This window comes from Astyanax mexicanus, chromosome 21, assembly GCF_023375975.1.
Source record: "Astyanax mexicanus isolate ESR-SI-001 chromosome 21, AstMex3_surface, whole genome shotgun sequence".
NCBI lineage: Eukaryota > Metazoa > Chordata > Actinopteri > Characiformes > Acestrorhamphidae > Astyanax > Astyanax mexicanus.
In genome coordinates, this window is record NC_064428.1 from 42481868 (window position 1) to 42591646 (window position 109779).

A 109779-nucleotide genomic window follows, 5' to 3' on the forward strand; every position below is an offset into this window, starting at 1 on the left:
TATACATCTCTTATCTTCTGTTTAATCTTAATTTCTTATCAATTAAACCTCAAGTTTTATTTTTATCTATTTTTATCTTTTATTCACTGTTACTTCATTTGAAATGATTAATTGGTCTGTAAATCCCTATTTTTGTAAATGCGCTTCTGAGACAAAATAAAATAAAAGTGACTGTTTGACTGATTCAATCTCTTCATTAAAAATATTAACTCATTATTATTTAGTTTATCTTTCTTATACATTTATATATTTCTGATCCACAGATGAGAAATTATCACTTATCACATTATTATTTTTATTATTATTATTATTATTATTATTATTATTATTAGTAGTAGTAGTAGTAGTAGTTAATATATTTCTTCTATTATTATGAATTTAGGAAATGCAGAAACAGAATTGGCCAAGACTTTTTTTTTGTTAATATTCTTTTGCTGATTTTTCAACTGTGACAGTATGGATTTATTTATATTGTTTTACATTTATTTTGACTTTTATTTGGTTTTAGACAGTATAAACGGAAGGTGTTTAATTCATTATTATACATTCATTCCACATAATACAAAGTTATGAAGAGTTTCAGGTGTAATTTAATTCAGTTCAATTCTTTCTGCAAACAGTGAATAATACTACGCTCCCATTCTGAAAGGCTTTATTTCAGCCGGACAATTCTAAACCACATACTGCATAACGTTAACTCACCCAACGGATTGAAGGTCTGATATGTGTTTTAGGTTTTACTGTGAATAAAAAAATGGTTTATGATCATTTCGTATCATGATATTCAGTTTTTATCAGTATTTACTGTGCTGGAGATGCTGGAATAGCTGGGAGCGTCGGTCGGAGTGGACAGTGCTGTTGAACCAGAGCTAAAAGCCTGAGGGTGATTCTGTCGTTCTGTAGCTCCGCCCCCTTTACCTGCACACACTTTAACATCACCTGTACCTGCCTCAATGTCATACACCTTTACATCACTCAGGTAAGAACATCTCCTCTATACTTTACTGTAGAACTCACAGCTTTTATCATTTAGACTTTATGCAGTTTTAAAAAATAATAGAAAGGATGTTAAAGTTCTGGATGATAAAGAGTTAATATAAGTTTTATCCTTTTTAGAGACACATTTCTGTAAAATGTAAACTGAATTACAAATTTAACACAAGGGGAAATTAAAACTGATTATAGGGCACATTAAATACAAGTTTTCTTAATGTAATATTTAAAGTATTTTTCAGAGAAAAGTTATTTTAAACTGCAAAAAATAGACTATTAAAAATAATAATAATAAAAATAATTCTATTAAAATAGAATATTTAAAAAACTTTTTTTAAATGGTAGAGTTGATTTTCTTTATAAAGAAACACGCGCAGTACTTATTGTTCATTTTACACACAAAGCTTTACAACTTGTAGGTCGTGTAATTTGTGGATATAATTTTGTATTTCCTCATTTCTGCATAAGTTATAGTAGTAGAGTACTTATCAGCTTTTTACCAGAAGAAAAGATGGCACGTTTTTTTTATGCGAAAAGTGGCAAAAATACAACTATTTTTATTATACTATACTATTATGTGGAACATCAATTTTATGGCAACCTAACAAAACTAGAAAAACAATCTATGCTATAAAAGTTTCTGTGGTTTTGCACAAAATATAAATTGCTGATACTTTTCAAAATGTTCAAAATCTTCTGAAAAATATTGAAATATTTAGAGTCACAGTATGTGTTGTTATAAGATGATTATGAGCTATTATGGAAGCTTATGGTGGTCATTGTAATGCATTGTATATATAGTATTTATTGAAATTGTCATTTGAAAGGTTCTTTTTCATCTTTTTCATGGTTTTATTGTTTACTATGAAGTCGATTACAGTCTGTGGCATTGTTTAATTGCTACTCTTTGTAGCGCCTTTCTTTATTACACTATAGCGCATCTATAGCATGTGCTTTTTTGACATATTGGATACTAAGGTGAAACTCATGTGCTACATTTAAAAACACCTGAGGCCAAACGATTTGTAATCCCTTTATTTCCCTGTAATAGACGTTATTATAGAATTACACTCTAATCCTCTGCAGAGGAAATTACACTTGTGTTTAGCTTAAGGTTAAACTGTTGATTTTGCCCCATAATGTGAATCTGATGGCTGTTCTTCTAGTTGTATCAGAATTTTATTATGAATGGACCAAAGGGTTAAAAATGTACGATGTGTAGAGGAATATTTTCATCTTGAGTTTCACTGAATGTTTCGAAGAGTTTTTTTTTTTAACTATTTTTGTTCACTTACTGTTTTTAGATTATTAAACACATTTTTGTTCTACCTTGACTGCAAAAATACATTTACACAAAATCTCTGCTGTTAAGATGCTATTTTGCTGTGAAATTAAGTTCACAACCACAAAAAAGTCAATGTAAAATATAGTAATTATGGTATTATGTAGTGCCATTTTCACATTTAGGTAAAACATTTTTAATCCGTATTTTACATACATTTTTTACAGTGTATGCTATGTTTTGTCCTATCTAACCTGTTAAACTATATGTAGTAGTCATGACAATATATATATATATATATATATATTTTTTTTTTTTTTTTCTAATATTTTCTAATAAGCTTTTGAACTAAATATTCTATAAAAAGTGGTAGGTTAAATAATGCTAGTTAAAAAAAACACTTTTTATATATTTTTTTCTAAATTGTGCCTCTAATCTCCACTCTCTGATACTGTATCTCTTGCCTCATTAACATATCTTTGGGGGCTGATTCTGATCCGACCGGTCTGATAACTGGTTCACTTCCTTTAAGAGTAATGAGTTTCTGTTGTAAAGATTTAATCGATTTGAAGTATTTAAGTCTGGATTTTAAGTTTAGAACACTTCTAATATGACCTAAATATGTTGATACTTCCTGATTTAAGATCATCCTTTGATACAAGAAACAAAAAGACATTCGCTTTTATGGACAATATAACAAAATAAAAGAATCACATTAGAACAGTTAATGAAGAATGTATGGTGAAAGTGACCTAAAACATTGTGAACATTGATACTTTATCACTGATGTGTCTACAATACTTCAAAATTAGTAGTTTTATTGTCATCAATACTGAATATGTAGCTACAGGACATACAGAGGATCAAAATTACCTTACTTTCCCTCCCAAAATTACAACAAATACAACTAAATAAAATTATAACTATAAAGGAATTAACCCTTGTGTGGTGTTCATATTTTTGTTACTCGTTTACTTTGTTACTTGTATTTAATTAAGCAAAATTAAGCAATTTTACATTAAAATGCTTTACACATGCTCGCTTCACCTAAATTGCAAGCAATATAAACAGCTTACATTTCTTTTAAAAAGTGCTTCTCTATTTTTATTAGTTTTTTTAATAAAATGTAAAAGAAAATGAATTAAACTCAAGATATGAGTAGAAAATTAGTTTAGTTTCAAATGTACAAATGAAGCAATGTTTATTATCCCTTGGACAAACAGACTGTATGTAATATAAATGTGTGTGTGTGTGGGGGGGGGGGGGGGGGGGTGTACAGTGTGTGTTTATCGAAAATGTGTTTTGATATATGTTTTTCACAAAAAATGAGCCAATGCCAATGAGTTTGAGTTAGAAAAAATATATTTTTTAGTTTCATTTGATGAAAAATGAAACCCCGAACACCACACAAGGGTTAAAGACACTAAATGTACAATACAACAAGGACACAGATATAGACATACATGAGACAAAAATACAAATTAAAATTAAACTTCTAAGGTACAAAATACAATGTTTCTTAAACCAAATATCTGGACAGACAAAAGATTTAAGATCTAAGTTTTGGAAGTGGTTTAGGTTCTTTTGATGTTCTTGTGTTGAATCTCTTCCACTGTTTCCTTCAGAATTAGTGAACGATGGTGAACTAGTGAACGAACCCAAACCACAATGAGGAGAAACATCATGATCTTCAGAGCGCTGGTCCTCGCTCTTCTCTGCACAGGTGAGATTATCTCAACATTCATCACTTAAGATCAAACTGATCCAAATAAAGATCTGCAGATAAAGTGTTTTAAAACCAGAATCAAAATAAAATCAGATTAAATTCATTAGTTTAGATTTCTCTGATGTAAATAACTATCTAATGATGATGTCATCGTTCTGATCAGGATGCAGGGCAGCTCTGGTCAGCGCACAGGTAAGATCACCTGTCTGTGTTTCCCTTCAGAGTGAGAATTTAAAAAAGAGAGGTAAAATTGACCAGTAACTCGTTTTACTCCTGATTTTCTTTCAGTGCAATTCGACTCAACTCGACGGTAAGAGTGATCGATCTTTCTGATGATGTTCTTCTAACTTCAGACAAACAAAAATAGTTTAGTATTGTTTTATGTTTAATACTAATTAATAAAAAATATGAAATATGATCCCCCCTCCCCCACACAGGAGCAGCAATAGAACCATGTAGTCTGAAAAATAGGTAGGTTATTTTTTAATCCACAATTTTTAAACCAATATTATATATAAAATGTTTTCTGTGTACGGACTTATTAATAATAATACATAATCATTTTTTCACCACTAGTGACATCACCCCAACTACTGACCCCACAGTCATCACCAAAGCCCTGCCCAGTCTCAGCACCGTCACCGGCTGGAACCAGGGTCAGGCCAACGCCCTCATCCAAAGCATCACTAGTGCAGGATTCCAGGTAAGTGTGCACTGCACACAGATCACCTGGATACGATGTTCCTGATCCATCAAAGAGATACAACAGCAGCAACAACACAATACAATAAGAAACATATTCAGACAAATCAAAACACAGAAGAATAGAAAATATATAAGGCTATAAAACTATACAAGGTAAGGATCTATCTGTAAACGGAGCAGTGCAGTAGATGTTGCTAATGGTCATAAATAATTAAATAATTAACAGAGTAAAGTGCAATGACATCGATTACGAAAGTGACTGATGTGACATAGAAATATAATATAATATAAGTATGCATACGTTACAAGACAGTTCTAAAAAGAGAATGTGAAAATGTGAATACCCAATCATGAGTAAAGTGTACTTGAATGTAAGTGAGGTTGGGGAAGTGTTAGTGTAAATAATTAAGTGGTTGAGTAATAATGTCCATGTGGTGTGTGACTGGGTTAAACTCAGTCAGCAGCAGCATCCCGTCCCCGATGGGAGGAGTTAAAGAGTCTGATGGCTCTCGGAATGAAGAATGAAAAATCAGATGATCAGTGTAGAAGATCATGTGATTCACTGTAATCAGATGTCCTGATGTAACCAGTGTTGTTGTTCTGGATCATTTTTAATTCTATTAATTACATTTAGTTTTATTAAGTACTTACTTCTTTTTTTAAAGACTTAGCTATATTGAATACCTTTCTATTCTATTGAATATTCTTAATTTTATTAAAAACCTTTAGCTCTCATAAAAACTTTTAAAGACTAATTTATATTTAAAAAATTAGTTCTATAGACTATAGATGTTTGAGTTTGAAATGTAATAGAGTTTAAATTAAAATAAAGATATTTACATTTGAATTGTAATGAAGATTAAATTAAAATTATGAGTTATTTAAGTTTGAAATGTGTTGTAATTAAAGTTAAAATAAAGATATTTGAGTTTGAAATATAATTGAGTTAAAGGTAATATTAAAATATTTAAGTTTCTTTAAGTACTGATGTAACCAGTGTTGTTGTTCTGGATCATTTTTAATTCTAAACATTATAAATTACTGAATACTGAAGACCTTTAACAGCAGGTCAACATGCTTCCTACAAAAGAGTTTTACATAATTATTATATCTGCATTCTCATTGGATGATTTCCAGATCAACAGTTCCTCCTCTCTGGTGTCTTTGGGAACTCTTGTTGGAGGCGTTCCCTCTGCAACCATCAAGAACATCCCACCCAATGAGATTCTGACGGCATCCCAGAATCCAACATTCCTCACCAACATTCTGTCAGCGCCGGCGATTCTCCAGAGTTCAGTCGTCCTGAAGGTAAAATATTAATAAATGTTTAGTTAGTAAGTGAAGAATATCTGTATTATTTAGTATATTAATTATTACCAGACTCAGTCAGAAAGGGTTAACAGAGGATCATCTTTACCTGAGAACCAGATCCACACAAATATCTCAGATAAAACCAGATCAGATTCCACAAAAAAACACAGAAACATCAAAGCAGTATAAAGTTCTTCTCCTCCTCTTTGTTCTAGATCGTCTCTGTGAACAAGACTAATGTGGTGCAGAATGTTCCAGATGCTTTGGCAGCATATGTTCCCCCAGTGCTGCTGACAAACCTGAAATCTGTTGATGTTACACTGATCAATAAGAAGAGCTGGAGTCAACAGCAGGTAACAGATTACTCACCTGTCCGTTCACTCCGCCCACTAAACCTGTAAAAACCACAAGTCTGATTCTGAATATCCCTGATTTACCTGATCATGTAGCTCTCTGACTGTTTATATTATTTCTGTATGTGTTTTTCAGGCTGCCGTTCTGTTTGAAGCAGTTTCTAGAGTCGCAGCCGATCCGGAAGAGTGAGTTACACACTATTAGAATTTTAAGAAAAGTTGTATTTTTTATAGTTAAAAACAAAGTTGTGAAGAACTATTTATCATATTTTAAATGCAATGAATAAAACCCTGATAATCCCTGTCTCTGTCTATTATTAAATTCTAAACTTCTAGAACAAAAATGCTGTACTTTCTTACCTTGATTATTGCTGAGATTATTTCTGACTAGCATCATTTGACCCGACTACACCTGACTAATAGTGATCTGCACACCTGGATCTTACAGAATAAATGTCTGATTGTTGCTGGTTTGTCTCCCCCTGCAGGCTGTCAGAGTCATTACTGCAGGGATTCAGCTGCAGCTCAGTTAAGGATCTTTCACTACAGAAGATCAGACAGCTGGTGAAAGCCTGTAGACCACGTTCAGGCAGGAACAAGGTCGTCCTGAATGAACCTCAGGTAAACACAGTCCTTGATTTATATATAATATAATTATTTTATGTGATTAAAGAGAAAAGATGGTGTAACACTGGTGTGTGTTGTGTGTTGTAGCTGATCTGCATGTACAACTATGTGAAAAATGACTCCACATTGAGTTACACTGACCTTCCTCCTGAAGTGCTTCTCTACTACAGGTGTGTAGCTTAAAACGCACTTACACACACTTATACACAACGCACTTCTATAATGTTTTAAATTGTAGTATCTGTTTTCTATAACTAGATGACCTCATGTGGTTGTGTATTGTAGTTATGATAAGGTGCCGAAGGAGAACTGCAGGTCGTACTTCAGTGCTCTGGGTTCAGCAGATTTCTCAGTTCTTTCCAGCGTTCTCAACAAACAGTCCGTCTTGTTCAGCAACGCTCAGAACTGCCTGGTAAATCACACATTTACAGATTCACTCTCACTTATATGCTTTTTTAAATAACTCTAATTTTCTCTAATCTCTAACACTAATTATTATTCTCTCATATGTGTTCTTTCAGGGTATATCTGGTACTAGCCTGAACAGGGATCAGGTGGGGGTTCTGGGTAATATGATCTGCACTCTGAACCCATCCTACATCCAGAACTCTGATCCACTCATCCTGGAGAATCTGAAGAACTGTGGAGATCTTTCTGACTCTCAGGTCACCGCCATACAGACACTGCTATTCTCTGGAAACACTCAGTATGGGTAAGAAAGATAATTAAAGTAAAACTTAATATACCTTTCTCCATTCAATAGACAAAGTAAACAAAAATTGATGATATATTATTAACTCAGACAAAACAGGAATGAAAGTGAACAGAGCAAAAAAGTGAATTTGCAACAGGAAGATTTTAAAAGAGAAGAACAATCAATCAATTGCAGGCAATATTTATTACAAAAAGGCAGAAACAGTCAAAAGCTCTGTGTGTAAAGCTTTTTATATAAAATTTATATAAAGGTGATTGATTACATGCAGATGAGGGAACTATGTTGGCCATCTCTGAGGACAAAGAACTATATAGATAGGTTGATTAAAAAGCATTTCTTGCTTGATAAATTAATGGAGCATTAGTTAGTCCAAACAGCACATCACTATACTCCTACTAGCCAAAAGTAGTGGCTTCTGTTTGTTTTTTAAAAGTTTAATAAAAGAAAATAATATTAAATATAGTCGCCTGCAACCTAATCATTTTACTCATTTGTCAAATAAAATCATACTCTTCCTCATGTGTGCCATAATCTTCAACAACTTATTAAAAAATTGCAACCCATACAACAAATACAAAGAAAGATAATAAAGCAAACCAGTCAAAAAATCAGTCATTCTAAATCCAGAACATCACAAAATAGAAAGAAAACTTGAGTCTTTGATACTATCAATGATTGAAACCAAGATGGCGGCATGTGTACATGCAGCGGCTACTCTCCCGAGGAAGCAGCGTTTTTGTGTTTTTTGTCCTGTAAGTCGCAGTGTTTTTGTACGTCTTTGTCGTGCGTTCACGTCCTGAAGCGCACCTACAGCCTTGAGTTTCTGCTTGAAGTCGGCAGAAACTCACTTTTGGAGTTAAACCGCGGACTCCGAGAAGATCTGCGGCGTGCTCCTGACACCCGCACCCCCACCGACCCCCACCGCTGCAGCTCGCCCACAATGGAAGTGCCACAGGCGGCAGGCGAGAAGGCAGAAACGGGGTAAGCGCGGGGGTATCCGAGTGAGGCTAGCGGCTAGCCCACACAAGCCAGCTATCCCCACCATGCTTTTGGCCAATGTATGCTCTCTGGACAACAAGTGGAGTTATGTGTCATAACTAAGTTTTGGGAGTGATCCACGCCCTCACTCCTCCCACTTCCTTCCCTATTTAAACTGTCACTTCCTCTCTACCTGCTCATTGAACAAACCTCGCATGTGGTGTTCGCTCCTGCTCCTTACCTGGTCCACTATGGTTCTGCACCTGTCTGTCTCCTGCGACCGGCTGCTCCCGTCCACCCTGACTCCTCCACTGCCACTGCTCTAGGCTGCCTTCCCTGGTAGTTGTTTTATCTTGTCTCGACTGCTATGGCTGTCGTCTCCTCGACCTGGTCTGGCAACTCCCGTGCGGTCTCCTCCACCTGGTTTGGCAATTCCCGTGCGGTCTCCTCCACCTGGTCTGGCAACTCCCGCGCGGTCTCCTCGGGCCTTGAGCGGTCTCTCCGCGTTCTCTCTCTCTCTGCCACCTTCCCAGCACCTTCCAGGCACCGCTGCTGCTGCTGCTAACCCTCTCTTGCTTCCTTTGCGAGGCCTCCACGCGACCTTGTCATCCGCGGCGGTCTCTCACTCTCTCTCAGCGCTTCCCCTGCCGCTAAAACCCTTCTGCTACCCTTGCAGGTCCTCTTCGCGTCTTTGCCGGACACTTCTTCACCCCCTTCCAGCGCTGCACGCGCCCCTCCGGCGGCTCCCTGCACTCCTACTGCCTCTCTGGGCGATACTCGAGCTTCGAGCGTGGCCACGCCTCCCCTCTCTCTCCCGAGCGAGTGTCGGCATGCCTTCGTATCCATGGATCAGCGGTATTTCTGCGAATGTGTTTAGCGCCCTTCTCTCTCTCTCTCTCTCTTTCTCTTTCTCTCTCTGCCCCTACCGGCGGCCACGCCGGTGCCGCTACCGCGGCCCGCTCTTCCTGTTTCCCCTTCCGACCTGTGTTTCTTTTCTGCCCGACCCGCTGGCCGGGTATGGCTCCGCCTTCCTACAGCCTAATTGGGCCGTTCTCGAGCGTAGCCCCGCTTCCTCTCTCTCTCTCCTGAGTGAGTGTAGGTGTCCCTTCAAAATCCATAAATCCTGCATATGAGTTCAGTGCCCTTCTCTCTCTCTCTCTCTCTCTCTCTGTCTCTTTCTTTCTCTCAGCGTCTTCTTTCTCTCTCTGCCTCTACCGGCACCCACGCCATTACCACTGCTGCTGCCGGCGCCCGCGCCGCTCCCGCGGCCCGCTCTTTCCTGTTTCCCCTTCCAACCTGCATTTTTTCCACCCGACCCGCTGGCCGGGTGTGGCTCCGCCTCCCTGCAGCCCCACTGGGCGGTACTCGAGCATGGCCACTGTGACATTCCTGCTACTGATTTTGGCGCCGCCTGCTGGTCACATGCTGCTAGTTTCAGTGTTGAAGGCTGCATGTCGGGAGACCCCCAGCTGCCTGTGATATCCCTGGCATGAGCCGCCTTCCTGATGGCCCAGAACTGACGTTCCTGTGAATGCTGACCTTGTTTCGGAATTGTAGACAATTATCCAACGTGGTGTCTATCCTTTGAGCGGGAGTGCGTGGGTCGCATATGCTCCCTGTTTCCATCATAATCCTCCTCACCATGATCATAATCGTTTTTGCCATCATTATAATTATCTTGCCATAATATTCGTCTTTGCCATCAGCATCTTCACCTTTGTAGTCGTTGCCTCCATATCTCTGCCACCATCGCTGCTCTGTCTATTACATTGTGCCATTGTCGTCACGACGATCCTTGGCACCCTCATCATACTCACCTCCATCATCACCATCGCAGTCGTCATCACTATCACACCCTCATCACCTTCATCCCCTTTGTCGTCATGCCACAATCTCTGCCTTCATCACTATTACCATTGCCTTCATCATCCCTGCCATCACCAGCATGGCCATCTTCACCATCACCATCATCACCACCATAGTCTTCATCTTCGTGGCAGTCTTCATCATTTGCATCACCTTCACCATCACCTCCATAGTCGTCATCTTCGTGGCGGTCTTCATCGTCATCATCACCTCCATCTTTGCCCACATCTTCTCGCCGGCATCTTCATCACTTTCACCTGCTTCGCCTGCATCATTGCCTTTGTCATCGCCATTGTCTTGAGCGTAATCCTGCTCTCGTCATGGCCCTCTTTATCGCCATCGTCATCACCACCATCTCCGCCTGCATCACCTTCATCACCGCCGTAGTCTTCATCACCATTGCCATTGTCTCTGCCTACATCACCACCTTCATCTCCATCGCCGCCATCTTCTAGCCTGCATATTCGTTGCTTTCACCTTCTTCGCTCTCATCAACGCCATGCTGAGCATCATCTCGTCCTCATCGTGGCCATCTTCACATTAACCTCTTAACATGCCCAGAAAAATATGATATTTAATATCTGACTGTGTTTATGAATAGTCATAGGTTCAATATAGACAACCAATATACCATTTTAAAGCTGAGAGCTTTATCAGTATCTCCTTTCAGAAAATAAACATTTGGAGCAAAATATGCCTTGGTTATGAAAATATGAAATCATAATTTTCATATTTCCGTTTTTCGTACGTCCATATTTGATGAAATGTGGTCATGTTATACACCATTCTGCCTCTCTGGATTCCGAAACTGTGCTCCGTTTTACTGTAGGGTGTACGCTTCCCGAATTAGAGCTGAAAGCGCGCGTGGCCGCTCGTGTACAGAGATAAAAGCTGCTTGTGCTTTCCTGCCGGGTCACAGCAGATCACTCCCCCCACCCCCCCGACCTCCACCAGCGGCTCCCCCGCTCTCTTACCTTCAAAACGAGTCCAGGCAATAGAGAATCCATCAATCCAGTCTCCTATAATCCACAGTTTTATCCACTTCTTCCCACTCCGTCTACCCCCCCCCCCCCCCCCCCCCCCCGCTTCTGTTGGACCATCAGGAGCACCCCTTACACCTTACCCGGTCGCTCCTGCTACGCATGTGTGTCGGTGGCTGCTTTTGGGGCCTTTAAACTACATGTACAACATGTGCTTCATTCCACTAAGTCGCTCAACACTACCTTTCCACTTTTCTGCCTCAAGTACCTCACCCTCCATGCTGTCATTCCAGTACATTCCTATACTCGAATAGGCTGGCAGCACCTTCAAACACCTTACTTAATTATTCCCTACCTTTCTTTCGTTTAACTTTCACACTGCCCCCCCCATGCATCGGTTCATCCTCTGGCTTTCTCAAAGACTACAAGGTCGGACTACCAACACTCAGTTGCAGGAGTTCCCAAGCCCAAGTTCGCTCCCCCTCTTTTCTTCTTCTCTGCCCAGTCAAGGGCGTGGGTCAATACTAGCAAAACTGGACTACATCCACTTACTTCAGTCCACTCAGAAGACCATGAGAGACTGTTGTGTTTATGTTTTCATGGAAACCTGACTCAACAACAGCGTCCCGGACCACGCCGTTCAGCTGGAGCGGCTAACATGCTATCGGGCGGACCATGCACTAGCTGACAGAGGTAAGAGCCGTGGCGGCGGACTCTGTGTTTACATCAGTGATGCTTGGTGTCAGAACGTTGTTGTGGTATGTAAACACTGCTCATCTGTAGTGGAACTGATGATTATCAAGTGCCGTCCATTCTATCTACCGAGAGATTTCTCCGCCGTGCTGATCGCTGCTGTTTACATCCCTCCGACCTCCAACAACAGCGTGAGGAGTGAAGCACTGAATGACCTGTACCAGTACATCAGTGAACAGCAGACAGCGCACCCAGATGCTTTTCTCATTCTGGCTGGAGATTTCAACCATGCAGACCCAAAGAGTGTGTTTTCTGGACTTTTTAAACACATAGACTTTCCAACCAGGGGAAACAACATATTGGACCAGGTCTTCACCACACACAGAGGAGCCTACCGAGCCTCCCCCCTCCCCCACATTGGAGCCTCTGATCACCTCACCATTGTGCTAATGCCAGCTTACAGACCACTGGTTAAAGTCACCAAACCAGTTCTTAAGCAGGTACGAGGCCAGAGGGTTCCTCAGAGGCACTTCAGGACTGTTTCAGCACAACAGACTGGAATATGTTCAGAGAGGCTGCCACCCACAACCCACAGACATTCAGGAGTACACAGAAACTGTCTCTGCCTACATCACCAAGTGCATTGATGATGTAACTGACCTCAAGCAGCCTTCACAACAGGAGACCAGGCAGGCCTGAGGACAGCCAGGGCCAACCTGTCCCGCGGGATCAGGAAAGCTAAGAGGCTGTACTCAAAGAAGATTTCCCAACACTTCAGTGACAGCAGAGACACACAGAACCTGTGGCAGGGTATCCAGTCTATCACAGGCTATAAACCACAGCCACAGACCTGCGACAGCGACACATCTCTGCTGAACGACCTGAATGAGCCAATCAACCAAATTATTAACCAAAGTGCCCTTTTGAAACTTTTTGTTTAACTATTATTATTATTATTATTATTAAGATTTTACTGAAGCGGTGTTGAAATGATCTTTTGAAAACCTGTGCGATTAAAAACGAGTGAAAAAGAATGCCCTGAAATCAGCTCACAAAGAAGGCATCGGCATCCTGTTTCAATGACTATCGTCCAGTTGCACTCACCCCCATCCTCATGAAGTGCTTCGAATGACTAGTAATGCATCACATCAAGTCTTCGCTCCCCCCCTCCCTGGACCCCTACCAGTTCGCTTATCGGTCAAATCGCTCGACCGATGATGCCATCTCCACTGTTCTCCACTCAGCCCTCACACACCTGGACAAGAAGAACACCTACGTCAGAATGCTGTTTGTTCACTTCAGCTCAGCATTCAACACAATCGTCCCCCAACAGCTCATACACAAACTGGACAGTCTGGGGCTGAGCACTTCACTGTGCAACTGGCGGTTAGACTTCCTGACTGGCAGACCACAGGCAGTGCGGGTTGGCAGCAGCACATCCAGCATCACCACACTGAACACAGGGGCTCCCCAAGGATGTGTGCTGAGCCCCCTTCTGTTCACTCTGCTGACCCCTGATTGCACACCAGCACACACCTCCAACCTCTTCATCAAGTTTGCGGATGACACAATGGTGGTGGGTCTCATCAGCAACAACGATGAGTCAAACTACAGGAGCGAGGTGAGCCGCCTGGCCTCCTGGTGCAAACACAACAATCCAACAAAGAAGACCAAGGAGATTGTTGTGGACTTCAGGAGAACTCACACACTGCACACTCCTCTGTCCATCAACGGAACTGCTGTGGAGAGGGTGAGCAGCACCAAGTTCCTGGGTGTGCACGTCACAGAGGACCTCTCCTGGAGCACCAACTCAGCATCACTGGCCAGGAAGGAAAATCAGCGTCTCTATTTTCTCCGCAAGCTGAGAAGAGCTGGAGCCCCCACCCCCATCATGACCACTTTCTACAGAGGGGCCATCGAGAGCATCCTGACCAGCTGTTTCACCGTGTGGTACGGGGCCTGCACAGCATCCTGCCGCAGGACCCTCCAGCGCATCGTGAGAGCAGCTGAGAAGATTGTTGGCACCTCTCTCCCCTCCCTTCAGGACTTGTACAGCTCCCGCCTCACACAGAAAGCCCTCTGTCTGGCAGGAGATCCCTCTCACCCACTACACAGCTTCTTCAGCCTGCTGCCATCAGGGAGGAGACTGAGGAGTCTCGGGGCGAGGACCAGCAGACTGCGAGACAGCCCCATCCATCAGGCTGTGAGGATTCTGAACTCTCTTCCTGCTCTACCCCCATCCCACACACTCACTCAGCATCCTGACCCCCCACCAATACAGTACTGAAACTCTGATCTACAATACACAAAGTACTGGTCCCTTCCAAATGGACCTGCACTACTGATATACTTGCACTGTCAATACTCACTTTAATTCCCCAAAAACTGTGAACTTTTAAGAACTTTGGCACTCATTCACTTTACCAGCCTTAAGCTACATAATGAAGTTCAACTTATATAGCGCCTTTCTAGAAACCCAAGGATGCTTTACAACTTACATATTTTACACACAAGCACATTACATCCACACACCGGTGAGAAGCGGCAACCAATAGCGCACAGCGTACTCTCAACCGGAAACGACCGTCCACCTGGAGGACTGCATCGGGCACTACAGCATTTACCCAGGACAGAGTGCCAATCCATATCTGGGCACAGTCATACATACATTTACACCAACACTTACACACACACACACACACGAACTTACATACATAGCACACACACACTGGATCAATTTTAGAGTATCCAATTTTCTGGGCAATTTACAGTATTCAATTTACCTGATCTCCATGTTTTTGCACTGTGGGAGGAAAATGGAGTCCCCGGAGGAAACCCACGCAGACATGGGGAGAACATGGAAACTCCACCCAGATAGGGACTTGAACCCAAGATCCCAGTGCTTGGAGGTGAACGTGCTAACCACTAAGCCACCGTGCCGCCCACATTACATATTTGCACTACTGTTATATACTATTTATACTGTCATCCCATCTCAATCACCATCAATATTGCACTAATGTCTTCTGTCTTTACAGACATCTTTAAAGACATTAGCCTCCACCTTACAGCTGTGGCTAATTTGTATGTGTATTTGCATTTGTATTTGCATTACAATTGATTGATTTTCATCTTCATTTGGTTTGCAGATGTGCATTTTACTAGTTAATTAGTTCCAGTATATAGGGAATAATTGCAGAATGTGTGGAGTATGCTTTTGTCATTTGAATAATGTGAATATTCATACATGCTCTTCTTCAGGAATCCTACAGCGTGGAATCTAATGACCCTGCAACAGATGGAAATTTTACCCCTCCACCTCAAAAAAGACTTCTGGGAAAAATTCAGTTCTGTACGTTTCTGTCTAATTTATATATATATATATTTCTTATAAATTACTGTCTGGGGTGTGTACAGCAAACTGTATATATATTAATAGAATTGTTTTTGTTTGGTTTCAGTCTGTAAAGAGAAGATATCTTGGATCATTCTTACAATTCCTAAAGAAGAAAATCCCAATGTGGAGGCTGAGCAGATTGCATCAAGAATCCACAGTTGCTAGATTCAGACGTTCTGCAGGTAAAAGGAAGCACCTATGTAACTGTACTATATATCGGTATGTCTTTCTGGAGTATAGGTATAATGCTTGTGTGTTTGTTCCTCAGATTGTATTGTCGGAAACATTACAACCCTGACAATTATGGATGATGCATTTCCTATTGACTATGACTCCACCCAGTTTGATTTGTGTCTGGACGCTACTGTACTAAATGATAACCTGGCAGCGGTTACTGAGAAAGTGGTGGACGAAAGCTTAGAGATGATCATTCTGGACAAACTGAACCAGGTCAGTGTTGCAGGATCAGGTTCTGGTATTGGAGATGATCTATAGAATGTCTGGATTGTGGGTATTAATTGATTGTATATGTGGGTTTGTGTTTCAGCTTTACCCATCAGGTCTTCCAGAGAGTGTAGTACAGTTACTGGGCTCCACATCCCGTGTAGCCAATGTTAGTGACATCAGCAAGTGGAACATCACCACTATTGATACCCTGTCTTCACTGATGAACTCAGATAATGGAGACTGGACTTCAGAAGAGGTACAGTGTCCAATAATATCAGCTGATAATTACTGCTGAAGTCTATCTTTCTCAGAAACTGTGTTTCTCAGAAGTTTGTATCAGTGAATGATTGTGTGTTGTAGAGTAAAGCAGTGATTATGAAGTATCTCAGTGTGGAGGGGAACACTCTGGGAACTGTTGAACTAAATGCCATCGGCTCCAACCTCTGTTCTTTGGACGTCAGCGTCCTCAACACCATCACTGCTGATAGTCTGCAGTAAGTACAGAAACACATTATCACATAATCTCTTGTGTTTACTGTGTTTGATCTGTGCATTGATGTGAAGGTCAAGTTTAAATGCAGTGTTCTTGGTTTGTCTTTTTGCAGGAATGCAAATATTTTGGACATCTCTTCATGCTCTATTAATCAGAAATCAGCTCTGTACATTATCGCCAACTCCTCATTCAGCAGCCAACGAAGCGACCCCGCAGCGTTCTTCCTGCTCATCAGCCCTTACTTAGGTAATTCATACGCACATGTATATATATATATATATAAATAAACCTATAAACTTCAGTAAGTTCAGTAACCTAAATGATGACCTCTTCCTAGGTGACTAGTGTTCCCAGTCTCCAGTTTCTAATTGTTCTACTCTGTTCCCTTGACTCTATTCCGTTTCTGTGCTCTGTCTAATCATCACCTTGCTACAATTTATAATTGATGCCCAAATGTTTTGTTGCCCTGATATCAATTTCACCTGTGCCTCTTGCAAGTCCTATTATTGTTGTATCTGAGGTTTGACTATTGTTGGACTACAAAAGTTGAGAGACTGCTGGATCCCATTTGCTCATTCGTTTTCTAAGGCATTGATTTTTCCACTGTATTTCACTTTGCAGTCCATTTTGGCATGATGCTGCCTGACCTGTCAGGACCTCTCTAGATATAATTCTGTTGCCCCTGAAACCTCATTTATTGTATTCTCCTCCCTCTGCTTTCTCTCCTTTAGATTTAGATCTCCTAGTTCCTCTGCTCCTCAATCTCAGTCTATTTCTAATTGCCCTTCCCCATGCCTCAATCATCCCACCAGACTCCTACCATCTTGTTTTTACTTATTTTCTACAACACCGTGCCTTCTTTATTTCCTGTCACTGTCTCCTTCACATTTACCTCTCCTTATCTGACAAACTGTTTGTTTCTTATATCTCCTTGAAGTGGATAATGATGCCTTCTTCAATGTGCAGATGTAACTCTTTTCCCATTAACTGTCTTTTTTCATGGTCGCTCTGGTAGTCCCACATACAAACTTCTCAGTATAACAATTTACTCTTCTCTGTATAATGTGGCAGCCTATGCTCTGTCTTTACTTATTGCTGCTAGAAACTGATTGGAGTTCTGAATCTGCCCGTTCGTTGTGGCCTGGCTCCAGAGGGACCGTTCCCTGGATATGGATCTCTTCTACTGGGTTTTGAAGGGTTATACAACAGTGTTCTGTGCAAGGCTTGCAAATGTCACTTTTATCTTGTATTCTTTAATTCTTCCTCTTATATATTCCAGCTCCTTGCTCCCCCTGTTAATAAAAGAAAACTTAAATATTGAGCTACTGTTGTCCAGTCTGTCTCTGGCTGCCAAACTGAACATGCTTGATTTATCTTTTATTTTTTACGTGATAAACGGTCTTCTTTTTAGTTTCTCCCTGGGCCTTGCACCACCCAACCTGGAGGTCATCTCCTTACTCCTGGAAACAGTGGTTTTTGAGGGTTTCATGACAACCCTCTTCTTTTCTCTCTCTTTTCTACCATGACAGGATTGCCTTGCCTGTTTATTTTAGTCATTGTGTTATATGGCAATATCTGATCACAACATGTTACTGTAAGCTGGAACTTTTGCGGTATGCCTTTAAGGATCATAATCCAACACCACAGAGAAATCAAGAAATTAAGTCTATTCACATCACTGGTTTTATGTGTTTGTAGGTGGAGCTCCAGTGGAAGATATAAGAGCTCTTTCTACTCAGAACATCAGCATGGACATTAGCACCTTCCTCAGTCTGAACCCTGCTGTAATTATGGTAAGAAGCAGAAAAAGATCTGAATCTATTTTTGATACAATTCAATCTGAAAGTAAGAGGCAGAACAGAATCTACTGATATGTGAGATTTGAACTGAAAGGAAATGGGTGTGTGTTACAGGACCTGAGTGTAAGCACGGTGCAGGATCTGATGGGGGTGAACATTGCTGATCTGAAGACGTTTGAGGAATCTTCAGTAATTCAGGCCTGGGTGGCTCAGCAGAAACAGTCTGAATTAAACACCCTGAATATTGACCTGCAGGGGGGTATAGATGATATCAACACCTCTACATCTGCTCCAGTTACCATTACTTCCATAACTGACAGTGAAACCACCACCATCTCTACTGAAACCACCACCACTGCTGCTGAAACCACCACCACTGCTGCTGAAACCACCACCACTGCTGCTGAAACCACCACCACAGCTGCTGAAACCACCACCACAGCTGCTGAAACCACCACCACTGCTGCTGAAACCACCACCACTGCTGCTGAAACCACCACCACAGCTGCTGAAACCACCACCACTACTGCTGATACCATCACCACTGCTGCTGAAACCACCACCACTGCTGCTGAAACCACCACCACAGCTGCTGAAACCACCACCACTGCTGCTGAAACCACCACTACTACTGCTGATACCATCACCACTGCTGCTGAAACCACCACCACTGCTGCTGAAACCACCACCACAGCTGCTGAAACCACCACCACTGCTGCTGAAACCACCAATACTGGTGAAACCACCACTACTACTGCTGAAACCACCACTGCTGCTGCTGAAACCACCACCACTGCTGCTGCTGAAACCACCACCACTGCTGCAGAAACCACCACCACTGCTGCTGAAACCACCACCACAGCTGCTGAAACCACCACCACTGCTGCTGAAACCACCACCACTGCTGCTGAAACCACCACCACAGCTGCTGAAACCACCACCACAGCTGCTGAAACCACCACTACAGCTGCTAGTGAAACCACCACCATCTCTACTGAAACCACCACCACTGCTGCTGAAACCACCACCACAGCTGCTGAAACCACCACTACTACTGCTGAAACCACCACCACTGCTGCTGCTGAAACCACCACCACTGCTGCAGAAACCACCACCACTGCTGCTGAAACCACCACTACAGCTGCTGAAACCACCACTACAGCTGCTGAAACCACCACCACAGCTGCTGAAACCACCACCACTGCTGCTGGAACCACCACCACAGCTGCTGAAACCACCACCACTGCTGCTGAAACCACCACTACAGCTGCTGAAACCACCACCACAGCTGCTGAAACCACCACCACTGCTGCTGAAACCACCACCACTGCTGCTGAAACCACCACCACAGCTGCTGAAACCACCACCACTGCTGCTGAAACCACCACTACAGCTGCTAGTGAAACCACCACCACAGCTGCCATTGAAATCACCATCACAGCTGCTGAAACCACCACAGCTGCTATTGAAACCACCACCACAGCTGCTGAAACCACCACTACAGCTGCTGAAACCACCACCACAGCTGCTGAAACGACCACCACTGCTGCTGAAACCACCACCACAGCTGCTGAAACCACCACAACAGCTGCTGAAACCACCACCACTGCTGCTGAAACCACCACCACTGCTGCTGAAACCACCACTACAGCTGCTGATACCACCACCACTGCTGCTGAAACCACCACCACTGCTGCTGAAACCACCACCACTGCTGCTGCTGAAACCACTGCTACCACTGCTAGTGAAACCACCACCACAGCTGCCGTTGAAATCACCACCACAGCTGCTGAAACCACCACAGCTGCTATTGAAACCACCACCACAGCTGCTGAAACCACCACCACTGCTGCTGAAACCATCACCACAGCTGCTGAAACCACCACCACTGCTGCTGAAACCACCACCACTGCTGCTGAAACCACCACCACAGCTGCTGAAACCACCACCACTGCTGCTGAAACCACCACTACAGCTGCTAGTGAAACCACCACCATCTCTACTGAAACCACCACCACAGCTGCTGAAACCACCACTACTACTGCAGAAACCACCACCACTGCTGCTGAAACCACCACTACAGCTGCTGAAACCACCACCACTGCTGCTGAAACACCCACCACAGCTGCTGAAACCACCACCACTGCTGCTGAAACCACCACTACAGCTGCTGAAGCCACCACCACAGCTGCTGAAACCACCACCACTGCTGCTGAAACCACCACCACTGCTGCTGAAACCACCACCACAGCTGCTGAAACCACCACCACTGCTGCTGAAACCACCACTACAGCTGCTAGTGAAACCACCACCACAGCTGCCGTTGAAATCACCATCACAGCTGCTGAAACCACCACAGCTGCTATTGAAACCACCACCACAGCTGCTGAAACCACCACTACAGCTGCTGAAACCACCACCACAGCTGCTGAAACGACCACCACTGCTGCTGAAACCACCACCACAGCTGCTGAAACCACCACTACAGCTGCTGAAACCACCACCACTGCTGCTGAAACCACCACCACTGCTGCTGAAACCACCACCACTGCTGCTGCTGAAACCACTGCTACCACTGCTAGTGAAACCACCACCACAGCTGCCGTTGAAATCACCACCACAGCTGCTGAAACCACCACAGCTGCTATTGAAACCACCACCACAGCTGCTGAAACCACCACCACTGCTGCTGAAACCATCACCACAGCTGCTGAAACCACAACCACTGCTGCTGAAACCACCACCACTGCTGCTGAAACCACCACTACTACTGCTGAAACCATCACCACTGCTGCTGAAACCACCACCACTGCTGCTGAAACCACCACCACAGCTGCTGAAACCACCACCACTGCTGCTGAAACCACCAATACTGGTGAAACCACCACTACTACTGCTGAAACCACCACTACTGCTGCTGAAACCACCACCACAGCTGCCGTTGAAATCACCACCACAGCTGCTGAAACCACCACAGCTGCTATTGAAACCACCACCACAGCTGCTGAAACCACCACCACTGCTGCTGAAACCACCACCACTGCTGCAGAAACCACCACCACTGCTGCTGAAACCACCACTACAGCTGCTGAAACCACCACCACAGCTGCTGAAACCACCACCACTGCTGCTGAAACCACCACCACTGCTGCTGAAACCACCACCACAGCTGCTGAAACCACCACCACTGCTGCTGAAACCACCACTACAGCTGCTAGTGAAACCACCACCATCTCTACTGAAACCACCACCACAGCTGCTGAAACCACCACTACTACTGCTGAAACCACCACCACTGCTGCTGAAACCACGACTACAGCTGCTGAAACCACCACTACAGCTGCTGAAACCACCACCACAGCTGCTGAAACCACCACCACTGCTGCTGAAACCACCACCACTGCTGCTGAAACCACCACCACTGCTGCTGAAACCTCCACCACAGCTGCTGAAACCACCACCACTGCTGCTGAAACCACCACTACAGCTGCTAGTGAAACCACCACCACAGCTGCCGTTGAAATCACCACCACAGCTGCTGAAACCACCACAGCTGCTATTGAAACCACCACCACAGCTGCTGAAACCACCACTACAGCTGCTGAAACCACCACCACAGCTGCTGAAACGACCACCACTGCTGCTGAAACCACCACCACAGCTGCTGAAACCACCACAACAGCTGCTGAAACCACCACCACTGCTGCTGAAACCACCACCACTGCTGCTGAAACCACCACTACAGCTGCTGAAACCACCACCACTGCTGCTGAAACCACCACCACTGCTGCTGAAACCACCACCACTGCTGCTGCTGAAACCAATGCTAACACTGCTAGTGAAATCACCACCACAGCTGCTGAAACCACCACCACTGCTGCTGAAACCACCACCACTGCTGCTGAAACCACCACCACTGCTGCTGCTGAAACCAATGCTAACACTGCTAGTGAAATCACCACCACAGCTGCTGAAACCACCACCACTGCTGCTGAAACCACCACCACTGCTGCTGAAACCACGACCACTGCTGCTGAAACCACCACCACTGCTGCTGCTGAAACCAATGCTAACACTGCTAGTGAAATCACCACCACAGCTGCTGAAACCACCACCACTGCTGCTGAAACCACCACCACTGCTGCTGAAACCACCACCACTGCTGCTGCTGAAACCAATGCTAACACTGCTAGTGAAATCACCACCACAGCTGCTGAAACCACCACCACTGCTGCTGAAACCACCACCACTGCTGCTGAAACCACCACCACTGCTGCTGCTGAAACCACTGCTACCACTGCTAGTGAAACCACCACCACAGCTGCCGTTGAAATCACCACCACAGCTGCTGAAACCACCACAGCTGCTATTGAAACCACCACCACAGCTGCTGAAACCACCACCACTGCTGCTGAAACCACCACCACTGCTGCTGAAACCACCACCACTGCTGCTGAAACCACCAATACTGGTGAAACCACCACTACTACTGCTGAAACCACCACTACTGCTGCTGAAACCACCACCACAGCTGCCGTTGAAATCACCACCACAGCTGCTGAAACCACCACAGCTGCTATTGAAACCACCACCACAGCTGCTGAAACCACCACCACTGCTGCTGAAACCACCACCACTGCTGCAGAAACCACCACCACTGCTGCTGAAACCACCACCACAGCTGCTGAAACCACCACCACTGCTGCTGAAACCACCACCACTGCTCCTGAAACCACCACCACAGCTGCTGAAACCACCACCACTGCTGCTGAAACCACCACTACAGCTGCTAGTGAAACCACCACCATCTCTACTGAAACCACCACCACAGCTGCTGAAACCACCACTACTACTGCTGAAACCACCACCACTGCTGCTGAAACCACGACTACAGCTGCTGAAACCACCACTACAGCTGCTGAAACCACCACCACAGCTGCTGAAACCACCACCACTGCTGCTGAAACCACCACCACAGCTGCTGAAACCACCACCACTGCTGCTGAAACCACCACTACAGCTGCTGAAACCACCACCACAGCTGCTGAAACCACCACCACTGCTGCTGAAACCACCACCACTGCTGCTGAAACAACCACCACAGCTGCTGAAACCACCACCACTGCTGCTGAAACCACCACTACAGCTGCTAGTGAAACCACCACCACAGCTGCCGTTGAAATCACCACCAGAGCTGCTGAAACCACCACAGCTGCTATTGAAACCACCACCACAGCTGCTGAAACCACCACTACAGCTGCTGAAACCACCACCACAGCTGCTGAAACGACCACCACTGCTGCTGAAACCACCACCACAGCTGCTGAAACCACCACAACAGCTGCTGAAACCACCACCACTGCTGCTGAAACCACCACCACTGCTGCTGAAACCACCACTACAGCTGCTGAAACCACCACCACTGCTGCTGAAACCACCACCACTGCTGCTGAAACCACCACCACTGCTGCTGCTGAAACCAATGCTAACACTGCTAGTGAAATCACCACCACAGCTGCTGAAACCACCACCACTGCTGCTGAAACCACCACCACTGCTGCTGAAACCACCACCACTGCTGCTGCTGAAACCAATGCTAACACTGCTAGTGAAATCACCACCACAGCTGCTGAAACCACCACCACTGCTGCTGAAACCACCACCACTGCTGCTGAAACCACCACCACTGCTGCTGAAACCACCACCACTGCTGCTGCTGAAACCAATGCTAACACTGCTAGTGAAATCACCACCACAGCTGCTGAAATCACCACCACTGCTGCTGAAACCACCACCACTGCTGCTGAAACCACCACCACTGCTGCTGCTGAAACCAATGCTAACACTGCTAGTGAAATCACCACCACAGCTGCTGAAACCACCACCACTGCTGCTGAAACCACCACCACTGCTGCTGAAACCACCACCACTGCTGCTGCTGAAACCACTGCTACCACTGCTAGTGAAACCACCACCACAGCTGCCGTTGAAATCACCACCACAGCTGCTGAAACCACCACAGCTGCTATTGAAACCACCACCACAGCTGCTGAAACCACCACCACTGCTGCTGAAACCACCACCACTGCTGCTGAAACCACCACCACAGCTGCTGAAACCACCACCACTGCTGCTGAAACCACCACTACAGCTGCTAGTGAAACCACCACCATCTCTACTGAAACCACCACCACAGCTGCTGAAACCACCACTACTACTGCTGAAACCACCACCACTGCTGCTGAAACCACGACTACAGCTGCTGAAACCACCACTACAGCTGCTGAAACCACCACCACAGCTGCTGAAACCACCACCACTGCTGCTGAAACCACCACCACAGCTGCTGAAACCACCACCACAGCTGCTGAAACCACCACCACAGCTGCTGAAACCACCACCACTGCTGCTGAAACCACCACCACTGCTGCTGAAACCACCACCACAGCTGCTGAAACCACCACCACTGCTGCTGAAACCACCACTACAGCTGCTAGTGAAACCACCACCACAGCTGCCGTTGAAATCACCACCACAGCTGCTGAAACCACCACAGCTGCTATTGAAACCACCACCACAGCTGCTGAAACCACCACTACAGCTGCTGAAACCACCACCACAGCTGCTGAAACGACCACCACTGCTGCTGAAACCACCACCACAGCTGCTGAAACCACCACAACAGCTGCTGAAACCACCACCACTGCTGCTGAAACCACCACTGCTGCTGAAACCACCACTACAGCTGCTGAAACCACCACCACTGCTGCTGAAACCACCACCACTGCTGCTGAAACCACCACCACTGCTGCTGCTGAAACCACTGCTACCACTGCTAGTGAAACCACCACCACAGCTGCCGTTGAAATCACCACCACAGCTGCTGAAACCACCACAGCTGCTATTGAAACCACCACCACAGCTGCTGAAACCACCACCACTGCTGCTGAAACCACCACTACAGCTGCTGAAACCACCACCACCACTGCTGCTGAAACCACCACTGCTGCTGAAATCACCACCACTGCTGCTGAAACCACCACCACAGCTGCTGAAACCACCACTGCTGCTGAAATCACCACCACTGCTGCTGAAACCACCACCACAGCTGCTGAAACCACCACCACTGCTGCTGAAACCACCACTACAGCTGCTGAAACCACCACCACAGCTGCTTCTGAAACCACCACCACTGCTGCTGAAACCACCATTACTGCTGCTGAAACCACCACTACTGCTGCTTCTGAAACCACCACCACTGCTGCTGAAACCACCACTACTGCTGCTGAAACCACCACTACTGCTGCTGAAACCACCGCTACTGCTGCAGAAACCACCACTACAGCTGCTGAAACCACCACCACAGCTGCTTCTGAAACCACCACCACTGCTGCTGAAACCACCACTACAGCTGCTAGTGAAACCACCACCACAGCTGCCGTTGAAATCACCACCACAGCTGCTGAAACCACCACAGCTGCTATTGAAACCACCACCACAGCTGCTGAAACCACCACTACAGCTGCTGAAACCACCACCACAGCTGCTGAAACGACCACCACTGCTGCTGAAACCACCACCACAGCTGCTGAAACCACCACAACAGCTGCTGAAACCACCACCACTGCTGCTGAAACCACCACCACTGCTGCTGAAACCACCACTACAGCTTCTGAAACCACCACCACTGCTGCTGAAACCACCACCACTGCTGCTGAAACCACCACCACTGCTGCTGCTGAAACCACTGCTACCACTGCTAGTGAAACCACCACCACAGCTGCCGTTGAAATCACCACCACAGCTGCTGAAACCACCACAGCTGCTATTGAAACCACCACCACAGCTGCTGAAACCACCACCACTGCTGCTGAAACCATCACCACAGCTGCTGAAACCACCACCACTGCTGCTGAAACCACCACCACTGCTGCTGAAACCACCACCACAGCCGCTGAAACCACCACCACTGCTGCTGAAACCACCACTACAGCTGCTAGTGAAACCACCACCATCTCTACTGAAACCACCACCACAGCTGCTGAAACCACCACTACTACTGCTGAAACCACCACCACTGCTGCTGAAACCACGACTACAGCTGCTGAAACCACCACTACAGCTGCTGAAACCACCACCACAGCTGCTGAAACCACCACCACTGCTGCTGAAACCACCACCACAGCTGCTGAAACCACCACCACTGCTGCTGAAACCACCACCACAGCTGCTGAAACCACCACCACTGCTGCTGAAACCACCACTACAGCTGCTAGTGAAATCACCACCACAGCTGCCGTTGAAATCACCACCACAGCTGCTGAAACCACCACCACTGCTGCTATTGAAACCACCACCACAGCTGCTGAAACCACCACCACTGCTGCTGAAACCACCACTACTGCTGCTGAAACCACCACTACTGCTGCTTCTGAAACCACCACCACTGCTGCTGAAACCACCACCACAGCTGCTGAAACCACCACTACTGCTGCTGAAACCACCACTACTGCTGCTTCTGAAACCACCACCACTGCTGCTGAAACCACCACCACAGCTGCTGAAACCACCACCACTGCTGCTGAAACCACCACCACAGCTGCTGAAACCACCACCACAGCTGCTGAAACCACCACCACTGCTGCTGAAACCACCACCACAGCTGCTGAAACCACCACCACTGCTGCTGAAACCACCACCACAGCTATTGACAGCACCACCACTACATCAGATTTCTGCACGTTCCTCAAGAACTACAGCAGTATCGACCAGTACCTGGAGAAGGTACACCTGTGTTCATCCCCTCTTTCTCCCTCTACCTTTACTCTCAGTCTTCTTCATTCATTCAGTCCTGCTGTTTCTCCCTCAGTTTGACTCTTTCAGATGTATTTAATGCAGTAATCCATATTTAAAGCTCTCTGTTCTCTCCATTCCTCTCTCTATCTCTTATTTCCTCCCTCTGGATCTCTGTGCAGGAGCCGGTTGTATCTGCAGCTGTGGGCAGGCAGACGTTGGCATGTGTTTGGTCTCGTGCTCTCAGTGCTTCGTCTCAGGATGAGGTGGATCAGTGGTTTAATGTCAGACTGGGTCGGTACCTGCCCTTCCTCAGCTCTCAGCTCATCAACTCCACTCAACTCAGCGGCGCCTCCTGCCTGTCCTACAGGAAACTGTGAGTCTGTGTTTGGTGTGGTGTTAAATCATTCTATCATTGTTAAGAATTACATCTTTCTGTGATCTAAAAATAACATATTATTATTATTCTGATCAGGGTTTCAGTTCTGGGGAGCAACTATAATTTCTCAGGCACTGATTTCACCCCAGCTGATGTCTACAGCTCTATAAAGTCTTATCTGAAAAGCAGTGGTAAGCACAGCTACATTTATCTCTTTCTATCTCTCCCTCTGTATGTTCATCTGTACTCTGGAGTCTCTACACATTTATTAAGTTTATATATAAACGTGTTTCTGTGGTTTATGTATGTGAGCATATCTGTATCTTGTAGATGGATCTCCACGCTGTTATAACTCCTCTGATCCCATTCTGAACTCCACTGCCTGGTTTTCTAACAACATTGGATTCTTCATCACCTTCATCACCCTCACTGACCTCCAGTCCTTTGTATCAGACAGCAAGGTAACAAACACACACCCTCTTATCTACATTTGTGTTAGTAATTAAGGTAATTTGTACTCACTGAGGTTTTATTGTGTTCTGTAGATCGGTGTGTTCCTGGAAAATCCTCAGAATCTCCAGCTGTTTAACAACACAGCAATTTCAGCCGACGTCACCAAATACTACAGCTCCCAGTTATTCATCCAGAACCCTGCATTAAACCCCCTCAGGTAACACCTACACACTAAACACTGCAGCTCCCAGTTACCAGGGAGGGAGGAGTTTAGGTTTATCTACTTGGATGATATTAAAAAAAAATTAAACCCCTGAAGATCATGTATCCCACTTCTGGCAGGATCTCCAGCTATTCCTGGGGAATTGCTAAATAATAATGATGGAAAACCAGATTGCGTTCAGTTATTGGCTTAGTTTCCCCACCCATCAGCTATTAATTCCTGCTTATCAAAACCAGCGATATGTTATAATGTAGCCCACAGGAAAATAACATGAATTGCCTGAGTTTAATCTTATTACACTATTTATAATATGTTTTGTTTGCGGTGTGTTACTGTTTGTTTGAATATAGTTTTCAAGGTGTTCTCTCGTGTGGAGCTCCTGGCTCTGTGTTCATGTCTATTGGATCTGAAAATGCCAAGACCATGCTGGACAGCATTAATAAATTCTGCAGTGCGATTGATCCCCAGGTAATGTTATGACTATTTAACCTACTGATAGATATATTAGATAGTTATACTCAAAAATGTTGAATCAGGACTGTTAAACAGTTCTGAAATCCTTAGTGGCAAAGCCATCTAAATTTTAAAGTTTGCAGGTTTGATCCCAGATAATTCTCGGACTGAAAATTGTATCTACACTCAGAAATAGTCTTCTGTGGTTGGAGAATCTTATCTCTCTGTCTTTACTGTTTCTTTACTCTTTCTCTGTTTCTTTACTGTGATAATTCACCTTATTCCTTTCCCCTCAGGTCTCAGCAGCACTAGTCAGAAACTTCCCCACTATATCCACCTCCACCATCCAGACACTTGGAAACCAGAGTGTTGGTCTGACACAGGGTCAGATATCCACTCTGACCCCCACTGTGATTAACAGCACTCTGCCTACACTCAGCATCGTCCCCGGCTGGAACCAGGGTCAGGCCAACGCCCTCATCCAGAGCATCACTAGTGCAGGATTCACTGTGAGTGTACACTGCACACAGATCACCTGGATAAGATGTTCCTGCTCTGACCTGGAGAACATTTACTACCACTAGTAAAGACCTTTAACAGCAGGTTACCATGATTTCTGTTAGTAGTTTGTAGAAATTAAATTCTGCATTCTCATTGGATGATTTACAGATCAACAGTTCCTCCTCTCTGGTGTCTTTGGGAACTCTTGTTGGAGGCGTTCCCTCTGCAACCATCAAGAACATCCCACCCAATGAGGTTCTGACGGCATCCCAGAATCCAACATTCATCACCAACATTCTGTCAGCGCCGGCGATTCTCCAGAGTTCAGTCGTCCTGAAGGTAAAATATTAATAAATGTTTAGTTAGTAAGTGAAGAATATCTGTATTATTTAGTATATTAATTATTATCAGACTCAGTCAGAAAGGGTTAACAGAGGATCATCTTTACCTGAGAACCAGATCCACACAAATATCTCAGATAAAACCAGATCAGATTCCACAAAAAAACACAGAAACATCAAAGCAGTATATAAAGTTCTCCTCCTCTTTGTTCTAGATTGTCTCTGTGAACAAGACTAACGTGGTGCAGAATGTTCCAGATGCTTTGGCAGCATATGTTCCCCCAGTGCTGCTGACAAACCTGAAATCTGTTGATGTTACACTGATCAATAACAAGAGCTGGAGTCAACAGCAGGTAACAGATTACTCACCTGTCCGTTCACTCCGCCCACTAAACCTGTAAAAACCACAAGTCTGATTCTGAATATCCCTGATTTACCTGATCATGTAGCTCTCTGACTGTTTATATTCTGTTTGTTGTGTTTGTGTTTGTTTACCAGGCTACAGTGCTGTTTGGAGCCGTTTCTAAATCCACAGTTGATACAGAAGTGTAAGTTAAATACAATCAGATTCACATAAACTGTGCTTTAGATAGAGTACAAATGATTTCACTTTGTCTAATTCTGGACAACCTATAATAGCGATGAACCAAACTAAACACAAAATAGGATTTTCCCAACTCATTAGCAACTAGCATCATTTTGCGGTTACTATTGGATAGAGATTAGCATTACTAGCAGTTAGCATTGGATAGCGGTTAGCGTAGTCTTGCAGTTAGCATTGTCGAGAGATTAGCATTGCTTAGTGGTTAGCATCATCTAGCAATAAGCATCACCTAGCACTTAGCATTAACTCACCTTTCTACAAGTGTTTTTCAGAAATCTGATTGGTTATTTATTGCCCTCTTGTCTCTTCCAAAACATCTAAACTTAAACATAGCAGGGTGAGCTTCCCCCTATCAGAGATTAGCTAAGGTAGCAGAACACAGGAGCTTCTGCTCTGACTCACCGGAGCTCTCTTTAAACACTTCAAATACTTCAGGGTTTACAGCTGTGTTACTGATATAAGAGCAGCAGATTAGCCTTAGTATATGGCAATATTCAATCATTCTGGGATATTATTAAATATGTTTGTACTGGGAATCATTTAGCTTATCATTATAAAAAAGGAAGAAAAATAGAAAATAAAAAAAATAAAAAGAATAAAAAAAAATATTTTGCCACTACAGACACACTCAATGGCGCCCTCTTTTGGATGTTCCATGGTACTGAACCTCTAAATCACATTTGATTTGATATTTTTGTAACTGCAAATATGTCCATATTAATGTCTTCTTTTGCAAACCATTAACCTATGGGCCCTTGAGCTTGATTGCTTGTACAGTTGCTGAGAAACAGTTTTTTGCTTTAGCCCCACCCCCTGGGGCATATGCTATCTCAGAAGATAGGAATACAGACCTCAAGTGGCATTCAGAAAAATATAATCAGTCAAGAGATATGGCTGTTAGAATAAATTTAGCTTTACTTCAGGATGATTAATTTGCATATGGCAGCAGTGTTGTGTTGAAATTCAAGATTTTTCAAATAATTAATGTTTGACATTCTTTGACAAGTTCTTTGACATCAAATATGTTAGGATTGGTCAAAAATCCACAGAATAGTTTGCAATTTGGGCGGAGCGTCATAGTCCAATTACATAGTCCATAGTTCAATTGCAAAGTTGTGGGCCTTGACCCAAGGAATAAATCTAAAAAAAAAAATTCTGAATAGTCCCCATGGTTCAAGACCCACAAATTTAAAATGCTTTGCTATAGCACCAACATCATGCCACTGTAGGTAGTCTTTGGTGGCTGAGTTAGGTCATATCTACTGTACCTTCTCTCCAAGTTTGGTGTTTCTAGCTCTTACAGTTGTTGCTCCAGACTGCGTTTTATCCTAGAAAAAGAATAATAAGAAAAAAACTGACTATTTCAAGAAAGACCTTAATAAATCTGTTCTCCACAGCTGGAAGTTCATGAAGAAATGTCTGATCATTGCTGGTTTGTCTCCCCCTGTAGGCTATCAGAGTCAGTACTGCAGGGATTCACCTGTAGCTCAATAAAGACTCTATCACAGCAGAAGATCAGACAGCTGGTAACAGCCTGTAGACCACGTGCAGGCAGGAACAAGGTCGTCCTGAAAGAGTCTCAGGTATTTACAGTCCTGATATTCAGACATCCTGCTTTATTATTAAGTAATTAAAGAGGAAAGATGGTGTAACACTGGTGTAATGGTGGATGTTCTGTGTTGTAGCTGACCTGCATGTACAACGCTGTGAAAGATGACACAACTCTGAGCTTCACTGACGTACCTTCAGACATGCTGCTCTACTACAGGTGTGTACCTACAAAATCTACACACTTACAGTCTATTTAAGGATTCTCTTTAAAGTGTGAATCATGTTCTCTGTAAACTAATGGATTGTATATGTGTGTACTGTAGCTATAGTAGGGTTAAGTCGGTGAACTGCAGGTCGTACTTCAGTGCTCTGGGTGCAGCAGATTTCTCGGTTCTTTCCAGCGTTCCCAGCAAACAGACGTTGTTCAAGAACGCTCAGAGCTGCCTGGTAAATCACAAAACACACAAATCAACACTTTCTTTAAGAGTAATACTAACAGATATACACTCTAACATGGTCTTTGTTCCTGTAGGGTATATCTGGAGGTAGGCTGAGCAAGGATCAGGTGGGGGTTCTGGGTAATATGATCTGCACACTGAACCCATCCTACATCCAGAACTCTGATCCACTCATCCTGGAGAAACTGAAGAACTGTGGAGATCTTTCTGACTCTCAGGTCGCCGCCATACAGACACTGCTATTCTCTGGAAACACTCCTTATGGGTAAGGAGAATGTTATACATAAGTCAAGTCAAGAGGCTTTTATTGTCATTACATCTGAGTACAGGTACACAGTGTGATGAAATTACGTTCCTCCGGAACCATGGTGCAACATAGAACAACAAGCAATAGACGACATAAAGTGCAGGAGTGACGACAGTGCAACATAAAATTATAAAATTATAACACTAAATAACAATAAATACAATAAATACAAAAGACGAGACAATTTAAAGACAGGACAGTGCAGTACCGATACGGTATAATAAAGTGTATAGTGGGGATAAGGTGCAGAGATGTGTGACATACTGTAACATATAGAACATATATAATCACAGCAGTTACTGAGGTAGAGTTTATAGTTTTTAAGAGTGCAGCAAATAAAGTCATGTCAGCCTCTGTGTGCTGACTGGGTGTGTGTGTGGGTGAAGTTCAGTTCTTTGTGAGTGTAAAGGGGGGGGGGCGGGGTGTACAGTTTAGTTTTGTGCGAGTGTGTTGGGTGAGTGGTGGGTGGGGTGGGGGTTCAGTTCTGTCTCTGTGCGTTGAGAAGTCTGACTGCCTGGTGGATGAAGCTGTTGCAGAGTCTAGTAGTGGAGGCTCGGATGCTCCTGTATCTTCTGCCGGACGGCATCAGAGCGAAGAGTCCGTGTGAGGGATGGGTGGGGTCGTCCACAATGCTGGTGGCTTTGCGGATGCAGCGTGTGGTGTAGATCTCAGTGATGGAGGGAAGAGAGACTCCGATGATTTTCTCAGCTGTCCGCACTATCCGCTGTAGGGTCTTGCGGTCTGAGGTGTTGCAGTTCCCAAACCAGACGGTAATGCAGGTGCTCAGGATGCTTTCTACAGTCCCTCTGTAGAACATGGTGAGGATGGGGGGTGGGAGGTGTGCTTTCCTCAGTCTCCGCAGGAAGTAGAGGCGCTGCTGGGCTTTCTTTGTTATGGAGCTGGTGTTGAGGGACCAGGTGAGGTTCTCTGCAATGTGAACACCGAGGAACTTGGTGTTATCCACAATTTACACAGCAGAGCCGTTGATGTTCAGCGGGTGGTGGACACCTGGAGCTCTCCTGAAGTCAACAACCATCTCTTTGGTTTTATCCACGTTAAGAGATAGGTTGTTGGTTCTGCACCAGTCCGTCAGCCACTGCACCTCCTCTCTGTATGCTGACTCGTCGTTCTTGCTGATGAGGCCAACTACAGTTGTGTCATCAGCGAACTTGATGATGTGGTTTGAGCTGTACTTTGCAGTACAGTCATGAGTCAGCAGAGTGAACAGCAGTGGGCTGAGCACACAGCCCTGGGGGGCGCCGGTGCTCAGTGTGGTGGTGCTGGAGGTGTTGTTTCCAATCCTGACTGATTGTGGTCTCTCAGTCAGGAAGTCTAAAACCCAGTTGCAGAGGGAGGAGTTCAGGCCCAGCAAGCTCAGTTTTCCTATCAGATGCTGAGGGATGATGGTGTTGAATGCTGAACTGAAGTCGGTGAACAGCATTCGAACATAGCAGTCTTTGTTGTCCAGCACTTCATGGACTTCACTTTCACTTTGTTGTTCTCAAAGCACTTCATGATGATGGGAGTAAGTGCAATGGGACGGTAGTCATTAAGGCAGGACACTTGAGACTTCTTCGGCACAGGGACGATGGTGGTCGTCTTGAAGCACGTCGGCACGATTGCAGTACTCAGAGAGATGTTGAAAATGTCCGTGAGAACATCCGTGAGTTGTTCTGCACATCCTCTGAGCACTCTGCCAGGTATGCTGTCTGGTCCTGGGGCTTTCCGTGGGTTGACTCTGAGTAGAGTTTTCCGCACATCAGCTGAGGACAGGCACAGTACCTGGTCGTTTGGAGGAGGTGTAGTCTTCCTTGCTGTCGTGTAGTTCTGTGCTTCGAACCTTGCGTAGAAGGAGTTCAGTGCATCTGAAAGGGAGGCATCACTGTTACAAGCAGGGGAGGGTGACTTGTAGTTGGTGATGGTCCGGATGCCCTGCCACATGCACCGAGTGTCAGTAGTGTCCTGGAAGTGGGCGTGGATTTTCTCTAGCTGTTCGGAGGCCAGCCCTGTCCCCTTGTCTCGGGATCTCAGCAGCACACGCACCTCTGCAGTCATCCACGGCTTCTGGTTGGGGCGGGATGTGATGGTTTTGGAGACAGTAACATCCTCAATGCACTTGCTGATGTAGCCAGTCACTGAGTCTGTGTACTCCTCCAGGTTGATGGAGTCATCAGAAGTAGCAGCTTCTCTGAACATGTCCCAGTCAGTGTGCTCAAAACAGTCCTGAAGAGCAGAGATGGCTCCTGGAGGCCAGGTTGTAACTTGCTTCTTCTCTGATTTGGCACGTCTGATGAGCTGTCTGTATGCTGGGATGAGCATGACAGTGATATGATCAGAGTAGCCGTAGTGGGGGTGGGGCTCTGCTCCGTACGCACCGGGAATGTTAGTATACACACAATCGAGCAGGTTAGCTCCACGGGTTGGAAGATTCACATGTTGGTGAAAGCTGGGCAGCAGAGCCTTCAGATTACTGTGATTGAAATCACCAGCAACAATAAACAGTCCGTCGGGGTGTGAGTTCTGGAGTTTGGAGATAACAGTGTACAGTTCTTGCAGAGCGTTAGCATTAGCACCGTTAGCATTAGCACTGGGTGCTACATACACTGCTATTATGTACACGCTGCTAAGCTCTCTGGGCAGGTAGAATGGCCTGGCTCTGACTACAGCAAACTCCACCAGCGGCGAGCAGTAGCTGGAGATCAGCGCAGCGTTGTTACACCATGCTGTGTTGATGTAAACACACCCCCCACCTCCACGTACTTTGCCCAAGAGGCCAGCGTCGCGGTCCGCGCGGTAGCATAGCATGCCGCTCACCTCAATCGCGGAGTCCGTTCACCACGTCTCCGTGAAAACGAACACACAGCAGTCTCTGAACTCTCGCTGGGATGTCCGCTGGAGCCGGAGATAGTCGATCTTGTTCGGCAGGGAGCAAACGTTGGAGAGAAGGAGAGATGGAACCGCTGGCCGGCTGGAGTTAGCCATTAGCTTAGCGCGGACTCCGGCTCTCTTACCGCGCTTTCGGCTCCTCGCGCAACGCTTGCGGAGAGACCTCTTCCGGCTAGCAGGCTCAGGAAACGCCGCGGATCTTAGCAGGCCTAGCGCGCGTAGCTCCGCTCGTAGACCGTCTGTAAGTACAGATTTTTGTTGATTTTGCAGGTCTAGCAGGGTCTGTCGGTCGTAAGTTGTTCCCATAGCGAACTTTTGCATGATTGCGAGTTCAGATCGGATTATTTACACAGAAAAACAAACAAAAGCACCGTGTTTTGCTTCCGGAGTGGCCGCTGCGACTGCTCGCGCCGCCGACAGGAAGTGAATCTATTTCTAGTGAATTTCTATTTCAGATTTCTATTTGATCTGCAGGAATACAACACCGGGATGAACTCAAATACAGCTATTAGAAACTTGCAATAATCTGAGCTGAATGTGTTACGGTAGTGGTTTAGTCAGGAGGAGAGAGAAACGTCATGCAAAGTTAGAGGGGAATGTTCTCCTGGGGACCATAACCCTCCCAATCTACGCTCGGCTCATCTCAAATCCGCAGGGCCAGATCTGCCCCAAGTTTAGTCCCTCCAAAGGTCCAAATCCAGATGGCTGGTGGAGTGCCTTGAAGGCTGTGGTTATCAAAAACAAAGGGAAGTAGAGTACCTCTTGTTAAGGCCTCTGTAGTCGATATATGGCCACAGGCCCCCACGTTTCTTTCAGTTTTCTGAAAGAAAACAGGCAGACCTTACAGGTAGATTTGGACCTTGGGTAAAAAAGAATGATAACCGTTCTGTATGTTGACTCACTTTCATCATGAGGTCTTTGGTATGTTGGTTGATGGCCCTTGATTTCAGTGGGAAACCATCAATAGCTGACATTGGTAGAGGAGTGGTTAGAGAGTTTCCAATGGTAAACCTAGTTGGTGAGCTGTGGAAATGTCCATAAAGTTGCCTGCTGGACCAGAGTCAACAAAGACCACAACACGGACGACCCCTTATAATAACAGGTTGATGGACTCTGCCTTATTTGCTCTATGCTTGCAATGTGAGTAGCAATAAGTGACCTCATGAGGACAGTGCCAGAGTCCTATAGTTGTATTAAAAGTAGGTGAAGAACATTAAAAATAAAAACACATATTCAGGAGATGAGGGCTGCATATTCTTTATGATCTCATGAATTCATCGACACTCTTGAAATGACACTAAAGATCAAAGCATCAAATGTGGAAGGAGCAAATTAGCTTTAAAGAACAGATTGTGAGAAAATCCCAGCATTTCTTGAAGTAGTGCAGAGGATTGATAGGTTGATTAGTTCCAGTATGTTGAGAATAATTGTAGAAATTGTGCAATAAAATTGTGTAACGTAAACAGCAGTGTGTCGTTCAGTTTTCTCATTCACACATGTTCTTTCTCAGTAATCCCGCAGCGTGGAACCTGAAGACTCTACAGCAGCTGGAAATTCTACCTCTCTACCTCAAAAAAGACTTCTGGGGAAAATTTAGTTTTGTATGTTTCTTTCTGTATCTTTTATTTATTAGATGTTTGTGTTTGTTTACATTTGCTGGTAGTTTTACTGTTATGAAATAATCTTGTTCTTTGTGTTTTAGAATGTAAAAAAGGAATTTATGAAGTCATTCCTGCCATTCCTGAAGATGTTGAAAACCCCTCAAGGGAAGATGAGCAGAATGATCATAACATCTATAGTTGGCAGATCCAGACGTTCTGCAGGTATCAGGAAGTACCGATATTACTGGGAGGTGTATGAGTTTGTGTACCTGGACTACAGGTGTGTATAATGCTTGTGTGTTTGTTCTTCAGACTGTACTGTCGGCACCATCACATCTGTGACGATCGAGGATGAAACATTTCCTATTGACTATGACTCCACCCAGTTTGATTTGTGTCTGGATGTTACTGTACTAAATGAGAACCTGGCAGCGGTTACTGAGAAAGTGGTGGACACCAGCTTCCAGATGATCATTCTGGACAAACTGAACCTGGTCAGTGTTTCAGGATCATGTTCTGGTATTGGAGATGATCTATAGAATGTCTGGATTGTGGGTATTAATTGATTGTATATGTGGGTTTGTGTTTCAGCTTTACCCATCAGGTCTTCCAGAGAGTGTAGTACAGTTACTGGGCTACACATCCCGTGTAGCCAATGTTAGTGACATCAGCAAGTGGAACATCACCACAATTGATACCCTGTCCTCACTGATGAACCCAGATGATGGAGACTGGACTTCAGAACAGGTAGAGTGTCCAATAATATCAGCTGATAATTACTGCTGAAGTCTATCTTTCTCAGAAACTGTGTTTCTCAGAAGTTTGTATCATCAGTGAATGTTTCTGTGTTGTAGAGTAAAGCAGTGATTATGAAGTATCTCAGTGTGGAGGGGAACACTCTGGGAACTGTTGAACTAAATGCCATCGGCTCCAACCTCTGTTCTTTGGACGTCAGCGTCCTCAACACCATCACTGCTGATAGTCTGCAGTAAGTACAGAAACACATTATCACATAATCTCTTGTGTTTACTGTGTTTGATCTGTGCATTGATGTGAAGGTCAAGTTTAAATGCAGTGTTCTTGGTTTGTCTTTTTGCAGGAATGCAAATATTTTGGACATCTCTTCATGCTCTATTAATCAGAAATCAGCTCTGTACATTATCGCCAACTCCTCATTCAGCAGCCAACGAAGCGACCCCGCAGCGTTCTTCCTGCTCATCAGCCCTTACTTAGGTAATTCATACGCACATGTATATATATATATATATATAAACCTATAAACTTCAGTAAGTTCAGTAACCTAAATGATGACCTCTTCCTAGGTGACTAGTGTTCCCAGTCTCCAGTTTCTAATTGTTCTACTCTGTTCCCTTGACTCTATTCCGTTTCTGTGCTCTGTCTAATCATCACCTTGCTACAATTTATAATTGATGCCCAAATGTTTTGTTGCCCTGATATCAATTTCACCTGTGCCTCTTGCAAGTCCTATTATTGTTGTATCTGAGGTTTGACTATTGTTGGACTACAAAAGTTGAGAGACTGCTGGATCCCATTTGCTCATTCGTTTTCTAAGGCATTGATTTTTCCACTGTATTTCACTTTGCAGTCCATTTTGGCATGATGCTGCCTGACCTGTCAGGACCTCTCTAGATATAATTCTGTTGCCCCTGAAACCTCATTTATTGTATTCTCCTCCCTCTGCTTTCTCTCCTTTAGATTTAGATCTCCTAGTTCCTCTGCTCCTCAATCTCAGTCTATTTCTAATTGCCCTTCCCCATGCCTCAATCATCCCACCAGACTCCTACCATCTTGTTTTTACTTATTTTCTACAACACCGTGCCTTCTTTACTTCCTGTCACTGTCTCCTTCACATTTACCTCTCCTTATCTGACAAACTGTTTGTTTCTTATATCTCCTTGAAGTGGATAATGATGCCTTCTTCAATGTGCAGATGTAACTCTTTTCCCATTAACTGTCTTTTTTCATGGTCGCTCTGGTAGTCCCACATACAAACTTCTCAGTATAACAATTTACTCTTCTCTGTATAATGTGGCAGCCTATGCTCTGTCTTTACTTATTGCTGCTAGAAACTGATTGGAGTTCTGAATCTGCCCGTTCGTTGTGGCCTGGCTCCAGAGGGACCGTTCCCTGGATATGGATCTCTTCTACTGGGTTTTGAAGGGTTATACAACAGTGTTCTGTGCAAGGCTTGCAAATGTCACTTTTATCTTGTATTCTTTAATTCTTCCTCTTATATATTCCAGCTCCTTGCTCCCCCTGTTAATAAAAGAAAACTTAAATATTGAGCTACTGTTGTCCAGTCTGTCTCTGGCTGCCAAACTGAACATGCTTGATTTATCTTTTATTTTTTACGTGATAAACGGTCTTCTTTTTAGTTTCTCCCTGGGCCTTGCACCACCCAACCTGGAGGTCATCTCCTTACTCCTGGAAACAGTGGTTTTTGAGGGTTTCATGACAACCCTCTTCTTTTCTATCTCTTTTCTACCATGACAGGATTGCCTTGCCTGTTTATTTTAGTCATTGTGTTATATGGCAATATCTGATCACAACATGTTACTGTAAGCTGGAACTTTTGCGGTATGCCTTTAAGGATCATAATCCAACACCACAGAGAAATCAAGAAATTAAGTCTATTCACATCACTGGTTTTATGTGTTTGTAGGTGGAGCTCCAGTGGAAGATATAAGAGCTCTTTCTACTCAGAACATCAGCATGGACATTAGCACCTTCCTCAGTCTGAACCCTGCTGTAATTATGGTAAGAAGCAGAAAAAGATCTGAATCTATTTTTGATACAATTCAATCTGAAATTAAGAGGCAGAACAGAATCTACTGATATGTGAGTTTTGAACTGAAAGGAAATGGGTGTGTGTTACAGGACCTGAGTGTAAGCACGGTGCAGGATCTGATGGGGGTGAACATTGCTGATCTGAAGACGTTTGAGGAATCTTCAGTAATTCAGGCCTGGGTGGCTCAGCAGAAACAGTCTGAATTAAACACCCTGAATATTGACCTGCAGGGGGGTATAGATGATATCAACACCTCTACATCTGCTCCAGTTACCAGTACTTCCATAACTGACAGTGAAACCACCACCATCTCTACTGAAACCACCACCACTGCTGCTGAAACCACCACCACTGCTGCTGAAACCACCACCACAGCTGCTGAAACCACCACCACTGCTGCTGAAACCACCACCACAGCTGCTGAAACCACCACTACTACTGCTGAAACCACCACTGCTGCTGCTGAAACCACCACCACTGCTGCTGCTGAAACCACCACCACTGCTGCAGAAACCACCACCACTGCTGCTGAAACCACCACCACAGCTGCTGAAACCACCACCACTGCTGCTGAAACCACCACCACTGCTGCTGAAACCACCACCACAGCTGCTGAAACCACCACCACTGCTGCTGAAACCACCACTACAGCTGCTAGTGAAACCACCACCATCTCTACTGAAACCACCACCACAGCTGCTGAAACCACCACTACTACTGCTGAAACCACCACCACTGCTGCTGAAACCACGACTACAGCTGCTGAAACCACCACTACAGCTGCTGAAACCACCACCACAGCTGCTGAAACCACCACCACTGCTGCTGAAACCACCACCACAGCTGCTGAAACCACCACCACTGCTGCTGAAACCACCACTACCGCTGCTGAAACCACCACCACAGCTGCTGAAACCACCACCACTGCTGCTGAAACCACCACCACTGCTGCTGAAACCACCACCACAGCTGCTGAAACCACCACTACAGCTGCTAGTGAAACCACCACCACAGCTGCCGTTGAAATCACCACCACAGCTGCTGAAACCACCACAGCTGCTATTGAAACCACCACCACAGCTGCTGAAACCACCACTACAGCTGCTGAAACCACCACAGCTGCTGAAACGACCACCACTGCTGCTGAAACCACCACCACAGCTGCTGAAACCACCACAACAGCTGCTGAAACCACCACCACTGCTGCTGAAACCACCACCACTGCTGCTGAAACCACCACTACAGCTGCTGAAACCACCACCACTGCTGCTGAAACCACCACCACTGCTGCTGAAACCACCACCACTGCTGCTGCTGAAACCACTGCTACCACTGCTAGTGAAACCACCACCACAGCTGCCGTTGAAATCACCACCACAGCTGCTGAAACCACCACAGCTGCTATTGAAACCACCACCACAGCTGCTGAAACCACCACCACTGCTGCTGAAACCACCACCACTGCTGCTGAAACCACCACCACTGCTGCTGAAACCACCACCACAGCTGCTGAAACCACCACCACTGCTGCTGAAACCACCACTACAGCTGCTAGTGAAACCACCACCACAGCTGCCGTTGAAATCACCACCACAGCTGCTGAAACCACCACAGCTGCTATTGAAACCACCACCACAGCTGCTGAAACCACCACTACAGCTGCTGAAACCACCACCACAGCTGCTGAAACCACCACCACAGCTGCTGAAACGACCACCACTGCTGCTGAAACCACCACCACAGCTGCTGAAACCACCACAACAGCTGCTGAAACCACCACCACTGCTGCTGAAACCACCACCACTGCTGCTGAAACCACCACTACAGCTGCTGAAACCACCACCACTGCTGCTGAAACCACCACCACTGCTGCTGAAACCACCACCACTGCTGCTGCTGAAACCACTGCTACCACTGCTAGTGAAACCACCACCACAGCTGCCGTTGAAATCACCACCACAGCTGCTGAAACCACCACCACAGCTGCTGAAACCACCACCACTGCTGCTGAAACCACCACTACAGCTGCTAGTGAAACCACCACCACAGCTGCCGTTGAAATCACCACCACAGCTGCTGAAACCACCACAGCTGCTATTGAAACCACCACCACAGCTGCTGAAACCACCACTACAGCTGCTGAAACCACCACCACAGCTGCTGAAACGACCACCACTGCTGCTGAAACCACCACCACAGCTGCTGAAACCACCACAACAGCTGCTGAAACCACCACCACTGCTGCTGAAACCACCACCACTGCTGCTGAAACCACCACTACAGCTGCTGAAACCACCACCACTGCTGCTGAAACCACCACCACTGCTGCTGAAACCACCACCACTGCTGCTGAAACCACCACCACTGCTGCTGCTGAAACCACTGCTACCACTGCTAGTGAAACCACCACCACAGCTGCCGTTGAAATCACCACCACAGCTGCTGAAACCACCACAGCTGCTATTGAAACCACCACCACAGCTGCTGAAACCACCACCACTGCTGCTGAAACCATCACCACAGCTGCTGAAACCACCACCACTGCTGCTGAAACCACCACTACAGCTGCTGAAACCACCACCACCACTGCTGCTGAAACCACCACTGCTGCTGAAATCACCACCACTGCTGCTGAAACCACCACCACAGCTGCTGAAACCACCACTGCTGCTGAAATCACCACCACTGCTGCTGAAACCACCACCACAGCTGCTGAAACCACCACCACTGCTGCTGAAACCACCACTACAGCTGCTGAAACCACCACCACAGCTGCTTCTGAAACCACCACCACTGCTGCTGAAACCACCACTACTGCTGCTGAAACCACCACTACTGCTGCTTCTGAAACCACCACCACTGCTGCTGAAACCACCACTACTGCTGCTGAAACCACCACTACTGCTGCTGAAACCACCGCTACTGCTGCAGAAACCACCACTACAGCTGCTGAAACCACCACCACAGCTGCTTCTGAAACCACCACCACTGCTGCTGAAACCACCACTACAGCTGCTAGTGAAACCACCACCACAGCTGCCGTTGAAATCACCACCACAGCTGCTGAAACCACCACAACAGCTGCTATTGAAACCACCACCACAGCTGCTGAAACCACCACCACTGCTGCTGAAACCACCACTACAGCTGCTGAAACCACCACCACTGCTGCTGAAACCACCACCACTGCTGCTGAAACCACCACCACTGCTGCTGCTGAAACCACTGCTACCACTGCTAGTGAAACCACCACCACAGCTGCCGTTGAAATCACCACCACAGCTGCTGAAACCACCACAGCTGCTATTGAAACCACCACCACAGCTGCTGAAACCACCACCACTGCTGCTGAAACCATCACCACAGCTGCTGAAACCACCACCACTGGTGCTGAAACCACCACCACTGCTGCTGAAACCACCACCACAGCTGATGAAACCACCACCACTGCTGCTGAAACCACCACTACAGCTGCTAGTGAAACCACCACCATCTCTACTGAAACCACCACCACAGCTGCTGAAACCACCACTACTACTGCTGAAACCACCACCACTGCTGCTGAAACCACGACTACAGCTGCTGAAACCACCACTACAGCTGCTGAAACCACCACCAGAGCTGCTGAAACCACCACCACTGCTGCTGAAACCACCACCACAGCTGCTGAAACCACCACCACTGCTGCTGAAACCACCACTACAGCTGCTGAAACCACCACCACAGCTGCTGAAACCACCACCACTGCTGCTGAAACCACCACCACTGCTGCTGAAACCACCACCACAGCTGCTGAAACCACCACAGCTGCTATTGAAACCACCACTACAGCTGCTAGTGAAACCACCACCACAGCTGCCGTTGAAATCACCACCACAGCTGCTGAAACCACCACAGCTGCTATTGAAACCACCACCACAGCTGCTGAAACCACCACTACAGCTGCTGAAACCACCACCACAGCTGCTGAAACGACCACCACTGCTGCTGAAACCACCACCACAGCTGCTGAAACCACCACAACAGCTGCTGAAACCACCACCACTGCTGCTGAAACCACGACCACTGCTGCTGAAACCACCACTACAGCTGCTGAAACCACCACCACTGCTGCTGAAACCACCACCACTGCTGCTGAAACCACCACCACTGCTGCTGCTGAAACCACTGCTACCACTGCTAGTGAAACCACCACCACAGCTGCCGTTGAAATCACCACCACAGCTGCTGAAACCACCACAGCTGCTATTGAAACCACCACCACAGCTGCTGAAACCACCACCACTGCTGCTGAAACCATCACCACAGCTGCTGAAAGCACCACCACTGCTGCTGAAACCACCACTACAGCTGCTGAAACCACCACCACCACTGCTGCTGAAACCACCACTGCTGCTGAAATCACCACCACTGCTGCTGAAACCACCACCACAGCTGCTGAAACCACCACCACTGCTGCTGAAACCACCACTACAGCTGCTGAAACCACCACCACAGCTGCTTCTGAAACCACCACCACTGCTGCTGAAACCACCACTACTGCTGCTGAAACCACCACTACTGCTGCTTCTGAAACCACCACCACTGCTGCTGAAACCACCACTACTGCTGCTGAAACCACCACTACTGCTGCTGAAACCACTGCTACTGCTGCAGAAACCACCACTACAGCTCCTGAAACCACCACCACAGCTGCTTCTGAAACCACCACCACTGCTGCTGAAACCACCACTACTGCTGCTGAAACCACCACTACTGCTGCTTCTGAAACCACCACTACTGCTGCTGAAATCACCACTACTGCTGCTGAAACCACCGCTACTGCTGCAGAAACCACCACTACAGCTGCTGAAACCACCACCACTGCTGCTGAAACCACCACTGCTGCTGAAACCACCACCACTGCTGCTAAAACCACCACCACTGCTGCTGCTGAAACCACTGCTACCACTGCTAGTGAAACCACCACCACAGCTGCCGTTGAAATCACCACCACAGCTGCTGAAACCACCACAGCTGCTATTGAAACCACCACCACAGCTGCTGAAACCACCACCACTGCTGCTGAAACCACCACCACTGCTGCTGAAACCACCACCACTGCTGCTAAAACCACCACCATTGCTGCTGCTGAAACCACTGCTACCACTGCTAGTGAAACCACCACCACAGCTGCCGTTGAAATCACCACCACAGCTGCTGAAACCACCACAGCTGCTATTGAAACCACCACCACAGCTGCTGAAACCACCACCACTGCTGCTGAAACCATCACCACAGCTGCTGAAACCACCACCACTGCTGCTGAAACCACCACTACTGCTGCTGAAACCACCACTACTGCTGCTTCTGAAACCACCACCACTGCTGCTGAAACCACCACCACAGCTGCTGAAACCACCACCACTGCTGCTGAAACCACTGCTACCACTGCTAGTGAAACCACCACCACAGCTGCCGTTGAAATCACCACCACAGCTGCTGAAACCACCACAGCTGCTATTGAAACCACCACCACAGCTGCTGAAACCACCACCACTGCTGCTGAAACCACCACCACAGCTGCTGAAACCACCACCACTGCTGCTGAAACCACCACTACAGCTGCTGAAACCACCACCACAGCTGCTGAAACCACCACAGCTGCTATTGAAACCACCACCACAGCTGCTGAAACCACCACCACTGCTGCTGAAACCACCACCACAGCTGCTGAAACCACCACCACTGCTGCTGAAACCACCACCACAGCTGCTGAAACCACCACCACTGCTGCTGAAACCACCACTACAGCTGCTGAAACCACCACCACTGCTGCTGAAACCACCACTACTGCTGCTGAAACCACCACTACTGCTGCTTCTGAAACCACCACCACTGCTGCTGAAACCACCACCACAGCTGCTGAAACCACCACCACTGCTGCTGAAACCACTGCTACCACTGCTAGTGAAACCACCACCACAGCTGCCGTTGAAATCACCACCACAGCTGCTGAAACCACCACAGCTGCTATTGAAACCACCACCACAGCTGCTGAAACCACCACCACTGCTGCTGAAACCACCACCACAGCTGCTGAAACCACCACCACTGCTGCTGAAACCACCACTACAGCTGCTGAAACCACCACCACAGCTGCTGAAACCACCACCACTGCTGCTGAAACCACCACCACAGCTGCTGAAACCACCACCACTGCTGCTGAAACCACCACCACAGCTATTGACAGCACCACCACTACATCAGATTTCTGCACGTTCCTCAACAACTACAACAGTATCGACCAGTACCTGGAGAAGGTACACCTGTGTTCATCCCCTCTTTCTCCCTCTACCTTTACTCTCAGTCTTCTTCATTCATTCAGTCCTGCTGTTTCTCCCTCAGTTTGACTCTTTCAGATGTATTTAATGCAGTAATCCATATTTAAAGCTCTCTGTTCTCTCCATTCCTCTCTCTATCTCTTCTTTCCTCCCTCTGGATCTCTGTGCAGGAGCCGGTTGTATCTGCAGCTGTGGGCAGGCAGACGTTGGCATGTGTTTGGTCTCGTGCTCTCAGTGCGTCGTCTCAGGATGAGGTGGATCAGTGGTTTAATGTCAGACTGGGTCGGTACCTGCCCTTCCTCAGCTCTCAGCTCATCAACTCCACTCAACTCAGCGTCGCCTCCTGCCTGTCCTACAGGAAACTGTGAGTCTGTGTTTGGTGTGGTGTTAAATCATTCTATCATCGTTAAAAATCTTTCTGTGATCTAAAAATAACATATTATTATTATTCTGATCAGGGTTTCAGTTCTGGGGAACAACTATAATTTCTCAGGCACTGATTTCACCCCAGCTGATGTCTACAGCTCTATAAAGTCTTATCTGAAAAGCAGTGGTAAGCACAGCTACATTTATCTCTTTCTATCTCTCCCTCTGTATGTTCATCTGTACTCTGGAGTCTCTACACATTTATTAAGTTTATATATAAACGTGTGTCTGTGGTTTATGTATGTGAGCATATCTGTATCTTGTAGATGGATCTCCACGCTGTTATAACTCCTCTGATCCCCTTCTGAACTCCACTGCCTGGTTTTCTAACAACATTGGATTCTTCATCACCTTCATCACCCTCACTGACCTCCAGTCCTTTGTATCAGACAACAAGGTAACAAAGATCACCCCCCCTCCCCACACACACTTTCCTTGCACAATCAGACATACTTGTTTTACAGGTCACTGATATTTGATTGTGTTCTGTAGATCGGTGTGTTCTTGGAAAACCCTCAGAATCTCCAGCTGTTTAACAACACAGCAATTTCAGCCGACGTCACCAAATACTACAGCTCCCAGTTATACATCCAGAACCCTGCATTCAGCCCCCTCAGGTAACACCTACACACTGAATACTGCAGCATGAGTTATACATCCAGAATCCAGCCTTCAACCCCAAGGTAAGATGCTGTAGTTGATTAATTAATCTATTTATTTTTGGCTTTGTAGGTTGCTTGGTGTGCTATTGTGTGGAGCTCCAGGATCTGCATTTACATCTCTTGGACTTTTAGATGTCCAGACTATCATGGGAAGCCTCGACACATTCTGCACACAAATTCGTCCAGAGGTAATTGACTACTTTGTCTATTTTCCTAAGATGTAAGTGCTCAATGTGTTTTAAGCGTTTAACCAATAATCCTTCTCTTATCTCAGGTTACAGCAGCTCTGGCAGCAAACTTTCCCACTTTGTCAACAACTATCATCCAGACTCTTGGAAACCAGAGCGTTGGTCTGACACAGGGTCAGATAAGTTCTACAACCCCTACTGTGATTAACAGCACTCTGCCTACACTCAGCATCGTCCCCGGCTGGAACCAGGGTCAGGCCAATGCCCTCATCCAGAGCATCACTATTGCAGGATTCAACGTGAGTGTAAACTGCTACCTATTTTCGAAAGTTTTACCTGCATTTTGCGTATTAGTTACATTAGCTATGGTTCATTGCTTTACAAGACATAAATCTGATATGCTGATTTTGTGATTGACAGATCAACAGCGGATCTTCTCTGGTGTCTCTGGGCACCCTCATTGGAGGCGTTCCTTCAGCAACAATTAACAGCATCTCATCCACTCAGCTTCTGGCTATATCCCGTAATCCAACATTCATCAACAACATTCTCTCTGCACCAGTGATTGTTCAAGAGACATATGTCAAGCAGGTAACACTTACAGACATACTTACTTTTGACAAGATTTTGTTCATTTACACAACCTAGAAAGGTTGTAGTAACCTATAGAAGTTCACAAATTTCAACATAAGTCAGTTTTGTTTTCCTTTTTTCAGATTATCTCTATAGACGTGACCAAAGTGGTAGAGAATGTTCCAGATGCTTTGGCTTCATTTATCCCACCTGTGCTACTTTCATCTCTAACCATCACTAATGTTACACTAATTAACCTGAAGATCTGGAAACAAGAACAGGTAACTGAACATACACTTTCACAGTGGTTAAACCCTCAACAGACAAGAACTTTAATAAGATAAATAAGACTAAACCAATACTGGGTAAACCATAATATGGTAAACTGTGGTCATGATGGGATGCAGATGGTCATCAACAATGCTTAAACCAACTGTGGTCTCCAGAAAATGGATGATTGGTATTAATGATCATTAGCTTGCCATTAACTTCACTTGTTTGGACAGTTCACACAAGTTTGGGTTTACGATGTTAAGCTATCTGACCCTACTATCTGTGCTTATCAGATTCATCAGACTAGGCTGTCTTCTGTGGCCCAGGTCTTTTTTCAATTTCAATATGGATTTCTGCTGAGCAACCTCTCTTCAGATGATAGGGCCTAAATTTGCCTTAAACCTAATAATCCATGGATCCAACCTACAGTACCTTGTGTCAACATTCTAGGCTGGTACAGTTTGTGTAATGGTATATCATATGATTTTTTGCCACAGTTTGAAATCTCTACTAACAACCAAAAATGAAAATTTTGAACCAAAAATACCAATAATTTCTAAATTTCAGAGAATCATCAGCTTTAGAAATAATCTTACCAGAACATTTGACACCAAAAACCATTCCATGCTCAAAATTACTGAGATTGTCTTTAACCTCATTCTGATGGTTGATGTGAATAACACCTGAAGTTGCTAATTTTTTATTCACTGCACTGCTACCATACAATTGGTCGCATGATTGGTAATTTGATTAATGCATGAGCATATAGGCATGGTGAGTGTATAAAATCCAATTGAAATTGTAAAATTGATATGACATGATTAAAAGCCTGTTTGTGTTTTCTTTAGGCTGTGGTTTTGTTTGGTCCAGTAGCCAGTGCCAGTAACAATATGGAAGAGTAAGTTTAAATCAAGGACAACATGCTTTTAAAATGTGAGACATTTCATTGCCTGTATCACATCTGAAAACTGTGGCATTCAGATTTTCTGTGTCTATCTGTCTCCCTCTGCAGGCTGTCAGAATCAATACTGCAGGGATTCACCTGCACTTCAGCCCGAAGTCTACCACTGCAGAAGATCAAACAGCTGGTGAAAGCCTGTAGACCACGAACAGACAGGAACAAGGTTGCTCTGAAAGAGTCTCAGGTAGATACACTCTCATGCTCACCCAGTTCATATTCCTTCTGAACTAGTATGAATTCACTCAAACTCGACTGCCCTATTTCAAATTTTCATTACTGACACTATCACTGATTCTACACAAAAGCATAGGTTAGCTTTTCACCTGTGGTTTAAATCAAGTGTCAGGTAGGTTTGCAGTGTGTTGGATTGATGGCTGTGGTATTTTATGCAGTTGCTTTAGAAGCCCACTGTCCCAAGAGCATTTATGTGTTTACTTACTTCATCAAACATTTCTTTAGCACCACTATTGGGGCGAGGAAATGTTACTGTTCTGCCAGAGTGATATTTGGTAGGACTGCATGACTATAGCCACTATATCATCACTTTAAATTTGGTCTTCTGTAGAGATTGCTCTGGCATTAAAAATGGTCCTGATAAGTTATTGCTTTAGCAACAAATGTAGTGTTATTCCAAAATGTGTTAGTGTTATGTTATTGAAGCCTACAAAAGTTAAATCTGGTAGTACTGATGCAATTCACACTGTGATTTCTGTTACAGCTTATCTGCATGTACAACTATGTAAAAGATGACTTAACTCTGAGCTTCACTGATATGCCATCCGACATGCTTCTCTACTACAGGTGTGTATCAATCATGCACATAAACACTATTGAAAAGCCTAGCAGCAAACTGCAATTAAAAGTACTAAAACAGACACATGTAAGACTGTAGTTATGTATGTATTTCTGATTTATATGGTTCTGGTCCAGAAAGAGATGAGTTGTGGGCAGCTTTTATTCCTTATACAGGCTATTACGAATTTATGTGTATGCCATTTGGCTTAATGAATGCTTCAGTTTTCTTTCATGAAGAGGCGGTTTATCTTCTTTTAAAACAATAACTGGTTAATTTGTAGCCCACAACCAGCAAGTTCTGCAGTTGCTCATGGAGAATATTACTATAACACTTTAATAAGTAACACTTTTTTATTTTAACCCTAAATAAGCAATAGAACTAACAACAGACTGTAGACATTTAGGAAGATATTAAGATGAAGTGTTTCATCATGGTAAAGGGGCATGCTTCAGAGTTATAGAGGAATGAACCCTCCACTTCTGTCCAAATGTGCACCAGTAAGCCAGAGACATAGACCAATGCCTTCTTTTCATTTAGCAATATTGTCTCAGTTTGTCATACAGTTAATCAGTTAATCTTCATTTTCTGTCCTGTTTACTTATGTATATTGTGTTTTTCTGTGTTTTAGTTATTCTAAAGTGCCAAAAACAAAGTGCAGATCATATTTCATTGCTTTGGGTGCAGCAGATTTCTCCATTCCCTCCAGCTTACTCAAAATACCATCCAGCTTGTTCAAGAGTGCACAGGATTGTCTGGTAAGGCACAAATATACTTGTTTAATGAAAAACAGGCACAAAAACAAATTTTCATTTCACAGGGAGCAATAGGGAACACATTTTCCTGACTTGTACAGCTGGAATTGAAATAACAAATTTGTTCACACACAGATATATTGTATAATGTATAATATGATACATATTTAAAGTACCCTGTTTTACTTTTTGCAGGGCATAACTGGTACTAGCCTGAACAAGGATCAGGTGGGGGTTCTGGGTAATATGATCTGCACACTGAACCCATCCTACATCCAGAACTCTGATCCACTCATCCTGGAGAATCTGAAGAACTGTGGATATATTTCTGACGCTCAGGTCACCGCCATACAGACACTGCTATTCTCTGGAAACACTCCATACGGGTGAGGAAGACTTTAAGTTTTGTGCACATTGTACTTGTGGTCTGAAGTTAGCTTTGTCTTTCATTGTTAAAATGCCATTTTTCTTTTTAGAAATCGTTTAACATGGAATCAAAAAACACTAGATCAGCTGGGCATCCTTCCCCTGTACCTGAAACGAGACTTCTGGGCTGCTTTTAGCTCAGTATGTATTCTGTTCATTTAATTACTTTCTCTTTGTTTAATATTGTACAACTGATGTGTTAGATGTTGTGTGTAATTTACTTTTTTGTGTGTGTTGAAGACTACAAAGACAGCGTTTCTGAAGTCCTTTGTCCCATTCCTGAGGAGTCAGAAGGTTGACGTCGCGAAACTAAAGAGTTTCACTACAGAAATAAACTTTAATACAAAAATGATTCGACGCACAATAACAGGTATCAGGGCACTACAGTATCAACACAAACACACCGACACAATACTGCTTACTCAAGTCTGACAATGAAACACTATCTTACTAAACCACTGCCTTATGAAGACTAAGTCAAATGTCTGGACCCTGTCTCAGAAAAGCTTGATGTGTAAAATAAATTTTACACAAAACTGAATTGTCCAGAATTGTCTTATTCTGTATGTAAACTTCTGCCCTGTTTCTGTTTCTGATAGTGTGCTTAACAGGCAACATCACTGAAGCAACTATTGCAGATCCATCGTTTCCTTTTGGCTACAACGCTGCAGAGTTTGATGCATGTCTGGAGATTGCTGTCCTCAGGGACAACCTGGCTTCCATCACTGATAAAGTGGTGGACACCAGCTTCCAGACCATCATCCTGAACAAGTTAAACCAGGTCAGTTTTTACTGAGTACTGTTAGTAGTAACAGTGTAGACTAGATAAGAATTGTGTTTGTGGCATTTCTGGCTTTGTTCATGCATCTCTGGGTATCTCTATTTTTGTTGATTTTTAGTTTACTGCATAATTTGAACAGACAAACTCATTCTCATAATGTTCCAAAATTTCTTGATAAACAGACCAATAGAAATACCTAAAAAACCTGAAAAAAACTCTTTTTACATGGACTTCCATTGAAAGTTTAAAAATAGAAAGACTTCTAAATGTGTTTTGTAGTGTTTGTAGTTCATGCTGGTTGTTATTGATGTGCATTTGTTGTTTGTGTTTTAGTTGTTCCCAACAGGACTTCCAGATAGTGTGGTGCAGCTACTGGGCTCCACATCTTTCATGGCCACTGTTGATGACATCAGCAAATGGGACATCACCACTATTGATACACTGTCTTCTTTGATGAGCCCAAATAAGGGAAACTGGACCTCAGAACAGGTATCATCTTTATGATTATATGTTTGTGGTGGGGGGATTCAGGAACATGGAGACCTGTCTTAAAACAGCTGTAATTCGCATATCTTTTGTTGTGTTGTTTAAGTGCATGAAAACATTTTAAATATATGTTTGTATGTATTACAGAGTAAAGCAGTGATTATGAAGTATCTCAGTGTGGAGGGGAACACTCTGGGAACTGCTGAACTAAATGCAATCGGCTCCAACCTCTGTTCTTTGGACGTCAGCGTCCTCAAGACCATCACTGCTGATAATCTGGGGTAAGTACAGATAAATCTAAATAACAAAACTTAAACTGTGAGGCTGAATCTTCTCAAAGTAAATATTTTGCTTGGAAGATAGCAGCTAACAGTTAACATATTAGCCGCAAACACTGTAATGTGATTATAATATTTTGTCTAAATAGAGTTTGAGGCTTGTCTGTAAAACACACTCAATCTGTTTTTTTTTAACAGGAGAGCAAAGCCTATGAATATCTCTTCATGCTCTATAGAGCAGAAATCAGCTCTGTACAGCATCGCCAACTCCTCATTCAGCAGCCAACGCAACGACCCAACAACCTTCTACCAACTCATCAGCCTCTACTTAGGTAATACCCACTTCTTTACTTACAGTCAAGTATATGTTTCAATTGATGTGCAACAAATACTCTTTTCCTACAATAAGGTATTTATTTACTTATTGAATAAACATGCATTTCTGTGTTTAGGTGGATCACCTCAGGATGATATAAGAGCTCTTTCTACTCAGAACATCAGCATGGACATCAGCACCTTCAGGAGTCTGAATCCTGCTGCACTCACAGTAAGAATACACCTGATCAGTTATAGTTATATTGCACCTAATTCCTGGGGTTATTAAATGGCCCCAGCCCTGACACTACCAGCACTAACAAACTCATTTTATTTCAGAGAGGATCCTGGTAACAATTTTTACATTTCAACAGTAACAAAACAAAGTGTCTCTCATTTCAGAGACAAAACAAAACAAACTGTCTCTCCAAAAAGGATAACAAGCTTCTGCAGTGATGCACATTTCTCATTTCAGAGAACATCACTTTTACTTTCACTTTTTATCTGGAGAAAATTGGAAATGTTTGAAATGACATTTACTCGCCATCCGGGTCACGGCACCAATTTTTAACCAATGTTAGAAATTTGGCATCAGCATCAGGAAACAGGATATCAGAAATGTTATAAGAGACCCAGAAGTTGTTGGGAGACAAGGGTTTGGGTTCGCTATGAGGAGAAAGTGTGTGGTGAAATGATAATGTTATCAGAGAAAATGAGTTTAATTAGCACATAAAAGGAATTTGACAAAGGAAGAGCTAAGAACCACACACTGTAAATGTTGAAGAAGATCCATCAAGGAACTGCTAGAGGGATTATATCTCTGAACTAAAATGGGAATGCCTTGGTGTCGCCCAGCAGGACCCGTGGAACTTGCTGGGGACATGAATGCTTGGGCGAATGTGCTTGTCCTATTGCCACCATGTCCCTGAATTTTACGATTATGATGTCAATTAACTTAATTTATACCCCTGTGTTTCAGGCTCTGAGCGTGACGACGGTACGTGATCTCCTGGGGGTGAATCTGCCTGATCTGAAGCTGTTTGAGAATTCTACAGAGGTTCAGTCCTGGGTGGATCAGTGGTACAAGTATCAATTAGCGGTGCTGGGTATCGATCTGATCGGCGGAAAAGCAGACCCAGTTACCTCCGCGAGCACCATCGCAACTGGCCAGACAGTCGCTGCCACGACACACGGTAAGGCACTGTCCATCTGAAGAGTCCATCTGAGATGATTATTATCATTACTCTACCATTCTGCACAGTACTCTGTGTTAATTATCATCACTGTAACTTTTCTCTGTTTCAGGATCAGCTGTTGTTCATCGTGGTTCAGGACCGTGGTTCATCACTCTGTGTGTAGCACTGCTGACCATCACACTGCAGATACTACCATAATCATCACACATAATATATTAACTTATCAAATTATTAATGTGTCTCAGTATCTATTACATAATATATTAATATATCTACAGTTATAGGAAATACTATTTTTTCTTTATTAGATTATTTAATTAATTCAATTGGTGTATTAACGATGATAAAATGATGCATATATTATATCTGTATTTATCTGATCTGTGTTTATGATTTTTGGAATTATAGGTCTAACATTCTGAACTGATTATGAACATGAATACTGGACTGGGATGTAATTAACAAGTTCAATTAAGTGAGAAACAAAATTAATGTGATTATTATATATGCATGATGAAATGTTGAATAATGATTTCTTATTAATGTAATCTTTATTACGAAAATTATTTTTCAATCTCAATAAATGATATTATTATTAATTATTATCTCAGTGAGTTCTCTCAGTTTGTATCAGTTTTTAGAGTAACCGATTGTGTGATTACTCACAAGTCTTGCAGTACAAATGTAATATTTACTTACTTCCCAGCATTAGGGGATCTGTGTGCATTATCATCTGAGTCCAGGAGAGGGAGCCAAACACCCACTGCAGTAGAAATGACCCAAACAATGACTCAACCACAGACTCAGGGTTGGTTTCCCAGACAGGGATTAGGGCTAGTCTGTAGTCAGTGGGAAATGTCCAGTTGAAATTCTGTGTCTAAGAAATTTAAACCTGTAGTAATCCATTAATAATCTAACCCAGAATCCTATATTTTTAATTTTCTTTTCAAAACATCACTGCCATTCCTAGTTTGGTCTGATTGTATGACTCAAAGATATATAGTGATGGTGGGTACTAATGAGTGGGTTGGGTAATTGAGCGTGTAAATTGGGGAGAAAATTAAAAATAAATATTAAAAACCAGAAGAATAACACGCAACCAACCACCTGAGACACCACAGCAGCCACCAATCAACATCTATGCTACTATTAAGCAACTACCTGAAATGCCATCTAATCTGTATTAAGAAATTATAAATTCATCCATATATTTCCATTGTTCTAAAAAGAGATTAAGCCTGGTCTTTTAACAAAAGTAGATTTTTCAATGAAAGGAAAATGTTTTTAATTATTTAACATTTTAGGTAAATTCAATATAAGCCTTACTGAGAATCTACAGCATGCAGACGTTTGTGTACATACACAGCTCTAAAAAAAATGAAGGTCGCACTTCTGTTTCTGAATCAGTTTCTCTGATTTTGCTATTTATAGGTTTATGTTTGAGTAAAATGAACATTGTTGTTTTATTCTATAAACTACAGACAACATTTCTCCCAAATTACAAATAAAAATATTCTCATTTAGAGCATTTATTTACAGAAAATGAGAAATGACTGAAATAACAAAAGATGCAGAGCTTTCAGACCTCAAATAGTGCAAAGAAAACAAGTTCATATTCATAAAGTTTTTGAATCTTGGCATCATGTTCTCCTCCACCAGTCTTACACACTGCTTTTGGATAACTTTATGCTGCTTTACTCCTGGTGCAAAAATTCAAGTAGTTCAGTTTGGTGGTTTGATGGTTTGTGATCATCCATCTTCCTCTTGATTATATTCCAGAGGTTTTTAATTTAGTAAAATCAAAGAAACTCGTCATTTTAAAACAGTATAACTCTGCAGTGATTAGTACTTACTGTTTTGTACCACAATACTGTCAGTAGAGGGCAGCAGAGTTCCATTCTTATATTTTCTACTGATCTGAAATATCTGAATCAGAATATCTCACCCACAACTCTATAAGCTCTATATTCTCTATACTCTCTATAATGGCCACAGAAAAAGCACTGATCAATAGAACTGAACCTGTATCTGGAGATACTGAAGTAAAGTAAACTCTGTTATCTGAAACTACACAGTTCCTAACCAACTACTTAGAATAGCACAGCAACCACTTTGCAAGGACCACCAAACCACCGGATACCATAGCAACTGCCACGCAACAAACACCACAGCCTAGCAATGACCTAGCAAAGGCATTGCAAACTTAATAAACACCTATAAACCACTTACTCTTGCAGGTCCATAGCAACCACCTGGGATAATACAGCAACCACATAGCAACACAATGGAAGTGATCTAGAGTGCCATAATAGTGGTGGATAGTAGCAGTCTAGTAACAGATGCATCTGTTTACACATAAATTTGTTGCAAATTTTGCCACTTTAAATGCAAATACTCTAGAAACACCCAACAACCACACTGGATACCACAGCAATTACTGTGGATACCATAGCAGCTGTAAAGTGACTACCAACCAACATCCTTAAAGCTATGAAGGAATTCCAGAAAAACCATAGCAACCACCTAAACGCACTGTAGCACCCATCTAGTTTCTACTTAGCAACACTATAGAAACAAATGCCTGGAGGTAGAATAGACTGTTCTGCATTTCCTTCAGGAGCTGCATTTTATCAGCTAATATTTAGCCTCAAACGCTGATATTATGGTTTGGTTGGTATCAACAGAAAGAACACAGAACCAGGTCTTTATTGGACCAGTATGTGAGAGTCAGCAGTGAAAAATAAAACTTTTGTTACTTTTATTAATGATCTTTAGGAGGTGTAAGTTCCTTTCTGTCCACACCACTACAGCTCTTCTGTTTACCGGCAGCACTATATCTAAAATTGATCTTAGCCCTGAGTTAAAATATCAGCTGCACGGCGCTCCCCTGTGGTTTATTGAGGGCATTAATAAAATCAGTAGCTATTTCTGGTTTCCTTATCGTTCCAGTTTCTGCAGAGAGAGATGACATTAAAACATGAAATAACTCCAGCTTCAGCAAAATGTCTCTGTATACAGTAACACTAAAAATGCTGCTACAGCTTCCAGCTAACAGAGAACATTAGAAGAATGCTTAGCAGTGTGTAGAAAAGATTAAGATTAAAAAAATGATTAGAAAATAAAATGAAGATACACTCTAAAGAAGTGGGTGTGGCTGGAGCATATCATCTCTGAAAGTCCAGTGATGCTGGAGAAGATGAAACTAAAACTTCATGTGAAGCTCTGCTAGTGGGTTAAAGTGAGGCATTTATCCGTAACAACACAAACACTGTACCAACTGTTAAACATGGTGGTGGGAGCATTATACTCTTGGGTTGTTCTTTTGCTGGTGAAACTGTTTTTGTTTTTATGGATATAATTAATGAAAAGTGTTTTATGTATTGAAAATTCCATAATGAAGGTTCTGTACTCGTGTAAATGAGGCTAAATCAGAGAGTAATGATGAGTTCCTCAGGTGGAATTCACTATTGCTTCTATCGCTGTAAAAGAGATACTATATACCCTACATAACAGCCGACATTGATTGTGGGCATGGCAGTGGGTGGAGCCCATACATTGATTGGCACTCAGGCTGATGATGTTTGCTTTGTGCGTCGTGAATCACACCAATCGCAGATTAGCATTGATCCGCCCAATTACGGCCAATTAAAGCGTCCGATCCTGCAGCGGACAGTGGCGGAGATGCTTTATCGATTTCAGTAGAGTGTATCTCCTTCTGCTGGAACACACACACACACACACACACACACTGGAGAATTTACACCAGCAATCAGACATGGGTCTGCAGGTCAATAAGTGTGTTTACGAGGCTCTCTGGTGGCGGTCAGCGCCGTTAGATTGGCGATGACACCGAGTCATTTCTCTCCACACTGCAAACCAAACAATTACACCTCACCACCATCAAACAGGAACATCAAAGGAAATATATAACTATATGACATAAATTAAAGAGGAATTCAGTAACTATTGTTCATATGTAGTATCTTCCAGACACGAGTACATGCTTCATATTTCTGCAGATGTTTTATTATATCTTTATTTTATAGGAAACTCTGTAGAAATGAAACGGATATAGGTATAGTATAAGTTTAAAACACACTCTAATATCTAAAATGACAATATTTTTTTAATAAACGTTATTTTCCAGCATTGCCTGAACTCTTTAAGTTTACCACTGTAATTCTCTTCCACTCCTCCATGATGATATCATGGATCTGTTAAAGGTGGAGGTTTGAGACATTACCTCCTCCACCTTCTGCTTAAGGATGCCCCATAGATGCATAATAAGATTAAGGTCTGAAGACTCACCCGGTCAATCCCTCTGCAGGTCAGTTGGAGATGTACTGGAGGTGTGATTTGGGTTGTTATCGTGTTTCTGAAGGAAGGGGTTCATGCAGATCATGCTAAAACAAATTAAAAATTAAAATAAAGAAGATAAACTCATTTGAAAACACATTTGAAACAGTCACAGGCTGTCTGATGCTGCCTAGAAACTAAAAGTTTAAAATGGTTCAGTGATCCCAGCGAGCTGAGCTTTATCGTTTTCTGTAGTGAAACTGCTGGTCTTCAGTAAACTGTTTCAGGCTTTCTTGTGTATCAGCTTCAGAAGAGGCTCTCTTCTAGTCCAGTTCCAGGCAGACAGAGTTAATGCCTCTGTGTGTGCAGGACATATGATCTGAACGCTGCAGGCCGAGCTCACACTTCTTCAACCTCTGCAGCAATAGTGGCAGAACTCATACGTCTATTATTTAAAGATAATCTCCAGGAAGTAAACCACCCAAACGTAGCCTCGGAGATCCTGTTTATAGGGCAGCAGATCAATGCCCTGTTTTATAACAGTTCACTGCATTTATCATTTATATAACAGTTTAATAAACATCATAGAACATCATACATCTCTCACACACACTGTACACACACAGTCCAATTTTCTCGAACTTTCTTCTAAAAGAGCCCACCCTCGTAGTACAACACACACACACACACACACACACACACACACACACACATATATACACAGTCCACAGTGTGTCCTAATGAAGCCCTCAGGGTCCCCAGTAGAGCTTCTGTCTAAGAGATACATGCCTCAGTACACACACACACACTCACTTGTGACATAAACTATATCTTCCACATCCCTGCAGTAAACCAGCTACCATCCAAAATCTCTGTTTCCATTGGCCATTTACCATATATATATATATATTTAATAAACAGGTCAGGCTGTGTTTATATATAGATTTTTTTTATTTATTTCAAAGGTAATCAATACATTTACACATCAATAACCATAAATAAAACCAAATAAACTGAACAGCGATTGGTTTAAACACAGCCCGTCCTGTACACCTCCGACCTGCTGATATACAGTATATATAACCCAAAACAAACTACAGGACGTCTAAACATATCATAAATAATTAAATTAATAAAAATATCCTTATTTACAATTAATACAGTCAGAGAGAGAGCGAGATGCACTAATGACCTTATAATAATTTAAACAATGGTAATTATTTGTACTGGTAACATATGGCGTGTGTATAATGGTAATGTATATTGCGTATATAATGATAATGTACAGTTAATGTACTGTGTGTGTATAATGGTAAATGCACAGTATAATGTGTATAAGGGTAATGTATAATGATAATTTACAATATATGTATAGCAATAATATACACATTGTGTATAACTGTAATGTACAGTATCATGTGTTTAATGGTAATAAATTGGGTGGTAATGTACGGTGCAGGTTTTATGGTTGTTAATAGTGTGTAAATAATGATAAAATACAGCATGTGTATAACGGTAACATACAGTGTATGTGTGTGTGTGTATAATGGTAATGTACAGTATCACTACAAAGGTTATGTACAAAATGTGTATAATGATAATTTACAGTATGCGTATAACACTAATATAGAGTGTGTTTGCTTTTATAAAGGTTATATATAGTGTGTGTATAAAGATTAAAGTACTGTAGTGGGCGAAGGCTGGGTTTGCTGTGAATACGTATACAACAGTAACTGAAGGTATATAAGTGTATATTTGAGATACAGACTCTGGTCTCTGATGATGGGGTTTAGGAGTTGAGGAATCAGCTGCAGACGTTTGTGCTGGAATATTTGATTTATCGTCACTGCCAGAGAAAAACCTTGTATCTCCAAAATCTCTGTAAGTGTGTGAGCTGTGTTCTGATGTATATATTGGTGCTACAGTTCACAGCTAGAGCAGGAAGCAGAAAAGCCTGCCTTCTGTTCCCGAGCAAAAAGTATAGATTTTAACTGAAAGGATATTTTTTAAAAGGCAGAATTGATTTGTTTCCTCAGAGTTAAATAAATAGTGGAGAGCTAGAACCATAACTGAAATAAATAATAATTACATTTAACGCTCAACGTTTTCCAAAACCTGCCGCTACCCACAATTTTACACAGCTAGATACAGGAAGACAGATATAAATGGAGTGATGGGGTGTTAGCGATTAGCATCAGCCCGAGAAAGAAAAAGAAATGTGAACAGATCAGAGACAGAAAAAAAATAATTATAGTGAGAAACGTGTACTGTTGTTACAAAACTTAACTTTAACAGTAACATATTACCAGACTGAATTTACATTGTGAACTGTAACATGTAATTAAAGCTAACGCTTAAGAGGAGACTGCAATATGCTACAATGTAGTGATACAGTAAGAGATATCTTTGTTTCATGTAAATTTTACATTACAGTTATAAACTGTAACAGAGTACAGTGAAGTGTTACATAATGTGTAACAAACAAACTGTAAACGCTTTGTTAAGCTTTATGTCAGAAAGTATAACACTGCAGATTAATGTCAAATTGTAACATATCTCAACATAATGCAACATATTGTAATATAGCGCAGTAGTGTTACATAATAGATAGATAGATAGATAGATAGATAGATAGATAGATAGATAGATTGATAGATAGATAGATAGATAGATAGATAGATAGATAGATAGATAGATAGATAGATAGATAGATAGATAGATAGATAGATAGATTGATAGATAGATAGATAGATAGATAGATAGATAGATAGATAGATTGATAGATAGATAGATAGATAGATAGATAGATAGATAGATAGATAGATAGATAGATAGATAGATAGATAGATAGATAGATAGATAGATAGATAGATAGATTGATAGATAGATAGATAGATAGATAGATAGATAGATAGATAGATTGATAGATAGATAGATAGATAGATAGATAGATAGATAGATAGATAGATAGATAGATAGATAGATAGATAGATACTTTATTGATCCCCGAGGGGAAATTCTTGAATAATACTCAGCAGCTTTGATAAATGTAGCAAAAAGAGAGAAGGATTAACACATTTAAATTTGATTAATGTTATAAACTGTAACAGTGAAGTGTTACAGTACGCCCAAAGTCTAAATGCTTCAGTTTAGCTTTATGTCAGGAAGTGTAACATAATGCAATTTAGTGCAACATGGCTTTATAATGTGTACATTAATGTCATGAATTGTAATATTCATGATAAAGTGTTACATAACGTCAAAAGTGTAACAACTTTGTAAACTATAACAGAATGTAACAGTGTAGTAAAGTCTAACCTTTCTGAACTGCAGGTTTAATAAACTGTAACAAAGTGTAGCTTCATGTCTTTAACTGTAGAGAGACAGAGAGAGAGAGAGTGATGGAGAGAGAGAGCAGGGTGGAGGACAGCAGGGTGAGGGGACGGTGCAGGTGGGCGGGGCCTGTGCTGGAGAGGCGGCGCCGAATTCGAGGGCCGTTACACAGTGGGGTGTTACAGCAAGTGATGCAGACCGAGTTCAGCTTCCCCGTACAGAACTGCTGATATCCCGACGACGCGATAAGACACGCCCCCGACGATGCACACGACTTCCTGTAGTGGATTCCTGCAACACAAACACACACAGTATAGTACAGTATAGTATAGTATATAATAGTGATAGTGATAGTACAGTATTGTATGGTATATAAAAGTGATAGTGATTAGACAGTATAGTACAGTACATAAGAATGATAGTAATAGAACGGTATAGTATAGCTTCCTCCGGAAGCTGAGAAAGGCCCGTCTCCCTCCACCCATCCTCACACTCTTCTATAGAGGGACCATTGAGAGCATCCTGAGCAGCTGCATCACTGCCTGGTTTGGGACCTGCACCGTCTCTGACCGCAAGACCCTCCAGCGTATTGTGAGGACAGCTGAGAGGATCATCGGCCTCTCTCTCCCCTCCATCACGGACATTTACACCACCCGCAGCATCCGCAAAGCAACCAGCATTGTGAACGACCCCACCCATCCCTCACACGAACTGTTCTCCCTCCTGCCTTCGGGAAGAAGGTACTGCAGCATCCGGTCCAGCACGACCAGATTCTGCAACAGCTTCTACCCCCAAGCCATCAGACTCCTCAACTGCAGAGACTGAACTGATGGTTTTTCTGTACATGCACACACACTCTTACCCCACTTACCCCAGAAAATGGAAGCACTAAAAACCCTACTACCTCACTGGACTCTATTGCACACTGTGTAATAGAGGTAAATACTACCTCACTGGACTCTATTGCACACTGCATAATTTGCACACTGTCTTGTTATTTATTATTCTTTGTCTGTATTGTGTTGTATTGTCTGTCTGCACTTTTGTACTGTTGCACTATTGTTCTGTCTACACTGTGTTTATGTGCACCATGGTCCTTGGAGGAACGTTGTTTCGTTTCACTGTGTACTCTGTATATAGCTGAAATGACAATAAAAACCACTTTGACTTTGACTTTGATTACAGTATATAATAGTGAATAGTGATTGTGCAGTATAGTATAGTATATAATAGTGATTGTGCAGTATAGTATAGTAAATAATAGTGAATAGTGATTGTATAGTATAGTATATAATAGTGAATAGTGATTGTATAGTATAGTATATAATAGTGATTGTGCAGTATAGTATAGTATATAATAGTGAATAGCGATTGTATAGTATAGTATATAATAGTGAATAGTGATTGTATAGTATAGTATATAATAGTGATTGTGCAGTATAGTATAGTATATAATAGTGATTGTGCAGTATAGTATAGTATATAATAGTGAATAGGGATTGTATAGTATAGTATATAATAGTGATTGTGCAGTATAATATAGTATATAATAGTGAATAGTGATTGTATAGTATAGTATATAATAGTGATTGTGCAGTATAGTATAGTATATAATAGTGAATAGGGATTGTATAGTATAGTATATAATAGTGATTGTGCAGTATAGTATAGTATATAATAGTGATTGTGCAGTATAGTATAGTATATAATAGTGATTGTGCAGTATAGTATAGTATATAATAGTGAATAGCGATTGTATAGTATAGTATATAATAGTGATTGTGCAGTATAATATAGTATATAATAGTGAATAGGGATTGTATAGTATAGTATATAATAGTGATTGTGCAGTATAGTATAGTATATAATAGTGATTGTGCAGTATAGTATAGTATATAATAGTGATTGTGCAGTATAGTATAGTATATAATAGTGAATAGCGATTGTATAGTATAGTATATAATAGTGAATAGTGATTGTATAGTATAGTATATAATAGTGATTGTGCAGTATAGTATAGTATATAATAGTGAATAGTGATTGTATAGTATAGTATATAATAGTGAATAGTGATTGTATAGTATAGTATATAATAGTGATTGTGCAGTATAATATAGTATATAATAGTGAATAGTGATTGTATAGTATAGTATATAATAGTGATTGTGCAGTATAATATAGTATATAATAGTGAATAGTGATTGTATAGTATAGTATATAATAGTGAATAGTGATTGTAAAGTATAGTATATAATAGTGAATAGTGATTGTATAGTATAGTATATAATAGTGATTGTGCAGTATAATATAGTATATAATAGTGATTGTAAAGTATAGTATATAATAGTGAATAGTGATTGTATAGTATAGTATATAACAGTGAATAGTGATTGTGCAGTATAATATAGTATATAATAGTGAATAGTGATTGTATAGTATAGTATATAATAGTGAATAGTGATTGTAAAGTATAGTATATAATAGTGAATAGTGATTGTATAGTATAGTATATAATAGTGATTGTGCAGTATAATATAGTATATAATAGTGATTGTAAAGTATAGTATATAATAGTGAATAGTGATTGTATAGTATAGTATATAACAGTGAATAGTGATTGTGCAGTATAATATAGTATATAATAGTGAATAGTGATTGTATAGTATAGTATATAATAGTGAATAGTGATTGTAAAGTATAGTATATAATAGTGAATAGTGATTGTATAGTATAGTATATAATAGTGATTGTGCAGTATAATATAGTATATAATAGTGATTGTAAAGTATAGTATATAATAGTGAATAGTGATTGTATAGTATAGTATATAACAGTGAATAGTGATTGTGCAGTATAGTATAGTATATAATAGTGAATAGTGATTGTATAGTGTAGTATATAATAGTGAATAGTGATTGTGCAGTATAGTATAGTATATAATAGTGAATAGTGATTGTATAGTATAGTATATAATAGTGAATAGGGATTGTATAGTATAGTATATAATAGTGATTGTAAAGTATAGTATAGTATATAATAGTGATTGTAAAGTATAGTATATAATAGTGAATAGTGATTGTATAGTATAGTATATAACAGTGAATAGTGATTGTGCAGTATAATATAGTATATAATAGTGAATAGTGATTGTATAGTATAGTATATAATAGTGAATAGTGATTGTAAAGTATAGTATATAATAGTGAATAGTGATTGTATAGTATAGTATATAATAGTGATTGTGCAGTATAATATAGTATATAATAGTGATTGTAAAGTATAGTATATAATAGTGAATAGTGATTGTATAGTATAGTATATAACAGTGAATAGTGATTGTGCAGTATAATATAGTATATAATAGTGAATAGTGATTGTATAGTATAGTATATAATAGTGAATAGTGATTGTAAAGTATAGTATATAATAGTGAATAGTGATTGTATAGTATAGTATATAATAGTGATTGTGCAGTATAATATAGTATATAATAGTGATTGTAAAGTATAGTATATAATAGTGAATAGTGATTGTATAGTATAGTATATAACAGTGAATAGTGATTGTGCAGTATAGTATAGTATATAATAGTGAATAGTGATTGTATAGTGTAGTATATAATAGTGAATAGTGATTGTGCAGTATAGTATAGTATATAATAGTGAATAGTGATTGTATAGTATAGTATATAATAGTGAATAGGGATTGTATAGTATAGTATATAATAGTGATTGTAAAGTATAGTAAATAATAGTGAATAGTGATTGTAAAGTATAGTATATAATAGTGAATAGTGATTGTATAGTATAGTAAATAATAGTGATTGTAAAGTGTAGTATATAATAGTGAATAGTGATTGTGCAGTATAGTATAGTATATAATAGTGAATAGTAGGGGTGGGAATCGTTTACTATCTCACGATTCGATTCGATTCCGATTTTGGGGGCCACGATTCGATTCAAAATCGATTTTTGATTCAAAACGATTTGAATTATAAAAAATTCTGCTTCTGGCTTATGAATCTTATTGAAAAAAAACCCTCCATAATATACACTGGTCCTGGAGCAGGTAATGTGTTACAAAAACAATAAAATGTGCAGGAATGTGGGTCCTCAGTGACAGAGGAATCACTGGGATATCACAATGACGTTAATGAACAATAAATAAATAATAAATAACACTGCTTTATTACCAGGCTACTAGCGGTGGTGTGTAGGTGACGCTGCTGGGCTGATGTGATGATAGCAGTGGAGCGCTAAAGTTCAGGAGCAGCTGCTGATTAACTAGTTAATTTAAGGTCGTTGTATTTCTTCAGAAAGGGGGCAGGAGGTGGAGAAATTAATTCATATGGTCCATTCCTTAATTCCTCTGTGATGGGGAGCTGAAATTAGCTCTGATTAGCTTATTGTATTTTTCCGTTCCGCCTTAAATGCTGCAGCCCGCTGCCACCTGTAGCGTTATTTAAGGTGGAACTGGAAAGTTAGCTAGTTAGCTAGCTAACAGTTACTGAAACTAACTACTAGCGATCTTTTTTATGCTTGTTATGAAGCATTCTGCCATAAAACATTGAAACTACACGTTAATCTAATGTAATATAGTGCTTGTTCTGCCATCTTACCGGTGATTCTCAAACACCTACGCTCTGTGTGTGTCTGGAAGATCTCCGTTTGAAAGGACAAGCGCTATCCCCAGGGTTGCCAGGTCCAACAAAAATACCCAGCCCAAAATCAGTCTAAAACCCGCCCCTCAGAATCGATTTTGGGACATTTTAAATCGATTCTGAATCGTAGTAAATGAGAATCAAGATTCTTATGTGAATCGATTTTTTGGCACACCTCTAGTGAATAGTGATTGTAAAGTATAGTATATAATAGTGAATAGTGATTGTATAGTATAGTATATAATAGTGAATAGTGATTGTATAGTATAGTATATAATAGTGATTGTAAAGTATAGTATATAATAGTGAATAGTGATTGTATAGTATAGTATATAATAGTGAATAGTGATTGTACAGTATAGTATATAATAGTGAATAGTGATTGTATAGTATAGTATATAATAGTGATTGTAAAGTATAGTATATAATAGTGAATAGTGATTGTATAGTATAGTATATAATAGTGAATAGTGATTGTATAGTGTAGTATATAATAGTGATTGTAAAGTGTAGTATATAATAGTGAATAGTGATTGTATAGTGTAGTATATAATAGTGATTGTAAAGTGTAGTATATAATAGTGAATAGTGATTGTACAGGGGTGAATCTTACCGTCCTCCATGACGAGAACCTCTTTCTGACACATGTCCTGAACGTTTACGGTGCAGTTCACGATAAACTCGGGGGAGGAGCATTCATCCTGCTGCACCTCCTCACACTGATAACACTGAATCTGCAGCCCCGCCCCTAAACATACACACACAAATTAGACACACACACACACATTTTACACACACTCCTTACACATTATACACACACACACACATTATACACACACAATCCACATTATATACACACACTGATAACACTGAATCTGCAGCCCCGCCCCTAAACACATACACACACACACATTATATATATACACACATTAGACACACAGTGTGTGTGTATACAATGTGTGTGTAACATTGCAAGTAATTATTTGTGTCACTAGGTATAAAAGGTTAATAACAGAAATAGATGCAGTGGTTTATATGACATAATATTTATTGAACATGCAAATTTATCTCCATTGATTTTAAAGCTAAATAAAAAAACTACATTACTTAAAAAAAATACATTATTTCTTGAAACAAGAAAAATATTTTAATAAGTATATTTTAATAAAAAAAACTAATAAGCCCAAATGCAGTACTATTAATAATTACCTAATTTCATTTTATTCTTCAAAACAAGTGAAATTAATTACATTACCTGTAAAAAAAATAAATGTTTTAAGTTATGATACTGTTGTTGATGTGTTATTAGCAAGTTATTATACAATTATTGATGTGTTATTAGTAAGCTGTTATTATATGATGCAGTATGAAGGATAAAGAGAAGCTGGAGTAGAACTGAACTGTAGGTGTTTGTGGTTGGTGAACTCTCTAAGATCAGGGTTCTGCACGCTGTGGTTCTGCTGTGGTTCGGGGTTCGGTTCTGACTCGGTGGAGGCGGTATGATGTATAATGTTTAATGCAGGACGAGCGACAGCAGCCGATCCTGATCCGTCACGTCTCGGCGGTTCTTCTTTCTGCCGGACTGAAGCCTGAGCCGGACGGTAAACCCGCCCCGGCGGACCGGCCTGCAGACCGGAGGAGCTTTAGAACCAAACCGCCTGCAGCATTTCTAAAAACAAGCCAAATGACCAGATCCATAAACCATATTGATACGGGGAGAAACTGAGAACCAGAACCAGCTGAAGTCTAGACCAGAACCCTGCTGGTAGGACCAACCAGTCAAAGCGGAACCCTGTTTAAGTCCCTGTCACACCTGGAACTATCCTGTGATCTGATTAGTCATAAGTGTGATATAAAGTGTGAACAGGTGTGAACCGGATACAGGAAGCATCCCATTACTCAAATCACACCATCAGATTCAGAGACTCATACGACCCCATTATTATTACTGTCGCCAGAACATACTGTCCATAATGAACTCGATACCACACCGTCCACCGTCCACACGGGTTAGCTGAGTTACAGTAACAAGCTAGTGAATAAAAGTGATTCTTGTGCCTGGAGCACAAGCTAAACAAGCTGCTCATCTGAATTTGGGCTGAAAAGTTTCAAGCCAAGAACCTCACAGAGCCTCCAAAATCTGTAACCATTAGCAGCAAGAATGGAGGAAAAAATCCACAAACAAGAACTGAAAGGGTCCTATTGTACACACCTCATAAGGTGTCTTGCAATGCTTATTGTTATCTTACACCCCACATTCAGTCTATTTTCACTCCTGCCTTTGTTTAAACAGCAGCAGAGCTTCTGAATATATCTACACTGATGGGCGTGGTGTTCTGGAAATGAGGTGTGTTCAGGTACATTTCTGGAGTTTTATCTTGTTTATCTTGGTAACAAAAAACACAGGAGCTCCACTGACTGAATACAACCTAGACAGACGCAAACAGTCAGACGTTCATCGCTATCTCGGTAACACAGGCGCCGTGCCGAGCCGAGCGTACACCCCCACTTATTACACACACATGAACACACAGCAGCACAAACCCAACTTTTACATCAACAATAAACAGAATAGTAAATAAAATAACATTGCTGTTCCCGTAAATGAGCTGCTGGAGCTCCTTCACAGCGTCAACCAGCAGCTCAGTTTCCTCTGCTGAGAAGAGCAGAAGCACTACACCATTAAAATAGCAATCTGCCAAAGTCACCTGGTTCTACTCTTAAAGGAAATTATTGGTTTATAAAGACACTCTGATTGGTTTATTTCATGTTACACCCAAAATTACCACACCCCTGATTAATTAAGGGAATTAATACATGACGTTTGTATTGCATTTCCTGCCACAAAAGGTGTACTTTTCCCGTCATTGTGATAGCAAAGACACACTGACACACTCTAAATCAAGCTCCATGGTGCATAGTTGGATGAAGGCTTACCTATAGATCACTAAAATAGGACCCTAAAGACTGAGTAGCTGTAATAGCCCATCTAACATCTATAATTGTTTTGCCTGTGTAAAATGTTATGGTAAAAATGTGTACTTTTAATACTTTTACAAGACTCTCCTAACAACTCAGTGATGATAAACATTGCATTATTATATTTTATATTATATTACTGCATTGAATGTGTTTGACATGCCATGAAAGTAGTTTTTGCGGCTATCAAACACACACTTACACCAGAACATCAGCGAAACAATCATCTGAAGTGTTCATCAGCTGCCGTGCTCTACAGAAGCACTCTAAAAAGGCTACGACAACGAGATATCATCACCAGCACCATCATCACCATCATCATCATTATAATGGTTCTATTTCGCGTGGCACCGATGCGACCCTCGCACCGAAACACACACTCTCAGCGGGATCCGCCGCAGTGTGTAATGGAGCTGCTGGTGTAAAGCACGGATGAGGGTGATTTACGCACCTATATTAATAAACATAACCCAGTCGTAAAGCGACAGCACGGGATATTAATGCGTAAACGGGGTGATCGGCCTCGGGCCGCCCTGAGCGACGGGTAATAAACACGACCCGACTAATGAACAACGAGGCTTTATCAGAGAGAGAGCGGCCCGGCGTCAGATTTAACACTGTCCTAAAGCTCCGCACCGTCAGCGCTACCGACACACTGACCTTTCTCTACAGACTCACACTCTCGCACACACACACACTCACACACACTCTCGTGCACACGTACACTGACATATATTACAGCCCAGTCATTGGGCCGTTCTGGGTGGAGTTCCTATATGCGGTGCTGTACAAAAAGCTCTATAAATAAAATAAGAGAGCAGTTAAAAATGATGAGTTTCTTTGATTTTAACAAATTGAAAACCTCTGGAATATAATCAAGAGGAAGATGGATGATCACAAACCATCAAACCACCAAACTGAACTGCTTGAATTTTTACACCAGGAGTAAAGCAGCATAAAGTTATCCAAAAGCAGTGTGTAAGACTGGTGGAGGAGAACATGATGCTAAAAAACTGTGATAAAAAAACAGGGTTATTCCACCAAATATTGATTATTTCTGAACTCTTAAAACTTTATGAATATGAACTTGTTTTCTTTGTATTATTTGAGGTCTGAAAGTTCTGCATCTTTTTTGTTATTTCAGTCATTTCTCATTTTCTGTAAATAAATGCTCTAAATGAGAATATTTTTATTTGGAATTTGGGAGAAATGTTGTCTGTAGTTTATAGAATAAAACAACAATGTTCATTTTACTCAAACATAAACCTATAAATAGTAAAATCAGAGAACTGGTTGTGAAGTGATCTCTTCATTTTATACAGAGCTTTACAGATAATATATAATGTGTTCAGGACATGCCCTCCGACACCAAATCAGTCGAACAAGCCGAAACCGATTCCCCAGAACCACTTCCGGATCAGCGCTCCACTTCCCAACTACCCACCAGCATCATGTCCACATCCACTCACCCCATTAAGTCCTGTTTTCTCTCTAAATGGTGATAATTAAATGGAGAGTGGCGTCTCTGGGCACGTCCTGCAGGAGTGATTACCGCTCAGCTGGGCATCGCTCCTACTCTCATAATTAAACTCAACCATTCATTAGTGAAGGATTCGCCACCGAGTACACACTGCAATATAAACCCAGGACTACCACAGGACGAGGACGGGACTCATTTTATTTGGGTTAGTTTCTCTGATAGGGACTAATCCTAGTCCTGGACTACACGGCACTCTTAGAGATAATTCTTTATGAAAAAAAGTACACAGTGTAAGACTTCCCCTAATCACTGTCAATGTCAATGTCGAGTTTAGGATTAGAACTAGGTTTTGATTTGGGGGATATGATCAGATTTAGATTTAATAGGAGGTAATAGTTCCGGTTGAGATTAGAGTCTAAAGTTGGGGTTAGGAGATTAGGGTAGAGGTTCAGGTTGGGGTTAGAGGATTATGGTAAGAGGTTCAGATTGGAGTTAATGGATTAGGGTAAGAGGTTCAGGTCTGGTTTAATGAATTAGGGTAGAGGTTTAGGTTGGGGTTAGGAGATTAGGGTAGAGGTTCAGGTTAGGGGATTAGGGTAGAGGTTCAGGTTGGGGTTAATGGATTAGGGTAAGAGGTTCAGGTCTGGTTTAATGAATTAGGGTAGAGGTTTAGGTTGGGGTTAGGGGATTAGGGCAGAGGTTCAGGTTAGGGGATTAGGGTAAGAGGGTCAGGTTAGGGGATTAGGGTAAGAGATTTAGGTTGGGGTTAGGGGATTAGGGTAAGAGATTTAGGTTGGGGTTAGGGGATTAGGGTAAGAGGTTCAGGTTGGGGTTAGGGATTAGGGTAAGAGGTTTAGGTTGGGGTTAGGGGATTAGGGTAAGAGGTTTAGGTTGGGGTTAGGGGATTAGGGTAAGAGGTTTAGGTTGGGGTTAGGGGATTAGGGTAAGAGATTTAGGTTGGGGTTAGGGGATTAGGGAAAGAGGTTAAGGTTGGGGTTAGGGGATTAGGGTAAGAGGTTCAGGTTGGGGTTAGGGATTAGGGTAAGAGGTTCAGGTTGGGGTTAGGGATTAGGGTAAGAGGTTTAGGTTGGGGTTAGGGGATTAGGGAAAGAGGTTAAGGTTGGGGTTAGGGGATTAGGGTAAGAGGTTCAGGTTGGGGTTAGGGATTAGGGTAAGAGGTTTAGGTTGGGGTTAGGGGATTAGGGAAAGAGGTTTAGGTTGGGGTTAGGGGATTAGGGTAAGAGATTTAGGTTGGGGTTAGGGATTAGGGTAAGAGGTTCAGGTTGGGGTTAGGGATTAGGGTAAGAGGTTTAGGTTGGGGTTAGGGGATTAGGGAAAGAGGTTAAGGTTGGGGTTAGGGGATTAGGGTAAGAGGTTCAGGTTGGGGTTAGGGATTAGGGTAAGAGGTTTAGGTTGGGGTTAGGGGATTAGGGAAAGAGGTTTAGGTTGGGGTTAGGGATTAGGGTAAGAGGTTTAGGTTGGGGTTAGGGGATTAGGGTAAGAGATTTAGGTTGGGGTTAGGGGATTAGGGTAAGAGATTTAGGTTGGGGTTAGGGGATTAGGGAAAGAGGTTAAGGTTGGGGTTAGGGGATTAGGGTAAGAGGTTCAGGTTGGGGTTAGGGATTAGGGTAAGAGGTTTAGGTTGGGGTTAGGGGATTAGGGTAAGAGATTTAGGTTGGGGTTAGGGGATTAGGGTAAGAGGTTTAGGTTGGGGTTAGGGGATTAGGGTAAGAGATTTAGGTTGGGGTTAGGGGATTAGGGAAAGAGGTTAAGGTTGGGGTTAGGGGATTAGGGTAAGAGGTTCAGGTTGGGGTTAGGGATTAGGGTAAGAGGTTTAGGTTGGGGTTAGGGATTAGGGTAAGAGATTTAGGTTGGGGTTAGGGGATTAGGGTAAGAGATTTAGGTTGGGGTTAGGGGATTAGGGAAAGAGGTTAAGGTTGGGGTTAGGGGATTAGGGTAAGAGGTTCAGGTTGGGGTTAGGGATTAGGGTAAGAGGTTTAGGTTGGGGTTAGGGATTAGGGTAAGAGGTTTAGGTTGGGGTTAGGGGATTAGGGTAAGAGGTTTAGGTTGGGGTTAGGGATTAGGGTAAGAGGTTTAGGTTGGGGTTAGGGGATTAGGGTAAGAGGTTCAGGTTGGGGTTAGGGATTAGGGTAAGAGGTTTAGGTTGGGGTTAGGGATTAGGGTAAGAGGTTTAGGTTGGGGTTAGGGGATTAGGGTAAGAGGCTTAGGCTAAGGTTATAGGATAGAGATTTTTAGAGATTTATGTTGGGGTTCAGGAATTGGGGTTGAAGGGTTAGGGTTAGAAGTTCAGGTTGGGGGTACAGTATTGGGGTGAGATGTTCAGGGTAGTGTTATAGGACTGGGTTACAGGTTCAGACTGGGGGTGCAGTTTAAAGTTAGAGGATTGGGGTCGGAGGTTTAGGTTGGGTTTCAAATGGTCAGAAATTTCTGAGTGGTGTGAAAACTAATTCAAGATGGGTCACAGGATTGTGGATCAGGTGGGGTAGGTATTAAAGGGTTGTGATTGAAGGCTAAGAGGTTTCCAAAACAGTGTCTCCACAAACTCACTAGCTGTCCCAGAGTTTTTATTAATATATTTGAAATAATATATCTCATCTAATTACTGATTACTAATTTTCTGAATCTCTAGAATGTTCTTTTACAAATGCATCTTATGTGGGATTCTATGTCACTCATAGCTGGAGTTACAAAGCTTAGAACAAGTCTTTAGATTTCCATCACAGCTCACTGCCTAATTAATTACACTGAATTACTCTGAAGAAACTGCATCATTGTTCCTACAAGAAAATAAGTCCTTAGTGATTTCCGAGTGCCCATTGGTGAATTTAACGCAAAACAAAGATGGGCGCACAAATCCACCAATAACAGAAAAAGGACAAATGACGGACATTCAAATCCACCAGTCAGACAAAGCGAGAGGCGAACGCGAGTTTCTTGACTGCGCTGTATTATCAAAAAGATATTAAAAATAGAGAATTTGAGAAACATCGAGAAACATCTAATTTCACAACTGTGAGTTTATCAACCCCAAACATTAAACAATACTCTGAAGAATCCCTTCTGTTTGAATTTGTTAGATTTGATTCTGAAGGTTTGTTTCTTTAATATTACATTTCTATTGAATGTTTCTTATACTGCTGATGTTGATGCACCTACTGCTTTTATTTGACACCAAGAAGAAATATGTTCCAGGGCAAAATACTGTAAACTTTCCTTTGAGGCCAGGATAATGGAGTCAGTTATGGCTGCTATAAATAAAGGGGATAGCGTAGTTCGAGCTAATGCTAAAGATTTGGCCTCGACGCTCTCAAGGACACCGTAGAGATAAAGGCCATGCTACCTATTTTGCGGCAAAGTCTTAGATTTCACAATCGGTTTTAAAAAATACCAGTCTTCTTACAAAAAAGTAGTTAAATAATATTAATTAATGAACTTCTAATTATATCACGAGAGTAGGGTATGGTATGTGGTGCAAATAAACAAACCAAAGTGCCCAAAGTTAGGAAATAGGTTAGAAGGAGTCAGCTTTGGCAGATTATTCCCGGTCTGGGACTGAACCCCGAAGTGTCACTCTGCGGGACGAAGCTGCTGTGCTTCCCTAATGAAGTGATTTGAGTTTGGAGGAGCTGGTGGTGAAACCCTGAGAGAGGAGCTGAACATGCTCCAGCATTAACCTGCGGACTCGACACTGCAGAGACGCTGGGGGGCTAACGTCAATACTGAAGCCTCTAACAGGGAAGGACCGGCGGCGACATGCATTTGGGTGACCAAGACACGCAAGAGGGCAAGCAATTCTATTCTATTTACTGGGATAAAAGAAAGAATCAACAACAACAACAAGAGATCCATGGGGGTGTCTAGTGCATCACTCGCTTTTCACACTCCCCAGCCGAAAGACATCCTTATCTCCTTTGATCTTTTGCACATGGACAGAAGCACTACAACCAGTACCACCACAACACTTTTCATTTTTCATGTTTCTCCACACAGTTTCTCTCAGGCGTAACAGGCACCCCCTCGTCACCTCCACCAACACTTTACTAATTAACTTAAAGTCATCCCTCACTATCAGCTTCATTACCACCATCATCACCATCAGCATCACCATAATCACCATCATCACCGTCAGCATCAGCATCTCCACTCACCTGCTCCCAAAAGCAGCACCAGTATGCTTACACACACCAGCATCCTCCAGAATGGCAGCGGCGGCGGCGTGCCGCTCATCGTCTCCCCCTATACACACTCTCCCATACACACACTCATACACACACTCCGCCGTGACCACCGCGCCGGACTGCCTGCACTCTACCCATCCTCACCGAGAACATCAGAGAGAGAGAGAGAGAGAGAGAGAGAGAGAGACACGTGATGGAGCGGGTGGACAGTGATGGGAGGAAAGAAAAGAGAAGAAAAGCGATAAGAAGAGAAAAGAGAAAAGGGTTGAGTGGAGGAGGAGAAGGAGGAGGAGGAGGAGAGGGATGAATGAAAAATGAAAAAGGCTGAAAGAGAAAAAAAAAGAAAGACTGAAAGAAATGTAATACAAATTATAAGATGAAAAAATATGGATTATAGTTTAGAGAAGAAGGTACAAGGAAGTAAAAAAATAATTAGTAAACATTTCAAATATCAGAATATGAAAACAGGGCAAAAGAGGGAAAAGAAAGGAAGAAATAAGGAAAAAAAATAGAATAGAATACAAGTGATTAGAGAAAATATGGAATAAGGATGGAGGAAATAAAAGAAAGGAGGAGAAAAGAGGAGAAGGAGTGGAAGTGGAAGTGGAAGAGGAGGAAGATAAGAGAGGGAGAATAGGAGAAGAAGAGGAGCAGTGGAGTGGTAGAGGAGAGGAAGAAGAAATTTGTGATAAATAAAGAGGAGAGGAGGAGAGAAGTAGAGTAGTAAAAGAAGAGGAAAAGAGGAGGAATGCACCTGAGGAACATAAGAAAAGATCTAAAGGACAGAGAAGAGGAGGATGAATAGAGGCAGAGGAACCTGAGGGATGGAGGAGTGGAGGGATGGAGTAATAGAGGGATGGAGGTCAGCTCTACAGGAGAAAAACAATAAGCAGTAATTACCTAGCTGTCATTTTCCCACAGGGAGCACCCGAGCAGCACCAGCACTGATAATACTCCATCCATTAACCAGCACTGACCATTTATCACCCAGCTCCACCCCCTGTCCCCTCAGTCCTGTATTTACAGCTCCGCCCCCTGTCCCCTTAGTCCCCTATTCACAGCTCCGCCGCCTGTTCCCTCAGTCCCATATTCACAACTCCACCCCCCTTTCCCCTTAGTCCGGTATTCACAGCTCCGCCCCTTGTCCCCTGAGTCCCATGTTCACAGCTCCGTCCCCTGTCCCCTCTGTCCTGTTTTTATAACTCCACCCCCCTTTCCCCTTAGTCCCGTATTCACAGCACCGCCTCCTGTCCCGTTAGTCCTGTAGTCACAACTCCACCCCCTTTCCCCTTAGTCCTGTATTCACAACTCCACCCCCTTTCCCCTTAGTCCCGTATTCACAGCTCAGACCCCTGTCCCCTTAGTCCTGTATTCACAACTCCACCCCCTGTCCCCTCAGTCCCGTATTCACAACTCCACCCCCCTTTCCCCTTAGTCCGGTATTCACAGCTCTGCCCCTTGTCCCCTGAGTCCCATGTTCACAGCTCCGTCCCCTGTCCCCTCTGTCCTGTTTTTATAACTCCACCCCCTTTCCTCTTAGTCTCGTATTCACAGCTCCGCCCCCTGTCCCCTTAGTCCCACATTCACAGCTCTGCTCCTGTCCTCTCAGTCCCGTATTCACAGCTCCACCCCCTTTCCCCTTAGTCCCGTATTCACAGCACCGCCCCCTGTCCTGTTAGTCCCGTATTCACAACTCCATCCCCTTTCCCCTTAGTCCCATATCCACAGCTCTGCCCTCTGTCCTCTCAGTCCCGTATTCACAGCTTCACCCCCCTTTCCCCTTAGTCCCCTATTCACAGCTCTGCCCCCTGTCCTCTTAGTCCCCTGTCCCCTTGGTCCTAAAACAAATTTTTGTCAGTAGCCTGCTGGTCACACAAATAGAACAGTGTAACAAAGCTTCTTCATTCACCAGTTCTCTACCATTTTTGCCTAATTTTAAAGGTGTTGTTTTTATTTTCCCCCTTATGTTCGACGAATGTAGTGAATTGTGGGTAACCGAGGGCTGTGAAGGATACATCAGGTGCTTTAATTCACACCAAGCGTCGGCTGCATTTCTCAGCTGTGGTTGTAGGATACTTCAGGAAAAGCTTAAGTAGAAATACAGCCTCCACTTTAGAACACAACTACTATTTTATTTGAAATCTCTTCGAATGGTACAAAACCTATTAGGATCTTAAATCTTACAAACTGTGGGACTGTATCTTACCCCATCTAAGAGAGCAGTTGTGTGTGGGGGGGAACTGGGTGGTCAGGATGGGTGAAAGGTTGTGACATACCTTCACTCTCTGGAATTAATTCTCACTACTGATCACAATCAGCCTCGCACTCTCACACCGAGCCCAACTGCAGCTCCTCACGTATCTCCCTTATCTCCCAAAGGGTCGATTAAAGAAAACTTCATTACAACTGAGACTGAGAGAGTGAGTGAGGGTGTGTGTACAGAGAGAGAAAGAGAGAGACTTAGAATTGATACGATAAAAAGAGAGGAAAATAAATAATATAGAAAACCACAAAAAATCAGAGGATCACTGCTTTGTGTCTCTGGTAAAGCTGTTTCTCCATCAGCAGTCAGAGTCTGAGAGAGAGAGTACAGTAGGAGGTAACAGATAATCTATTTAAATTTGATAGCAGCAAATTTGTAGGATTAGTAGGATTTTGTTTAAATGGTTGGTACAACAAAGTGTTGTCTCCCTGTCCTGATTGGTTGGATAATTGTACTCCCATCGTCATGGCTTCCTTGTTTTGAAAAGTTAAATAAGTTCCATTGTTTCAGATGTAATTCAGGGTATTAAAAAGAGTTTATCCTGCCTCTACTGTCCAGAGAAGACTATTCCTCACATTGATGTGTGATTTTGTTTGAATTCAGTCACAAGACAAAAGTTAGTGAGGTCAGGATGTTGGATGGTGCTTACCAATCCCACTCAACCCCAAATTCTCAACTCAACACCAAATCCCCAACAAATCCATAATTCCAGAGAACATACAGTAGTTTCACTAATTCACAGTGGGTGCTTTTCCACTGGCATGGTGCTGATTTTAGTGCTAAGTTCCCGAATATTTCTGTGATTTTCCATCGCATTTCCACCGATTTCTGCAGTCAATAAAAATGGTATCAAGAAGTATTTGGACATATAATGTAGATATAAACAGCATTATTTTGAACAGTTTTTTTATTATAAATGATCTGAAAACCAGAATCTCTTCAAGGTTATTAACTTCGAGATCAGTCTTTATAATAAAATGATTCTGCAAAAAATATCAAAGTATGTTTTGTAACCAAGAGACTGGTGTGTGTGTGTGTGGGTGGTGAGTGTATAGAGTGTGAGCTGTTTTACCGTTTAATTGTCACTCTATTCACACAGCCATTAGTGTGGAACTGCACACAGTGTGTGTGTCTCATTTCTCCTCTCCACGCATGGCTACTTTGGCCTTTCTTGTGTGTGTGTGTGTGTGTGTGTGTGTGTGTGTGTGTGTGTGTGCGGTGTGTGTGTGTGTGTGTGCACGCCTTTAGATGACTCTTCAACACACACACACACACACATTGCAGGTTCTCTCTATTATCGAAGTGTTCAGGCTGAGTCATTTAGGCTGTTATATTCACCCAACACACACACACACTGTTCAGGCTGGAGTTGGCGTAGTCGGCAGGGTTCAGGTCAGTAATCCCAAGTGTTTGGGGGCGGGGCTGTTCAATACTGTTTCATTATTACATCTTAAGGCCAATTTACACTTCTGACTTGAGCCTATGCATAGTATTGAACCCTATGTTGTAGCCTGATGCTAACCCCCTCAGTATTGTAACTACGCTATTTTACAGAGTTGCGGACTCACAATTGCAGAAGTTTAAACGTGGGCAGCTGCGTAGGGCGCTCACACAGGATACATTGTTTTGACTTGTCATAGAAGAAAGATGTCCCAGTCTAGACTGGCCAATGGGAGTGAGACTTCAATAATAATTTGTCTTATAAAAACACGACTGTTAGAAGGGATTACTAACAAATTCCTGGAAAGTCACAATAGAATCCAGTGATTCCTGTGAGATTTGCAGTTTGGTGTATAGTGAAGTCTTTTGTCTTACAACGTGATTTCTGTTGACTTGTCTTGTAAGTGTGTTTGCAGCCTCTTTTGTTGTCGCATGTGGGCATGCATTGGCATTAAGCAAGTTACCACCCCTTACTTTCTTACATGCTTCAGATTTCTTCAAATTGTCCTGGTAAATGTGCAAAGACCGGAAGAAGAATCAGTGGTAAAACATCTCCCTGCTGTGTTCAGGTCCCACACCGCTGGAGATATGAACCAGGTGCGGTAGGAACCAAAAGGCCAGAGCGCAGAGACTGGGGACCTCAGACCATCGTTTCTAGAATTGGTCTGAAGAATTTGTTTAGCCAATCGGTTTGGAATGCTGCTAATTTATGCACATAAAGTTGAAAAAGTTCTAACTTGATTTGTCGCGTGCTAGTGTAAACGCAGGGTAACCCAGCAAAATGGAGAGAACAGAAAAGAGAGACAGACAGACTGAGGGAGGGAGACAGAGAGAGAAAGACAGAGAGATTGTGGTTCTTCTGTAAGTAAGAAGTACAGTATGTGCCAAATTACCCCTCTACTGTCTATCGTTGTGTGTGTGTGTGTGTGTGTGTGTGTATCGGTGTGTGTATCAGTGTGTCAGGGTGATGAATGAGGGGCTGTATGGGGTGTGAGGAGTGTGATGCCGAGGTCGTGTTTGTGAAAGGTTATTAAAGCCACTTTAATCACTCTTACACTTTTACACTTTTTCTCTCACTTAACAGCAGCATATTTAAAATACATTAGCTTGGTAATGATAATTTCAGTAGCAATCAGCTAGCTACTAACACTTACCCCACAGTAATTAACTCAGGTTTTTGTGGCTAGCTCAGTCTACAAAAGATAATTACCTCAGTTTTGGTTGCCAGCCCAGTTTACTTAAGATAATTACCTCAGTTCTTGTGGCTATTTAAGTTTAAAGTAGATAATTACCTCAGTTTCGGCACCTAGCTCAGTTTTATAAAGACAGTTACTTCGTTTTTTGTGGCTAGTCAAGTTTATTGAACATAATTGCCTCAGTTTATTTGGCTAGCTTAGTTTACACAAGCTCATTACCTTAGTTTTTTGTGACTAGATCAGTTTACAGAGGATAATTACTTTGATTATTTTGATTAGTCAAGTTTATGGAACATAATTACCTCAGATTTTGTGGCTAGCTCAGTTTACAGAAGATAATTACCTCAGTTTTAGGTGGCTAGCCCAGTTTTACCCCAGCCCAGTTTTAGCCCAGTTCCCAAGGTTTCTTCCTCCTCCTGCAGCTCTGAGGGAGTTTTTCACTGGGGGTTCTGTATTCTGTATTTTCTATGTTTAATGTTTTGCCTGATTCTTTGTCCTGTAATCATGTTTCTGTAAAGCTGCTTTGTGCCAACACCAGTTGTAAAAAGAGCTATACAAATAAATTTGATTTGATTTGATTTTATGAAAATCTTCAGTTTTTGTTGTATAGCTCAGTGCACGCAATATTTAATCTCAGTTTTCAGGGCTAGCTCATTGTATGGAATTCTATAACCTGAGTTTCGTCACTTGGATCACTAGATCGGCTTGTTAGTTGCCTGAGAGACATAAACTGTTGGATGTCAAATAACTTTCTAAAGTTAAATCAAGACAAAACTGATATCATCATATTTGGAAACCCTGTCTTCACTGGCTCCATAGCCACTGATCTGGGACCCTTATGTGCTAATGTACATACACACGCGAAAAATGCTGGAGAAGCAAATTAGTGCAGTTGTATGTGGCAGCTTCTTTCATCTCAGAAATCTGGCTAAACTGAAACACATGTTGTCCTGGGAGGACATGGAAACTGTCACCCATGCATTCATTTCTTCTCGTCTCGATTATTGCAACTCTCTCTATCTAGGTCTCAGTCAGTCCAGTCTATCACGCCTGCAGCTGGTTCAAAATGCTGCTGCCAGGCTTCTGACGGGGAAAAAGAAAAGGGAGAGCATCACTCCTGTACTTGCCTCCTTGCACTGGTTACCTGGGAGATATCGGATAGCACCAAGCTATGTATCAGATCTCCTCTCTCTTCACTCCTCCTCCCGGTCTCTGCGGTCCTCAAATCAGCAGCTCTTAGCCGTTCCGCGCTCCCGGCTGAAGTTTAAGGGTGACAGGGCTTTCTCAGTCTCTGCGCCTAAACTTTGGAACAGCCTGCCATCTTTTCTAAAATTTTCGCCTACACTAGAAACTTTTAAGAGTATTTTAAAGACTCATCTTTTCACCCAAGCATTTAAATCTTCCTAGGGATTTATGGTGGCCCCTGTTTTTTTTTAATGTTGGCTTCTTAAGTAAATTAATGTATTAATTCACTCAAATAAATTATTCAAGTGCTTATTATATATATATATTTTTTTATAGTTTTACCACTGATTTGCTTTCTTTTAAATCTTGTTTTATTTTACTGTACAGCACTTTGGTCGACACTTGATGTCTTTTAAATGTGCTTTATAAATAAATTGACTTGACTTGACTTGCTCAGTTTACAGAAAATAATTCCTTAGTTTTTAGTGAGTAGCTCATTTTTAGAAAGATAATTGCCTCATCATTTGTGTCTAGTGTAATTTACAGGAGATCATTTTATATATTTTTAGTGGCTAGCTCAGTTTAAAGTAGATAATTACCCCAGTTTTGGTGGCTATCTCAGTTTTATAAAGATTACTTCAGTATCTTTGGCTACATAAGTTTGCAAAAGATAGTTTATTCAGTTTCGATAGCCAGCCCTGTTTACTAAAGACAATTACCTCAGTTATCGTGGCTAACTCTATTTTATGAAGATAATTACCTCAGTTTGTGTGGCTAGATCAGTTTACAAAAGATAATAACTTCAGTTTCTATGGCTACATATGTTTACAGAAGATGATTTATTCAGTTCTGATAGCCAGCCCAGTTTACTCAAGATAATTACCTTAGAACTTGTGGCTATTTAGGTTTACAGAGGACAATCACCTCAGTTTTTGCTGACAAGCTTTGTTATATAAAGATAATTACCTTAGTTTTGGTGACTAGTTCAGTTTTGTAAAGATAATTACCTCAAATTTGGTTTAGTTTTTGGAAGAAAATGACTTTGGTCTTGGTGGCTAGGACTTTGAAAATGAAATCCGGAAGTGATCACTACAAATGATCACCAGGTGTAAAAGGTCCAAACAGTGGCATTTGGTTGAGTGCTAACAGTCGCTGAGTATCAGAAGAAAGACAAAATCAATCGGGCTGAAATACATCTGGCTGTGATGAGGAAAATAATAGGGTCTCTTAAGTCTGAAGAAATAATCAATATTTCATCATTTTTAATGTTCATCGTTTGGTCTTGTCAAGAATGTGTTTCAGGCAGCGTTTTTTTTTTGTAATTTATTTGCTTGTACCTGAGCTAGCTAGCATTAGCATGCAAACAAATAAAACTACCCAACCACAATTATATGAATCTATGGTTTTAGGGGCCATTAAATATGGAATATTTTTTTATATCTTATTATAATAAAGATAATAAAAGGCTGGTTGGCCACAGGCTGGCTACCTGAAACCTGATTTTTTTTTTTGCATTAATAGAAATACATTTAGAACACAATAGATTTATGAATTGTGTGAAAAGAAAATGTGTTTTCCACCCTTTGTTTTTTAAACAATTATTTATTAAATTACTGATTTCTTAAATTATTCATTTAAAGCTTCTGAAAGTTAAAAAAGTCTCAACTCATCAAGACAGAGACCTCTTAACTTCCTGTTAGAGATCATGGTGGACTACATCAGGCTCTGTAATTGGTTAATGCAGAGTGGGCAGTTTTGACATCAAGATATTTAACTTTTGATCTAATTTGCCTAAAATTTGCATTTATATTCATGGATCCAATTTTTTTTCTTGAAATTTTAATCTGTACATTTAAAAAAGTTGTTATGAAAATCATAAATGTAACATATATAAATATATAGTAAAAATACAACTTTATTTAGTAATATTTAATGTTTTATTTATTTTTTTATATTCAGAAACTCAATAGTGAAGAACACATTGAATCCTGTAGAGCACAGTGCTCCCAGGACTTTAATATTTTATCTGTAATTAAGAACAGGGCTGGTAGAAGGAGCGAGGGTTAGGATTATTAAAATTTGAATATTATACACATGGTAGTAATTAATATCACAGCCGTGATATAAATCATAAAATAGATTTACATTCTTTTAGTATGATTATACAGCCTTCAGTTTACTGTTTCTGAAAAATAATCAGAAGAACTAAACTCAAGTATAAGGGAAAACCCCAGTCTGAGAGAGTACAGTAGATCATGCTGCTTCTCCATCAGCTGCCAGAGTCTGAGAGAGAGAGTACTTAGCAACTAATGGCACGACTATGTGTGAGTAAATACTCTACAGTCTCATTATACTTTACAGTCCCTCTCTCTCGCTCGTCCGCTCTGCGTTACGCTGGCTGCATCTCATCAGTCATTCGCCAAGCGTTAAATACTGGTAGGAAAATATCGTGTGACATGGCGGGGCAGAGCGATCGAACGCAATTAGACACAGCGCTAATCTGAGTTATAGCAGTGCATACACACACACACATACCTATACATCTACACACACACACACATGCACACACACACCCGCCAACTCTCTGAATCACACACACTCACGTACATTTAGACATTAATAAATGATTAAAGTTTTAAAGCCTTAAAGTATTAAAGCACTGAATTGAGTAAGTTATGGGTATGTATGAGTCAGGTATGTATGCAGGTAATTGGTATGTACTGCAGTATACACTGATCAAGCTTAATATTATGCACACTAAGAAAAGTAAGTACAGATTTGTAAAGAGTACAAAGCTTGTCGCTGGGGCTGTACCTTATATTGAGGTACAAAAAAGTACCTTTCAGTGAAAGTCCTTTTTTGTACCCATATTTTTGTGCCAGTAAAGATTATAAAGATTATAAACATTATCATCAACTGAATATGTGTCAAGAACTTGATGATCCAAAATTGTCTGGCTTTCAAATAAAAAATGTGCAATTAAAATAAATATTGTTTATTAGTGCAGTGATGCAGAATACTGAATGTACCCTTTGGCTGGTTAAATGGTACAAATTTGTACTTATTGCTGTTAGAAAACACTTTGTACTTCAAAGGGAACAAATCTGACCCTGTAAAGACCAATATCGTACCATTGAGGGTACAATTATAAAGAATGTACCTTTGAGTACAAAAAAGTACTCATATCGTACCTCTGTTTTTTAGAGTGTGACCACTTCTGTAATTTCTGCATTTTTATTTCTGCCAGTACAGACCTGGTAAGCTGGACTTGCAAGTGCATACTTCTGAGGATGGGAGGATGCGGGACTTTTATTCTGTAATTGGAACAGCTGCATACCTGATCATGTCATCCTCTCAGAGACGGTAAAAGCATTGTTCTTAAAACGTAGCAGCATTTTTTCACACAGCTACTTCCTTAAACCACTTCATTATTTCTTCAAACTTTGTTTTATTACACAGCAGTACTTTTTAAAAAACACATATCTTCTCCACCAGTATGCCAATACTGATACGAGGTGCATTCTGGGGTATCAATCTGTAAGAAGTCCACACAAGTCCAAGTCCACAAGTGCATTCTTGATAAAGAGTAAGGCGCAAGAACTTGTACGGCTATTTGTAGTGAACATTGTTAAATGTGTACTCCACAGGACACCCTTCACAGGACATCGCGTACAGGACTCTACCCACAGGATGCTTTCCACAGTGTGTAAATACAGGACGTCCTTCACTGAGCGACATTCACAGAATGCTGTTAGTGGACTATTCTCAGTGCATCAGTGACACTCAGATGTTTAAAAACTCCAATAGCACTGCTGTATCTGGTCTGCTTGTACCAGCAAAACACACGCTAACCACCATGCTAATCAGTGAAACAGGCAGCATCTGATTGGTGTCACAAAGTGTGGGTGGGGTTATATTGTTAATAGCAGGGCTGCAGTTATTCAGTAATATTTAAACTGTTATATAAATCTGATAATTAGGGGAATTTTATTCACTAATATAATAATATTATAGAAAACGTTTATCCTCTCTTTCTCTTTCTCTCTCTCTGTCTCTCTCTTTCTATCCCTCACTCCTCCACACCTATTCACCCTTGCACCTCGTGGACCTGCAATCAGAAAGTAATTAGGTGTAAAGTGTGTGTGGCAGGTAATTATTTTATAAGCGAGCAGCACCCGATTTAGAGGAACCGTGTGGAAGGACACACTGTTAGAGCAGAACAAAGACACACACACATACTGAAGCTGTACAAAGCCGCGTAGAAGAAATGACAGTGACTGGTCTAATCAGAGTGCTGTGATAAATGCTTATGGGAGAAACTCTGCTAAACATGATGCTGAACCCGCCATGAAATCTGGAGACAAGGCAGGAAAAGAAGTGCTGCAATCTGGTGGAGATGTTCCTAGGAAACCCTTGCTGTGTGTGGGTGAGCATTATCCTGCTGAAAAATGCAGTTGGAAGTTCTGCATGAGAGGCAGCAACATGTGTCTGCAGAATGTTCTGCACAGATCACTGAGCTGTTCGTGTTCCTCCTATCACTACTAGGGGCGACTGTCCTTGTATGAGACGCTCCTCAGATCATCAATCACACCAGCAGTTTACAGTGTGAACGCTTCAGTCCACACCAGCAGTTTACAGCGTGAACTCTTCAGTCCACACCAGCAGTTTACAGTGTGAACTCTTCAGTCCATACCAGCAGTTTACAGTGTGAACCCTTCAGTCCATACCAGCAGTTTACAGCGTGATCTCTTCAGTCCATACCAGCAGTTTACAGTGTGAACCCTTCAGTCCATACCAGCAGTTTACAGTGTGAACTCTTCAGTCCACACCAGCAGTTTACAGCGTGATCTCTTCAGTCCATACCAGCAGTTTACAGCGTGATCTCTTCAGTCCATACCAGCAGTTTACAGTGTGAACCCTTCAGTCCATACCAGCAGTTTACAGTGTGAACCCTTCAGTCCATACCAGCAGTTTACAGTGTGAACTCTTCAGTCCACACCAGCAGTTTACAGCGTGATCTCTTCAGTCCATACCAGCAGTTTACAGCGTGATCTCTTCAGTCCATACCAGCAGTTTACAGTGTGAACCCTTCAGTCCATACCAGCAGTTTACAGTGTGAACCCTTCAGTCCATACCAGCAGTTTACAGCGTGATCTCTTCAGTCCACACCAGCAGTTTACAGTGTGAACTCTTCAGTCCATACCAGCAGTTTACAGTGTGAACTCTTCAGTCCACACCAGCAGTTTACAGTGTGAACTCTTCAGCCCATGTCAGCCCTGACCATCATTAAAACCCAAAATATCTTGGATTCATCACTAAGGATGATACGGCTCTACTCTGTACCAGTCTGGGTTTCTTCTTAATGCCAGACACCTCTGCTGACGAGGATGAAGATGCTTCTCTTAGGCTCAAAGTCTGTCAACTGGACAAAATTGGAGTCTTTGAGTGCTTTGTAGAGGAATCTCCAGAATCTCTCACTAAGAGGTACACTACCCATAAGTATCCTCTGCCTTTTTACAGGGCAGAAAGGGACTTTTATGCCCTCTGGTGGTGTAAAGACTCAGTGTCTAATTAGACCACATCTGTAATCATTTACATAACTGTCTGACACAAAACTGTAACTGAGTGTAGACATAACAACTAATATACATTAGTAACATTATTAAATGTTTATTTTGTAGCATTTTTTTACTGAAGCAGACATTCAGTGATGCTGCAGTCAGACACCAGTCCCCAACACACACACACACACACTATACACACACACACTGCTCTGGCTGTAAGCAGAAAGACTTTAAAACCTGAAGCTCTGATCCTGAGTGTATTGACTTTGTGTGGAGAGGGATAAACCGATACTGCCTTCAGTTTTTCTCCCAACTCAGATGTCGGCATCGGGAATGACGGAACACCAGAGTTGACAGCTTTCAGTTAAACATTAAGAAAATTTCACACTGTTACACATCTTTATTTAACTAACAATTAGCTCGTATAGTTTACCATAATCATTTATTGGTGTTTTATAGAGAATCCAACCAAAATACATCCCACATTTTTGTCCCAGATATTGTTAGACTTGTCCCAGGTTAGCATTGTTAGACTTGGTGTGGATCTCCTGATTTTCCCAGTAGGAATTCTGACCTTTAGGAGTGATTCAGTTAAAATTTTCTATGTGGAAATTCTGAGGACCTAGAACTAGAGTGTAGTGCAGGATAAGCCCAGTCCTTAGTATTAGAACAATTATAAATAGAACAAAGGAATTTGTCAATGTAGAAATGGAGCTATGTTAAACAGTCTCGGCACTGTAGATCAGTGAAAGCTGTTTTTTGGGTTTTCATGTGGACGAGAAAAATGCTGAATTTACCACAATTCTGCAAACTAGTCAAATCAGTTATTTCCTGATGTGAGTAGTTCAAACTACTTAGGGAGACATTTAGGATTAAACTTGTGTTTTCGTCTTTCTTTTGGTGTGTTGATGTCTCTCTTTGTACTGTCGCTCCCTACAGGACCAGCAGGGAGATGTTTTTGATTAAAGGAGGACAGGTAATTTCTTTGTATGTGTGGGCTGGGCTTAAAATAACACTGAATGCCAGAAATCCAGCCAATCAGCATTCAGTTTCCAGACTACAGCAAAGGAAACACTCGACCCTCCATCTCTCATTTTTCCTTATCTCTCTATACCAATCTTTCTGTCTCCCTCTCTCTATGTATCTCTCTCCTTCTCTCTCTCTCTCTATTTCTCTCCCTCTCTCTCTCTCTGATGGCTGTAGTGGATATTAAAGAGGTTTTAGTGATCCTGATAAGCAGCTGCTGCACACACACACACACACAACACACACACAACACACACACTATACACACACTATACACACACACTATACACACACACACTCTCTCTCTCTGCCTGTTTTCAAAACAACGATAATAATCAGCATTTTAATAAGTAGTTGAGTCAGTGAAGTGTTACAGATCATTGGTGTTACTGTCTAATGTGTGTTGCATCAGTAGTGCAACAGTCCACAGTGATACAGATCAGTGGAGCATTAGTGTTCAGTGCTGTAACAGTGTGAAGTGTGTTACAGGTCAGTGCTGTAACAGTGTGAAGTGTGTTACGGGTCAGTTTTTTTTTAATCTGTTTGTGAGATAACTTTTTATCGCTATCTCTCTTTCTGCTGAAGGTCATGTTAGATGAATTTTGTTTTCCAGCACAGAAAATTCTGCACAGAGTCCTGCTGCTGCTGCTGTATGGTTCCTGTAACACACACACACACACTCTACAGACACACTCTACACACACCTATTCTCAACTAAATCGGACACAGGAGCAGACGGCAGTGGCTATGTTACCTAGTAACGGCTGACATAAAGATTTGTGTGATCACATAATGACAAGGAACCGCCTGAAGGATCTACACACACACACACACACTCTTGAGGAGAAAGTGTGTGTGTGTCTCAGGTGCGGTGAGAGCACTGTTTACTGGTTACGAGGTGGTGGAGGGCCAAAAGTGGTAGGCTGCCAAGAGCCGCACATAATATAAACTTGTATATAAAAAATAGCACACCCAGGGTAACTGCAAATCCCAGCATGCAGTTCTGTCTCAGGCAGATATATAAATGATTACAAGTCTCACCATAAGAGGGCGTAAAACTGCTTAATCTGCTCTGGTAGTGTACCTCCTGGTGAGAGATTACTGACTGGCTGCTAGATATGCCTTTACAACTCACTCAAAGACTCGAATTCTGTCCAGATTTAGGGAACATCACAGGACTGATTGTTTCCAAAAATTGCACACAAATCTACGCCGCGGTGGTGTCATAAGCAAGAATACTGGACTACTGCTTTAGCTACAAATCCAGGTTCTATTTAAGATCTGATAACAGTGCTTTAATCCTGGCTTGCTTCAACCCTGCTTTTTGGGTGGCCTGAAGAGTTCACACTGTAATCTGCTGGTGTGATTGATCAATGATCTGAGGAACATCTCATCGGTCACCCCTAGTAGTGATAGGAGGAACAGTAACAGCTCAGAGATATGTGCAGAACATCCTGCAGACACATGTGTTTCTGCCTCAAACAGCAAGGGTTTTCCAGGAACGTCTCCACCAGATTGCAGCACTTCCTCTTCCTGACCGCTCTCCAGATTTATCACCAATCCAGCATTTATGGAGCAGCTGGGACTTCTACAAGTGTAAAGCTGGATCTACAGGCCCAGCTGTAGCAACATCTGTGGGTAAATGTGCTGCAGGATCCATACAGAACCTGTAGAACTTCTACACCCAACCGTCTCAATCTCATCTTATATCTAGGATAGAGTTTAAGCAGAACTATTTGCAGATAAGTCTCTGTGATGGTGGATCTGGGTCCAGAATGTTGCTGTAAAGCAAAGAAGGACCTGAATTTGGTTCAGGGGAAGTGTGGATGTCAGGACTGGGAAACTCTCTGTTAGCATATCTGGTTCTGAAGAATGGTGTTTAAGAGTGCCTCTCTGCAGCTCCACTTCCTGATCTCCATTAGCTTCACACAGTCAGTGACCTTCTGCCTCTCTCGGGCCGGTACCAGCTCCGCTGGGTCGGGGGGTTATATGAAGGAGGGGTGGAAATGGGGTGAAGTAATGACATTTATCAGGGTAGATATCAACACATCTCAGCTTTAGCACACAGGAGTCACATGATCAACTATCAGCCTATCAGGGAACAGCGCTGTTTACCACAGTACAGATGCAAGTGTGTGTGTGTATCACCTTCAGCGAGTTAGAATTCCTAAGGCAAGAGAGAGAGAGACTCCACATCACTTACTGTTATCATCTCACACACACACACACACACACACGCTACAACAACAACTGTCTACTTGAGTTATTGTTTAGGGTGAGTGAGCAGAAACGCACACACTCGCGCACACACACAGACTCACACACACTCAGGAGCGATGATGCTGCAGCGTTGTGCCGTGAGCCATCTCCGTGGAAACAAACAGCTCATTATACGAGTGTGTGCAGATTGATAGAATGACTCTACAGACTGATGCTTATCACACACACACCAACACACACAAAACCATCACACAAACACACACTCACCTGAAGCCTGTGGGGAAAACTCCCCACAACAGTGCAATGCAATTCATCTGCTCCCTCTCTCTTTTTCTCCTTTCTTGTTCTCGGTATCTCTGTTTCTATACTCCTTCAATCCCTCTCTCTGTGTATATATATTTTTGAGATATATCGAACACAATCAAAGAACACTCCATTACTTATACCCAACACAAACACACACAATCAAACAGGGCTGTATCTGTGTTATATGATTTAAATGTAGTTATATTGAATTGTTACACTCTGTGCTGTGTAAATTTATGTGCTTATTGTGTTTACACGGTGACTCCTTCCCTCAGCTTTCAGTCACCACAATTATCTATTGGGTCCTCTATTCCAGGAGAGGGACATGGGACATCCAGTTGCCCACGCTGGTTGCCAGCACTGGAAAGGGTCACACAGTGGTGAGCAAGTGCCCGGAGGAATGGCCAAAGGCACCAGGCAGAGCTTTAGGGCAGCAGGTGGCCCTGTTAAAGGAGGGTGCAAGCTAAAAAACTGAGATGCCCAGATACTGTAGGACCCTAAGGGCCCTACATGGAGGGTCTCCATTAACCTGATCCAGCTAAGTACTGTGGACTAGAGGGTCTGTCTACACTGGAGTAGAAATATGTATTGGGCAGCTGTTGCATCAGCTCATCCTCCTCTTCCTTCAGAATGGTGCTGAGGCTGACCCTCAATCTGAAGAGGACATCTAACCCATGGTATAAAGTTTGTCAACCAGTAAACACAAGAATTCTTCTTTAATACAGTAAACCCAATAACTCTTCATACAGCAAGTTAAACCAAGAAGCATTCTTGGATGCCAATGAACCCAAAAAGTCTTCTTATTGACAGGAAACCCCAAAAAGTCTTCTAATAGCCAGTAAATAAGTCCTTTTACAGCCAGTAAACCCAAGAAGACTCCTTATAGCCAGTAAACCCAAGAAGTCTTATTACAGCAAGTAAACCCAAGAAGTCTTCTTACAGCCAGTAAACCCAATAAGTCTTCTTATAGACAGTAAACCCAATAAGTCGTCTTACAGCCAGTGAACCCAAGAAGGTATAAGTATAAAGTTTTGTTACCACTAAACCTAAGATAACTGCAGTAAAACAGTATAATTAGAAAAGTGCATGGTGGAATTGTTGAAGGTTACGGAATGAACTTGTCTGTGTTTGACACTCTGCTATCTGAGATGATGATGGTGATGGGGTGGACAGCTCTTAGGGTGTGAACGTGTGAGGAGTGTGTGTGTTTGTTGTGAGGTAAACCTTACTGTTTTCTGAAGGTGACAGACAGAGCTTTGCTGAAGGTGACGATACGTAAAATGAAGTAAAATAAAACAACAATCAGCTTGAACCCTTTTACCAATCTGAACACTGATCGTCCTTCACCAGCCACTACACACACTCACACTGATACCACTGCGCATGCTTAGACGCTTCACAAAAATAAGCTCACATTTCGACTTTATGACTGCATGTGTCTTATCTCTAGTATTCAATTACCCACCGGGACGAGCGAGGGAGGGACACAGAGGGAGAGACGAGAGAGAGAGAGGGGGAACAGCTTAATGCATAATATATAAGGTGAGTAATGTCCCGGCGACTCTCGCTCTCGCTCTCCATGGCGGAGTGGACCGGGGTCGATCCTCTTCTGCTAATCTGACGTGGATTTATTTCTTTAGCAGGAAAAATAAAAAAGCCCGTCACCACGGCAACCGCCTCCCGCAAAAAAACAACTACAGAGATGAGAGAGAAAGAGACAGATAGAGAGAGACTCTCTGAGATGAGCCCGAACCATGCAGTACCTGCCCACTTAGCGACCAGTCAGCATAGCTGACCCGGAGGAGTTATGCCACACTCCTTACGCAGAAACCCAGTAACTGCAGTCCCACAGTCAGGGAATACAGCACAGTCCTATAAACCAAACACCAGAACCTGGATCTCCTGCCTACACTCTCTATTAACAGTAAAACCCAGTTAGAACATCTTCTTTAAGGACTGATTAATACATTGTCCCTACGAACCAATCATCACTAGTCTTAGGTCAAGGTGCTTTTCCATCAGCAGCCAGAGTCCGAGAGAGCATCTGGGTATGGGCACTCTCTCCGCTCATTACTTCAATTGTGACACTGCGTAATTGTGCAAATTGTGATGCTGCATTGATTGATAGCAGTTGGAGATTTCAGTCTGTCTATCTAGCAATCTTGCTATGCTAACACTGTTTCTTTTAGCATGAGACTACATAGCACTGTGTTGACACTAGTATATAATAGAGTAGTATAGGGATTATTTAAGAGTTTTGGAAGTACAGGGTATATACAAGGTAGTATATAATAGTATAGGTAATATGGGTTAGCACAGGGAGTATAGGGTAGGATAGGGAGTATATGGTAGTACGAGGTATATGATAGTATAGGGGTTATGGGGTAGTATAGGGAGTATGGGGTAGGATGGGGAGTATTGTAATGGTTGGGTGATTTTACAATAACAGTGCTTTTTCCATTAAGATATTTTGTTCACTTTCAAAAATTCCCATAATTGTGGTGGATGGAAACCTCTCCACAGAGAAAAAGAGTACGAGAGAGAGGGAGAGAGATAGTGAGAGAGATAGTGAGAGAGAGATTGAGAAAGAGAATGAGAGAAAGTGAGAGAGAAAGAGAGGGAGAGAGAGAAGGACTGTTGAATGTCACTCTGTCAAAAACAGCGAAAATGTGAATCCAGCAGCCCCTCACATTAGCACGTCGTCATTAGCGAGAGGCTGGATGTTCAGCTCGTGACTGCACTCGCGTGCAGGTGTGTGTAAAAGTGTGTGTATACGTGTGTGTGTGTGTGTGTGTAAGAGCGTGTGATCGCAGTGCAGCTTCAAAGTCAGTAATGTCATCAGTTAGCACTAATGAAGGAGAATGGCCGGTAATTGCGTTGGGGACCGAGGGAATGCTTTGATTCAGGCCGACTCGCTTTCACACGCTCTCGCTCTCTCCCTCACTCTCGCGTCACACACTCGCACTGTTCAGCCGGAGCTCCGGGGAGGAATCCCAGCCCAAATACATTTCCTCATTTTAATCTGTTCCATAATTACACACAAGCCCCTATTCACACATCTACTTAACGAATAACTCAACACACACTCATATACACGCACCCCAACACACAGACTCATACACCCCAACACACACACACCATCATACACACTCTGACACACACACCCTAACACACCCTGCTGTACGTGCCCGCGGGGGCGCCTTGGTCGGCTCTGGAGTGTCTCTTTTGTTCCTGTGTATCGGGTGTCATTTCCATTCTGCTCCGTATTAAAGCTGCCCCTACAGGACCTGAGTGAGAGCAGCTTATATAAGAACGGACTTTCTGGAATATTTCACACACTTCTTGGGCCAAAGTCACCTTCGGACTCTGTTAAAAACACACACACTTTCAGACGGCTGCAGAATACTCAACAAGACCTAAAGTTTAGGTATCGAGAACCCAGCCCAGTCAAAGTAAACCAGAATTAGAACCCGGATTAGAGTTTACAGATTCACACAGCACATCACGCACCTTTATCACGGGAGCTACCACGCTAATTTAGCTTATACACAGTGGAAGAGAAGTAGTGGAGAAAGCAGGTGATGCTGAAATGGGAAATTAAAACAATTCTGTAAAGAAGCGTGGACCAAGATTCCTCCAGACTCAACGGCAGTTATTAGCACACTCGACTGTAATTCACAATTTTAGACGACCTTATATAGGAGCAGGTTTACAGCGTATGCTGAGTCTGTTATAGAACCTGGTATAGACCTGCCGAACAGTTGACAGTTTTGCAGTAAACAGCAAAAGCCCTGGAGATGTTCTTCAAACGACACTGGAGTCAGAAGAGCAGCGGCCAGCGCTTCACCCCCAGCAACCACTTTATAATGACTTACTGAGATTACTGACCCGCAGGAGCACTGACACACACACACACACACACACAATATACACAATATACAATATACACTCACACACAGATAAAAATAAAACAATATCCTCCACAACATCCACTACACTAATGGGCCAAAACAATATGACCAAGTACATCGCAAATGTTCTTGCTCCTCCCCATCTTGCTCTGCAGACATCTAAAGGTGGTATCTGGGGTTTCTAGCCCTGTAGGCAATATCTTCACAATACCTTCACAATACCCCAAATCGCTTTAATAAACTCCTTAAATAATACACATAACACCCCATATCAACTTAAACAATACCTTCTTACCACCCCATACCACCTTAATAAACACCTTAATAAGCATTTTCACAACATCTTGACAACATCTCAGCACATCTGTGCTAAGGGGCAGAGTCAGTTGCTGAGTGTGTTGTAGAAGAGCTCTGTTTCTCCAGTTTCTCGGATTTTGCTATTTATAGGTTTATGTTTAAGTAAAATGGATATTGTTGTTTGATTCTATAAACTACAGACAACATTTCTCCCAAATTTGAAAGAACATTTTGTCATTTAAAGCATTTATTTGCAGAAAATGAGAAATGACTGAAAAAAGATGCAGAGCTTTCAGTTTTAAGAGTTCAGAAATCAATATTTGGTGGAATAACCCTGAATTTTAATCACAGTACATGCATCTTGTCATGTTCTCCTCCACCAGTCTTACACACTGTTTTTGGATAACTTTATGCCACTCCTGGTATAAAAGTCAAGCAGTTCAGCTTGATTTGATAGATTGTGATCATCCATCTTTCTCTTGATTATATAGGTCAATCAAAGGTTTTCAATTTGGTAAAATCAAAGAAACTCGTTATTTTTAAGTAGTCTCATATTTTTCCCCAGAGTTGTAAAAATACTTATTCTAATTATAATATACAATACTTACAACAATAATAATAATAATAATAATAATAATAATAATAATAATATTTACCTTCACTTCTCATCTCAGAACTGTAACACACACACACACATACACACACACAGTTCCTCTGCATTCAGAAGAGCGAGAGTTTGAGGGTTTGTGTGTGTTGGGCTCAGCTGCTCTTCAGTGCTGTGATCAATCAAATCCAAAAGAGGCTACGACCTCAACCTGCTCTAAAAAACCCACAGCATTAAAATACACTGTGTGTGTGTGCAGTGAAGAAGTATTGATTCATGTTTTTAGAAACAGAAAAATATGTTAAATTAATTACAATACTTAATAATAAAACTTATTGTAATATTGTTTTGTAATTGTTACAAGCAATAAATTACAATATCCTTTATATATAGACTCACTGTCTCAGATATGTAAATGATAAGAGGTGTGTTACATGAGTTCACACTGTAAACTGCTGGTGTGAACTGAAGCATTGACAATGTAAACCGCTGGTGTGGACTGAAGTGTGATTTTTTTTTCATTATTAATAAATTATAATATACTGTATATATAGAATCACTGTCTCACATATGTAAATGATTTCAGGTGTAGTCTAATTAGACACTTGGTCTTATACCACAAGGGGGCATAAACATACTTTCTCCACTGCTGCCCTATATAAAGGCTTTCTGAGTCTACTTTAAGGTAGTATGCCTCCTCGTACGAGACAGTTGCCTGATAGACATGCCTCTTTGACGTTTTTGTAGACTCAAATTGTGCCCTATCTGCCATCACTGTTGTTTTTATTTGAAACAGTGTTATGAAGAAGTAACCTGGAATTGTTAGAGAAGAAACCAGGTTCTGTTTGTTGGATCTGAAGGTTTGAATATGGAGTCTTGTGGTTTCAGCGCTTCAATTCTGCTTTTGCCCAGGACTGAAGAGTTCACACTGTAAACTGCTGTTGTGGACTGAAGAGTTCATACTGTTAACTGCTGGTGTGGACTGAAGAGGTCACACTGTAAACTGCTGGTGTGGACTAAAAAGTTCACACTGTAAACTGATGTTGTGGACTGAAGAGTTCACACTGTAAACTGCTGGTGTGGACTAAATAGTTCACACTGTATACAATGCTGTGATCAATCAAATCCAAAAGAGGATTTGAAAACTGCTGTTGTGGACTGAAAAGTTCACACTGTAAACTGCTGGTGTGGACTGAAGAGTTCATACTGTTAACTGCTGGTGTGGACTGAAGAGGTCACACTGTAAACTGCTGGTGTGGACTGAAGAGTTCACACAATGTAAACTGCTGGGATGGATTAAAAAGTTCACACTGTAAACTGCTGGTGTGGACTAAAAAGTTCACACTGTAAACTGATGTTGTGGACTGAAGAGTTCACACTGTAAACTGCTGGTGTGGACTGAATAGTTCACACTGTAAACTGCTGGTGTGGACTGAATAGTTCACACAATGTAAACTGCTGGTGTGGACTGAAGAGTTCACACAATGTAAACTGCTGGGATGGATTAAAAAGTTCACACTGTAAACTGCTGGTGTGGACTAAAGAATTCACACTGTAAACTGCTGGTGTGGACTAAAAAGTTCACACTATAAACTGATGTTGTGGACTGAATAGTTCACACTGTAAACTGCTGGTGTGGACTGAAGAGTTCACACTGTAAACTGCTGGTATGGACTGAACAGTTCACACTGTAAACTGCTGGTATGGATTGAAGGGTTCACTCTGTAAACTGCTGTTATCGACTGAAGTGTTCACACTGTAAACTGCTGTTGTGGACTGAATAGATCACACTGTAAACTGCTGGTATGGACTAAATAGTTCACACTGTAAACAGTGCTTTAATCAATCAAATCCAAAAGAGGATTCAAATACTGCTGGTGTGGACTGAATAGTTAACACTGTAAACTGCTGGTGTGGATTAAAAAGTTCACACTGTAAACTGCTGGTGTTGACTGAATAGATCACACTGTAAACTGCTGGTATAGACTAAATAGTTCACACTGTAAACTGCTGTTGTGGACTGAAGAGTTCACACTGTAAACTGATGGTATGGATTGAAGAGTTCACACTGTAAACTGCTGTTGTGGACTGAAGACTTCACACTATAAACTGATGGTGTGGACGAAAGAGTTCACACTGTGAACTGCTGGTGTGGACTGAAAAGTTCACGATGTGAACTGCTGGTGTGGACTAAAGAATGCACACTGTAAACTGCTGATGTGGACGGAAGAGTTCACACTGTGAACTGCTGGTGTGGACTGAAGATTTCACACTATAAACTAATGGTGTGGACTGAGTAGTTCACACTGTAAACTGCTGGTGTAGACTGAATAGATCACATTGTAAACTGCTGGTATTTATTGAAGAGTTCACACTGTAAACTGCTGTTGTGGACTGAGGAGTTCACACTGTAAACTGCTGGTGTGGACTGAAAACTTCACACTGTAAACTGCTGCTGTGGATTGAAGAGTTCACAATGTAAACTGCTGTTGTGGATTCAAGAGTTCACACTGTAAACTGCTGGTCTGGACTGAAGCATTCACAATATAAACTGCCGGTGTGAACTGAAGAGTTGACGCCGCAAACTGCTGGTGTGGACTGAGGAGTTGACAATGTAAACTGGTGGTGTGTACTGAAGAGTTCACACTGTAAACTGCTGATATGGACTGAAGCATTCACACTGTAAACTTCTGGCCTGGACTAAAGAGTTCACACTGTAAACTGCTGATATGGACAGAAGAATTCACACTGTAAAATGCTGGTTTGGACTAAAGAGTTCACTCAGTAAACTGCTGTTGTGGACTGAAGAGTTCACACTGTAAACTGCTGGTGTGGACTGAAGACTTCACACTATAAACTAATGGTGTGGATGGAAGAGGGCACACTGTGAACTGCTGGTGTAGACAAAAAAGTTCACAATGTAAACAGTGCTGTGATCAATCAAATCCAAAAGAGGATTCAACAACTGCTGGTGTGGACTGAAGACTTCACACTGTAAACTGCTGGTATGGATCGAAGAGTTCACATTGTGAACTGCTGTTGTGGACTGAAGACTGCACATTATAAACTGATGGTGTGGATGGAAGAGTTCACACTGTGAACTGCTGGTGTGGACTGAAGACTCCACACTATAAACTGATGGTGTGGACTAAAGTGTTCACACTGTAAACTGCTGGTGTGGATTAAAGAGTTCACAATGTAAATTGCTGATGTGGACTAAAGAGTTCACACTGTAAACTGCTGGTGTGGACTGAATAGTTCACACTGTAAACTGCTGGTGTGGACTAAAGAGTTCACACTGTAAATTTCTGGTGTGGACTAAAGAATTCACACTGTAAACTGCTGATGTAAACTGAATAGATCACACTGTAAACTGCTGGTATGGACTAAATAGTTCACAATGTAAACAGTGCTGTGATCAATCAAATCCAAAAGAGAATTCAAAAACTGCTGGTGTGGACTGATAAGTTCACACTGTAAACTGCTGTTGTGGACTGAAGAGTTCACACTGTAAACTGCTGGTATGGATTGAAGAGTTCACACTATAAACTGATGGTGTAGACTGAATAGTTCACACTGTAAACTGCTGTTATGGACTGAAGAGTTCACACTGTAAACCACTGTTGTGGACTGAAGACTTCACACTATAAACTAATGGTGTGGATGGAAGAGTTCACACTGTAAACTGCAGGTGTGGACTAAAAAGTTCACACTGTAAAAAGTGCTGTGATCAATTAAATCCAAAAGAGGATTCAAAAACTGCTGGTGTGGACTGAAGAGTTCACACTGTAAACTGCTGGTATGGATTGAAGAGTTCACATTGTGAACTGCTGTTGTGGACTGAAGACTGCACATTATAAACTGATGGTGTGGACGGAAGAGTTCACACTTTGAACTGCTGGTGTGGACTGAAGACTTCACAGTATAAACTGATGGTGTGGACTGAGTTGTTCACACTGTAAACTGCTGGTGTAGACTGAATAGATCACACTGTAAACTGCTGGTATTTATTGAAGAGTTCACACTGTAAACTGCTGTTGTGGACTGAAGAGTTCACACTATAAACTGCTGTTGTGGACTAAAAAGTTCACATTGTAAAAACTGCTGGTGTGGACTAAAAGTTCACACTATAAACTGATGTTGTGGACTGAATAGTTCACACTGTAAACTGCTGGTATGGACTGAAGAGTTCACACTGTAAACTGCTGGTATGGACTGAACAGTTCACATTGTAAACTGCTGGTATGGATTGAAGGGTTCACTCTGTAAACTGCTGTTATCGACTGAAGTGTTCACACTGTAAACTGCTGTTGTGGACTGAAGAGTTCACACTGTAAACTGCTGGTATGGATTGAAGAGTTCACACTATAAACTGATGGTGTGGACTGAATAGTTCACACTGTAAACTGCTGTTGTGGACTGAAGAGTTCACACTGTAAACAGCTGTTGTGGTGTGAAGACTTCACACTATAAACTGATGGTGTGGATGGAAGAGTTCACACTGTGAACTGCTGCTATAGACTGAAGACTTCACACTGTAAACTGCTGGTGTGGATTAAAATGTTCACACTGTAAACAGTGCTGTGATCAATCAAATCCAAAAGAGGATTCAAAAACTGCTGGTGTGGACTGAAGAGTTCACACTGTAAACTGCTGGTATGGATTGAAGAGTTCACATTGTGAACTGCTGTTGTGGACTGAAGACTGCACAATATAAACTGATGGTGTGGACGGAAGAGTTCACACTGTGAACTGCTGGTGTGGACTGAAGATTTCACATTATAAACTAATGGTGTGGACTGAGTAGTTCACACTGTAAACTGCTGGTGTAGACTGAATAGATCACACTGTAAACTGCTGGTATTTATTGAAGAGTTCACACTGTAAACTGCTGTTGTGGACTGAAGACTTCACACTGTAAACTACTGCTGTGGATTGAAGAGTTCACAATGTAAACTGCTGTTGTGGATTCAAGAGTTCACACTGTAAACTGCTGGTCTGGACTGAAGCATTCACGATATAAACTGCTGGTGTGAACTGAAGAGTTGACGCCGTAAACTGCTGGTGTGGACTGAGGAGTTGACAATGTAAATTGGTGGTGTGTACTGAAGAGTTCACACTGTAAACTGCTGATATGGACTGAAGCATTCACACTGTAAACTTCTGGCCTGGACTAAAGAGTTCACACTGTAAACTGCTGATATGGACTGAAGAATTCACACTGTAAAATGCTGGTTTGGACTAAAGAGTTCACTCAGTAAACTGCTGTTGTGGACTGAAGAGTTCACACTGTAAACTGCTGGTGTGGACTGAAGACTTCACACTATAAACTAATGGTGTGGATGGAAGAGTGCACACTGTGAACTGCTGGTGTGGACTGAAAAGTTCACGATGTAAACAGTGCTGTGATCAATCAAATCCAAAAGAGGATTCAACAACTGCTGGTGTGGACTGAAGACTTCACACTGTAAACTGCTGGTATGGATCGAAGAGTTCACATTGTGAACTGCTGTTGTGGACTGAAAACTGCATATTATAAACTGATGGTGTGGACGGAAGAGTTCACACTGTGAACTGCTGGTGTGGACTGAAGACTTCACAGTATAAACTGATGGTGTGGACTGACTTGTTCACACTGTAAACTGCTGGTGTAGACTGAATAGATCACACTGTAAACTGCTGGTATTTATTGAAGAGTTCACACTGTAAACTGCTGGTGTGGACTGAAGAGTTCACACTGTAAACTGCTGGTGTGGATTGAAGAGTTCACACTGTAAACTGCTGTTGTGGACTAAAAAGTTCACATTGTAAAAACTGCTGGTGTGGACTAAAAGTTCACACTATAAACTGATGTTGTGGACTGAATAGTTCACACTGTAAACTGCTGGTATGGACTGAAGAGTTCACACTGTAAACTGCTGGTATGGACTGAACAGTTCACACTGTAAACTGCTGTTGTGGACTGAAGAGTTCACACTGTAAAGTGCTGGTATGGATTGAAGAGTTCACACTATAAACTGATGGTGTGGACTGAATAGTTCACACTGTAAACTGCTGTTGTGGACTGAAGAGTTCACACTGTAAACGGCTGTTGTGGAGTGAAGACTTCACACTATAAACTGATGGTGTGGATGGAAGAGTTCACACTGTGAACTGCTGGTGTGGACTGAAAAGTTCACGATGTGAACTGCTGCTATAGACTGAAGACTTCACACTGTAAACTGCTGGTGTGGACTAAAAAGTTCACACTGTAAACAGTGCTGTGATCAATCAAATCCAAAAGAAGATTCAAAAACTGCTGGTGTGGACTGAAGAGTTCACACTGTAAACTGCTGGTATGGATTGAAGAGTTCACATTGTGAACTGCTGTTGTGGACTGAGGACTGCACATTATAAACTGATGGTGTGGACGGAAGAGTTCACACTGTGAACTGCTGGTGTGGACTGAAGATTTCACACTATAAAGTAATGGTGTGGACTGAGTAGTTCACACTGTAAACTGCTGGTGTAGACTGAATAGATCACACTGTAAACTGCTGGTATTTATTGAAGAGTTCACACTGTAAACTGCTGTTGTGGACTGAAGAGTTCACACTGTAAACTGCTGGTGTGGACTGAAGACTTCACACTGTAAACTGCTACTGTGGATTGAATAGTTCACAATGTAAACTGCTGTTGTGGATTCAAGAGTTCACACTGTAAACTGCTGGTCTGGACTGAAGCATTCACGATATAAACTGCCGGTGTGAACTGAAGAGTTGACGCCGTAAACTGCTGGTGTGGACTGAGGAGTTGACAATGTAAACTGGTGGTGTGTACTGAAGAGTTCACACTGTAAACTGCTGATATGGACTGAAGCATTCACACTGTAAACTTCTGGCCTGGACTAAAGAGTTCACACTGTAAACTGCTGTTGTGGACTGAAGACTTCAAACTATAAACTGATGGTGTGGACGGAAGAGTTCACAATGTGAACTGCTGGTGTGGACTGAAGACTTCACACTATAAACTGATGGTGTGGACTGAATAGTTCACACTGTAAACTGCTGGTGTAGACTGAATAGATCACACTGTAAACTGCTGGTATTTATTGAAGAGTTCACACTGTAAACTGCTGGTGTGGACTGAAGACTTCACACTGTAAACTGCTGCTGTGGATTGAAGAGTTCACAATGTAAACTGCTGTTGTGGATTCAAGAGTTCACACTGTAAACTGCTGGTGTGGACTAAAAAGTTCACATTGTAAAAACTGCTGGTGTGGACTTAAGAGTTGATGTCATAAACTGCTGGTGTGGACTGAGGAGTTGACAATGTAAACTGCTGGTGTGGACTGAAGAGTTCACACTGTAAACTGCTGATATGGACTGAAGAGTTCACACTGTAAACTGCTGATATGGACTGAAGAATTCACACTGTAAACTGCTGGTTTGGACTAAAGAGTTCACACTGTAAATTGCTGGTGTGGACTGTTTAGTTCACACTGGAAACTGCTGGTATAGATTGAAGAGTTCACACTCTAAACTGCTGTTGTGGAATGAAGAGTTCACACTGTAAACTGCTGTTGTGATCAATCAAATCCAAAAGAGGATTCAAAAACTGCTGGTGTGGACTGAAGAGTTCACACTGTAAACTGCTGATATGGACAGAAGAGTTCACACTCTAAACTGCTGGTGTGGAATTAAGAGGTCACACTGTAAACTGCTGGTGTGGACTGAAGAGTTCACACTGTAAACTGCTGGTATGGACTAAAGAGTTCACATTGTAAATTTCTGGTGTGGACTGATGAGTTCACACTGTAAACTGCTGGTATGGACTAAAGAGTTCACACTGTAAATTTCTGGTGTGAACTAAAGTGTTCACACTGTAAACTGCTGTTGTGGACTGAAGAGTACACACTGTAAACTGCTGGTATGGATTGAAGAGTTCACACTATAAACTGATGGTGTGGACTGAAGAGTTCACACTGTAAACTGCTGTTGTGGACTGAAGACTTCAAACTATAAACTGATGGTGTGGACGGAAGAGTTCACAATGTGAACTGCTGGTGTGGACTGAAGACTTCACACTATAAACTGATGGTGTAGACTGAATAGATCACACTGTCAACTGCTGGTATTTATTGAAGAGTTCACACTGTAAACTGCTGGTGTGGACTGAAGACTTCACACTGTAAACTGCTGCTGTGGATTGAAGAGTTCACACTGTAAACTGCTGTTGTGGATTCAAGAGTTCACACTGTAAACTGCTGGTGTGGATTGAAGAGTTCACACTGTAAACTGCTGTTGTGGATTCAAGAGTTCACACTAAACTGCTGGTGTGGACTAAAAAGTTCACATTGTAAAAACTGCTGGTGTGCACTTAAGAGTTGATGCCATAAACTGCTGGTGTGGACTGAGGAGTTGGCAATGTAAACTGCTGGTGTGGACTGAAGAGTTCACACTGTAAACTGCTGATATGGACTGAAGAGTTCACACTGTAAACTGCTGGTGTGGACTAAAGAGTTCACACTGTAAACTGCTGATATGGACTGAAGAATTCACACTGTAAACTGCTGGTTTGGACTAAAGAGTTCATACTGTAAATTGCTGGTGTGGACTGTTTAGTTCACACTGTAAACTGCTGGTATAGATTGAAGAGTTCACACTTTAAACTGCTGTTGTGGAATGAAGAGTACACACTGTAAACTGCTGGTATGGATTGAAGAGTTCACACTGTAAACTGCTGGTATTTATTGAAGAGTTCATACTGTAAACTGCTGATATGGACTGAAGAATTCACACTGTAAACTGCTGTTGTGGACTGAAGACTTCAAACTATAAACTGATGGTGTGGACGGAAGAGTTCACAATGTGAACTGCTGGTGTGGACTGAAGACTTCACACTATAAACTGATGGTGTAGACTGAATAGATCACACTGTAAACTGCTGGTATTTATTGAAGAGTTCACACTGTAAACTGCTGGTGTGGACTGAAGTCTTCACACTGTAAACTGCTGTTGTGGATTCAAGAGTTCACACTGTAAACTGCTGGTGTGGATTGAAGAGTTCACACTGTAAACTGCTGTTGTGGATTCAAGAGTTCACACTAAACTGCTGGTGTGGACTAAAAAGTTCACATTGTAAAAACTGCTGGTGTGCACTTAAGAGTTGATGCCATAAACTGCTGGTGTGGACTGAGGAGTTGGCAATGTAAACTGCTGGTGTGGACTGAAGAGTTCACACTGTAAACTGCTGTTGTGGACTGAAGACTTCAAACTATAAACTGATGGTGTGGACGGAAGAGTTCACAATGTGAACTGCTGGTGTGGACTGAAGACTTCACACTATAAACTGATGGTGTAGACTGAATAGATCACACTGTAAACTGCTGGTATTTATTGAAGAGTTCACACTGTAAACTGCTGGTGTGGACTGAAGACTTCACACTGTAAACTGCTGCTGTGGATTGAAGATTTCACACTGTAAACTGCTGTTGTGGATTCAAGAATTCACACTGTAAACTGCTGGTTTGGACTAAAGAGTTCACACTGTAAATTGCTGGTGTGGACTGTTTAGTTCACACTGTATACTGCTGGTATAGATTGAAGAGTTCACACTGTAAACTGCTGTTGTGGAATGAAGAGTACACACTGTAAACTGCTGATATGGACTGAAGAGTTCACACTGTAAACTGCTGGTGTGGACTAAAGAGTTCACACTGTAAACTGCTGATATGGACTGAAGAATTCACACTGTAAACTGCTGGTTTGGACTAAAGAGTTCACACTGTAAATTGCTGGTGTGGACTGTTTAGTTCACACTGTAAACTGCTGGTATAGATTGAAGAGTTCACACTGTAAACTGCTGTTGTGGAATGAAGAGTACACACTGTAAACTGCTGGTATGGATTGAAGAGTTCACACTGTAAACCACTGGTATTTATTGAAGAGTTCATACTGTAAACTGCTGTTGTGGACTGAAGAGTTCACACTTTAAACTGCTGGTGTGGACTGAAGACTTCACACTGTAAACTGCTGATATGGACTGAAACGTTCACACTGTAAACTTCTGGTGTGGACTAAAGAGTTCACACTGTAAACTGCTGGTATGGATTAAAGAGTTCACTCAGTAAACTGCTGTTGTGGACTGAAGAGTTCACACTGTAAACTGCTGGTGTGGACTGAATAGTTCACACTGTAAACTGCTGTTATGGACTGAAGACTTCACACTATAAACTGATGGTGTGGACTAAAGAGTTCACACTGTAAACTGCTGATATGGACTGAAGAGTTCACACTGTAAACTGCTGGTGTGGACTAAAGAGTTCACACTGTAAACTGCTGGTGTGGACTAAAGAGTTCACACTGTAAACTGCTGATATGTACTGAAGAATTCACACTGTAAACTGCTGGTTTGGACTAAAGAGTTCACACTGTAAACTGCTGGTGTGGACTAAAGAGTTCACACTGTAAATTGCTGGTGTGGACTGTTTAGTTCACTCTGTAAACTGCTGGTATAGATTGAAGAGTTCACACTGTAAACTGCTGTTGTGGACTGAAGAGTACACACTGTAAACTGCTGGTGTGGACTGAATAGTTCACACTGTAAACTGCTGATATGGACTGAAGAGTTCACACTGTAAACTGCTGGTGTGGACTAAAGAGTTCACACTGTAAACTGCTGATATGTACTGAAGAATTCACACTGTAAACTGCTGGTTTGGACTAAAGAGTTCACACTGTAAACTGCTGGTGTGGACTAAAGAGTTCACACTGTAAATTGCTGGTGTGGACTGTTTAGTTCACTCTGTAAACTGCTGGTATAGATTGAAGAGTTCACACTGTAAACTGCTGTTGTGGACTGAAGAGTACACACTGTAAACTGCTGGTGTGGACTGAATAGTTCACACTGTAAACTGCTGGTATGGATTAAAGTGTTCACTCAGTAAACTGCTGTTGTGGACTGAAGAGTTCACACTGAAAACTGCTGGTGTGGACTGAATAGTTCACACTGTAAATTGCTGGTGTGGACTGAACAGTTCACACTGTAAACTGCTGGTATGGATTGAAGAGTTCACACTGTAAACTGCTGTTGTGGACTGAGGACTTCACACTGTAAACTGATGGTGGGGACTAAAAAGTTCACACTGTAAAAACTGCTGGTGTGCACTTAAGAGTCGATGCCATAAACTGCTGGTGTGGACTGAGTAGTTGACAATGTAAACTGCTGGTGTGGACTGAAGAGTTCACACTGTAAACTGCTGATATGGACTGAAGAGTTCACACTGTAAACTGCTGGTTTGGACTAAAGAGTTCGCACTGTAAACTGCTGGTGTGGACTGTTTAGTTCACTCTGTAAACTGCTGGTATAGATTGAAGAGTTCACACTGTAAACTGCTGTTGTGGAATGAAGAGTACACACTGTAAACTGCTGGTATGGATTGAAGAGTTCACACTGTAAACTGTTGTTGTGGACTGTAGAGTACACACTGTTAACTGCTGGTGTGGACTGAATAGTTCACACTGTAAACTGCTGGTATGGATTAAAGAGTTCACTCAGTAAACTGCTGTTGTGGACTGAAGAGTTTACACTGAAAACTGCTGGTATGGACTGAACAGTTCACACTGTAAACTGCTGGTGTGGACTAAAAAGTTCACACTGTAAACTGCTGGTGTGGACTGAATAGATCACACTGTAAACTGCTGATATGGATTGAAGAGTTCACACTGTAAACTGCTGGTGTGATTGATAATCTAAAGAGTTGTTCACCCCTAGTAGTGATAGGAGGAACACTAACAGTGATCTCAGTGATCTGTGCAGAACATCTTGCAGATACATGTGTTGCTGCCTCTTATGCAGAACTTCCAAATAATATCAGCATTTTCAGCAGGATAATGTTCACACAGTAAGGGTTTCCCAGGAACACAGTCTCCACCAGATTGCAGCACTTCTTCGTCCTGCCCGCTCTCCAGATTTATCACCAATCCAGCATTTATGGAGCAGCTTCAACCTACGAGTGTAGAGCTACAGGATCTACAGGCTCAGCTGTAGCAACATCTGTGGGTAAATATGCTGCAGGATCCATACAGAACCTGTAGAACCCCTTTACCCAACCCTCTCAATCTCATTTTATATCCAGCATAGAGGAACTAACAGGGTCTTCCTTTTTAGTCACAGAACAGGTTCCCCAAAAAACATATCGTTATTATCTTTTACTTTAATACTCTAATAATGTGTATATATTGTATTACACTAGTTTATATATATATATATATATATATATATATATATATATATATATATATATATATATATATATATATATATATATATATATATATATAGAGGTGGTATATATGGTATTATATTCTATAAATATGAGTGTATGTTGGAGTGAGTGTAATAAGGATGAGATTCGTCATTCAGGCTGAACACTCTTCAGAGAGTGTGTGAGGGGTGTGGAATACAAAAGTGCACTGTGTGTGAGTGTGTCTGTGAGTGTGTGTATGTGAGTGTGTGTGCTGATCTTATCATACCGGACTGTATTACTGCAGTTCAGCACACATCAATGATTTACAGACAGTAAGTGTGTGTGTGTGTGTGTGTGTGTGTGTGTGATTATTCTGATATTTGAGCAGAAAACCAAGCAGGATCAAACTAGACACACACATACACACACTCACACCAAAAACCCCGCCCATAGCACAGTGACCTGTACTGACCCGGCTGCTCAGATCACCCTTTTACTCCAGTAACTAAAACCCTGCAGATCATTAAAGCGATACTTCACTATGGATCACTTTCCCCAACTTCCTCCTTCTACACCACTAATGCAGCTAAATCAACAAAGCGTCTCACCAGCCGCAGTTCTGAGGGGGAGGGGGGAAGTGCCCCTCCCACAAAACCCTTAAACCCCCTAGGCCCCCCAAATCTCAGACCATACATCGCAATTGCAGACCCTACACCGTAATTACAGACCCTACACCACAATCGCAGACCCTACGCAATAATCGCAGACTCTACACTGTAATCGCAGACCCTTTGGTGCAATCTCAGACTCTATACCACAATCGCAGACCCTACGCAATAATCGCAGACTCTACACTGTAATCACAGACCCTATAAAACTCTGTTTTAGCAATTGAAAAATAAAAACTGTAAGCTAGGTTAACTTAATTAACAATACACACTGTTGCTTGAGTGAGAATAGAGTATTGATCAGGCGTTTAAGGGCAATGTAGAGTTAATGAGAGAATTCACAGTACTACTGTAACCAGGGCAACAACACACACACACACACACAACACCCAGCCACAGCAATACAATGAAGACAAATTAATTTCTGATTACACACACACAAACACACACACATTGACTTTTATTCTTGTGTTCTGAACAGAGTCCTGAATGTCTACCTCTATATCCTAAAGCTGATCTGGACTGAATGTGTTTGTTCAGGGAATATGTATGTCCCTCTTTACTCCAATTAAACCCATAAACAGCCAATTTTACTCTAATATTTCATATAATCCATATAAACCATTGCACAGATATTGCCCATCGCAAGTATAAACATTTAAAATGTCCTAAAGAACAAAGTCGTCGCTGGTGTAGTAAATAACAGATGATGAACAGATAAACCAAGGAAAAGCACAGACTTCTCTAAACACTTATACACCCTAATAGCCTTTTATACACCTTTTCCCTTTTAAACACTGTTCCATTATTATACCCTTTATAACCATTATACCTGTATGATACCCTTTGGGAAGAGTGTGTGTGTGTGAGTGAGTGTGTGTGTTGAGGTGAGTTAGTGGATGTAAAGGCCACTCATCAGTGTAGCCGATAAAAACCTGCTAGACACAACACACCGAAAGGTCACACACACACACACACACACACACACACACATGCACGCACGCACACAGTGATATACAGTGGAGTTATGGTGTTGAACTTTAGGCAGAATGAGCTAAAAAAAAAAAACATAAGCGACTTTTCCTCCACATTATCAAATATAACCAACTCTATACTGTATTCATCACCATCCAGTCAAAAACACGTATCTCCATTTCTGTAGATTTTTAGTTATTACATTTTCTAACACAGACTGTCCCTCGCACTATGTAAAAACCTCATGATGAATGGACCAATAGAAGTTATGATATCCCTTTCTGCATCTCGAGGAACGAAGAATCCAGCATCAGCCTGGTGGGCGTGGCTTTGGAAGGAGGAGCTGGCTCAATTAACCAATGAAAATTCAGCACAAATAGTTCAGACACTGTTATCATTAATCAATACTAACATCTTAATTACATCATCAGTACAGGGAGAGTGTGTGTGTGTCTCTGTGATGGTAATGAGGTTTAATAGGGGAAGGTGGAGAGTAGGATGCGTTGACAAATTTGTTTACCAGGCACACACACACACACACACACACACACACACACTCAGTACAGCACAGTGCCGGAGTTTCAGTTCTCTGGAAGTTGGTGTATTATTACGTTTGATCATTGCAATCATGGACACCACAGCAACCACCTGAATTCACTTAGCAACTTTATAACAACCACCAGAGATATCATAACAACCACAAGACACACCATAACATCCACTAGAGATAACTTAACAACCACCTGGGATACCATAACAACTACCACAGATACCATATCAACCACCAG

General features: G+C 42.3%; 2 protein-coding genes across 2 annotated transcripts; one reads left to right on the forward strand and one right to left on the reverse strand.

Moving 5' to 3' along the window:
- Window positions 1–957: 957 nt before the first annotated feature.
- LOC103036435 (mucin-16-like) lies at window positions 958–54770 on the forward strand. Its single transcript, XM_049469398.1, has 64 exons — window positions 958–979; window positions 3901–3998; window positions 4165–4193; window positions 4290–4311; window positions 4439–4472; window positions 4578–4704; window positions 5844–6014; window positions 6233–6370; window positions 6507–6556; window positions 6859–6991; window positions 7085–7167; window positions 7283–7409; window positions 7519–7709; window positions 15491–15581; window positions 15691–15808; window positions 15895–16076; window positions 16174–16329; window positions 16434–16567; window positions 16679–16812; window positions 18265–18359; window positions 18480–27149; window positions 27341–27534; window positions 27634–27728; window positions 27868–27998; window positions 28083–28207; window positions 28564–28681; window positions 28963–29175; window positions 29336–29506; window positions 29724–29861; window positions 30007–30056; window positions 31563–31695; window positions 31798–31880; window positions 31987–32110; window positions 32196–32386; window positions 36825–36915; window positions 37017–37137; window positions 37228–37409; window positions 37507–37662; window positions 37770–37903; window positions 38015–38148; window positions 39599–39693; window positions 39814–46026; window positions 46218–46411; window positions 46506–46600; window positions 46740–46870; window positions 46966–47090; window positions 47206–47323; window positions 47410–47622; window positions 47744–47914; window positions 48040–48177; window positions 49018–49067; window positions 49182–49314; window positions 49849–49931; window positions 50555–50681; window positions 50874–51064; window positions 51155–51245; window positions 51345–51474; window positions 51704–51885; window positions 52219–52374; window positions 52519–52652; window positions 52848–52981; window positions 53102–53196; window positions 53944–54157; window positions 54270–54770. Exons 2-64 carry the CDS (start codon window positions 3944–3946, stop codon window positions 54356–54358), a joined length of 22626 nt encoding a protein of 7541 aa, XP_049325355.1. The 5' UTR covers window positions 958–979; window positions 3901–3943; the 3' UTR covers window positions 54359–54770.
- A 6658-nt stretch (window positions 54771–61428) lies between these two features.
- On the reverse strand, window positions 61429–75450 carry LOC103037037 (ly6/PLAUR domain-containing protein 1-like). Its single transcript, XM_049470145.1, has 3 exons — window positions 75078–75450; window positions 67063–67197; window positions 61429–62080 (listed from the first exon to the last, which is right to left on the reverse strand). The coding sequence occupies exons 1-3, from the start codon at window positions 75154–75156 to the stop codon at window positions 61818–61820; spliced, it is 477 nt and encodes a 158-aa protein (XP_049326102.1). The 5' UTR covers window positions 75157–75450; the 3' UTR covers window positions 61429–61817.
- Window positions 75451–109779: the final 34329 nt, after the last annotated feature.

What these genes read in the sequence shown, in the direction of transcription:
- LOC103036435 (XM_049469398.1), top strand. Translation starts at nt 3,944, where the DNA reads ATGAGGAGAAACATCATGATCTTCAGAGCGCTGGTCCTCGCTCTTCTC. An exon ending in TCGACCAGTACCTGGAGAAG is followed by an intron (nt 27,150 to 27,340) that starts GTACACCTGTGT and finishes ATCTCTGTGCAG; the next exon opens with GAGCCGGTTGTATCTGCAGC. An exon ending in AGAACGCTCAGAGCTGCCTG is followed by an intron (nt 32,111 to 32,195) that starts GTAAATCACAAA and finishes TTGTTCCTGTAG; the next exon opens with GGTATATCTGGAGGTAGGCT.
- LOC103037037 (XM_049470145.1), bottom strand. Translation starts at nt 75,156, where the DNA reads ATGAGCGGCACGCCGCCGCCGCTGCCATTCTGGAGGATGCTGGTGTGT. An exon ending in GGTGCTGCTTTTGGGAGCAG is followed by an intron (nt 67,198 to 75,077) that starts GTGAGTGGAGAT and finishes GTGTATGTTTAG; the next exon opens with GGGCGGGGCTGCAGATTCAG. An exon ending in GGTTCTCGTCATGGAGGACG is followed by an intron (nt 62,081 to 67,062) that starts GTAAGATTCACC and finishes TTTGTGTTGCAG; the next exon opens with GAATCCACTACAGGAAGTCG.